Here is a 129,317-nt window from a genome sequence, read left to right as displayed (position 1 = left end):
AAGAAAAAAAAAATTTTTTTTGAAGGTCCAAAAGAATCCAAACAAAGGGATTTGATTTTCTTGCATGTGCTAATAAATTTCACTTGACCACACTTACCTAACTTCATGAAAACATGAAATATAGGTCAATCAATGGTGGAAAGAAATGAGGGAAATTTCTTATTTGGAAGCAAAGCATTCATTTTCAAACCACGAGGTTATTTGGAGACATTGAAATTAACCAATGTAAAAATTTGACTATATTAATTCCCTTTATCTGACTAAAGTTTCTTCTTAAACAATAGAAACTTAGCTGCCTTTTTTTACTTCATTTCTAAGTTGAATACAGTGGTAAATGTAAAAATTTGACCATATTAATTCCCTTTATTTGACAAAAGCTTTAAGGAGCATTTCAAAACTTAAAAAAATAAAACTTTCGATTGTAAGTCTTTAGGTTCAAATTTTAAATAATTAAAAATTTTATGAGATATGCCTAACTCAAATCTCAATAATTTAATAATCGTGTTATCATCAACGGTTAATATATATAATATTTCTTACCATTTATTTGTTGAATATTTTATTATATTATCAGCAATTTATACATGAAAACAATCATTGTGAATTTCTTAGTCTTCAAAAGTTCTATACATACTAATTTTTCATCCTTCCAAACACATTTTGTACTAATTATGAATTGATTGTTACCATTGTTCTTGTTGTTGAAAAGATTAATTATTTGGTTAACTAGCATTACAACAATATGTATATCAGTTATCTAATATAAGAAAAAGAAACAAAAAAAAAAAGCTATTATAGTAAAGTTGTTCATGCACATTTCTAGGATTGGCTAACTATTATAGTAAAGTTGTTCATGCAGATTTCTAGGATTAATTATTTGGTTAACTAGCATTACAACAATATGTATATCAGTTATCTAATATAAGAAAAAGAAACAAAAAAAAAAAGCTATTATAGTAAAGTTGTTCATGCACATTTCTAGGATTGGCCTAAAGTTGAGAGGTTGACAATTGTTTTTCTCACTTGTTCACATTCCTATTAAGAATCATGAAAAGCCTAGACATTATCAAAAGAACTATGGAAATATCAATGGCCCTTTCTACTATATATAATTCTGTTTGTACAGTTGTTGTTTTCAACACCTAATAAATTGGGGAAGATTATTTAAGTTTGTGGAAATCGTGTTTAAGATAAATTTATAGGATTTTTTTTTGTCTTCAAAATTTTAGGTGAAAAAAAAAATCCTTTTTTTAGATGTGAAAATCTTTTTTTTTTTATTTCTACAAAATTTTCTAACCACACTGTATCTTTATTTTCTTGTAGACACCTTTATTTTCTTTTCTTTCACTATAGAAAATACTAAGAAATTTTTTTCCTTTCTTATTTTCCTTTCTTTAACTACGAAATATACAACAACTTATTAAGAAATACTCCATTTCTCTTAGAATAAATGTACTAAAAGAAATTTGTGAAAACCATATCTGTTTAACATTTTGTGGCATGAAAAAAGAAATGAGGAAGAACCCTAATTATTGAGGCGCGTTCGGAACACATTCTGATTAATGGAGAGTAAAGAGAGAAGGTTTCTTGCTTGTCACAATGGTTAGTGGTATACTTTAAAAGGGTCTAAAGAAAAAAAGAAGAAGATTTTGGCACACGAATCACTAATGTCAAATCCATTTCTAGGATCCACGTAACCTCAACGCAGAGTATAGTCTAGGGTTTATATACCTTTGTCCCACTCTTTACATTATTATTTATAAGGTATTTTTATACATTCCTTCTAAATGTTTTTGAAATGGCTAATTATTTGCATATTAAAGGTCGGAGAACTTTACCCGTGACGGATTAATTTAATCATGTCAATCCGGGTTTAAATTTTAAAAATAAAATTTTAAAAATAAAATTTTTAATCGTGTGATTAGAGTCATTTGAAAAATAAATTAAATTCAAACAAAATGTGAAAATATCTTTCTTTTTCGTATTGAAAGAAAGTGGTTGAGAAAATTTTCTAATCTTGCCGGAAGCTCTTTTTTGGAATACCTAATCTAACGGTGTGTTGGTTTAATAAGAATTACATTATCTTATTAATTATGAGGTTGTAAGAACACCAAGATTGACCATAAATTAATTCAAAAGACATAGTTCTAAAGTAGGTGGATTTGGGGGCGGGGGTTTTGCCAATTTATAAAATTTATTTGACTTAACAAACCAATTGAGGCTAATAAGATATGTGTGGTATAGAAGTCATAGACTTTTGTACTTGTTTTCAAATGGATGATAGTGTCATTTATTGGAAGCTTCATACACAACACACACACCTGCCAAAGCTGAAAATTTTGGACTTGATTATTGATTGAATTTCATCCTTATCCTTCTTCAAATTAGTTGACCAGGGTCACTATTGCTACATGTTTTCTTTCCTTGTTTTTTTTTTTCTCTTAACAAGAGGAAAGAGATTGATGAACCAAAGCTTCTACTTCAATTTGGCTTGTAAGCCAATTTGAAGTAATATTAATGCACGAAGAAGTAAAATTTCTTTTATTTCTAATGAGACTTGTCTCGATAGTTACAGTTTGAAATTATAATTGAAAATCTCATATTTGAATCTTAAGATTAAAATATTATTATAGTTTATGACTAGTAAAGTGTTACATTTCATTCTAAAATCCAAATCCAATGAAACTTCATATGTATAAATTAAAAATATATAAAGCTATGTAAATTTGATAAAAGTTCAAGTGCGCGTACATATATTTGTATACGTCTATGCATGCATATTTATTTATATTAAAACAATAATCTGATTAAGTAATTGATAAAAAAAAAAACTGGTAGTATTTCTTTTCAAGGGCATAAATTTATTTGCCATTCGCGTACAAGATTAATAATATATGTTAATAATTGGTGAAGTACAGGCCACACAGTTCCTCGGACAAGCTTGAAAAAATGTCTTGTGAAATTTAAGAGCTGTAAAAAAGAGTGGTACGAGGTTGTGAACTGGAGTAAGAAACCATAGCCTCCTCTTTAAAGTATTCCCAACTGATAGAACAGAATCCAGATAAAAAGAAAGCAAAAAGCAATAGTTTCAAATTGTTTTTAATTGAATTTAAAATAAGTTAATTAATCATATAATTATTTTTAATAGGTAGTATGTAATAAGTTTTTTATTCTAAACCTATTTTATAAAAAAAATTGTATTATTTAAAGTCTAATTAATAAGGTCTATGCTAAATTTAATGGTTGGGGTTTCTTCTCAGAATAAATTAACTTAATCTCATAGTGTAGTTGTTGAGTTGAAACACAACAACAATTAATTAATGGTTTTATTCCTAAAGTAGACTTGGGACATTTTCCTTGTAATAAATAATTAAGCAACGATCATCAGTTCTAGTGAATTAAATGCTCAGTTTAATGATGCCCAAAATGAATGCAAATTGTAGAATTGAAGTCAAATTCGACAGTAACAAATTGCAAAATAAAAATGGTACATTTGAGTTGGAAAAAATTAAAGAAAACAAAATTAATCATGTGAAAATATGAAGTCTCATAGTCTATTTTTTTTTAAATGCTGCAATGACCAATGAGTGATTTGATTTGATGGAGGAGGAACAGTGAAGAGAGAAAGACAGATTCAGGAATGAACGAGAGATCTGAGATGGCAGAGTCGCAGGGCACATAAATTAAAATCGGTGACCAAAGGCCAACAAGCTAAGCCTAGAGGAAAGCTGGGGCTAGCTGTCAGCTCTGTTTATTTCATGCGTAGAATCCGAGTCTCTCAGTTTGCAGACCAAACTGTGAGTATTGTGAGACAACAAGTTGCAAACTGTAATGCGACGAAGGGAAATCACGTGCGGCTTCCCAAGTCAAAACGCAGGGGAAAGCCACCGTATAGCTGTCGGCCACGAGGCAGCTGTCACAATCATCGGGAATTGCTCTCTCTCTCTTTATCTGTCTGTCTTCGAAAAAATTTTCTCTTCTTCCCCTTCAATTCCGGGGGAAACCAAAGCCAATACCAATAGGCCTGCAATTACCTGCCCCACCATTACGTATCACCTTGCCGCTGCTGCTGCACTCACATTTACGGTCCCTCAAAACCATAACAAAACCATTTTTTTTATTAAAGTAACACTAGGTTGGTATATATATATATATATATATATATATAGGTTAGGCATAATTCGAAGGGTTCAAAATTTTTATATTTTTTAAAAGTTTTTTAGTTGTTAAATTTTTACTTACTAAATAAGAAATTGAGTTTTCTTAATTTTCCTATAACAACAGAAAAAATTAAAGTTTAGTATTAGAGGGCATACGATTAATGACACGAGAGTAGTGCGTGCGTGGGAAGAAATTAATTAAACTAATATAAATATCAATGGCAAATCTGATATTCCTGTCTTGAGGAGGTAGCACGTAATTTCTCTACCCAGGTCGCTTTGGCAAGAATGAAAGGGAAATGCTCCCCAGAATTCTAGGTCCCCAGGCCAGAACTTCAGTTTCTCAGTCTAAATGTCATTCCTTAACTTAAATCTCAGAGAGAGGGGGTATTGGGAGTGACGGTAATATGGCAATTTTGTTCACAAAAAACCAAACCCAGGAGAGAGGGGAGAGGGAGGTTTTTCATTTTTGACATGTGATGGAGACAATGGGGGATTTGGGAAGCAGAGTTGGTGGATCTTTCAAGGACGGATCGGGTCTCATCTCATCAATACCCCAAGTCAAGCCCTTTTGGCTTTTCTTCTTTCTCTTTCTCAAAAGCAAAGTGTCAATAAATTACTGCCACATCTCTTTACTACAATTGGCTAGGCTCTGAAAATATACAATGGACACCTTCCCATTTTCACGGGTTATGCCCGTGAGAGATGCCGTAAGCCGCTCTTGCATTGCATGGGGTTTTCCTACCATTCTTGCGTGTCTCTTGGACTATTCTTTTTTTCCTATATATAACTTATTTGCATAATACTTGGATTCCAAATTGGAGTGATGGGTTTTTTTTTTTTGACTAATTGAGCATGAATTTTGGATAAGTTCATGTTTGGCTTGAATTCCGAGCTACTTGTCCAAATAAAGCTTTTGTAAAACATAGTTAAATAATGAGCCATATATTATGTATTTATTGATATATAACATTAAATGAAAATTCTAAATTTTGTTCAATTGCTGGATCAAACCTTTTCTCCTGAAGACTAAACCTAATAATTTAGAAATGCTTTTACGACGACAAGCTCTTCTTTGTTAGTGTCATTACAAGGAAATAAACGCATCCAAATTGTAACCATTGATATAGGTATAATCAAGAAAATAAATTCCTTTGTGCAAATTATTACTTGGATTACACGACTAATAGGTCAAAGAACAAAGTTTCGACATTTATAGCTTAAGAATCTTGTTTCTTTTGGCTTTGAGACGGTAAAAATTGAGGGGCGAAATGTCAAAAAAAAATCAATCATAATTATATTCATTCCAATAGGTCGTCTTAAATAATTGAGATTATTAGAATTCATATGATTCTTTTAAATAATTCCTTGCATGAAGTCAAGTTCATAAGCTAATTTGTTGTTTTTCAAAATTAAAAAAATTAACACTATCTTTTTGTTAATGTCAATGAAAACATCGACATGTAGCCAATAAAACGCGTTTCCGGACATGAAACAAGTAATTAATTTCCTTAATCTATACTTAAATCCAAGACCCCACTAGAAGTTTTTTTCTAAATCAACTTGATTAATTTAATAATCTTATGATCACGCAACCTTGCTACCAAATATTGGCTTATAATGTATTCAATTCACACGGAAAATTTTGTAGTTATGCTTCTTCTTCTTAATTTTGATGATTATAATCTTGAACAGTTGTCAGGTTTTCTGTCTCTAGGATTCACACAAAAGGGTCAACATTTTTTGTTAGCACAAGGTGTAATGAATATCTTTTATTCACTGATTTCAAATTTTAACTACCTTAATTCAATTAAATAATCAAGAGTTAACAAAGTGAACAGTTCAATATGTTTATTTTATTTTGCTTAACCAAACAAAAATGGAGATTCAAGGGATTAAAAAAATACTAGCTACTTTCTTTGATTTTTATATATAATATTGTGTTTTTAATTTTGATTAGAAAGATTGGGATAATGAAAAAGCCTAATCCTCAGAATTTTTTTCTTTCCAATCATTATACGATGAGCAACAGAAGTAAAATAATAAAAAGAAAATCTGCAGATCTATTGGATCTTTCTACTACAAAGTAACATTCTCTTTTTCTTATTATAAGTTAATTCAATTAATATAATTATTATATATGTGTGTGTTAGTTTAATAATTCTCTCTTTCATAAAAAAGAATATTATAAATATGAAATAAATAAAGACTCCACCACACAAGGAACAGCCTCATTGGGTTTTATATATAATTTTAATTTGAACAAAAGATTATTAATTGTTATAATTTTGAGGTCAAATATGTTAAACTATTTCATGGGTTTCCAAAAAGGTGGGTTTTTATGAAAATTATCAGATTGAAAATGAAGGATGTGATGCTTATCTTTAGAAATAAGGTATTGAAAATTTTAAGCAAACAATGTTGGATCTCAGGAAATCTTCACTAGATATTGTAAAATACTATGTTGTTTATAATGATATTAATTTTGATTTTAGGGCATTAAAAAAGTGAGACGTGATTAAAAAAGAGGAAAGGCATCAATGGAAGTGTCTAGGCCTCTTAGAGTACAATAAAAAAAAAAAGATAAAATAATTTGTCAGTAAATCACTCTATTCTGATGATTTGAAACCAGTGATCATTTCCTTTTCCATGCTTCTGGCTTAGTGTGGAAAACGAAAAAAGAGCCACTATTAGGGCATGATAAAATGATTATTTTGCATTAGTTAACTTATTATATATTGTAGTTTATCCTCTATTTTCCTTCTATTATTTTCATTCAAATTTTTTCTTATTTAGTTTCTTTTTCATTTCATTTCTGGCTCTATCACATGGGATGGGATGTTTTTAGGGGAAATCACGTTGCTTGATGAATGTAAGGTCGACATGTATACAAATATTAGATTTGGAGTTTGACCAAAAAAAATTTGATTAGGTAAAATAGAAAGAGATAGGTTTAATAAGACAATTGGATCAGTTGGTTGGTCAAATGTGTCGAGGCAATCAAATAGGCAAACATAGACATGCAGGGAAGAATTCTTCATGGCCTGGTAGTGATTGTTATATTCTGTTTCAATGAGGACTGTTGGCGTTTTTTTTATTTACTGCAGCAGTGTCCTAGTGGTATCAGGTAATCTTGGTGTTTGAGTTTTAATTGAGTTGTATCATTGATGTTTTATTTTGGATTTTTGTGCTGAACATGTCTTGGAACACTGTTTTGAGTGTTTATCGATCACGTCTATCATTAATGATATTTGGCTTGAAGCTGCAATCATGTGAATAAGATCGATTTTTCTGATGTTCCGGGGTTTCTCTCATTGTTTGGGAGGGGAGGAGAAATATTTCAACTTGGATTTTCCTCATTTTGCAACACATGCTATTAAACTATAAGATCGAAATTAAGAACTTTGAAATGCTCTCCTTGGAAGAGCCTTCTGACGTCAATTCATGGGTTCCATTTCTTTTAATAAAAGAGGTGTTGCAGCTGACGACCAACACAAGCATCTGCTAAGCTTACTCTTTCATCAAGCTTTTTTTTTTCTCTGTCAAATGCTTAACCAGCAAGCAATCGTGGAAGACATTAATTTAGGAGGGACAGGATAATATATACTAAATTACATTCTTAACAACCATGGCTTTATACTCTTATCATATCTACTTTAATTTGCACTTTATATGACCCAGAAAAAGAGTATGTGATCTTTGTTAAATCCTTAATTGAACTGAATTATTATCAGATATCAAATGACTCACGGAAAACCTCCATGCATTTGTCGTATCTATTTAATTACTCTCCTCTTCAATGAGGAAGCATGAATAATCATTCATGGTATGATGATGCTTTCTATCATTATACAGTGAAATGGAAATTATTGCTCAATTGTTTTTTTTTATTCTATATATCAAAACACATTAATTTTCAGAAATCTGGATTACCAAGAAACTGATCATGCTTTGGAATATGGAAGCCATATGACATACCAAGATTGCAAGGCCAGCAAGGATCAAGCAAAAGGGAAAAGTACAAATACCGGGATTGCTTTAATCTGTCTGAGCAAACAATTAATTCCATTGAAATCATATTAGATAGTGTGTGGCTTTTCAAAGACTTGAAAACTCATCACCCATCATTTTGAACAAACAGAAACAACACATCCAAACCCATCTTTTTGAAAAATGCTTCACTAAAGCCAACTTGTAAAACAGCATATGTATTATTCAATCAATGATAGCAGTAGTTTTTAATATTCCTTTGTAGCTTTCAAAAAAGACCCTACACTTAAAAAAACCCTATTTGCATAAACAAACCCATTAACGCACAGATTCCATAGCGTTTAAATGTTAATTAATCAAAAAGGAAAAGTTAAACAACAAATCATGGGTACACTACGATCATGAGGGAACCATGTGGATGATTAAGACTTTATTGTCGTTTTATTATCATTTTGGGTGGATTGGGGACTGGGGAGGGCTCTATTTTCTCAACTTGCGTTACTTTTAAAACATTGGTTATCTCATTCAATTCCACGGCTAAAGCACATTGTAAACACATGTTAAAACCAGGTAATTAAGAATGATACAGATAAGTAATCTAAAAAAAAAGGAAAACAGTTTTGGATCATAATATGGTTAAAAAATGAAAACCCTAATTAAATTTTAAGAAGCCAATTTCCTTGTATGATAAACCTTCGTTGGATATACAAAATGCCTATCAGCTTGTTAAAAGAATATATTTTATTAGGGTCCAAATGGAGAGTCGACAGAACAAATGATGTTGCAGTTGAGGGGGTTAGAATAGAGAAACGAAACACATGAACCAGCATTTGGCTTTCACATTGTGTTAATCTTTATCTCTTCACAGATGCAACAGCTTTTATATCAAAGCAATGTTTGCTTCAACATGCATGTTTTCCCTAGAATGCGGAATGCGCTAATTAAAGGACTTCTTTAATATATAAGCTTCACTTAATAAGAAACTCAGCCAACCAAGTCTATTCCAAACTAGTTTTCAGACCCTTTTTCTTAGCATTGTACTCAAAATTAGCGTTTTATATCTTGGAATCAGACAAATCCTTTGCTACGTTTAGAAAAAATAGTTTGAGAGAATGGATTTAGATTTAATTTGCTATATAAAATTGTTAAAGTGAAATGCATGCATTATGCATGAATTAGATGAATTTGAAAATAATCATAAAAGTTCTATTTATACAAGTTTTTATCACACGTGTAATTTATACTAAATTTAAAATTCAAATCCGTTCTTTTAAATCCAAATTATAAAATGTAACCTTAGAAAAGTTGACCATGCACCTGCCACAGTGTTTTAATTTGTTGAAACACAGTTTTCTAGCCTTACCACCCCAATGCAAGATCAGATCAAATTAGAAAATAATCAAACTCGAGTAAATAACATAATCAGCAATGATTTGGTTGATATGCCCGCAACAACCTGATAATGTTGAATTAATCAAGTAGCAAAGGTTATAGTAATGATTTGTTTTCCCAAATTTAAGGCTGAAGTTTATGACAATGTACAACTTTTCTTAAACTAAGTAGTTTGCCCATCTAATTAAAAAGAAAAAAAAAGAAAAAACTAAAGTAGGTTAGCCATGTGATTGTTTTCGATTCCTGATTCAAGTCATCCTACCTTAGATGATGATTGCATATGATAATATTAAAACAAAATTAATTTGTTGCTATCTTTTCAAGAATTATTCAACATTTGTGCTTTTGAATTTGGCACTCGAATGGGTTTATAGTATTAAAAGATTAATTATACTGATTCCTTAAGTAACACCCCTTCAATTTGTTCTATTAACCCTTTAATTCCCTACTATTAGGTGGATGCATGCTGTCGGAAGTGGCCTTCGATTTGACACGTATGCAATTAAATACTTCATTAGTTTCCCCATGCCACCAAAGGAGTCTGTCAAAAAGAAAAAAAAACTATAAACTAAATGCAAAGTAAGAAAACTAAGATCCCAATTACTCATCAGCAATCTACCCAACAATTTCCTTCTGTAAAATGATCAACAATATTAATCATTTGTTCGAATAGTTACACACTCCACAAACTTACACATCACCTTAAATTAATCAAAACAATCGAACATTTTAACATATACTACAATCATAGATACGAAGCATTTTGAAATTATATAAATATCTAATATTGCTCTCACTCTTTTTTTTCTTAAATATATGTGTATGATACATATATACACATAAATGGATGTGATATGAAAATCAGATTCTCCAAATATATAAAAAAAACTTTAAAATTTTTGAATATGTTCATATCTGATATTTACTCAAATCTTAACAATACAGTGTATATTTATACACATAAAAGGCTGAGAAATGTTTAACCTTCATTCATTAAGAAAATAAGATCATTTAGATTAGAGGTAGGAAAGTAGGAAGATAAGTAGATTAACTTTGCATTAGCAATTAGTATGGACCACGGAGCATAAAGAATCATCACTCAAAGTTTCCCACGTAACCCTATTGAGCACGTCCTATTTAAGAGGCCCAAACATCCCATGTGGGTTTTGGGTTTTCGAGTGGGGCTTAAACCCTACTTCCATGCTCCCACGTGACTCCATTTGCTCTTTCTGTTCTGAATTCTGACAATTAGCCCTATTTTACCAACTTATTATTACAATTATTGTCCTCAACTCCCGGAAAATACCCACGTTGTAACTGAGAGTCATGACCCTGGATTTTGGTTTGGATGGGTCAAGAACAACATATAGTTCACAATTGGTTAGGATTTTCTCCTTCCATCTTAACCCAATTGACATAAAAGTATCCTATCGTCGCCAAATTTGGTTGTTTTTAAAATATTAAATTCTTGGTTTTAATGATCTTAGTTCAATTTTAATACCTAGAAAAATTATCGTATATATTGTCATGAAAAGTCTGACTTTAGAATGAAAAATTCATGCATCAATATACGTATAGGTTGGTAGACGGAACAGAAAGCTCCTCATTACAGCCTCCTCAAGAAAAGAATTGCTAATATTAATCTTCTTAATAAAACTTGTCCTTGGCTCCGAAAGCAAAATCAATGGAGAAAGAGGGACAGAGGACGAATATTGTGCCACTTATAATGACGACGACCAATTGTGTAGCTTTAATGTTAATTTTTAATATGAACCCCTCAAAGCTTTATTCAATTGGGTTTCTTCCAAGAGAAAATTAAGACTTTCGATGAATGGAACAGGAACGGTTTCCCAATATTTTAGTTAAACAAGGACAATTAAAAGTCCTAACAAGAAAGATTATGTATTAATTAAGAGAATATAATAATGGGTTAACGGAGATAAAGCAAAAGAAAGCATAGTTAATGGAGCCAAAAGAGTCCAAATGAGAGGCCTCCTTTTGAGGAGGACCGAAAAAGCTTATGTAAATGCACATGCTGCCAATAGTGGGCAGAGAGTGACAAGCCATGGTGGTTTATTGGGAGAGTTGGTGGGTGGCTTCTGCTTACACCCTCAAACTTGTCATGGACTCCAAAAACAAGGCTAGGCATCTTCCATTGTTAATTCTACAAGGTCAACAGGGCTGCTCTGCATGCAACATATGCGGGGAAGAAAGGGAGAGAGGCAGTATTGTAACTAAAAAGCTCAGTTGAAGTATCAACTATTCTTTCTTCAATTGCCCTAAAAAGTTTCAAATGACTTGCAGTGGCAAAAACTATCTTGATTGTGAGATACAGCACATAAATTATATCTATGAAATTTGATAAAAGCAACTAATTATACACAATGGCCAATGCTACACCAGATATGCATATCTGTGATAAATCAAGCTTTGCAGCTGGTTTAACATTTCAGTGTGTCAGGTTTTGCATGGTTTGTTCGATTCTCTAAAACAAAGGTAAAGGACTTGGTCAGGTTGTGGATAGGAATAACCTTAAAAAGCCCAAAAGTGCAATAAATATTCTGGTTTGTGGCATATAATGGGTCATCAAAGCTCAAGCCCTTTAGCTACATTTTGTAATCATTAAGCTTTGCTGGGCAGGATGGAAATAAGGTTAGGATGGTAAATTTGTTAATCTAATGGTTAAGCTACAAAGCAAGAAACTGGTTATGAATTGTAACAATTGGATTAACAATGCAAAACTGTAGGCATTTAGAAGATATCAATCCCAAATGGGTCAGTAATCTTGTTTTTTATGACAATTTTGGTTCTGGTAAGAATTTAGAAGATAGTTGTGGATCCAAGAAATTAGAAAGAAAGAATAAAAGAGAAAAAGATCAAAGGTAAACCAGGTATTAGAGGTAAAGAAGAAGTTAAACTGTATGCATCTACCTGTAAACAAGCTTATGAAACTTTGAATTTCAACAGTATTTCCATGCACATCGAGAATAGAAGCACAACATATTAGACAGACAGAAATATAAATAAAAGGGGAAGAAAATGAAATTCAAATCCTAGCCTTTGATAGTTAGATTAGAAAGCAGTGAGTCAGAATTTAAGAGGCATATATACATTATTACTATTGTTACTGTCAGAGTAGCCTGAAAGTTGTCCACAAGAAGAGGAAGGCTAAAGCAACTTCACCATACTTGGACTCCAAAAATGAAAATTTCTTTATGAAAAAAAAATCTTGCTTCATATTTTATGAATCATACCTTCCCATCTGCTGTTGCACATGGACTTCTGAGCCAATTTATGCATAATCCAGCATTGAATTTATTATGTGTGGCACATAACCAAGGATAAGCAAATAATCACCTACCATGTCAAGTGGGAAATTGTCTTGGTAAAGATATGGTACTCAAAACACAAAAGAAAGGCTTACGATACATAAAACCTAAAGAAGTGCATATGACATCAGTTTTTTAACAAAGGTTCATCTCTCATCCTAAGCTGAGACTCAGAGCTGATGAGTGGGATTCCACATAAATCTCATGAACATTTGGTTTTGATGCTGCAAATAAATTAAATGGTTCATGCAGTTTCCATCATTCAGCATTTTGTCCACCTGACTGGTAAATTGTTGACAACCCTATTAAGGTCAAGGACTTGTCCTACAGTAAAAAGGTAGTAACTAATTAAGGTGTTCTTTTTCAAGGTAATCTTAAAGAAAAGATAGGAAGTTAAGAGGTAACAGTGAATTACAATATAACTCGAGTCTCAACGCTGCTAATCTGTAATTACAAATGGCAGTTGACCCGATTACATTACATCCAACCTCAACATAGGGCAATGAAAGAATTTGATTTAATTCCCAAGACAGTTTGGCGACAAAGTTGCATATAGAGGAATGGCATATTATGAGGACGAATGCAGAAGTAGTAAGAAACTTGGACCAAAGAAAAAAAAAACTAACCTACTACAAACCCATGTACATAGAATATGTATGCAGACAAAGAAACAAATATAAAGGAATTTACGTTGTTTATTATGCTTCACCAGAAAAACTACCCAAAGCTCCATGCGAAAATTATGAATCTTAATCCTACTTTCTCGATTGTTTCCTTTTTAATTACACAAATCATACATACACAGTCTAGGAAAGACTGAAACCTACATGATATAAACTAGATTGAAGCTCCATTAAAAGTGAACAAATCTTGGAAAAGCAAGTTTTGTTTGGAACTTTCAAAGGAGTCTTTAGAAACAAAACTCTTCAGCCATCTCATATGCTTCTATGCCATTCCATTGTCTATCTCCAAACAATCAGACTTAACTGTAGAACTCTATTTATCTGAAAATATAAAGGTAGAAGTCTGGCGATCCAAATCTTCTACTTACTTCAACTCCCAAATCCACATCTCCAGAGACCGTGCAAAAGACTATCTCTTTCTATTCAATCACCTCATACAGATTTGGACAAAAAGATTGAACAGAAAGTCATCATCTTCCTTAATTCCAAGTTAATGGGAAATAATATATCATCCAAAAAAAGGTCCCAATCGGATGAACATAAACACAACCTTCTAAGCCACCAAATGTTATTTGAACCCCACAATAAACTGTCAAGACAAATTCTCTGTAATTTCTTAACAATATATTTACAGCAAATAGACACAAAAATATATTTATTGACCTCCTCAAAACCTTTTCAACTTACATAATTCAAACACTCTAAACTGTAAGACAACCAACAATAAACTCCAGTAAGTCATTGGCAAATAGCAAAAAGTACACTTTACAAGCTAAAGTGTAAGCCAAATCCCAACCACTTGAACCTCTCTCTGCCGGCAGTCCTTCACAAATTTTCCACAATCTCAAGAAGCACGTGAAAATAAATGGTAAACCTCCAAAGACAAAGATGCACTTGCACAATGTTAAATAGGAATGGATTATGAGAAATTAGCACATTCCTTGTAAACAACTTGGCATTTCAAAAACTTAGTCTTTTTTTCATCCAGCAAGTGCCTCCATATGAGTGTATAACTACCAAAAAAAGTTTTAGACAGACTTCTATTTCCAACAGAAATTGATTAAAGTATCTACACTTATATGGCCTACTGCATGTAGGTAATCAAGACTTAAAAGTTCACCATTTTACCTAAACTTGTAGGCTCAAACATAATGTTAGAGTTTGAAAAGGAATTTCCACACTTCTCAATCTTCTTTCCTTCTTCTCATCCATGATTTCTCCAATGATGGCTTGTAGCCTAGCTATCTAAAACCTTTAGGATGTGTTTGCTTACACAAGATTATGATAGGATAGGACAAGATGAAATTATGAATAGTATTATATTAAATAATGTGACCCTATCTAATATTTGATGGGTGAAAGGATTAGGATAGGATAATTTATTTATTGGTCAAAATTATCCTTCGTCAAAATTTATACAATTTGAATTATTAATGTAATCTTTAAGGGAATAATAGAACATATAAGTTATATCCCATGGATTAAAACTAATCCTCTCCACTTTGGGAGGATTGAATCATCCTATACCAAAAGGATGATAATCCTCCTTGTAATCCTACCCCTTTCAATTAGATACAAACCAAACATAATATAGAATGATTATCATTCTATCCTATCCATCATCCTATGCACCAAACATGACCTTAAACTTATTAAACAGACCACTGTATGAAGATATAAGTAGTATTATGTTCCACTCAGCGAGGAAAACACTACTTTGCCTCTTCGCTTTGTATCTTTCCTTGGGATACCATAGAAAATTGACTAAAAAATTTACCAAAAAAGAGCAGGGATATCTAAAACTCTAACAAACTCATCTTGCAATGCACAGATGCTAGATATCCAAATATTAGATCTCTTGAAAATGGATGGGAACCAGATAAGTTAGAAATTCAAAACAAATCTACTAGTGCTTCATTTCCAACACCCATCTACAGTTTGATCATAAGTTTCAGGAATGCACCTAACCATTTTGGACATAATGTCAGATAAACAAGCAATGTTAACCTGAAAATTTTAATGTGCTTAATTTCTAATCATCTGTAATTAGACAAAATTTCATGTACATGTAACCAGGATTACATATGCCAAACTGCTAAAATCCTAAAAGGTATAGGCAGATAAAATGAGCTGTGAGGAGTGCAAAAAAATGATTGATGCTCCCATTAGCCCAGGAAAGGCAAATTTTATTTTCAATCTCTCCTCCCTCATGATAGTGAAAAAAAGTTCACAAATCCATTGGAATAAATAAGCATATGACAAGCTTGATGCATGCCATGGTAATTATCAGTGAATAACAACTTCTTGGTTTTTACTCTTTCAGATAATTGACATCATCATTTCACTATACCAATATCAACAATCAACACTTCTAAAACAAGAAAACCAAAATCTTATCCAAAATTTGCAAAAGAACCCAAAGAGTTTAGAGTTAATGCAACATTTAAAAGATAATCTTGTAAAATGCCTTGAATCAACAACATGCTTCTCATATTTCATCGAAGAATCTCGAAAATAAATAAATAAATAAATTATTGTTATATTTTCACCTCACAGGGGTTGCACCATCCCCCAAAAGTTTACAGATTCAAAAGCTAAAATAGAAATCACAACCATAATATTGCAAAGAAATAATTTTCTCTAACCAATAAAACAGGGTCTAAAAAAAAAGAAGAAAGTGAAGGATGGAAGCACTGACCTTATATGCGCTTTGGTTCTTTGATTGCAAAGACAAGAGAGCCATCGGGCAGCCTACGGAACAAAATCATTAAGGTACAATAAGAGACAAACAAACTGTGGGTTTGTTTTGTTGTTGTCCGATGGAGGCCAAGATCTCATTAGAGTTTTATCTTGCAACTGAAACCTGAAATGAGGGTAGAGACTTTTAGGTACTTTCAGTTCACAGTACAGCATCTACAAGGACACATTGGTTTTTGAATATTTTTTGTGGGTCTCCATAACTCTCTTTTTGTTTTCGTTTCTTCATTTTTCAGCCGAGCTGGACGCCAAATAAACTCACCCTAGGCCTAGCTTACCAAGTACAAAATCTGATGCTAGCAGTTCAACTTCAACATTGCTATTTCCATATACAAATTAGCTGTCGTTGGCTTTGCATCAGTGATGTTCCATCTAGCATTGGATCGACAAGATGATGATGGGCCTGATTTGTATATGTAGGCATCAGGTATATCGGGCCTGTAAGTGGGTTCGTGACCAATCTGATCTGATCCAAATTTTTTGTTGTTTGCGGTAGAGAAATGTGACGTGAAACATGGAAAAGGACATGTAGTAGTAGATAGCCTATGGCTATGGCCTATGGGTAAACGACTCGGTCTCTTCTCAATGCTAATCAATCAGAAGTACAAACCCAAGTAGAAGTAAAAAAATTTTTGTTATAAATCCAAGTACATTGCGTCAGTGGGGATGTCATGGGATTTTGACCCATCATTTCCATTTTTTCCATTACTCGAGAAGAGAAAAAGATGCCTTTTCCCCAATATACGTGATACTAGCTAGTAGTAGTATCATTTTCATCCTTGGTCCCCGTAATCTTTTTTTACTAAAGTAAAACATTTTTTCACCCTCGTAAAGTTATTTTGTAATCTGAGAATAAGTTCATCTAAGATACATGCAAGTTTAAAAATCTAATTTTCATAGATAAACTAAGAAAAATATGCATAACCCCTAAGGGCAAAAAACAAGAACTTTCCCGACAGATTGTTTATGTATGCAAAGAGATAAGAGTCATGTTAATTGGATGTTATAAATTTGCTAATATTTCTCAATCAAATTCTTTGATGTGCAATATTCCTTAAAGAATTTACTAAGCATCAATACTATAAAACATCATGGATGTTTTGATAGATACAAGGGACAAAATTATATAACTAAATCATATAGAATATTGGATTTACATACAGCTACTTGAACTGACCACATTTCTGCACCCTTTTCTTCTCCTTTTATCTTTTTCTTAATGGCATCGTATCTTTGTCTTAATTGAAACCAAGCATATATATGAAAGAAAAAGAAAAGAAATGTAAAACTAACCTAAAAGGTTGTCCCCGTAAGTAAACCGCGTTACTTACTGGAAAATGAAATATAATTATTAAGTTAATTAATTAATTACAATTAAAAGTCAACTTGCTTGCTTAGTTAAGTTAATGGGAGAAGTAGCCAATGAAGTATTGGCTTAGTGGTAAGGAGGATGCTTTAAACTCCTTAGATTTTAAATTCGAATTTCAATGTATTAAGGTTTGATTATTTAGTTATATTATAGTTTGTTAGTTGATTATTTTGTAATTATAATTTTATTATGATGTAACAATTGATTATAATTCTAACTTAAAAAATAATAAGCAAATCGTATTTTCGGATTTGTAGTAGGATTTGGCAACAAATAAGAGAGAGAGAGAGAGAGAGAATTAATATGTTAGATTATATATGAACTAAGTAAAGGAATATAGATGTCTTTTATGATGAGTAACGAGCGTAACTCAAAAGAGTTCGTAAGTGTTGGAATTTGACGGAAGGGAAACACTACGATGCAAACAATGGTAGAAAAAGTAAGATTATTATTTATTAGTGTTTCTTGTTTAAGTCGAGATTGGCGAAAAGAGCTATGTCATAAGGAGACCATTTCTCTCTATCGATCAATTAAAAATTGCTTGTAGCCAGTAGCTATAAGAGTGTTTATGTATATCTTGTTCTATATCCTTATTAGATTTGTCTATATATTGGACATTCATTACATTAAGGTGAAGAAACCTTTTCTTAGTATGCTAAGCTAATGGAACAAGAAGACACCAACAAGATCGAGATTTAATTAGATAGTAATTTTATTAATGTATTACTGACAGTCAGTCCACGTCCAAATTGAGAGAAAGTGGGTTGGACGGGGCACATAATTTCGTTGGAAATGCTTTGCTATAATTCTACTTTTTAATAAGGAAAATAATATATATATATATATAGACAACTAGACAAATGCTAAAAAAAGGATTAATTAGTCTGCATATTTTCAAAGTTCAAAAAAAAAATATTTAAATTTAAAATTTAACTCGATTATTTTATGCAACTACTTTAATAAGTAGTATTTAATAAATTTAAAATTCAAATATCAATAACTATAACCGTTTTCTCTTTTCTCATATTGCGATTTTTTTTTTTGTGAATTCAAAGATAAAAGTGATTATGGAAATAATAATAATAATAAAAGCTTGGACGAATTTCATAGTACCTCGTGACCCTACCCACATCTCGTCCCGTTTTCATCTCTACTCGGTTACAACGACTCGGTAGATGAAAATCAATCGGCTATGTCACAGCTAAAAAAAAAAATTAATTGATAAATAAGAATGAAACAAAAATTTGAAGAATAGAAAGAAAAAATACAATTTCATACGTGATTTTCACATCTTTATCGGGAAAATGTGTAAAAGAGTTTTTTGTCCAAATTTGAGTTTAGAAATTTGGAACTAAATGGAGCATGTAAAGCATATCAACGGAACAAGACAACCAAATGGAGAAAATGAAAGCTTGATTATACATATAATCCTATGTTTATTCACACTTTGGTTGTTTGGGCATGTATACTTGAACTAGTCATAGGTCAATGTAATTGAGAAAGAAAACGACAATAGGATAACATCGGCTATGCTAGAAGCCAAATGCAAGAAACTTCATTACCATTAATTACCGATCTCTTGTTATATTCTGACGATGGCGTTTCACTAACTTCCAATCAGTCAAAGTATATTGCAATATTTTTACCTAGCATTGATTTTCTTTCTTTCGAATTTTTTCTTTTTAATTACTCTTTTCCTTCCTTTTCCCTTTTCTATATCTTTTAAAACATTGAGTTTAATTACTACTTTATTACTTATAAATTAAAATTCAATAAAAAATAAATTTTAATATTTTACCGACAAAAATGGATAGCATAGTTAAATTGTTAAAGGGAAATGAGAAATGATCTTAATTTTTAACTGTGTTACTCTTTCAATCATTGGTACGTCGTATTTGTTTCTTTATATTGGTAGTCTAGATTTGATTCCTTATATGCGTATAGTCTAGATTCAAGCATTTTACAAACATCTAGCATATGTAGTACAACGTACATGCATGTATATTCGATTAGTCAAGAGAAATTATTTTCATGTCAATTAAAAAAAATCATATGATATATTTCAATATTATTTTAAATTAATTAGATTGAAGAGGTCAGCAGGACATGCATGAGAGATTTGAACCAGTAAATAGTTGGCGTTGCAGCCAAAGTATGACATTGTCCTTTCACACACAGAAGAATAGTATTAGCTAGTTGAGTTTAGTGGGTAAAGTTATTATTATAATATCATTGTTGCAAAATCCAAATGCTTGCTACAAGGTTTGGGTGATATGCCCGGTGTTAGGGTTTCATTTTGTCTCTACCTTTGCTCTTTAAGCCCATCACCATTACTACCCTATATTTAACCCATTTTCCCCCATATCATTCTCATCAACTCTACATCACCTGTCTTAAATGTTTCTAGTACCATGGCTGCAGAGCTTGGCCTACTTTCATTGACACAACTTCATAAGTTAGCTCAATCTCAGCAAAACCAGAACCAACAAAACTTAACGGCTAGCTCGTGGATGTGGAACCCTAAGGGGAAACCTGGGGATGGAGACGATGATTCGTGGGAGGTTAGGGCCTTTGCAGAGGACACAGGTAATGTGATGGGCACAACTTGGCCACCAAGGTCTTATACTTGCACTTTTTGCAGAAGGGAATTCCGGTCAGCTCAAGCCCTTGGGGGTCACATGAATGTGCACCGCCGTGACAGGGCTCGGCTTCACCAAACACAGCCTGGTAGTAGTGGTGCATTAATGAATCCAACCCCAACATCTTCTACAACTGCTTCCTCATCTACTCTCTTTATCCCAACTCAAGAATTTGCCACAAATGGCGGCTTGTGTCTACTCTACCAATTGCCTAGCCCTAATGGAGTTTTCACTTCTCCACCTATGAAGGCATGCTCTATTGATTCACCTTCGACCCTTCTCTCCATTTCACCATATCATCCCTCTAACTACTTGATGGCAGCAGCACCATCTATAAATTTTCCGGTAACGCCTCCGGAGCTGAATAACTCTTCCTCTTCTCTCTGTTACTCAACCAAAGCTAAACAATCAACGTCGTCGGCAGATAACAATCTCAATGATGGCAACAATATCAACAGCAGCAACTACAAGGAAACATCAATTGACGACCTTGATCTAGAGCTTCGACTAGGGCATAGATCAACAACATCTTGACGGGGAAAAAAAAAAATCAAAGAGAGTGAGTGTGCAATTTTCTTTATATAATTTGCCAGTTTGAGGAAGAAAGAGTACCAATGAATGTATGAGATTTAGTCTAGTTTTGATTAACTTGGTGTGAGATTTTTTTTTTGTTTTTTCAATGCTTGATATAAAATTTTCATTTACTACATGTGAAGTTAGGTGCTACATCGAGATAGAGCAAAGAAAAGTTAAGAGAAAAAGAAAAAGAAAAGCAACCTGTAAATTGAAAGAAAACAAAGGATTTATTATTTTTAAGAAGAATAAATGAAAACAAGATTAGGGTTTGAGTGATAGACTGGTAAAGTCTGCAGTGCAGAGTCATTTTCTGGTTACAGGTTTTTCTGAGAAAGTCAGTGTGTGTCTCTCTCTCTGGGCATATATTTCCGTTTCTATTAAGGCCATACAAGATTCAAGCCTCTTGTTCACATAATAAAACTTGGGAAAGTAAGTACTTTTACCAAACAATTATTGATAACACTGAGAAAACATCATCAGACTGCATTAATATTGCTCTTTAGGAAAGGGTACCCTTTTTGTTTATAGGTTGATATATGCATATCTCCTGATCAGGAGTCTAGCACAAGAATAATTTCATTATTATCATTTTCCTTCCTTATTTCTTTTTTCCTTTTGTGTGTGTGTGTCCTTACCCTTGTTATTAAGTTATGTATCCTGCTTCTGGTCTGGTCGATTATGTGTTTGAAGCAGGTCATAAAGTATATACAAAAAGAGAAATCTATACGTGTTTTTCTTCCAGAAAACCAAAGAAAAATGAGAAGAGAAAAAAGAAAAGGGGTCCATGCTTGAATAGTAGTACCGTTGTTTATAATTAAGCTTGGAAAGGGAAAAGACATTGAATGTGTTTTAGACCACAAAAATCAAGACTTTTCTTTGGAGTAATTAAGACAGTGCTTGTAAAATTCCATTCACATGAACTAAGTCGTGCAAAGAAAGCCAAAATCAATCGATTTATCTCATTGGGATTTGTGACTTTGAGATGAATAGTTCCCTTGGAGGGAGATAACAAGGCAAATTTTACTATTGATGTGACAATCAGCTTGAGAGAAATTAGATTATACTTTTGTTTACTTAACAAGTAATTAATGGCCATAAGACCAAAGTCCTCTTAATTAGATTTTAATAACTCAAATATCAATGAATATATATATATATATATGATGAATGAGCAAAGTGTAAACCAATCAAGAAAATTAATGACTAAAATAAAGTAGCCCAAGTGCTTTATGGATCGTTGTAGGTGCCAGGTATGATTATAACGTCAATTTCATGATCTCAAAGTTCAATCATAAAAAATGGAGGCCTTAAAAAAGATTGCAATAATTTTGAATCCCCTTAATGTATATATATATAAAAAAAAAAAAAATCATATCGTCCCTTTTATTTTTTGGCCAATGATCATATTGTCTCCTTACAACTTACAATTTCAATCTCAAACTTTTGGAAATTTGTAAACAAAGTGAAGTTCAAGGGGATGAAGGAAAGCTATAGCCAAAAAAAAAAAAAACCAAAAAGGCCTCATGCATGCCTGTATTAACAACTAAATCCACCTAACATATGACATTTAAATGTTATATTATGCATGATGTTGCCATATGAGATATGTGTAGTTGGGAATTCAAGTTATTGCTGATATTACAGCATTCAAATTCTTAATAGACCATGTTCTGAACCTATGTATTCTTACAACACTATCAACAATACGTCTTCTCCTCGACTAGTTTTCCATACTTAATAAAATTTCTTTATTAATTAGCTAAAAGGAAAAGGAGTCACTTAATTTTATCATTTGTCGTTGTTTTTCATTTACCCATCAACAAAAATATTTGCTTTTCAAAAAAAAAAATTATCATTCATGAACTATTTGAAGAATTCAGAATTAATTTAATAGTTATTATCTCTCTCAATTTTAAAAGTTTTTTTTTTGCCAACCTCTCAATTTTAAAGCTCAAACCCATTTTTCGTCCTTAAACTTACTCATATGGATAAAAAAAATTGCATGAAATGTTTTTTTTTTATGGTTCTCCAAATAGTTTTATATTTTTTATATTTAAATTTATCAAAATTTAAATTTTGATAACTGAAATTAAAAATCCATCATTTTATAACTGTTTATAAGTTTCCATTCATATCTATCAAATGTTTCCAGAGGGCGTACTCTTCTCATGTTGGATCTGCTTGACATTAAGTGAAGTAGCTCTCCAAATCCCTAAAATATTTATAAAAAAAATGAATTTTTTTGCTTGACTTTGATTGGTGCAGCTGGAAGCATTTCCGGTTTTATTTGTAAATATCAACCTGACTCTCATTAATTGTCTCGTGATATAGAATTAAAGCTATACGAATTAATCAGCCAACAAACTTCCTGTGTCAAACTTGAAATTCAAAACATATAGTAGTCTATATATATCTGTTTGTGGGCTGCATGAAATTTACCCTTTATAGGGATCCCTTAAGTTATTAATTTGTTTTGCTTTGCTAATATGTAGTTGTTGAATTTTTCTAATGCTTCGATTGGAAGTTCTCCATAATTTTAATCAGTCATTACCAAACTAAAATAAAGAATATTTATCAATAAAATTATTGAGGAAGAGCACAAAATTTCTTCAAATCAAGGACCAAACAATGTATATATTATCAAAGAATGAGTTTTTTTAAAAGTATTTTTGAATGATTTTTACGAAAATAAAGTTTATAATCCATATGATAATATGCATAAGTGTTGGCCTCTGAAATGATAAATAAACAAAGGAATTCGAATGTCATTTGAAGAAATTTAAATGACCAAATAGTTGAAGAATTAAATCATTCTCTTTCGTTCTTACTTTTTGTTTTTTTATTCAAGTGTGTTAATTGAAAACTTGAAATATAATTTTGTTCTTCTTCGATATAGGTATTGTATTATGGAAATAATATTTTCAAGAGCTCATTTGCACGTAAATGAAAAACTATTATCCTTAAGATCTCTTTTCAAGTGCTTTACTTAAAGTTTGTTCATGTTCAATTTGTTTCCATTAGTGAATATTACATACAAACACCAAAAATAATCACCTTAAGGAACACATACATATGGGTATATAATATACCAGATACCACCAACCATGTATTCTGCAACAATATTGCATTAACTGATCATATATCCTCAACTTCTTGAAATTTTCATTCACCTTTTCTTCCTTTTTGTCCTCAGTCAAAGAAAGGTATTAGAACAATATTGATAAATTTCATTCACTACTGCAATTTTCTTAGAGATATTGCGGACCTTTGATTAGTTATAACATTTGATTGTATCTATATTGTTAGTATTATTTGTCTGTCAAATAATTAATAAGAGAGTTTGGGTTTCCACATTTCTTTCGGTGGGTGGGATTGGGGCGCTCATGGCTGGTTGAAAGGGAAGGGTAGCCCTTTTTCTGGATTTGCAGCACTGGCTAGCTAGTGCCTAGTCGTCAATCTGTTTTATTTTTCTTTTTGTTTCTTTTGATAATTTACTTTACTTTGGGTACTTAATAAAACAGTAATTGTAGGCTTATGTCGTTTCTGTTGGACTCTTTAAGCCTGCAATGCAGCCCTACTTTCCTTCAAAGCGGCAGCAGCTTCACCATACAGGTAGCCAGCTTTCCCTTTAATTGCCAAAATGAAAACCAAAGTAACAAACATTCCTTCAAGTCAGATAAATTGCAAGAGTTTAAAACTCATTTCTTTCCATATCATTTTCTTGTTTTCTGATCCAAACTTTGGCCTCTTTGTCACCTAAAAAAAAAAACAAACTCATCGTAGCAAAATCTTTAAACTCAAACTATCATTGCATGTGTATTTCTCTGTCAAACTGTACTAAGTAAATGATCACACATTTTTAACCATCCATTGGGGAGTAATAAATTCATATAGATATATACTGGTCCACTCCATTAGAGGGACAGGTGAACTTGACCCACAGAAACTCGTGGCCTGAAATTGAATTTGGCTAAGCTAGTCATGTGAAGGCTTCATGACTTCATGTGTATCACGTGGCACTGGTAACTGTTAAAGAACAGGCGATTTTGCTGTTTAGTTTAGCTAGCTATCTTGAAAATTTATAAAGAAACCCAAATCAGAAGCTTAGTTTGCTGGTGAACATCATAACACGGAGACCCACATGGAACATTCTCCTCTAGAGATCTGAAATAAACGGAAGCAATAAGGATGAATTAACCTGCAAAAACAGGTAAAGTACACAATTACACATCAACCAATTACATTTAATAAAAGACCCTTTCTTCAAACATAGATCAAACCAATATAGTGGAGTGAATAATATGCAAATAACTACCAAAAAAATTCATAAGGTCAAAAAAAAAATCTTGCTTATAAAAGCCTTGTGATTGGAAGAAAGTAAAAGAAAAATCTAAACCACGTAATTTGTAAAGTCAAAAAATGCTCAAAAGTGATAATATTTTATGTGTATATTTATATATATAATTTTCCTGACATAATAAATTTAGTATGTATGTATGTATACTGAAATATTTTTGCATAGTACGTACTGAGCTGTGTTGGACCACTTCACTTCCCTCATAAATTGGCTGCATCGACGTTCGATGAGTACTTTCATACAATTACAAGATCCCATGGGGATTTTTTTACGGTACAAATTGATTTTATATGATTGGTAATAATGATAGTAATGAGATTAAGTATTATAGTGATAAAAATTAAATATTATAATTGTGAGATTAAAATTAATAGTAAAATATGTGTTTAGATGTGGATATATTAAAGATATTAGATTAAAATTTATATATAATGAAATTTATAATATATATTTACTATTTGTAAAATTAATAAATAATTATAAATTATTACTATTATTTTAGATCAAAATTTTTTTGCTAATAAATTAAAAATTACTAGAATTGTTTATTAATTATTTATTAACTTTTTTATGTATTAAATTATATTAAATTATTATTTATATATTTATTTAATGTTTAGTTATTAATTTTTATTAGGTAATATATAAATTTATTTTATTAAATTAATAAAGTAATTTAACAAGTTCTAAATAAAAAAAAATAAAAGAATGAAAATAAAAAAAAAAAAAACCTTAAGTGGCAGGGATATTTTTCTCCCTTCACTATACTCTTAAAGATAAAAAAAGAAAAAAAAAAACTTGAATAGAGGTTTTTTTGAAAATAAATACTTCAATGTGTTAGAAAATTTTCACTTACCCTTTTAAACTGAGGGTTCAATGCAGTTGGCAAACACCAACCACACTGACCCATATTGATTCAAATGCAAAAAATGATGCAAGTGAACTCATAAAGTACTTCAACCTTACCAGTATGATAGGCTCCAAACTTACCCTTAATCCTTTATTTGAGTTAAAAGGTAAATCTAATATTGCTATCAAACTGTTTTTTATATATGATAAGGCATTAATTATAGCCATGAGGCATCAATTTTCTCAATGGTATATGCTTAGAAAATTATCTATCTTGAGTTATAAATCCTACTGCTACAACTCCTGTTTGTTTGGGGGTTTTGATATATCTTTTTGTGATTAGGAAGCAATGTAGTTTTTCCAAGAAATGCTCATGTGCAATGGGAATTGGGAAGGGGAGGGTGGGGTGGGAAATGCATCAGTACTGAGGGAAAAGAGTACCTTCTCACAAGATACTGAATCTATGTTTCAGACCTTTGTTTCTTCAACTTCTTATTGCTGAGTGCTACAGTTGGTACATCATCCTTTCAGCCTTTTGCCCCTGTCTCCGACCCCACCGAAATCCGTAGCCAGCTAAGACACCACCACATTTATAGGCTGAGATGATTTATAAGTACTTGCTCTCCAGCCACCTTGCTTGGTCCCCTCCCCAACCCACTGATTTCCCACTCTCTCCCCCCCTCCCTCTTTCGATTTGGATCGTACATGATAAATGTCGATCATCGTCATCAATTCATCACACACACACAAGCATAAACCACCGTAGAGAAATCCATCAACCATGAATCAGTGTCCCCCTAATACATTTATGGCTTCACTGCAGCAGGTTTTTCTTCCTTTTCTTTTCCTTGCTAAAGTGAAAACCCCATTTGACTAAAACCTTTTTTTTCCTGGTTCTTTATCGTCTTCTTTTTCAACACCTGATGAAAGAAGCTGAGCAGGAAAGAGTAAAGAGTGGTAATATAGACCAAGATTCTGATAGTTAAAAAGTTACAGATACATGAATAGTAGGGTCGTTCAGTTGAGAATAAAAAAAAATACAAGTGAAAAAATGAGTGCGTGGTAAGGTGGGTTTTGAGGAATAGTCATGGTCAGTGCATGGGCCTCATATTCCCAGGTCACCCCTCCAACAAAGTCAGTAATCATTGCCTTTCTCTTATCTTCATCTTCATGGGAAGCCCTGTCTCTTTTTTTCTCCCTTCTGGTCCTCTCTAACAGTCTCTGTTACTACAGTGACACCTTCTATAAACACTGCGAACACAAGCCAACTTTGTGTAGACTTTTAAGGTTGTGTTTTAGCAAACAAAATCCATGGTCAGATCATGTGATGTACCCTTCATTTTCTAAACTTCTTTTGCTGCTATGATAGTAGTTGCCTAACCGAACTAATTTACCTCAGATCATATACACTGATAAGATAATACTACTGCATTACTAATTCCACATTTAATCAATTATACACGAGTTAAAACAAATCTATACTGATATGGTAACATCAACATCATGTGCTACAAACATTGTCCCACAAATGTGAAATTGGGTCGCATGAATCCTATCATATAATGTCTGTGCTTCTGTACTACTAAAGCTTAAGAAAGATCAGTAAATACTGCAATTTTTTTTATCAATAATTCCCTACCAAATCACATATTCTTTAGAATGAATTCACAGTAACAAAAGTAGCAGTAACAAATTAGAACCTCGAATAGGCCCAAACAGAACAGCAAAACCACATCCGACAAAAGGATTATTTATGTTGAATGGAAAGCTGACGCTGCTATGTCTATTAGCTTTTGTATTTGCCAGGCAACCAATTCTGGTGTTGTGTCATGAACGTGAGGCTCTGATATAAAAGATACAATATATTTATATATATATATATATATATATATGGGACTGGAAATGGCATCAGAGCAAAGAATAAAAAGGTGATCATCATAGCCACAGACTGAAAGTGTGCACTATTTCTTCATCAAAATTTGTACCAAAAAAAGCTGTCATCAGAATGCAGATGATGCTAATTTTTACGTTGTGTTTGTTTTAAAGACGACTTAATCCTGATACTGTCTTCTCGTTAGAGTTTAGCCGTATAAGTAGAATGAATAGGTATAAAGCTAGCTATAGGGTGTTTATTCAATCGATCAAGTAATTTTAAATTAAATTATCTAAAATTAAATTAATCAAATTATATTATTTTCATTAATTAAATTGAATTTTTTAATTTCAAAAATTAACTTATCAGAATTAATTCGATTAATTTTTTTAGTTAATTGAATAATAAAATACATTAAATTATATTATATTTTAAATTTTTATTTTTTTATATATGAAATAAATTAAATAAAATCATCAAACAAAAATATTAAAATATTAAAATATTAAATTAAAAACTCTAATAACTTGAAATGAAATAAATAATTACATATTTTGTTGTTTTATATATAGATTTTATAATATTTTAATTAAAATTTTAATTAATTCAATTAATTTGATTTTCAAATTAAATTAATCAAAAATTAAAATTTTTTAAAAATTATTTTTAATAATTTATAAAAATTAATTCAATTAAAACTAAAACTAAATTATGAATACTCTTTAGCTAGCTACACTTCCAATCTTCTTTTAGAAACAAAAAAAAGGACTAAAAAATGGGAAAACGATAACAATGAGAACAGGTTGCCAACATCAATCAAAACAGAAATTTCAATGACTGAAATTGTTCCATTGGTCCCGTCCTCTTTAATCCCCCGCCAGGCTTTTTCCTATGGGTAGTATTTTTCCTAAATAACCCTCACTGTGGATAGGGATTGAAGATTTGTTAACAATCTCTCTTGCCCAAGTTTGGGTGATTCAAGAATTTTGTTACCCAGGCCTGGGCTATACCCAAAAAAGGCCCATTTTTTTGAATTGGGTAAAGCATGAACAGGTTCAAGAAGTCTTCAATCTTTGGGTTCTAACTTTTGGATTAGACCAACCTCTAACCCACGTACTACTTTTAATCCCACATCGGCCTGCTAACAAAGATCATTGGAAGAATTTGTTCCTTTTCTCTATTTTGTAATAAAACAAGCTCTCTCCAGAGTGGAGAATCGTCTTCTGAAACGCTAACCTGCCCTTTTCTCCTTTTTGGAATAAAAAAAACAAGCTGTCTCCACAGTGGAGAATCATCTTCTGAAACGCTAGCTCTCCACTGTTTCAAGTCACCCATGGCAACTTCGAACGTGAAACAAACACTGGGCAATCTTAACGAAGAGTCCTTTGTTTCACTTCTAACAAAGGTCATTGGAGAATCCAAGTTCCTTCAAAACAACCCTCCAGAACTTTTCCCAGAAGAAGACAGGGTGGTCAAGCATGTACTAGATTGTCTCCTACCTTACAGTACAACAACTGGAGGAGGACCTTTGGTTGTTAACCATGTTACTTATTTCCCTGGAAGAGGCAATCTCATTGTGGAGTATCCCGGAACTGAGCCTGGGAAGATCCTGTCTTTTGTTGGGATGCATATGGATGTTGTCACCGCTAATCCCAATGACTGGGTACTTAGTCTCTTTTGCTTTTTCTTTTCCTTTCAATATTTTTATATTTTGGTTTTGGCTTACTATTTTTTTAATCCAAAAACTTGGTTTTTGTTTAAAGTTTGAATTTTTAATGGCTGTTTAAGGATGGGTTTCTGGGTTTTCGAGTGATATTTCTTAATTTCTGGCTAAAGGAATCTTTTTTTCCTCAAATGTTATAGATTTGGTAGTGTGAATTTGGCTAATATTAGTTTTTTCATTGGTTTGAATTTGGTTAATTTTGATATTATATTTTGAATTATTTTTGCCGATTTTTGAATGTTTATAACTGAAATATGTTGATGGTTTTACATTATGTGATAACTGTATTTGCAGGATTTTGATCCTTTCTCGTTGAGCGTTCATGGTGATAAACTTTTTGGCCGTGGAACTACTGATTGTTTGGGACATGTTGTCCTTGTAACTGAACTGATGAAGAGACTTGCTGAGACAAAACTGGAACTAAAATCAACTGTTGTTGCAGTTTTTATAGCCAATGAAGAGAACTCAGCAATAACCGGAGTTGGTGTTGATGCACTAGTGAAAGATGGGCTGCTTGATAAGCTGAAGGGAGGTCCACTGTGAGCACTTTCGTTTCTCAAAGAATAAATGCGGAGCATTTGTAGCATGAAGCATGTTTCAGATGTGATGATTATGTTAAAAAAAAAAAAAATTTACCATTATTTATCCTTTCTCCGATTAGATGGCAGACTTCATTTAATTCATATGATTTCACAGTTTCTGGATTGATACAGCGGATAAACAACCTTGCATTGGTACTGGTGGTATGATACCCTGGAAACTTCATATGACAGGGAAGCTATTTCACAGTGGCTTACCACACAAGGTATATCATATTACTGCATTTGTTATGTAGCCTATGTAAGGAATTATTTCACATAACCATAAGCCATGGAGTTTAAACCTAAATCCCTAGGTAGAGGGAAAGATAAGAAAATGTTTGAATGTTAAATCTGAAATTTTTATTTCACCATGAATTATCTTTACTCTTGATTGCAATATATTAAACTTTTTCCCGAATGAATTGACTTCTGGAACCTACAATATTTTGACCCATAAACCCATAGGCAGATTCACTTCTATACCTGATAAATTCCCTAAGATATTGCCTAATTAAGATCCAACCATGACTTATAAAGCAAATAGAAAATCCTATTATAATCTATTAAAGTAGTTTCTGCTTATTTGTTTTTCAGAAAAACAGTCCGTGTTTAACCTTGAGAATCTCTCTGTGAAAGTTGTGTGCAGTTAGAAAATGTTGGCATACTGATTTGCTAGTTCTTGACGAGAAAAAGGAAAGATATTTATGTTTCTTCATTCTCCATGTTTTTATTAACTTTCAAGTTGTTCATTATCTGCAGGCTATAAATGTATTGGAGCTAGGCATGGAAGCACTTGAGGAAATCCAACTACGGTTTTATAAAGACTTTCCACCTCATCCAAATGAGCAAGTATATGGATTTGCTACACCATCAACCATGAAACCAACTCAATGGAGTTGTAAGTTTTAAACCTTAGATTAGCAAGTTATTCCTGAGAATAAAGTTGGTTCATTAATTAAATTCTTCTTTAGTGCAGATCCAGGTGGTGGAATCAATCAAATTCCTGGAGAGTGTACAATATCAGGAGATGTCAGGTTTATTATATTGTCAGAGTGTTTACAGAGCTTGTCAACATAATATGTATTCTTACTAAGTCCCTTTTTTTTTTGGGTTGCAGGTTAACTCCTTTCTACAAGTAAGTAACCCTCCTATTATCCAAAAGATCTCATCAACCTTGGTCTGAGTTTTATGTTCATTCTTTCAAGTTATTTGTTGGTGGAAGATGATTGTTTCTTTTCCAAACAAAATTGCTAGTGAATATTTTCTTTGAAAAATTATCATACTCTATCACAGTGTAAAAGATGCAATGAAGAAGCTACAAGAATATGTAGATGACATAAACGAAAATATAGACAAGCTAGACACCCGGGGTCCAGTTTCAAAATACATCCTACATGATGAAAACCTTAGAGGAAGGTATGTCCTCTTTCTAGCTTTCTCTGTAAAACAAACTAGTTCTAGGTGTAGTTAAGCTTTTCATTTACCATATCTGTTCAAGAAGAATCACCCTTTGTTGCTAATCTTTCTCATCTATTTTTCTGTAACTTTTTCTGAGTTGTTATGTGGTACTCTATTTACAGCCTTACATTGACTTTTGATGAGGCAATGCCTGGAGTTGCTTGTGATCTTGATTCTCGCGGTTTCCATGTATTGTGCAAAGCAACTGAAGATGCAGTTGGGCATGTGAAGCCTTACTCAATTACTGGAAGTTTGCCACTCATTAGGGAGCTGCAAGTGAGACATATATCTTTTAGTAGCTCTTGGCCTTCTTTTAAACTGCTATTAGCTAATTTTTTTCCTCATTTTCTATCAGGATGAGGGTTTTGATGTCCAAACTGCTGGCTACGGTATGATACCATTATTGCTTTTTGCATTTAAGTTATCAAAAGCTATTGCAGACATTGAGCAAGAGCCTTTACTGTATATTAAATTAATGTTTAAGATAAGTATGGCTGATACTTGTCAAAGGAGGCCATGCAACCAGATTAAGTAGCAAGAAGCTACTGTAGTCCCAATTTACATGGCATGGGAATCAGTTTGCAGGCAAATGAAGTTACTTGAAAGATTATGGATAAAAAACAGAGGAGAATAGCTCTTTGCTTTTTCTGAAATAATATTTCTATGGGATGCCATGCCATGATAGGTATTTCAGTTAGAGCTACCTATATACCATATAGAGAATTAGTGCAAACTATTGGGAAAATATATGCTTTTACTGCTGTTGTTAAAATTCATAATCCCATCAATCCTTTTTTTGTTCTTGTGATGTTCTATTTACTTTAGAATTAGCTGGATTCAACTGAATGGAATCATTAAATGTTGTGTTTTACTGTTAGAACAATGCAAGAAGATATGAAGATCTGACATGCTTCATTTTGCAAACACATACATGCAGGTTTAATGTCCACGTACCATGCCAAGAATGAGTACTGCCTTCTATCTGACATGTGCCAAGGCTATCAGGTTTTTACCAGCATCATCTCCCAGTTAGAAGATTGAGATATCGAGTTATATATGAGCTAAATAAGCATTGTAACCATTCCCCCATAAGCACGATGCAAAATCATATGACGTTTGAGCAGTTTGTGTGAATATTACGATATACATGCTTACTGCAACGAAGTATTCTGCTAGTTTGTTTGATGTGGATTTTACTCATTTGATTTCTAAAGCACGATCAATTGAAACTCCGACTTTTTTTTGGTAAACATAAACATGACAAAAAAGCAAGCTCGCTAATGCCAACTTGGGGAAAACCTTTCTTTTTCCTTTTCCTATTTTCCTTTTGCTTTTGTTCACATTGTTCTTAATGGAAAAAATTCCATCTGGTATCATTGTGTAAATACAGTTTTTTTTTAATGCATTGGGCGTGCCTCATCTTTCTTCAGCACACTGTTAGTATACAACATATTTGTACATTATACAACAATCCTAATCCAAATGATATTGCTACTTTTTTTCTAGATCCTGTGTGATATACAAAATTCTTCCATTCCTCAGTTGTTACTCATCTGACAGCTCCTTCATAGTTTGGTCGAGTTCTTTCCTTCCGATTTAAGCTGTTGAATTCTCTGGCGTAGCCTCCGCTGGTGGTCATGTATCTTCCAAAGACCATGTCCCAATATAAGAGCCGAGTATATACCATGTGTGATAATGGGTGCAAGAATGTTGTTTGTCTGTCAGAAAATAAAGACCCAAATTAGTGAGCTGTTCTTATAAAAAAACCTAAATGGGTTAGTTGCTTCATTTTGAACTGATCCCTCTCAACTACTTCAGATAGTGTGACATGTTACCTCGATCCATTCAAATCCAAGGTAAAGGGCCAATATTCCTTCCAAAAGGGGAGAGTAGATCTTTTTCATTTTTCTCCTCTCATACCACGCTGCATCATGTTTTACCAAAAAAAATCAGAGATGAATACGTAACAAAAATTAGTAGCAGATTACACTATTAAGTTCGAAGTATGATTCCCAGACGGTTCTTCTGCCTAAAACTTCGGTGCATATAGAAATGACTGGTTATACTAGTTAGATCTATCGTTTATATGGTGATTATGCAATTATGATATGGTCAGATTTTGGTATTTTTAGCTCTCTATCTAATGGTATAAATTTACACCAATAGTCGCGTGATCTGTTAATAGAATGCTAAACTTTTAGTTCCAAGAATCAGAGTTCAAATCCTAGCAACCTCAAGTAACAAAAAAACGATATAGGTCAGAGGGAACACCTGTGAATAGTTTTTTCAGATCTTCACGAGCAGAACGGGATCGTTGAAGTGGTGCAACTACATAAGTAGGATCTAAAGATGGGAAAAAGAAAAGCAACAAGTAAAAACACAGAAGTAAAGGGAGGCAGCCACATTTCTCGAAATGATAGTGACAATGATCTACCTTTTGGAGAAGCAGCCACATAATAAAGAGAACCTGTAAGAGCAGCTGTTATTACAGCTGCAAATGCCCGGGCAAATGGGACAAAAGGAGGCAGCACACCTGTCTGTAATTATAGAGGAACGAAACAAGTCACAATATTTAGTTGTGAGAAAAAAATTATTACCCCAGAATAGAAGGTACGATCTTTAGACTAGAATGCATACAAGAGATGCCATTCCTCGAGCATCCGAAACCAACTCAGTGCCTCTCAGGAATATATCAGCCAATGCTCCCTATTTTTCAAGCAGAAGCTATTCTTATCAGTTCATTGCCATTATGGGCTGAGTAAGGAATTGAGAAAAGTAAATCAATTTCTGCAGGTATGCCATATGGCAAGCTTCCTGAGAAGATTGTAGCAGAATAATTACATAATTTTAGAATACCGGATCTCCTGGATGGGAATACTTTAAGAATTCCCCCATAACTAATTCTACATTATACATAATACAATAAAAAGGAAAATTTTCGAGATGACAGACCTGAACAGCAGCTCTGTAGAAAAGCTCCTCTCCAACTGAGCTAGCAGCGACCATAAGTATGAACTGCAAAAGTTGTTCAAGGTGAAATCGGTTCCTCATTGCTTCATTGAAGCATGTTAAAGGGGATATCTAAGTAGTAAACAAGTCTAAGATGATTTACCTGCCAAGGTGACATTCCATAAAAGAAGCTCCTTAATTCCTCATCCTCCACATCTCTTATTGCACGAGCTTGGGGAGATAGTTTCACTACTTCATCCTATATTACCACCACGCAAGTTCATCACAATATAAGCACCAAATTCAAAAGACACTTCTGAACATGAATATAAACTGAAAATCCACGAATAAATTTGGATTTTGTAACTCCCATAAACCCGACCTGAACTAATTCTAGATTCTTTCTAAGCATAGACCCAAATCTATAGTCTTTCTTGAGATTTCAAGAGCTTAAAAAAAAAAGAACATGGTAAACCCTTTTTCATCCATAAAACTCATACATATACTATGTTGTTTATAGACAAGATTCAAATAAGCAATTTGGTATAAAACCAATTATAAAACTGATAAGCAAATAATGAACATACATCTAATATGAAAAGAAGGGCCATGATTGGAGGAACTGCATAGCCAAGTCCTACAAGAATGGCATCTAATGAAGGATGAAAACCTCCCATGCTGTCGATTCCAGTAACTGAACATATAAACCTCCCAGCTAGAGCCATTACTCCATATATCCCTATACAAGCATACAAAAATAAATAAAAATAATAACTGTTTACTGCTTTATATAACCCCTTCCATCAAATACTAATTATTCTGCTTTATACCACAAAAAAGACCCAAATAACCTCATAATTGACAAAATTGAATTATTGATAAGGCTTTAAATCATCATGAATTGGGAAAAAATTGATTATGTTGAAGAAACATCAGCTTTTCTTCTCCTCAAAGCAAAAGTAAAAAATCTATAAATAGAAAATTATGGAAGAAGAAAATTTATTGAACTTCAAATTGAAAGACAAAATCATTTCATAATTGGCTTCAAAGGGGAAAAGAAATGAAAAGAAAAAAAAAGCTTCCCACTTTTGCTTCCCTACCTCGGACTATTTGCTTTATCAGAAATTTCCCCTTTTCGACGCCTCTTTCGCTTTTAGAAACTAAAGCTTTAAAAAGAAAGGTACTTTCCTTAAAATTCCTATTTTCTGAAATTCCTAAGCAATCTAAATATAAAAAGTTAAGCTTTTACCAATCTTTGCAATTATTTTCCTGGAAATTCACCATCTTGGAGCAAAGTTTTTTCAATAAAATCGGAAAAAAAAGAAAAGAAAATAGGAAAAGTTACCGATTCCATAGCTGAGTCTAACAACAGCACCAATCTTATCCCAAACAGGAAAATCCGCAGCTTCACCCAAGCTTCGATCCAGTGTGGTCACTTCCATGGCACTTGCCGTAAACCTTTCTCTCTCTTTAATGGCAGCTTCACCACTCCGTTCCACGGACGCCTTTGCGCACTGCACCGACATTCTCCTCTTTCTCACCCCAATCTCACAAAGCAACTTGAAATTCGAATTAGAGGAATAAGAAAAAGAAGAAAAAAAGCAACATGATCCCAAGTACGATGTCGTCGTCTTCGGTGTTAACGATAGTATCGGAACCTCCATAGACGTCCCTCCTTTCTTTCTGTTTCTTTCTTCTTCTTCGTCGTCGCCGTCGTTGTTGACTTCGTCAAAAATTATTGGCCGTACGTTAGTTGTTTGGATACATTGTTTTAAGCATAATGGAAGTTTTAGAGTGTTGTGATGATGATCGGACGGTGGGTAAGATGAAGTGTGGGGTCCTTTAATTTGTGAGATTGGTGCTAAAATCTAAAAGGACCAATGTTTTAATGACACGTAGCGATAATGCTCGCCACACTGTGGAGGAAAATTCAGGGGAAAAAACACTATTATAACAATAACTTAAAATTTTAAGTGTTTAAAATTATTAAGAAAAATATGATGGTAAATTAAAATGCTTAAAAATATATATAAAATAATAAAATTATTTTGCTTACAAAAAATTATAATTTAACGCAAGCAGTGTTGATTAATGCTTTGGGTGAGGCTTGGAAAGGGTTGAAATTTTTTTTAATTTGGCCACTGAAACAGATAAATTAATTTTTTAATTTCTTAAGTATATGGTTTTAAATTGTAATAGTAATTCATAATCATAAAAAAAAAAAAAAAAGCAGGTGCCCCAAGGATACTTCCTGATTGGGCCTAACAAGAAACAAGACAAACTAATGTTAAATGCTAATTTTAATTCAACAATTTGTGACAAACAAACAGACAGAGACCCAGCAAGTGGTAAACAAAGAATCCAATCATGATGGGAAAAAAAAAACATATCACATAAATTTTAAAACCTGTTCCAATATGGCTGGGACTGGGATTTTCTAGAAGCAACAAAATTAAGGTTCATTATATTTGATGGTTTTGGACAAATCTTCAATGCTTTTGCTTTTGTATTCTTAGTCAAGGAAGCCAATGGTTGACTTTAAACTTATTAGCTCATAAAGTGGGAAATTTTGGTTTAATGACTAAAATTAATTCAAAGTCTTTCCTACAAAGTATAAAATATAGGTCTAAAGAGTCATTGTCTTTCTTAAATTTTAAGCTAAAAATCTTTATCTCTTTGATTACGAACATTGATTTTCTTAAATTAATGACACTTTGTTAACAAATTCCACACATTATTTTATTTTTACAAAAAATTTTATAAATAAATAAATTATTAATCCTCGTATCAAAATACAATATATCATATCCGATCATTTAAAAATAATAATTATAAATTTTATATTCAAAATTTTCAAATAATAAATTATTAATTAAATTTAAATCTAAACTCTTATCCTTATAACAAACAAAACAATTTAGTAGAAATAATAAAAAGATGTTAAAAAAGTACTAAAATTTATGGAAAATTCATACGTGAAAGTGATACTTAACTTATTTTTTATGTTATTTAATAATTAATTTCTTGCGGTGGAACTTCGTTGGCAAGAAATTAATTACGTGCCCGCATAAATAAATCCAATCCACACACAAAGTCTCCGGTATTTTAATTTGCTTTCCAATTTCTTTCTTCTTAAGGTTTCATAAACTTTTTTTTTTTTTCTCTTTTCTTTTATTGCTAAGTACTTCTTCATAATAAAGTGCTTAGTTATTCACGACTTTCCATTTTTTTCCATAATTTTATTCTTTTCCTGTTTTAATAATAATAATAATAATAATATTACATGTATATATATATAACGTGATTAATTTTAAACGATAATATGTATTTTTTAAATATTTTTTAAATATTACATTAATAAATAAATTTATAATTTAAATATTAAATTAAAATTTTGTATATAATTTAATAATCATTCATAATATTAATTTGATTATTAAAAATAATTTACATACATGTATTTTTTTATCTAATAAACAATTTTAAGCTATGGGATCTAAATCCAAATTAATTGAGTTATCTAGCTATAAATATCTAAACATTATACATGTGTTTTCTTCATAATATATGAATGTTACAAATATAATTAGATAGAGTAATTATGATAGCTCAATTAACATACCATACAATTTTAAGATAGAATTGAATTCGGATATGATTCTTTGAACCTAATAAATACATTTGGATGTAATATTAAAAGTATTAAATTTTCAATCATTACTAATTTAAATCCAATTTTAATGCTATTATTACTAATTATTGCATATAATTTCATGTATCACGCAATTAAATTGGACTAGGATTCATTTATATATTAATGTAAATTTTATTTTTTTTATCATTAGGTCAAAATTAAAATATAATTAAATTGAATTAAAATAATAGCAGCAAATCCACAATTATAATTTAAAAGATAAGATATTTTCCTTTACATTATAAATAAATCCAACATCCCACCGCCCTGAGTCTCCGACGCAAGACTAACATACTTTTTTTTATTTACAATTAAACAGGTCATTTTTGGGGTGTTGGTGTATCACCTACAGATTCTATCATTCCCACACGTCAAACACGTGTCTCTTTCCCATTGCTCCCGACTACAACAATATCCTTTATTACTAACCACTAACCGCACGCACACGGCGCATGTTAGCACCCGCTTCGGTCTCAAGCGTGACGTGATGACGTCCCGGACTTCCCGTTAACCCAGCTGCAATCAAGTGCGGGCACTGTTAACCTTTTGGACCAATAGTTTCTCACGACGTGGCAAATTCTTAAAGTTTACGCCACGTGGAATTTGGCATCTGGAAAATTCTGATTATTTGATAATCAACGGCGTGGAGAACATAAGATAAGGTACGGCCCTTTGACACACCGACATTACGGCCAATTAAAAATTTATAAGAAAAAATCGCTTCTCCAGGTTTAAAAGGTAATATAATAAAGAGAATTAAATTAAATTCGGTATATTTCCTTCAAGGAGACTGAAGAAGAGAGCGAAGAAAACATCGGAAGGAAAGGGAGGCTAGCTATTAAAGGAAGGCAAGGAGAGAAAAAGAGGTCGTTTTTGGTTAATTGCTGAAATTTCATTAACTGGGGTCTTGTAAATTCTGCTTCCTTTGTCTCCCAATTTTCATGTCTTTGTGTGTGTGTTTTTTTATGGGTTAAGGTTGTCTTCACTGGGCTGAGTTTTGTACTTGTTGTTTTGGTTTTTCTTAATTTTTGTTTGGGATATGAGAAAAGTGAAGGAACTCTATGGGGTGAAAGTGTGTTTTTAAAGCCAAAGGCTTGGGATTTCTTTTTTACTTGTTCTCTTGTGTGTGGATTCAATTTTGTTGGTTCTAGAATTGGTGATCATGGCTAATAATTAAAAAAAAAAAGTTAAGGGTTTTTTAGGTTCAGATTATTGAGTTTGGATTGTTTGTTTGGATAAATAAGGTTTTTTTTTTTTTTTTTTTTGTGTTGGTTTTCTTTTATTTGTTCTTTTTTTTTTTTTTTAATTCCCTCTTATTTGTTGTTGTTCTCTTGTGGACTTTCAAGATTGGTGGTGAAGTTCAAGTGATCATATTTCTTCTTCAAATATGAATTATTCAGTTTATGTAAATATATATATTATTAGTAAAGTGTTAGGCGGTTTATTTCTTGTGCTGCATTGGCTATGGAAAACTAAAAGAATTACTCTTTTAGTCCACTAAATTGAAGATGATCTGGAAATATATTATCTTTTCTTTGCTTTTGTTTCTTGTCTGTTCTTATCTCTCCAATTCTCATTAATCAATCCAATGCTTGTCAACTTTTATTGCATTTGTTTTGTTTTCATGTAATGTATTAGCTTTGTGGCTTTAGCGTTCTAATTTTCCTAAATTACTGGAAATCATTATTTTCTTGTTTGATATCGGTACAGATCACATCAGTTGTGAAAGGAGGTGTCTGTTCAGAAGGGCTTGTTTATGAAGCTTACTGTGCTGCTCCATTGACTATGGTGAGAAATACTGTTTTGGCGTGGCAAGTTTATTCTATTAATTTCTTTTAAGTTTTCTTTCTATTATGATTCAATGAACAAATTTCTCATGCAAATAAATTGTATTGCTGATCTTTTAAGCACTTTTCCGACTTTTTGTGATAAATTTGTTGTGTCTGTAAGTTGTGCTCTTTCTGGGGTTTGGAATATAGCCAACCGGTTATTCATTGCGTTGAGACTGGTTTTGTTTCGTGTTGATTTATTTTGATGCTTCTTGTTACCTTTCATGAATACTGGTTTTTGGTTATTTTGATTTCAGTTAAATGTGTTTTTGGTGGAGTGAAAGACATAGAATGAAGCAAATAACAAAGGGACAATTCTTTTTTTTGTAATTTCTGTCATTTGGATTGTATCCTAAGAAGGAACATAGCACAATGGATACTGGATTGACATGTTTGAGTCCAGTGTAGATTTAAAGTTTCTTTTTCTTGAGCTTCATGTGTGATGCGTGGGCATTTTGAAAGCTACTGAAGCATCTCTATTCCATATTCTGAAAGGAGTTGCAAATGGTTTCATCATGACATTTATTATCCCTTTGCTAAGAAGGAACATGGTTATATGGATACTGATTGGAATTGTGAATTCAGTATAGATTTTAAGTTTCTTTGTCTTAAACTTTGTTCTGATAAATGGGCACTTTTGTTTAGGGTTTAGGGGCAATGAAGTATCTATAGTCCCTATTCTAAATAGAGTTTCAATCGGTTTCATTTTGACATTTATTTTCCCATTGCATTATTATTTAATACCCTGGCAACGTTGAAACATCACATGGTTTTCTATTTCTTCTAAATATGTTAACCCCGTAATGCAATATTGTTTTCCTTATATACCATTAAATAGAACACATGGAAGAGGTAGAAAATCTCCATAGTTTCACCTATATTATATTTTCTATGCATCTCTGATTTTGGTTTTTTTTTATTTTGTTTGGTTCTTGTTAATCTTGCTCTTGCAGTCTTGCTTCTTGAATGTCAAGTTTTTTGCTAAGTTATATTGTTTTTCTTATTACAGTTTTTTTCTTTCTTGGTTGTAATTCTCTATTGCCTATCAGGGATTGTTTATAGCTGAAAAAGGATTTGTTGGCGCGCAATTCCCAAGCAGTAAGTTAGGTTTAAAAGAAGAATCTGGGACATTCAACACATGTGCTCCTTCATGCTCACCATGTGTGCATTCTGAGCAAATGGCAACAAAGACCAATGGTTTTTCAGGCGAAGCCTGTCAAAGAAAGGAGAGTAAGCGTTGCTCTTTTAATGATGCTGATTTGTCATCTCCTCGGATAAATAGTGCATGCAACGATAGAAATCATCCAAGCAGTGAGACAAGCCACCCACTCAGTGCATGCTTGAGTTGTGAATCTGTCTCTGAAAATGCAAAGAGTGATGAAACATTGAGGGATTGTAACACCTCTGAGGGCACTAAGATGATTATAAAACCAAACCTGCTTCAAACTTGTGCAAATAATTGTGGTTCATTGAAAGAACCAATCTTTCATGATAAGGTTGTCTCAAATCAGCTTGAGAAGCTGAAGGAGTCGGAGTGCCTTGGAGATAATATCTCCTTTATTTGTAGATCAGACTGTGCGAAGACAAGGGCTAGTGACCATAACGGTGATGCAGACAAGAAAAATACATCTTATAGCTCTGCTTCAGTTGATAGTTTCTCTGAGACTGAAAAGGCAGTTAATGGTCAGCCTGCTTCTTGTTTAGTTGGCAGTCCTTGTGGCAAGGTAGATGATAATCATCCAAGGAGGTCAAATAGATCTTCCAATGAGTCTTCTCAGGAGATTTTGTGTTGTTCAAACAAATCAGACTTTTCAGAAATTTCATCCTTACGAGATTCCTGTGCTGGTGCTAGCTCGGCAAAGGTGTTCTACATTTTTGAAATTCTTTCTCTTTTATTTGGTGAATTATATATATATATATATATATATATATATATTATATGTATGTATGTACTGCTTTGAAGTTGCTTAGAATTTGAAACTAAAATTTAATCTTCATTTCAGGGAGAACATTCTGAGTGCTCTGAGGAACAAGTCCAATCACGTTTTGCAAGAGCAGATGCCTTACAGGTTGGCAATCGGATTGGTGATGAACATAACTCTGCTGAATCTATACAAGTGGATACTGGAATAAATGAAAGAGCGCAAAAGGCTGAAGTACAGTCCACTACAGTGGCTAAGGAAGTTAATATGGAGGAAACTACTATTGAATCACGGCCAGCTGCTTGTAGTGATGAATCAGACAGCATAGAGTATGAAGTATGTATTGTGTTATTCCTGTTACATTCATGTGTTAGGCATACCTACACTAGGCCTTGACATGGCTAAAAATAGACTAATTTAAACTTCTAGATGGGTAGAAAAAGATGATGAGAAAGCTTTGAATGTTTTCAACAAGTTTATTTTGGCTTGACAAAGAATGGAATAAAATCTATTATGAAGGTTTCCTTTTGACATCTACTTCTCATTTGAAGAGTAGCTATTTGAGGAATTTTTTCATTACTTTCTAATTATGCATGACACAATAATGGTATACCTTCAAGATGTTGCTTCTCATATCCTTGCATCCTTTTGATATCTTCATGGCCACGAGACCCTTGCAAATGAAAATTTTATTTTATTTTCTTGCTTTATTTTCCCGCTCAACAAAGTAAGCCTTCTGTATATTAATTGTTGTCTCTGGATAAGCAGGTAAAAGTTTGTGATATATGTGGTGACATAGGACGAGAGGAGTTGCTTGCTGTTTGTAGCAGGTGCAATGATGGGGCGGAACACATGTAAGTCTTGCGTCTCTGTCTCTCTAATGCATGCATGTTTGCCTTTTTTCTTCATATTTTTACACTTTAAAGTCATGGTGCTTGTGTTTTTAAAGCATCTTCCTTTTCTCGTGGGATAACGGAATGTTGACATTCCATTTCCATGAACCAGTTATTGCATGCGTGTGAAGATGGAAAATGTTCCCAAAGGCGATTGGATGTGTGAGGAATGCATGCTTAGTAAAGAAACTGAGAAGCAAAAGCAAGACAAATTGGAGGGAGAAGTTAGGCTTTTAAAAAAATCATATACTTTGGAATCAGAAACCAAAGGTTTGGAGATTGAGGAAAGCAAAGAACATAAAGTTATTTCAACTCCTTTGTTCTCTTCTAAGAGACCTGCTGGCAGTTTAGAAGCAGTGAGAAAAAGGCCTTTTGGAACAGTTTTGAGATCACCTAGCTCATCGAGTTCCTGCAGCAAAACTTCAATTCATCAATCTGGAGGCCACTTTTCTAGCACTACTATAAAATCTGTGCACATTCCTACCGAATCAAGTAATAAATCGCCTAAATTGTCATCACAATCTCAGGTGTCAAAGGGTATATTTCTCATACACCTTAATATCAGAAGCTGTGCTTCATTAATTAGAATGTCAACATATAATTCTCTTTGACTAACTGAATATGTTTTATTCTGGTATTGCAGGATTTCTTTTTAAGTCAAAATCATTCTCTGCTATGGGCTTAAAAGAGGATGTCCAACTGCTCAAGGACAGCAGTCTCCGCAATGAAGGATTTGCTAAAGAAACTACTGCAAGTGAGAGTAAGGGGAGAGCTCAAATGATGTCTAAATCTATGTCATTGAAGAATTTGAGGTCATATAGTATGAATAATAGTAATCATGACATTAAATTACTTCCTAACTTTTCTCGTGGTGAGGATTTGAAGAGATCAAGGCATCCAAAAGGACAGAATCCTACCAAGACAGAAAAGAAACCGAAATTAGCCAACAGTAATTCATTTGCATCAGTGGCTGAAGAAAGAATTGCATCTCCTGGCAAAAATAGTTTGCCTCACCCTTCCAGTTCCTCTTGTCATGATCTAATGGCTGTGAAGGACCAAAAAATATCAGATAATTCATTGAAAATATCTGGTCATTCTGCACAAGGAGGTTCTCCAAATGAAGAGAAAAAGAGAGTTGTCAATGTCAAGCAGCATGTTGAGTACTCTACAGAAATGGTGCCTGCTACTAATTATTCAAATGCCAATGCCCATTCTGATGAACGGCCTTGCCTGAGAGATTCCTCTGTGTTTGCTTTTGAAGTTCATATGCCTTCTTGGATTTCTGCTGTTCCACAGCTCGATTTTATTTGGCAGTATGGTCTTTTTTTCCTTTCTTATTGTTTGGTTTGAAGTTTGTCAATGGCTCTTCATCTTACTGCTTCACTGCTCCGCTCTTCACTTTTCGGTGTCTTATACAATACCTTTTGACATGTCTTACAGAGGCAAGTTTGAAATCCAAAGGAGTGGAGGATTTCCATTATCTTGTGATGGAATGCAAGCACACTTGTCAACTTATGCCTCACATGAAGTTCTTGAAGTAGTGCAGACACTGCCTCAAAAATTATTGTTGGCGGAAGCACCTCGATTGAGCATGTGGCCCTCTCAATTCATTAAAAGTCATGCTACCGAAGATAATATTGCTCTCTACTTCTTTGCTAAAGACCTCGACAGGTTTGTGAAAATATTTCCTTGAGTAGAAGAGCTAATTTTCTTCTGATAACTTAAGTTTTTAACATGCTTCTTGTGCAGTTATGAAAGAAGCTATAAGAACCTGTTGGATAGGATGATTAAGGATGATTTCAGCCTCAAAGGGAACTTTGGTGGGGTTGAGCTTTTAATATTCTCTTCTAACCTACTTCCAGAAAAATCTCAGCGTAAGAATTTGATAGCTATATTTAGCCTGCGTCTATAAAAGCAAAATGAAATATATGTATTCATTTTTTGGCTAAATTTACAATGTTTCAACATTGCAGGTTGGAATAACTTGCTGTTTTTATGGGGTGTATTTAGAGGAAAGAGGTCTCACTGCTCAGGACAGATTCCAGCCGTGTCTGCTTCTGAGAATTTGCTCCCTCCTGGAAAGTCAAGTCAAAGTATATCTGCATCGCCGGTAACTTGTAATACCCATAAAACATTAAATTCCAACACTTTGCTTGATTCAAAGGCAGTTACTTCTGGAATGATGGTTGAAGTTTGTGAAACCAAAGCTTCTTCTTGGGAGCAGAAACCCCTAGATTTACAAACAAGTTGTAGTCAGCAAGTGGGCAGAGTTGGTTCATCTCAGGTAAATTTTTTGCTTCAACTTGTTTGTTGATATCTGTCCATTAAAAAGGAAAAAGGTAGAGAGGAAGAGATACTAGAGACTGTGGCTTGTCTCCTTAAATTTATTAGCCTGGTCTCAAGCATTGAGTAGCCTGTGCTGTTTTCTTTTGATGTCCATGTATAATGTTCTCACTGATGAAACATTGCTTTGGTTGCTTACATACTTTTGCTGTTTTAGCTCCTACGATAAGTATTTAATTTTTTTATATCTGTTTTGGTTTTGATGACTAGAGGCCAACTACTGATGATGTAGTGTTTCTTGCAGAGAGAAACGAGGTCTCACTGCTCAGGACAGATTGCAGCCGTGTCTGCTTCTGAGAATTTGCTCCCTCCTGGAAAGTCAAGTCAAAGTATATCTGCATCGCCGGTAACTTGTAATACCCATAAAACATTAAATTCCAACTCTTTGCTTGATTCAAAGGCAGTTACTTCTGGAATGATGGTTGAAGTTTGTGAAACCAAAGCTTCTTCTTGGGAACAGAAACCCCTAGATTTACAAACAAGTTGTAGTCAGCAAGTGGGCAGAGTTGGTTCATCTCAGGTAAATTTTTTGCTTCAACTTGTTTGTTGATATCTGTCCATTAAAAAGGAAAAAGGTAGAGAGGAAGAGATACTAGAGACTGTGGCTTGTCTCCTTAAATTTATTAGCCTGGTCTCAAGCATTGAGTAGCCTGTGCTGTTTTCTTTTGATGTCCATGTATAATGTTCTCACTGATGAAACATTGCTTTGGTTGCTTACATACTTTTGCTGTTTTAGCTCCTACGATAAGTATTTAATTTTTTTATATCTGTTTTGGTTTTGATGACTAGAGGCCAACTACTGATGATGTAGTGTTTCTTGCAGAGAGAAACGAGGTCTCACTGCTCAGGACAGATTGCAGCCGTGTCTGCTTCTGAGAATTTGCTCCCTCCTGGAAAGTCAAGTCAAAGTATATCTGCATCACCGGTATCTTGTAATACCCATAAAACATTAAATTCCAACACTTTGCTTGATTCAAAGGCAGTTACTTCTGGAATGATGGTTGAAGTTTGTGAAACCAAAGCTTCTTCTTGGGAGCAGAAACCCCTAGATTTACAAACAAGTTGTAGTCAGCAAGTGGGCAGAGTTGGTTCATCTCAGGTAAATTTTTTGCTTCAACTTGTTTGTTGATATCTGTCCATTAAAAAGGAAAAAGGTAGAGAGGAAGAGATACTAGAGACTGTGGCTTGTCTCCTTAAATTTATTAGCCTGGTCTCAAGCATTGAGTAGCCTGTGCTGTTTTCTTTTGATGTCCATGTATAATGTTCTCACTGATGAAACATTGCTTTGGTTGCTTACATACTTTTGCTGTTTTAGCTCCTACGATAAGTATTTAATTTTTTTATATCTGTTTTGGTTTTGATGACTAGAGGCCAACTACTGATGATGTAGTGTTTCCTGCAGAGAGAAAAGAGGTCTCACTGCTCGGGACAGATTCCAGCCGTGTCTGCTTCTGAGAATTTGCTCCCTCCTGGAAAGTCAAGTCAAAGTATATCTGCATCGCCGGTATCTTGTAATACCCATAAAACATTAAATTCCAACACTTTGCTTGATTCAAAGGCAGTTACTTCTGGAATGATGGTTGAAGTTTGTGAAACCAAAGCTTCTTCTTGGGAACAGAAACCCCTAGATTTACAAACAAGTTGTAGTCAGCAAGTGGGCAGAGTTGGTTCATTTCAGGTAAATTTTTTGCTTCAACTTGTTTGTTGATATCTGTCCATTAAAAAGGAAAAAGGTAGAGAGGAAGAGATACTAGAGACTGTGGCTTGTCTCCTTAAATTTATTAGCCTGGTCTCAAGCATTGAGTAGCCTGTGCTGTTTTCTTTTGATGTCCATGTATAATGTTCTCACTGATGAAACATTGCTTTGGTTGCTTACATACTTTTGCTGTTTTAGCTCCTACGATAAGTATTTAATTTTTTTATATCTGTTTTGGTTTTGATGACTAGAGGCCAACTACTGATGATGTAGTGTTTCCTGCAGAGAGAAAAGAGGTCTCACTGCTCGGGACAGATTCCAGCCGTGTCTGCTTCTGAGAATTTGCTCCCTCCTGGAAAGTCAAGTCAAAGTATATCTGCATCGCCGGTATCTTGTAATACCCATAAAACATTAAATTCCAACACTTTGCTTGATTCAAAGGCAGTTACTTCTGGAATGATGGTTGAAGTTTGTGAAACCAAAGCTTCTTCTTGGGAACAGAAACCCCTAGATTTACAAACAAGTTGTAGTCAGCAAGTGGGCAGAGTTGGTTCATTTCAGGTAAATTTTTTGCTTCAACTTGTTTGTTGATATCTGTCCATTAAAAAGGAAAAAGGTAGAGAGGAAGAGATACTAGAGACTGTGGCTTGTCTCCTTAAATTTATTAGCCTGGTCTCAAGCATTGAGTAGCCTGTGCTGTTTTCTTTTGATGTCCATGTATAATGTTCTCACTGATGAAACATTGCTTTGGTTGCTTACATACTTTTGCTGTTTTAGCTCCTACGAAGTATTTAATTTTTTTATATCTGTTTTGGTTTTGATGACTAGAGGCCAACTACTGATGATGTAGTGTTTCTTGCAGAGAGAAAAAAGTGAGTCAAAGAGGAGACCTGAAATTGATCTCAACTATTCTCTTCAAGAAAGCGAAGAGTATTCCGCAGACTATATGGAGTTTGATGGAAGACATGACTGCAAGAAGTTGAAGAGTTGTCCTGGTGAAATGAACATAGGTAATAATAGCATCAAGGATATAAATGAGAGACGTTCCATTGCTATAAATGGCAAAGGTCCTAGCATTTCTGGTGAGTTGAGCTGCAATGGAGCTTATGATATGTCAATAGTTTCTCCTCAGTTAGCTTCCGCGGCAGGTAATATGCATAGGTGGAAGTCGTCCTTGCAGCCGCAAGTTCTTTCAAATGACAGTGGGAATCCACAAGATCCCAGTGTTTCAGGTCTTGAGCTTAAGCTTGGGATTGAAAGGAGTTCTTCAGAGCAGGGAAATATGCCGCCCAAAATTTTCATTCTGATGGGCAGTGAAGATTTACAAGACCAGAACTCTGAAAGAGAAACAAGTGGTGACACTAATCCTTCACTTGCACTTTCCCTTGCATTGCCTTCTTCTAAGACGGGCGGCAGAGGATTGAAACTTGATTCAGAGATGAATTTACCCACTTGCCCAGAGGTGAACACCACACTGTCACTTTTTGGTGCATCTTTAGAATCTTGAGGTATAGAAAAATGGAATGTAAATAGAGTTGCCTACATCACTGATAACAAACTATAGTTTACAAACTTTAATATGAAATCATACTCAGAAGCTTTCTCAACAACTCATGAATAATAGTTGTCAAAAAATAAATTGTGGATTTAGCTAATCTTTATTTATATGATACAGTAGCCTTTGTTTAATGGTTGGTTTATTTGTTCATATTCAAAGGTACATTTAAATTTTAAGAGGTTTGAATAAAAAATTAAAATTTATTAAACGAATTTGGTATAATTTTTAGTTTGTTTAAATTTTGGGTCGGATTTTAAATAAAAAATTAAAATTTTAGCTTGAATTAGTCTGATTTAAATAAGAAATATATAATTAAAATATTATAATTATATAAATATATATTTGAATTTTTATTTTTATATTTTACTTTTTATTATATAAATTAAATTTAACGAAAGAGCTTGAAATTTATTATATTTAATTTGAATTGGATTGGAAAAAATTTTGAAATTTGAAATGTTTTATTTGATTAAATCTAAATAAACATATAAATTATTAATATCAATTATAAATTTGATCTAAATTCAATTCAATGCATGTACATTTCAATTATCCTCTTATTATTTATGAAATTAAGTTTAAACTTTACATATATTTTCTGTAAACTTATAGAAAATAAAATCAAAATTAATTAATGATGAGACATGGATGGGATAGAAAGAAAATTCATTCGAAAATGAAAATAATAAACCCCCCAAAAAATTCATGAAATTGCTTTTCATGCTGGCTGAAGCTGGTCCACTTGATGCGTTGAAAGGCCAATTCCTCAGGGCTTACAAGACCATAGCAATCACTGTATCAGCCATGTATGTACTGCCACGGCTACTACGTGAAGGGCATCAGTCACCATTCACCAAACACTCGGTGTAGTGAGAGCAAAAGACAAAGAGAAAGGCCGGGAGTTCTTGGCCTCTGCTTGTAAATCCACAATTTTGTACACATATCAAAACCAAAAGAAACAATCCCATTACAACCACAATCTCTCTGTTTCTGTTTCTTTGTGTGAAATCCACTCTCCTCCCGAGTTGTTGCTTCGTTTCCTCTCTCCTTCGAGTCCCTAACCCAACCACTCTCTTGTGGCTCTCAATCATACCCAAAGATTCATTTCACGTTTTTTCTTTTATTCCCTAGATTCTTTCATCAGTCTCTCACCCTACAAAAACCCATTAAAAAAAAAGCTTCACCAAACACACCCCTAAGAAATAAAATAAAATAAAAACTCTCTTTCTGGTCATATTTTGTTCTGTATCTCTTTTTTGGTTCATTGGTGAACTTTATCAAACATTTTTGGATCTGATTAATGGGTTTTCTATTGTTTTAATCAGATTTGATCACTTGGGTTGGGACTTAACTCTATCGAATTCGAGTATCTTTCATTGTGTTGCGCTTCTAAGGTGAGATTCCTTGTTCTTGTCGAATATGCGGAATGTAGATGTAAAAGTCATTTGGTTTTCTGGGACCCTGTTTTGGTATTTCATATATATTTCGTAATTTTTTTAAAGTTCCAATTTTTTGGGAACTATCCCTTGTTTGTTAACTTTGATTGAAATGCGTGATTTTATGTTTTAATATAAAACCCCAGTTCTAAAATGGTGTAAAAGATTAACCTTTGGACTTGTAGCAGAAGCCTGTCAGATCCACAGTTACTGCATTTATGGACTCTTTGGTGTTCTTTGCTTCAAAAATGTATTTTAGATTTTATTTTGTTTTTTATGAACGCTGGCTTACAACTTGTCTGATGACTTTTTTACCATTAGTTAATTTGGCTTGTGCTTAATTTCTTGCCTAACTTCCTTTCCTTTTATTATTAGTTTGATAGTCTTTTTCCTCTTAAATTATCATTTTGCAGTTGAGAGCTTAAAATATTTCAATGCTTTGTTTATGTTTATGAATAATACGAAGAAACGTTTGGAATTGAATCTTGGTCTTAATAAATCGATGGTATGAAGTTTAGTTCTTGAGTTTCTTAAACCCTGCTTACTCTTGAGCTACACCACTTTTTCTTATTATTTTGTAATATAATATCTGTGTTCAAAATTGGCTTCCATAGTGAACCATATTCCTGCTATCGAAACCACCATATTCTATCAAACTTAATCACACTACCTTTGTTTTCTTCAAGTAGTTGTGATGTCTAATGTTACCATACTATCAGCTATTGTCAAATCTTAGCTCAAATGAGTGTCTCCTCTGTTGTTCAAGCCAAAGAAATTTATGCATCAAGTTTCAAGGACAGACCTATTTTTGAGATGGAGAATGATTTTTGAATTTTGATTTTGTGCTTGTTTGCTGGCTTAAGCTGTTCACCTGCTGCTAATTATTAACTTTTCCCTATCTTCAGTTCACATAAGTGTCATATACTACTAATATTTTGATCTACCTTATGTGGACCCTTGCTGTAGAGTAAAGCTGGTTTTGTTACCGGAAATATGCGTACTGGTTTATTATCGGCCAATGAGAACCATAGCATATGTTGTTCTATTTTAAGTGATGGACACAGTTACAGTGGAAAGGGTTGCGAGTAAGAGATTATTTATAGGTGCATTCTCCCCTATATAGACATAAGATGTTGCATAAGAGATATGTTAGTGGATCTGCCCCTTTTATTAATGGGAATGATGTTCTCCTGGAGCTAATCCAGTTGTAATTGTTCCCAAGGACAAAAAATGTGGAGAGTAGTGGAAGCACTGGTTGGTGCGTGAATATTCTATCCATATATGTCCAACATAGTGGTTTTGTTTCAAAAGCCTGCATATGATAAGCTATTTTAATTTCAAATAATGTTCAATTTACTAGTCAGTACCTCCCTTAACAATTATTTCTCCAAGGCTCATCCTGTCAAAATTTTATAATACTAAGAGAGATAATAGATGCAACACTCCTTGTTTGGTGATATTATAATGGAAGCATTCAACTTTAAAATAAATCAATAGCAAAACTGGTTTCATTGAAAATTATTGCACATGAATTGTTGCAAACTTGAAGCTCAAGTGAGGTTCTTTGTAATTGTAATCCAATTATTAGGGGAAAACACCTTTCCATTATTCGATGCCACTTTAGTAAATTAATTGTTTTACTACATTCTTAACTTCTGCAGATGGTAGACATAGCTAAGGACCTAACATCTGGAACTGTTGGTGGGGCAGCTCAGTTGGTAGTCGGGCACCCTTTTGATACCATCAAGGTTAAGCTCCAAAGCCAGCCTGCTCCACTTCCTGGGCAACCACCCAAGTATGCTGGTGCTATGGATGCAGTCAAGCAAACTTTAGCTGCTGAAGGCCCAAGGGGTTTGTATAAAGGTATGGGGGCTCCACTGGCCACTGTGGCTGCATTTAATGCCGTCCTCTTTACGGTGAGAGGGCAAATGGAGGCATTGTTGAGATCAGAGCCTGGTGCTCCCCTCACAGTTAGCCAGCAGGTCGTTGCTGGGGCTGGTGCTGGAGTTGCTGTTTCATTCTTAGCTTGCCCCACTGAGTTAATCAAATGCAGGTCAACATCTTGGCTTTTCTCCTATCACTTTATAGTTATTGTATCAATGATCTCTTTTTTTGACATTTTCAAGTAAATTCTTGACTTCTTTTAACATCTGCACAACCTGGATGTATGGAGTGCTAAGAAGTTTTTTAAAAATAATTTCCCCTTTGTCAATTGGGTGAGATAACTATGAACTCATAAAGCCCTCAAACCTCGTATTTACTTCTTGGGTCTTATGGTAAAAGCAGATTGCAAGCCCAGAGTGCATTGGCAGATTCCGGCTCAGCTGGTGTGACAGTGAAGTATGGAGGGCCAATGGATGTTGCCAGGCATGTTCTGAGGTCAGAAGGTGGTGTAAGGGGTCTCTTCAAGGGATTGGTTCCCACCTTGGCACGTGAGGTTCCTGGAAATGCTGCTATGTTTGGTGTCTATGAAGCGCTGAAGCAGTACATGGCAGGAGGGACAGACACTTCTAAATTAGGAAGAGGCTCTTTAATTGTGGCTGGAGGCTTGGCTGGAGCTTCATTCTGGTTCTCTGTCTACCCAACTGATGTTGTCAAGAGCGTGATCCAGGTAGATGATTACAAAAATCCCAAATACATTGGCTCCATAAATGCCTTTAGGAGTATCTTAGCTTCAGAGGGGATGAAAGGCCTGTACAAAGGGTTCGGCCCTGCCATGGCACGAAGTGTCCCTGCAAATGCAGCATGCTTCTTGGCATACGAAGTGACAAGGTCTAGTTTGGGCTAATCACTTACCTGTGCACTCTGATTTCTCACGAAGTATGGTTAAAAAATTTGCCTTTGTTATGATATTTCTTTTATCAAAGCCATTTTCTTTGTCAATGAATTATGCCGGTTGAACGAAGTTTTGGATATAAGATGACAGGCTCTCCATTCTTGAAGATTGCTGTACCTTCCATGACTGACTGGAAGAAAACAATATTCTTTCATCAATTACCCATATTTACATTTACTCCCTGCTAAAATAAAGTACTTATATTTTTCTTCAAGGGATTTTGCAGATGATTTTCATTGCATGATATATATATAAATATATTTATATATATTTATATTTATATTTATATCTCTGAGAAGTGAGAACTGAGCTTCTGTTATTTTCATTTTCATTTTCATTTTTGTGGGTTGGGGGATGTAACTCAGGACCAAAAGTATTGATCTGGCCCAAAAGGGAAAAAAAAATCCAAATTGCTCCATCTCTGATAACTGAGACTCACAAGTAACTCAGCCCATGCATAAATTTGTGGGTTTACAAGCAACAAAGTTAGACAAACCAAGTTTCATATTGGGTCAGAAGAATCCACTGAAATAGGCTGATGGAGCATTGAACAATGGGCCTGCTAGCCTCCACGTGTAGCTAGCTTTGACCAGATCTTCTGCCACGTACGGTAACGAACTAGCGCATGACTTGCAAGGCTGACAGAAAAGGAGGGAATGTATAACCAACCGCTTCAGACTTTGATAGCTCTAGAGTAAAAGCACAACCACTTATTCAATGATCTAAACCCAAATCTCAACAACAAATGGAAAATGGAAGAAGATCTCACTCCTCAATGCCTCTTGTTTCCAGGATGGATCATTTGGATTTCATTGTGAGTCTCTCTCTCTATCATATATATATAACACACCAATAGTTAACGAGTTGCATTTGGTTTCAAACTTTATGCTTTGGGATTTTGTTTTCATAGATGAAGTATTTAGAAGGAAAACGAAGTTTGCAGAAAGGAATGGAAAAGGAACGCATGCCATTAGATTTGGCAATGAGAGAAGCTTACTTCAAAGGGTCGTTGTTGGACAGGGTGACATCTCTTGAACATAGACTTTTTCAGGTAAATTAAAGTAATGCTTTTCTTAATTTCATTGTTAAAAAACAGAAACAAAACCAACAATAGTGCGGTGGGATTAAAAGGGAAAAACATTTATTGAGATTTCAAGTATGTTAAATCAACTATGATGGCATAAAAGTATTTGATGTCGTTTCAAGCTTTCAAAGATGGTTTGCGTCATGCATGTCACCAAGCTTGATAAATCATTCTAAAACTACGAGTTATCAACCATTAACGTTCATTACTGTTTGCATATGAAAATGTGATTTTGACAAGAGTAGTAGTGGGATGAATAGAAAATTTGGATAATTTGATTCGCCATTTAATGCTAGGATAATATATTTATTTATTACAAAAGATATCAACTTGTTCATCAAAGCCTTAACCCCACTTTTACTCAATACTTTAAGCTCTCCTTTGGCTCCTGAAAACAACTTAAGGGTAAAGTTCATTAAAGCAAAGATTAAAGTTAATCTGGGTAGGAGTTTACACTTTACACAAACACACACAGCTTAAACAAAAAAAGGTTAATCTGACTCCTTTCTCCTTACTAAAATACCTGCCTTTAACACTACTCTTTGTGGTTAACATGGTCAATAGCTACATTTGATTAAACATCATGGCTACATCTCATTGATTTCTCAGATGGATCATTATCCAAAACATGGTTAAAATTTGAAGAATCATTATTCTAAACATTTTAATCTAATGACAACAATTTAATATAATGAACTTTTTTTTAATCTACAAAATTAATTTTATTATTAAAATTTTAATTTGTAATAAATAAAAATTAATTTAAAATGATAATTTAGAATTTTAATGAATAAAATATTTTATAACATCTTTTAGTGGAATCTTAAACATTAATTAAATATAATTAGAAACATGCATTTTAACATCATAAACTTGCCTTTTCTTTCCCTTGTTGTAGCTATGCTTGGAGTTGGAATCTAGTAGCACTTCAACATCCACATCTGGTTGTGCAACTTCCAGTGTAGGATCCAGATCAGGGCAACCAATATCTCACTCATTACCAACTTTCACCAGCTCAAATCAAGCTCACAAACAAGCATCTCATCAAGCTCTGTTTACCAGGTCTGAAATTCAGGTAACTAATGTCTCCAATATTCTCCTCGCACCCACAAAGACAACATTAATAAAACTATTGTTAAGCAACCTCATCAAGAATCTTGACACCCCCACTAAGTTAGTTCATCATAATATATATGTATGTATATATATATATCATTAAAGCAATATGCTCCTTTCATTGATAAGAAATTCACGAAATACGTTTGATTATATATGTTCATCATCTTTGGAATCCTTTTGTTTGGCCAAAGCGAGTTATATATTCCAAACTTATCATGTGATATCCAGATCAGTTATTCCTAATGGAGTTAGGCAAACATCCAAAAGAGATATCATCTGATTTGAAATCCTTTTTGTTTAGGTCAAGTGAACAGTAGTCTGGACCTAATAATTTTGACTTCTTTATGATCTCAATTCCTTGTATTCTTATTAACAAAAATTTTGATGGGAAGTAGTGCGATATTTTGGACAGGAAGAATCTGAAGCAATATTGCTACAAAAGAAGAAAGATCCAAATCCTCTTAAGGATCAAGTTGGGAACAAAAGAAGCATCAAGAAAGAAAAAACAGGCAAAAGTGGAAAGAAGGTATCTCCCAAGTGGTCACATTGGAAAATATTGGGTTGCTAATTAACCTGCCTTTCTCTCCAACTTGTAGTTTAGTTCTTCAAACTTTTTTTTTCTTTTCAATGACATATTTGGATATGCCAATTTCAATTGTTTAAATTAGTTTTACCCTCTTGGTTGCTGTAATCTCAGCTATGCCAGGTTGCAATGACTTGTTAAGACATCTTGTAGGTGTATTTCTCTTTCCCCCCTCGCTAATAAACAAATAAAGAGGCCTAACTTTCTCTCATGGGGAACTGAATCTTCCATGCTTTAGAAGTCAAATATGAAAGCAGACAACATATATTACATTGAAGTTTAAGATTAATGAAAAAAAATTTATATAAATGAATTCAAAACTTAACTTAATTTTATTATAACGTCACTATTAAAATATAACATACAATATGTATAAAATTCAAATCACAATACTTATTATTATTATTATTATATTTATCAAGCTGCTGCTTTCTCTTTTTATCTAAAAAAAATTCAGATAAACAATTGAAATCTTTGAAGGATTAAGACTTTTTTTTTTTTTTGTCATCATGGAGAAGCAACTGGCTCGATAGTTCCAAGCCTCAAAGCATAGTTTTCCTGTCAAGACAAAAGGGTGTCACTTAATTCTTAGATATAATGATTAAAAACCAATATACCAAGCCTAAATTATTTGCTGATTAGCTAATGCATTAAGATAAAACAACTGGATGGAATCAGAAACCAGAATACCAAAATTAGACAGAATTTAGACGCAAATGGAAAATTCAACATCATGTCTTATCAATGGGACTAAGTCTAGAACCATTCATTTGAAAAGTGATGGCCAAGAAATGTCCACAATCCTTCCAAAAAACAAAAAAAAAGCGAAACATAAATTGATAAAACATCGAGGGGGGAACCACAAGTCATGGAAGAAAAGAGTGGCTAGATGCTTGATTTCCATGGAAAAATTATAAATCAATGTTTTCCCAATTGTTTTAATCGAGAAGATCAATTTCATATGTAATTTGGTCAACAAAAGGAAATTTAGATCATAAAAAAAAAAGATAAATTTAAAAAATACATTGTGGGTTGAGTTGTATTTATGGATGTGCACAAACTATGAAAGAAGTGGTTTGCTTAGCTGGATTAGCGTGGAATGATGTGGACTCCCCTCTTTAATTTCCCACTTTTGGTGCTTAATTAATTAATTACCAATTAGTTAATTAATAGTTAATCAAATAATTCTCTGGTTCATATTATGTCAAATTTTGATTGCAAATTTTGGGCAACTCTCTATTTTTCTAAATTTTTTTATATTTATGAATTTAATGAAATTTTTAATTGACCTTTTTTTTTTTTTTTGAAAATAAATTGCCCGCCACATAATTGATGTAATGTGAAGTGACTTTGAGAATACGATATAAAGTAGCAGCCATCGAAAGAAAATAAGCTGAATGCGAAACCATCGTCAATACTAAATGCTCACAATTAAATCTGAAAATTTTCACTTTTGTAATTAATTAAAACCTGGAAATACAACAGTCGAAACACATTTGTCATGTTGTCTCTGACGGCTGTCTTTCCCATTTACCTTCGGAGTTCGGGCAATATATAAAATAATTTTAATTCATGACTCAACTATATATATATTTTTTTTATCCAAAATTTTAACCAATATCTAACAATCTTAAGTATCAAATATCATTTATTTTATTATTGATTTAATTAATAAGATTATTTTTTGTGAAATAATCTCGATATACAATCTATAATTATTATTTTTTAAATTTTAAATATGATATATTTTATCATTTTTTTATTTAAAGAAAATAAAACCCTTATAAAAAAAATCTTAATTCAAAATCAAAATTTTTATATTTTTATAAAATCTTTTTAATTATTAAATTAAGAGGTGAAAGACACATGTTTAAAGACTAAATAATTTATTTAAAATTTTCACACAAAAAAAATATATCATTTACTCTGATTTAAAAGGGGTAAAAACAATAAATATTAATGAAACATACAGCAATAAGTTAGAGGCAGGATGATCTGTCAGGCAAACAACATCAAATCCTCTGAGCGCAGACCCAGCTGTCCCCTTCACCCCTTTTTCTTAAAAAAAAAAGTCTTAAAATTATTAAATATTATTTTCTTAATTCCTATTTTACCCTCTATCATTCCTCATAATCCCTTTCCCTTATAAGCCCCCAATAAACCCCTTCCCTTATCTTTCTCTCTTCCCTTTTGCCCTCCTGAATGGCAGACCCAAAAACCGAACCTTCTTCTTTAATGCCCGACCCACCACCCGACTCCGAAGCCACCACCCACCACCTCACCATCCCTCCCGGGTTGGCCCACGATGAGTTCTGTGAGTTAATCCCTGCCATCACTCAGTTCCATACCTACGCAGTGGGTCCAGGCAAATGTTCTTCCTTATTAGCCCAACGTATCAACGCCCCACATGACGTTATTTGGTCCGTCGTCCGCCGTTTCGACAAACCCCAAACTTACAAACACTTCATCAAAAGCTGTGCCGTCAAAGAAGGTTTCCAAATGGTCGTGGGTTGCACGCGTGACGTCAACGTGATCTCCGGGTTACCGGCTGCTACCAGTACTGAACGACTCGATATTTTAGATGATGAGCGACAGGTCACCGGTTTTAGTATTATTGGAGGGGAACACCGGTTGAGGAATTACCGGTCGGTGACGACGTTGCATGGTTTCAAGCGTGACGGGAGGATCTGGACCATCGTTTTGGAATCTTACGTTGTTGATGTTCCGGAAGGGAATACGGAGGAAGACACGCGGCTGTTTGCTGATACCGTTGTCAAGTTGAACTTGCAAAAGCTGGCGGCCGTCACCGAAGGGTTAGCGCGTGATGGTGACGGTAATAATCACATGTGATGTGAAAATGAAAAAAGAAAAAAAAAAAGAGGTATTTATGTTTTTTTTTTTGGATTTTGTGATTATGTTTTTTTTCTTTAAATTTTCTAATTTTAAGGTTTTTGGGGTTTTTCCTTTGTGAAATTACCAGAAAATCCTTATGGTCAATAGATTGACTGGAATGTTGGTGTGGACTGTGGATAAATATGGTAAGGGCGTTTAAGTCAATGCATTTGTACATAAACGTTTTCGGTTGAACCAATATTAATGCATTTTGTTTTTTTTTTTTTTTTTTTTTTTTTCATTTTTTTGTGGCCTTTTTTCCTTTACTAAGCATTAAATTTCGAGTGAAGTGGTAAGCTGGCCCAAACGGATTTTACTTGTAATGGTAAGGGTTTGAAATTTGGAAAGAGCTCTCGTTGGTAGAGATAATCTAGGTGATTATTGATGCTCCACTGACATCATTTTCGCCAACATTTTAGAACAAAAAAAAATTTCGAGTAAAGTGGGGGATTAAAGAAGCAATGGTTGGCTAAGAATCTCGACTTTGAGAGCATTTTTTTTTCTTTTGTATTCTCAAATACCTTGAATTAAGACAAAGGCTGTCTTATATGTGTCAGCTCCCTCCATCCAATATCGCTTTTGTCGAATATGTGCTTTTGACTTTTCCCTTAAAACTCTCAAGAATCTACTATTCACCATATATGGTTTCTGTTAACCAAAAAATATTTTCTTAATGTGATAGACAACATGAAAAAGAAAAAAAAAAGGACAGGATAATGTCTGCCCTTTGATCTGATAGTCAAAAGACATAGGAAGGTATGATAATAGTATAATGCCGAAAACGCTATTTAATTCGAGAATTTTAGGAGTTGGAGCTGGAATTTCAGGTTCATTGCGATGGAGATTTAAGTATGCAAGCAATGATGATCAATGTCTAAAAACTTCCTCATGTTCTTTGTTTTAGCTTTAGGCTTATTTGTTTTCTTCCCTCTTTTCTTGCTCCTTTTCACTCCTTGATGACTTTAGAAAACTGGGTGAGATGACCTGCCCCCAATTTCGTGTCTCGTTATCTAGCAGTGCACAAGCAATGAACCACCAGTTTCGTCAAGGTGTGGACCAAGGGCTAGTCATTTGGCTAATGGTCCCCGGCTAGGAAGAAAGCAAAGAACCACCAGTTGCGTCAGGTGGGACTGCGTTTTATACATCAAGAATCTTAAAGGGAAAGAAATAAAAGGGTGAGAGAGTAGCACAAGAGTTGGGTCAGGCAAAGTATGGTGGAATTTCTTGGGAGGCTAAAAAATTCAGAAAAAAAAGAGGTCGTTTCTGGTAAGTTCATTCAGCCCCAGATTCTATTTTAAGCTATAAAGGTCAAAAAAGGTGTTGTCATTTTGTTGGGCCAAAAGGTCTTTGACTCTTGACACCCACCATAATGTTGCAAGGGTTTCTTTGTACCCACATTGACCCTACGTTTTTTCTACAAATGATCATATGAACCATCCGATCACAATCCTGCACAGTTCATTAATACCAAATGCTACTATCGATCATGCCATGATTTTGATGGCTCATTGTTACTGGCGGGGTTTCTCCCGGCATCATAGTTAGTTTATGCCGGCTCTTACATTATTGGATTGCAACTCAAGATCATACATACATATTTGTATATTATAATATTTGGGCCATAACTATTTAAGCCGATCTGTCATGTTCCTGAGTTTTCAGATACAGAGAATGGATGGGATTAATCATCAGTAAGAAAATATGTTACGTACAATGTGGAGTATTCGTGAATAATATAAAATGAAACGATGAGATTCGGCCACGTGGGTTTCTTGATGGAGATAGAGTTGATAAAAAATTCAAGAGCAGAAGCGGATGGGAGGGAACGGAAGGGAGAGGTAGGGTTGACTCTGATCATTAACTAATGGAGTTTGGATTTACGTGAAATATATAGGTATGAAATGAGTTATATCTTTCCCATGGCGGCACCTACAATTCACCAACTCTTTTACACGAACGAAGCAATGAATGCCTTATGTTTCCCTTCAGTTTACTATTTTCTTTTCCCTTTCTTCTAAGGTCTAGCCATTCTTTTATATCTCGAACGTGACGACTTATGCAAAGTAAAGGTTTGTTAATGCAATAGTATCTTCTTTAGTTCATATATGAACAGCTTGCTGAGGTTAATGGTTTGCTGCTTGGTTCCCTTCTTTCTTCCCTTTTTTGGTAGAGTCAAGTGCTTTACTGGACTTGAGGAATTCGAGTTGGAGACAAGCCTTGCAATTTATGTAGCAAGCCATTATCAATTAGACGACATCGCCAACGTGAAAGATGCTTTGAGTTGATGATGTAATGATTCGTCTGGCATCTCAGGAGCATGTAAGAAAACTTTGAAACTAAGGTCAATACAAGTTTGGGAATCGCCCATTTGTTTAAATTAAAGATGGAAGTTCTTCGAAATTTCCTTCTTTCTTTTTATAATTAGTAATATTTTTTCTTGCATATGTTGACTATTTGATCAATTAATGCAGAGTTCTTCGTAAGGTAGATATGGTTTCATTATCATACAGTTGCACAAAAATGATTTAAAATGTAAAACACAGGGTAATTAATGCTGTTGTTAGCTTACACCTTAAAGACATGACTGATAAGGTTTCATTTGGATTCATTTCTTTTTGGTATCTGATCGATAAACTTCAACTATATCAAAACATGATATAGTTTAGGATATTTTTTATATTGAATTTAGTATTGAGCAATACTGATTGTTTTTGTTAGTTTCAACTAATTTTAATAGATTAATTTGTTTTAGTCGATATATAAATGTAAAATATATTTTGTAAGTTTTAATTTATTTTTTATTTTTTATTATTTTAACCTAATAAAAATAAAATTAATTGATAAAATAATTTTTTAAACTTAATTTTTTTATTTTTTATTGTAACTTAGTTTTTTATATTTTATTTTTTAAAATCAAAATTCATAAATATTTTAATCTCTTTTAAAAAAGTAAGTATACTCTATTTCTAATGCTTAACAATCGTGAAACTAAGATTAATTTTTTCATCTCTTTATTTTTGTTTTAGTATTTACATAAAAAAAAATACTTATTTAAATATCATATGATTAGATTAAATATTTAAAAATATCAAAAAAATTTTATGATATTATTTTTATACATTTAAACTTATTTATTTGATTTTTGAAGATATTACATATTTATTTTGTATATTATTAATAGTATTATAATGCATAAATTCATATATATTTTTAAATATATTTATATTAAATAAAAAATTTAAAATAATATATCAAAACTATTGATATCAATATATACTATATTTTTAAAAAAAAATCAAAACATTGTCTAATAAAATATTAACAATCTTGATTCCAACAAACCTACAACTAAGGCTTCAGTAATGCAGCATTAGTACATATCTATAATACATTAGGAACTCTAACAACTTAAACCTAAAACGTCAACTAAAGATTAACAATATTATATCTTAACTAAACAGCCCTAGCATCTAAGATTTCTGTACATGCCTAGAATAAAATGGAATCACATAAATAAACCTTAAAAACTATATTCCATTGTTTTTATCCCAATATAATTAGCCGGATTGGATAAAATTAACTAGTGGGGAGGGGGAGGGGACCCTGGAACTTGAATTGTGATTGCCCCAAATGGAAAGGGATTTGGATGCCAGAACAGTTGAAATCATGGTATATCGATGTATGTCAAACCTTTTGTTGAATATCCAATACAAATCCATTTTCATTGGAGAGATAGTATTGATCTTATAATAACTCTAACACATGAATATTTATTGATGGTCGTCGTCTAACTTTAGATAATGATCACAAATTTGGTGGAGATTTTTTTTTTTTTTTTAAAATCTAAACCACGTGAAGGAGCACTATCCCCATTGCTCCAATTTGAAAACAAAAAGTCTATGGAAAGCGATTTGCCTCTTTTTGGTGGCGAAAGGCCAATTTAGTGAGGACGCAAGTGGCCAACTTGTCACAATTAAAGAAAGGAAGATTTTGCGTTGCAGTAGTGTACTTATTACTGGAGAGAAAGAGAGAGGAAATGATAGGCATAGTAGAAGCTACGAAGAGCAGCTTTAGGGAGGGCTGGAAAGCAAGCAAATTATGGAAAATAAATGTTTTGGTGGATTGTCAAAGAATCTTTGCCTGCTTTTGAAGCATTTTCTTTGGCTCATAATCGGCTCTTTCGCGAAAAAAGCGATGGCCACAACTTCAAAGTTAAAAGTCCAATAAGAAAACGATGGCGTCAGCACATTTAACTTATATCTTACAGGTCACCCCCACAAAATATTTTTTTTGTAAAAAAAAATTTTAAGATAAATAAATTGATCAATTTTTTAAGTTAAAATAAAATATATTATATTTAATAATTAAGATAAATAATTATAAATAATATATTTGAGATAATTTTTATAAATAAAATTTAAATTTAAAATTTTTTTATAAAATTTTTTTTTAATTAATTAAATTATTTATTTACTGATAACTCACAAAATATTCTAACACACTATGCACCTCCATCTTCTTAATTATTTAAATAAATTTTTATGATCGTCACTCAAGCTATGATAGTCCAAATTGATTCGAATTTAAAAATTTTTTGAATGTTATGCTTTTCTTAGCCTTTATGTTTTTCTTAATTTATTTTATTTATGAAATTCATTCGTTTCACTGGACTATTTGCTTTGATAACATTAAACATATATATAATATATTCCTTACTCAAAAAATGGAACTTAGTTTTTAACAAAAAAAAAAAATCATTCTAACCTAAATGCCAAAAATAAAAGATAGGTAGAGGTTGTTAACTTTTATCATCAAATCAAATGACATGCTTATGAAATCATTGTTGACATTTACTGGCTTTCAGATTTAACATAACTTTGTATTTATCAGTTTTTTCTTGTTTTCTAATTTTTTTATTAAAATTTTAATCAACCCTTAATTTCTCAATATCTATCTATTTAATTCATTTGAAAAAGATATTACACTCTTAAATCCACTCAAAACTATAATTTCAAAAAAAAAAAATGTATATTAATAATTAATAATTCATTTTTAATATTAACAAAAGAGTGAGTAAAATTCATATTTGATTATTGTATGTCATATTTTCCAAGTACAAAGTACACATGTAAACTAATGAAAAGGGAAAATAAATCTTTTAAACTATTAAGATGACAGCCTTTTTTTTGGTGAGTGGAAGTACAACTCAAATTTTTTTGTTTCTTTGTTTTTTTTTTTTAAAGTGACCCGATAGTTCCACTTGAAGCTTAATTAAATTTGTAGATAATGGATCCATTTACAGTACGTGTTTCAAATAACCAATAATTTTTTCAGCTTGTATTAAAGAGAAGTAATCATATCATATCCTATAGCGGATGATAAAAGTTTTTCTTTTTTTTTTTCTTTTTTTTTGTAAAACTGCTACAATTTTTTAAAATCAAATTATCATTTTATTGTACATATATAGTACTGTGATAGTTACAGTCAAGAAATCAACGATCAATGTAATCTGTTAATAAAATTTTTAATTTTAATAATCAAAATTAAAATCCCCAAAGTGGGTTTTTACCGTTATTTGGGCCTTCATCAGTTCGAGTTTAAGATTTTGGCAATCTATGTCCCTGCCATAGTTTTGAAGCTATGGGATTATGGAAAAACCGAACCAATCCCATTTTGTTTACGGGGAAACTGTTAAACAAACCTAGTAGAGAAACACTCCTCCATTAATGAAAGTCCAAGGCGAGTTGGGCAAACTGAAACCAATCCTGCTCCTCTGCAGTCTGTCCTGACTTAAATGGAACTCAAACGTAAGACTTCTGCTTTTGATGAAACTTGAACCACTTTCACTTTAGGGTATGTAAAAGGCTTTCACCAAAGCGTTAAGCATTTCAGTGTCTGCAGGCAATAATACCTTTTTCAGCAGATTTGCTACAATCCAAGCATAGCCATAAGGTGGGAATTCTTCGATACCATCATCGGTCCAATCATGTTAACTAGACTCGATTTGAAACAAATTTATCTGAGATATATTAGGTCTTCAATGCAAAACTAACCATTTCAACCAGTTTCTTCTAGGCAACACCAATATGATGAAAAATGCAACATTTTGAGTAAAATTTGACAGTCTTGACTCTAAAACCATGACCCTTTATTTTGAATAACATGGAAAAATAAATAATGAAGAATGCTTGAATAGTTTTTTTCCACATGCCACTCAATTGAACAAGAATTTAACTAAAGCTAGTTAGGATTTAATCCACAGCAGTACAACTACATAAGAATTTGATTGCCATTGTCTACCTATAAACGTTTTATGCCTGTGATCCTGCTTCCTCACAAGTTACAGCTCCTGTCCAGATATCCAACTGAGTTATCTGATCTCCACTATTTCCCAAGTAAAACTTGTCCAAGAAAACGAAAAGCATTGCAGCTGTTACCAAGTCTAAATGCAAACTTGTGAAATGGGTATGGACATGACAAAAGACCAAAAAGAAAAAATAAAAACCTTTGGGAAGACCCTTACACGAGCAGTATACATTATATTTTCACAATTGAACTTCCACGAGAAGGAGATGATCCTGCATGATGAAGGTCCCAATTCCTCAACAAGAATGAAACTGATGAGAAATAAAATGTACTAAATTGGATTATTGATCCCTCCATCTTGGACTCGGGAAGGGAAACAAACCAGAAGGTGATAATGGAAACACGAGACCAGGGGAAGGTGGAGGTTGAGGCCCTGGACCTAAAATCCCTGACTGACCCATGGGTGAGAAAGCAAAATTGGGAGTTATTGGAGGAAATTGAATCCCGGGAGAAAGCAAAGGGTAAGGCGAGTGGGGGGACAACAAATTCATATAACCAGTAGGTGATGGCAAAAGGAACTGAGAAGTAGGTGAGGGTAAAAGGGCAGCCCCATTCATCCATGGTGATGGAAGATTGGGCATTGGTTGAACAGGACCATTCATTCGTGGAGAATGGAGATTAGGCATCAGTGGTGCAGGACCGTTTACTGCTCTTGGGGACGGGAGAGCTGAAGTTGGTGGATTAGGAAGTAAACCAGAATATGGTGGTGGGGCGTGAGGTCGACCTGGAACTGGGGGGTGTAGGTGAGGTTGAACTTGGTTTCCAACTGGACTAGGATCTATAAGGGAAGCCTGAAGGTATCGCATATAAGCTGAGATAGAAGATTCAGCTGTGTTTGCCAAAACAGCATCTCCAGGTATCATAGGCGGCAACATTTTAGGTGATGGTTGTCCATATTGACCAGGTCTAACTAAGCTATTGTTATAAGGAGCAGGATGAGGAACCGGAGCTGGTGCATAAGCAGGGGCAGGGACTGGAGCTGGAGGAAGAATATGGGGCCGATTGATTGGTGTCAATGGTGGAGGCCTAATTTTCTGCAACCTCATACCTTGGGGTTTGGGAGGATTCTGTGGGGGTCTAGGCAAAGGGTCATTGCGTGAGGGGGAACCAGTGAGCTGCTGAACAATGTTCCTGAAATCATTCTTGCTTATATTGTAAACCTGAGGCTGAGGCTGCTGCCTAGCTGCATTATTAGCAAAATTAGGTTGATGCAACGGGCTCTTCTTTATATTCTTGCTGATCTTGTTAACCCCTAGATGATCATTAAGCCGATTCTTTGAATTATCCATTTCAAAAAACTAAACTGCAAAGTGCACTGCAACAAACTTAACCAAATTTTCCAAACAACCACAATGTCAAACCATTCAAAAGCTTCAACAGAATATCCCAGAACTTCAAAATCCAAGCTCAAGCACCAGCTAGCAACCTTTCAAAACAGCAACCTAAACTTCACATACGCCGCAAAAAACTGACCATGAACCAGTGTCGACTTTCTCTAGATACCCAAAAGAGTGCAGCAATTAAAAAACTTCAAACTTTGTGATTTCGAGTTGGAACAATCACGACTCTTCACAGTATTATCAGCACAGAACAAATCAATATCCACCAAACCAAACCCTAAACCTGAAATTCAACAAGAAAAAGAGCAACCTTTTCTTCAAACCCAAAAATCTAAATTCTTCAAATTTGTCTATCAAAGTTGCCTCAAAAACCTAAACTTAGCTTCCTGCATCATACAGGTAAAAAACCCTCAAATCAACCCACCAAAGTTTCCACTCAAAAAGCAAATCCCAAAGTACAATAAAGATCAAATATTTCTAAAATAATTAGCTCCAAAAATCAAAACCCAGATCATAAAATTCCATAAATTCAACAACAAAACAAAGTGCAAGTAAAAACCAAAGAGATAATGATGAAAATAAAGAAATACCAGGATTGTAATCTTAAAGTCCCCCTGAAGATCTTCTCCCTCCTCCTAGAATGAGAAAAATGAAACCAAAGGAACTGAAAGAAAAGGAAAGTAAAAACAAACCTACGATTAGCGAGGGCAGTGTTAGAGACTAACGTGGGCAGTAGGTCAATGTGGAAATGAATAGATTCGATCTTCATTTTTTGACAATTTTTTTCCGTTGTCTTTTTCTTTTTTCCTTCGTTATATGGGTCCATGAATTTATGACGACGAAATGACGTGTAAAATAAATCAAGTAGAGGAACAGTCAAAGTTCAAAGTAAACGGAATTCGCGGCGATATTTCTACTATCTTTACATATTCGTTACGGTTTGCAGTGGTGTGGGTCCACCCATCCACTTCATAAATTTCTTTGCCACCTCATTATTTTGACTTTTCTCCCTCCTTATTCGCCTCAATATTTTAACATTACATATATATATATATATATGGTTGCTTCAATAAATAATAACTTAATGTCCATAATTACAGTATTAATGATATAATAATTAATAGGAGTAACTTTTAATTTTTATTATCTTTATTTCGAAACATTGCAAAGGGGATGGATAGATTAAAAGTTAAGCAAATGATAATATCAAATCACATAATTTTAAAGGATTTAAAAATAATCACGTATCGTTGAGATTAAACATTTTAAAATATTAATGAACACTTAAAAATTTGAAATTAAAATAAAAAAATAATAAAATATTCAATTATTGTGAATATGAATGATTTATATTCTATTATAATTGTAAATAATATTTAAGAGATTGTTAATTAAATGAATGTATTATTAATATAATAAAATAAATTTATATTTGATTTGTTTATATTTAAGATATAAATGAATACAAAATATAATAAATGATTCATAAATAAATTTATTTTTATTTATTAAATTTAATAAATAATTACAAATAACTTTTAAATTTTATTAATTAAACAAATAAATCACAAACGTAAAAATTTTAATTCATTTAAACCCTTATTTGAAATATAAATAAAATTATGCCAGTTGGTCGCGCTTAAGGCATCCTAATTGGTCTTCAACACTAACAAGCTACAGTTGTAAAAAAGCTCACCATTACATGTGTAAATTACCAATCAATATTGGTATTTGCTAACACTAAGCAATTGAAAAAAGAATAAAGACTTTCAATTCATACTAATACTAATATATTTTATGTTAATTTCCTTTTTTTTTTTTTTATCTTTAGATTTCTATATAGTTTTATGAATATTTTATAGCTTCAAGTTTCTTCTTAGCTACTTAAAAACAATTAAAGCTTGACTTAACTATAATTATTTATTTTTAATAAATAATATTAGTAAAATATTAAATTTTTAATTTCAGTTATCAAAATTCGATCTTTAATAATTTTAAATATGAAAAAAATAAGTTTTCATATTTGAATTTCTTTTTTTCTTTTATCCATTAATTAATTTCTTTTTTTGTAATATATATATATATATTTACAAAAAAAAAAATGATTATTATAAGTAAGGATTCAATTAAAAACGAAATGTTTGTTTTCTTCTCTTAGAGGTATTGAAAGTCGTTTTGCTCCAATTTTTCAGTGAGGAAAATTAAGCTTAGAGAGACGTGATCTCATCAGTGTTTGATGATCATATAACATATGTTTGAAAATTTAAAATTTTTTATTTTAATATTTATAAATTTATTCGTATTTTTAAATTTTGATTTTTTATAAAAGTACAACTTTAGATATATTTTTGTCGAAAAACTAACTAATCGATCAAAAGTTTTGGCCACGTCCAAGCCATAGTATTTGATCATTTGAAAAGTTGCTATCATCACCTTTTAAATATATGATAAGTAGAACTAATTAATCAAATAAAAAAAAAACTTTTATAAGTTATAGTAAAAAAAATATAGCACTATGTCACAATATTCATCATTAGTATTAAATTATCGACTAATTAAAATGTAAAAAAATATAGAATTTATTGAGTTATGAATTTTGTAAAGGTGACACGTCATATACTTCTTTGACGGGGCATTGCAAATTCTATAATTTTGTTAACAATATTTTTACTTCGTGCAAGTAAAATTCAACAAAAAAATGTCAAGCATATTCTTGGCTAGGAATGCCAGTCATGATCTTATAAAGTTGAATTTTTTTTTTTAAAAATCGAGTTTCGAACTAAATCGAGTAAATAATAATAAAAAAATTTAGAATTAAATTTTAGATAAATTCATATTAATTATATATATATAAATTATTTATTTAATTTTTATTTATATATTATATATTTTTATATGTATTTAATTTTATATTTATATTAAAAATAATATTTTATTAATTATAAATCGAATCAAATATAATTTTATATTATATCAAATCAAATTTAATTCAAATATAAAAAATAAAAAAATTATTAAATCAAATCAAATTTAAATATTATACAAGTAAAATCCAATCAAATTTGCAATGGAAAAGCCTGTCTGACCCGTTATCATCCCTATTCTCGATATTGCTTGGCCCAACGAAAATGTTAAGTAAGAGGCTGGGAAAGAATTACTGGGGTCAGAGAGGCTCAAACTCTCGACCTCCGAATAACTCAGCGAAGCTAAGAGAATGAGGCCCATGCACTAGCCAATTGCGCCATCACCCCTTGATTTTCGGCCGAAGGCATGACCTACAACATTTTTAGTCAGTGTTAAGAGGGCAGCGATGTAAGCACAGGCGAAAAGCCATTTGGTTGATTTGGTTGTCAAGGTTTTGACTGTGATTCTCGTTAACATCGGCATCCTAAAATTGCTCCAAGAAAACACCTCTCTCTGTCTCTTTCTTTGTTTTTCTTCTTCGGACAACCTCCCGCTTTCTTAGTTCTTCTCTTCCTCATCTTGTTCCAATACTCTCAAATCAATTTCACAATAAAATCTGCATTCTAAAAGGTACATATCTAATGCTTTCCTTTTTTTTTTTGGCAATCTTTTAATTCTGCATGTTGTAACAATAATGCTTGTTTCCTTTTCTCCTGTTGAAAATTGAAATGTTTGGCTTTAAGGGTTTTGCTTGTAAGACCCAGAAATTAGTACTTTTTAGATTCTGGGACACTTTGAACAACATTGAAGATGTTTGTTGATGTGAAATTTATAAAGGGTTTGGCCTTTATGCTTGTTTTGATTGGTGGGGTTATTGTTTTTTATGCCTATAGATTGTTTGATGTGATTTTACTTTAATTTTTTTCTTGTTCAAAACAACATTGATTCGTCGATTAATGCTTTTGATAAAGTTTAAATTGTTGTCATTAATGTGTTACATGATATATTATATATTATCCATTAACAAGTGTAATTGAAACAAGACTCAAGCTTGGATCTTTCAAGTAGAAAAAGAAAAAAAGAGTCAAGCTTGGTAGTTCTAGAAGGCAGATGGGGCTGAAAAGAATCTAATTAATGTATTATAGATTTCATGGATTGTATGGGATTGATGTTGTTGTTTATTATTCAGAGAGTTGCCAGAACAAATTTGGATAGTTTCTGCATTTCATTGATGGCAACGTCTAATTCAATGATTATGTAAAACTTAGAAATGAGTTACCATACTAGGAGTATGTTATGATCCCTTTGATTCGGCAACTTATAGCTACATGTTCTGTTTTATTGCTCCTAAGGGAAGTTTACATTTTCCCAATTAATAAAAGAATAGTTCAGGGTTTGTTACCTCAGGTGATCATGCAAAAAGTTATATGAATCATGTTAACAGTTACAATATCCTAAAAGGTATTGTTTTTTAAATGTAAAAACGAAGATGAGACAAATTGGGTTCTAAATGTTGGTAGCTGAAACAAATTATTTCATTTCCAGGAGGTATTCAAGTTTTCTACAAAGAAGTAAAAGCATTAGATAAAAGTTGAGTAAATTTTTATGAGAATCAAGTCTGATAGGGAAACAGTTGCAGTTAATTATTGTATAATGTATATACACTGGAAGTGATGATAGAGTTCCTCATTAATGCTGGGAGGTTTAGAAATAGCATTCATTTTCCAACTTCATGGAAATAGTTGGTAGATATTTATATGGTTACAGCTATCTGTTCACTTTATATAAATATAAAATTTGCGAATTCAGTGGCACATTGGGCTGGACAGATACTAAGGAGAAGGCAGATATATTAATATGTTCCAGAGACAGTGTTCTCGTGGATAAATGTCTCAGTCATAAGTGTTGAGACTCAGGAGTTTCTATACATGGAACACAATGGTCTCTTTTCCTTCCTTTGTTCTGTCATTCAAACTTTGGATTGAAGTTGATCAGGAGAAGGCAAAGTCCAATATGTCTCACTATCTGGGATCTCTGTTTCTGGCTCTGTACAAGCTAATCATGGACTGACCATGCTATAGAAGTTGAACTTACTAGATTATTTAGCAATTTCTTGTATCCTTAATCTTCCTATGTTATGTATGTAGTTCTAACATATGTAACATCCAAAACAATCTCATTTACGTTTAGCATAATCCCTCAAATGATGTGCTTTGTTTTGTATACAGATTCCAGTATGATGGCTAATGGTAATTGGCACCTGACTTGATGTTGCATGGAGCAGAAAATCCTCGATGGTAAGAAGTGCAACATGCTTCTGTCATACAGAAGTTGCATACAGATGGTTTAGTTTCCTTCGTCAACCAGTTTTACTCATGCTGACGCAACTAGTTGTTTGAAATGGAAGACGGGCTAAATATGAATCCAGGCGGAAAACAAAGTGGTTTAGTAACTAACACAAATGCTAAAAGTAATAATGACATGATGACTCGCCGTCTAAAGAACAGAGAACGGCAGCGTAGATATAGGGCCAGAAAGCGACTTGAAGCAGATTTGCAGAAGTCTCATGTCCTAAGCCAACCAACTATACCAAAAGTGGAGTTGCAATTAAATGGGATCCTTAACAATGGGACAATGCGTGTTTATTGTAAACGGGATTGGAAAAAAGATGCTAGAAGTGCTCACATTCGCAAGGGTCAAGAAGACACACTCAATGCTTCTGTTCAGTCTACTCTTATCAAAACTGCCGAAAGCCAAACACCATGCTTGCCCTCTGGGATAAGGGCAGAAGGATTCCTAGAAAGAGAATGCCATTCTGAGAATTCCCAGAACCTGGGGAACTGTGAAACTAGGAAACTTAAGCTTGGTCGGAGAGACTGGAAAGCAGATGCAAGAAATATGAAGAGTTAAGTCAGTTGCAAACAAGTTGTTTTGTGAAATGAATGTATAACAGGTACAAAATTAATGCTGGATAGCAAATGTCCGTGTGATTGTTGAAGATCCTGAAATTGTAATGACTAGAAGAATTTATGATGTGTTAAGTCGTTTGTTGCGGCATCTAGGAAGAGCTTTTGTTGCCAGGTTTTGTGAACTTTACAACTTTTTCAATTTCAGATGCAGAACAGAGTATATATGTGACATTAACATTTAGATCGTTGCTTTCTCGTCCTGTGTGATTGATCATTGCGGGGCTGATTAAGTGTAAGACTTTGCCTTAACTTGAAAGATATTAAACAAGGATATGCCTAGAGTTTCCTTACCTGCACCTTGGACATGCAATTGAAGTCCTTGTTGGAAATTCCATTTTAATACATCTGTTCAGCCTTAGAGCAAGGAAATTCCAATGAATTCGTTCAACTAAAAAAGGAATGCATTATAAGTCAAAAAAACAAAAGGACTTCGTGATTCGTAAATCATAAACAGAAACAATGACATATTTTTCAGGGGCTAGTGATTAGCTGTTAAATCTGTTGTAGAAGTAGCATATTTCCAAACCTAGATTGAGGAAAACTTGGTGATAATCATGAAGAGGAAGCGGGTCATTCATACTAATGAGTCGACAAACATTGAATGCCAAAGTTGTCTGACTTAATTTGCTTGCCTTGAGAGGACCATTAGTGATTAGACAACTTGGGTTTGTTGGTCATGAAGGTAGAGTCAAGTGGTTTACCTGTCTTTGCGGGAACATCTATCCCACAAAATGATTCTAAATTAATACTCAAACCTGCTTGATAAACAACCTTGAAAATTATCTGTAAATTTCTCTGTTATCTCTTTTTTTTTTCGTCATCTCCTCTAAGACATTAAAACCTCAATGTAGAACACCTCTTTTCAATCTCCATTCCTTTTGGGTCTCCTTCTCTTGATCAAAGAAACTTTTCATTCGTAGGGGGATAAAATAAAAGCCATGAGTCTTAACTGCTTGACTCGCCAGGTCCTGCAAAGAACAGATTCAAACAATCATAGGGATCATTGTGTTAAAGAAAAAGATAGCAGGAAATTGTGGTATAGGGATTGATAGAAGTTGGTCAGGGAATATATATGAGCAAATCAGAAGTGATCATGATCCAATGTCAGTGGTTCCTTCAAAGAAGATAAAGAAGGGTCATCATCGCCGGCTAAACACAATTGATACAACATATGGAGCTGTGGCGTTTGAAGCTGACGGTGAACCTAGGCTGGTCAGGAGCTGTGGAATGAGGAGGGATTGGAGCTTTGAGAATTTGAGAGAAGAGAGGGATGAAAAGATGAGAAAAGAGATGAGAATACGTTGAGACTCTGCATGGCTCTACAAATTTTAATTCCTTTCTTTTGGTTTTTCTTGATTAACACATCATTTCATTCTTTGTTGATTGTTAATTAATTAGTTCGTTATCCTTCTTTTGTTTCTTTTGATTTCTTCATGTTGTTTATGGCATCTCAAATTAATTTCAATAAACAAAGAATCAACTATATATCCCCTCAATTAACAAACAACCAAGACTGATAAATTATTGTTTTTATTTTACTAATTTTCTTAAGTTGTTTTCCTTTTTCTTTTGTTTTAATTTCTTTATGTACATTTTGCTTATGGGATCCCAAATTAATTGGTTGAAGTTTGTTATTAAATTGGATGTGCATCATATATTCATTTAGTTAATTATTTATGTTTTAAAAATTCAAATTTGAAGATAAAAAAAATTTCATGAATGTTAAATTGAGATAACTTAAAACATAAATATAATAAGAATAATTTCGGATATTGTAAATAAAAAAAACAAACTTAAAAAAGCTTATCCCCTTTATAAAATCCGACTCAACTTGATTCCGAATAAATTAGGCTCAAAGTAGCTACCGAATATCAAGAGGTCTTAAACCAAAAAAAATAAGAATCATTTCATCTATTGTGATCTAAATTTTAGCACTTTCTTCATTACTTGTTAATGAACCAAAGGATATTTATACATATATATATATATATAGTAGTTGAAAGCACCTAACTAGAATCCTAATCCCATTTTCGGATCATATGTAACGTTGGAATCTCATTATTTGATGCCAAACCCGACAATGGAGCTTGTCTCATATTAAAACATGTGGCTTTCCAGACATCATTCTGTTCAAATTCATTTCTCTTAAAGACATTCCATAAGGTTTTCTGTGTTTTAAGGACCAGCAGAGGGTTTATAGTCCTATGATTCTTCAAATCTGGAAAGTGATAACAATTTCCTTGGTAGTTATCTTGCTTTTCTTTTTTTTTTTCCAATATAGAATTTCAGCCTCTACTTTATGACTCCATTCATTTTACAGCTGTCCTGGAATTGGGTATTCGAATAGAAATTCCTCGACTTATAGACCATTACCTGGCACTGATACTGATACATTGGATTTGTAATCAACCTTGGGTAAATTCTAAATTTTTTATATTTTAAGTTTATTCCTAGTGTTTAGTTGGTGCAAAGCTTGAAATATGCACATTACCCTGTGTTTTTCCTTGATCTATTCTTCTTTTACAGCATGAGACCAGGGGTTTCCTGACAACAAAAAAAAAAAAGGACTTACTACCAAACCTGTTGTAGTTTCACGACAAAGTTACTTCACACAAACGTTGACCACTAAATTCTGCAATTCTGATGTTGAATTGAGGGAAATGATGATGAAAAAAAATGAAATCATTTACCAGAAAATACATGACAGAAGAAATAATATTTTTTTGATTGACTACAGGCTGCCTTCCAACTTAATGATTCAATTAATACTCACCACTTTAATCGGTATTATGGTTCAAGAAACATTGAATATATACAAATCAGAATTTGATGCCAAACGCCATCATATAGCTTATTTAAACGCCAGATTCCATTTTGGTGGGGGAATTTGCACCAAATACTGTTTCAGAAAACTATGTCCTTAAATAGTTGTAATCTATATCACTTTATCAACAGTTATATATAGTTTATTAATAAAATTCTTTCGGTGAGATACACAATAGTATCATATTCGACAATTCCGTTTCAAAATTCTATTGGAAATCAGAAACTTTGGTATCCCATTTTCTTATGTTTGCGTAGTCAGTCTGCATTCCAACCATGTGTTAAACATGCCTAGCTTGTTTACCATATTTTACTGTAACAATAACCTCAACGTTTTAGGTAGGAAAAACATGAAAACCACCGACAATGAGGAAGCCTGTACAAATTAATACAACGAGCAAACAGAAATAATATCAACAAGGTGAAAAAGGACACACCCATGTTGAAGAAGCCTAAAAGGTTCAAATAATGATATTTTCTTATCTTGTTTAATTTAGAATTAATAACATAAGACTATTGCAGTCTAAAAGTAGTGCTACCGAGTGCTTAAAAAATTGTTGCCATAGGATAAAATAAAATGAAATATAACTTTTTCATAAAAGTTTGTTCCAATTTAATTGGCTGTCAGTTTCCTTTAGCTAAAGATAAAGAGAAAGCCAAGCCTTACTTGACGCCTCAGCAGTTAGCACGATGGAACTACAGGTTCCGAAATTTGAGGTCTTGGTTGATGTTCCAAATTTCTTGTTCAAGCTATACTCTCCACAAATTTTCTGGTTTCTCTTTATACTTATATTCCCACTTCCCACCTATCATACAGGCAAGTAGTCTTTATTGCCCGGAGAGAGAAAGAGCTTCCGCATTTTTGTTGAAAGAGTAAATGCAAAAGTAAATGCATTTTTCTGATTTGAATGAACATTTGCACTTACTCCAAAAAAGACACTGATTATTGATTAGCTTTTGAACTTCCAAAGCTCCCCAAAGAAAGTTTTTTGGTGTTTGCTAAAGTTTTGCTACCTCTCTTTTTAGCCCACAAAGAAAGAAAAACAAAGGATCCATAATCTTTCTGCATCAGAGGTAAGGGTGGTGGAGATTGGAGAAGGCAGACATTTTCACATGCAGTCCCCAAAGGCAAGAGCTCTTTGCCTGTCACAGATGTCGGTGCATTTTTGGCATGAAAATTTATTATATGATCGAAAAGATATCAAAAACAGGGAAAGAAATTACCCCCAGTCCTGGAATGAAAACTAAAATCAAAGTAAAAAACAAACGTATAAGGTTCAACATCCCAAAAGCGTATTTTCACCAAAATGGTATCAAGTACGTCAACGTTCAAGGAAAATGCAAGAAATATCGTTACCAAGAACAGCAAAAGCATGTGAAGGAACGAAGGATACAATGAATGGAGTAAAGCTCAAACAAGAGTTCAAAATGTTCCCTTGTTCACACAACCTCAAAAACTAATGTTGACGTCCGAAACGCCTCAATGAAAAGTTGTAGCATGCATGCTCCATGTCCCATTAAAACTTGCTCAATACTAAAAGAAACGAAAGTACTAGTTAACAAAGTTTAGGCACAGTTAACAAAAGGAACACTCGAGGTAACATAGTAACAAACCCAGAACTTCATTCAGGTTCGAATTTATAGCAAGCAATATACATTGATTGAAGACGTTCTACAAGATTTAACACAAAAAGGCTATTTTCAGTTGACTGGAGCTCAACAATGTCAATCACTCTTTAAAATTATGGGAAATCAATCAACCTGCTAACCAGTTAAGCTCCTCCTTGATTAAGATCACCTCTCAAACTATTAACTATACTAAACACTAATAACAACAAAATAGAACAATATTTTACAGAGCTTGTGCCACCGGGATCCTTAAAATGTCCCAGAGACCTGCAGCCATTTTAACAATGAAACTGCGGTCCTATTTTTCTCTGATCAAGCTCTATCCCAATTGCTTTTACAGATCAAGCTCTGCTCGATACTCTCTATCTTGCATCTCCAACTTTGGATGTTAGGGCTATCCTGAGCTGCTCCTGTGTGTAAAACCGGCTCCCCATCTTAACGGTGGCTTGCTGGATCATCAAGTCATTCACTACCGACACACTAGCATGGTGCACATCTAGGTCTAACTCCTTCAAGGCAGCCATTAACCTTGCTGCTGGATGGTTCTTTTTAGGGCATTGGATTCGAATCATTGCATCCCATCCAATAATCTTCACATCAATATCTAATTCTATCAATTTATTACCAAGGTGGTTGGACATTTTGAGGTCTTGATCAGGTGGTGGTGGCGCAGAACCAGAATCTTTACTTGCCAATTCTTTCTTCATCGCCTCTAATTGTTTCTGCAATTCCTCTTTCTCCGAATCTGCATTCTGTAGCTTTGTCTTAAGCTCGTTAATATAGGAAATAGCATCACCTAGGAGTGATGCTTTATCCATCTTCGATACATTAGGAACCACGGCACGGAGGGCGTAAAACCTCTGGTTAAGCTTCTCTCTTCTTTGACGCTCTGCTTCAACATGATTCAGAGGCTCCTCTCTTCCATTAGCCGGTTTTCTCCCTCGTTTCCGAGGCCTCTTTTCAGGCTCCACCACTCTGCTACTATCAGCTTCCTTCACGACAGAAGCCTCAAGATCAGAGTGATCTGAATCCCCAGCACCGCCACTTGATTTCACCACACCAGAAGAAGGCAAAATTACACCAGAAGTAAACGAAAGCATCCCTTCTTCATTACTCCCTCTTGAAGTAGGCGACCTCTTCTTCTTATTCTCCTCTACCACAAAGTGAGAGTTCCCTGTAAACAAATTTCCATCCCCACTTTTCTTGCTCTCACCAAAACTCAATATTTCCCCGGATTCAGGCTTCAACAAATGAGAAGAAGAATTCCCATTCCTCACACTGCTACTCCCATCAAAGCCATAATCGGAGAAATTCAGGCAGAATCTCTGCCCCTGCTGATGGTTCTGCTGCTGGTCATGATTTCCAACATGAATAGAACTCGGATTCTCAGTTAAACTACTCGAACTCGGGTTATCACAGAATTGAATTGACTTCTGAATCTGCTGATTCTGATTGCTAGTATTATTGTTGTTACTTTCCTTAAGTTCGACTCCGTTATTTGGATCACTAATCCAAAGCGAAGACGGATCATTTTCGCCTTGATCAGCAGTATTATTACTCATAGACCAAGAACCAGCTTCAATTCCATTATTGAAATTAAACAAAACCCGAACCTTATTCATCAGATCTGAGCTTTGGGTGATAAGTTCCGTTGATCCCAATTCAACTACCCCGTTTGCCGACGGTATACAAACCATCGTCTGCAAACCGAAAACCTTTCCTTGCCTCGCTCTCTCGCATATCGAACTGGCTAACCGGTCCGACCCAGCAATCCAAACCGGACTCGAATTGAAAAAAGCCTGCCCCGGAAGCCCGCTGCCGTTCACAAAAGACTGCATCATAGAAACTAAAAAGAACCACTCAGTGTCGGTGACTTCTTCATCGACGGCATCGTCGGTGGTGGCAGTCGACCCAGAAATCATAGAGTTAAGTTCTCTAAGCACTTTTTTACGGTACTCTTGTTCCACAACTGTAGATGTAGAAGCTTTCAACTTTCCTTTCCCTTTATCTTCTTCGCCTTTGTAATACCCATCGCCCCAACCGAGTATGGTAGTGCCCGAGTAATCAAACGAGGTCGAGGACTGCCAAAAAATAGCGTAAGTCCAATACTCGCGGGCGTCTTCGATGAGGGCGTGGAGACGCTGTTGAAGAGTTTCTTGATTGAGGAGAGAAACGGAAGGCTGATATTGGGCGGCGAAGGAGGACTTGGAAACGTCTGGTCCACCAACAGCAGCAGCAGCAGCAGCAGGTGTGGAAGTAGATGCAGAGGATTGCGGCGGTGGCCATAAAGCAGAAAGATCGGTGCTCATAAAAGCTTCCATAACCGATGCGTTATCGTCCGTCCAAAGATTCATCGTCGGCGCTAACCTATAGTCCGTCATTCCATAAGATTTCGCCAGATTTCCAATTTCTTTTTTTCAAGGAATTTGTTTTGTGGTTTGGAAGAAGAAAGGGAAGAAACTATTGAAATTGGGAATTGGGGATTAGATCATTTGGGATGCATCTGGGTTTGGCTTGGGATTTATTTGGACTGAACTTAAGCTGATTATATTTTTTTAAGGGTGAAAAAAAAAAAAAAAGCAGTTTCTAGGAAGGGGCGGAGAGAACCGATTAAATCGGTAAAAATCCGGCGTATGGAGCAGCTTATAGGGCCTAAGTTAGAGCACGTGGCACTGTTTAGTTCGTTCATCGTTAGGATTGGAACAGGCTTGACTGACATTTAAGAAACGGCAATTTTTTTGAGCTAGTGGAACGGGGTACTGTACAAATTCATAATTTTTTATTTTTATAGCAAATTATACACGTATACATAATTGTTTTATATTTTAGAAAATAATGATTTATAAAAACATTATTTAAAAAGAATATGCCTGAGCCAGCCAAGATTTTTTTTTTTCTCGGATTTGTAGGCTATGAGAATGGAACTAAACAGTATATTCTCGATTTTTAATGTTTTTCTGATCATTTACAATTACAGCAAGTAGATATTTTATTACTGAGAATAATTTTGGGAAGAAATTGTCAACAAATTCCCATCTTTTTCTGGATCAAATATTTTCACATATTATCCTATTTAAACGACAAAAAAAAAAAAGAAAATAAATGCTGTTTAATTTTTTATTTTTTCTTTATTCCAATATGAAGACAGTTAAAATAAAAAAAATTAAAAAAAAAAAAAACTTCCTGGTAAGTGGTAACGAACTAAACTAAGGAATCGGATTAATTGACTCGTTACCTGGTTTGAGTGGCGGCTTCTAGTTTCTAACATATAGGATACAGCCATTCTTTTTTTTTTTTTTTTAAATAATAGCCATAGGCTATTGTTGATAAACCCAAATTATTGTAACATATAATTCTTTCATAAAATTATTTTGTATACCTTCTTAAAACAATAATTTCTTTATAATTTTTTATGAAATTACGTGAGCAATTAAAAATCATAATTAAATAAACCTAACATGTTATTTTTAGAATAATAACAACAACAAATTATATGTTAATTAATAAAATGGCCAAAAGAAAATTAGGTTAATTAGTAATGGACTTAAATCTTAATTAGTGTCAAAAAAATTAAATCTTAAGTTTTTTATTCTCAACACATAATCATTTTTTTAATCTCATACTATAATTTTTAAAATGATAATATTATACTAATATATTTTCAAAATAATTTTATTTTTCGATTCAAAATATAAGGCTCTTACATATTTATAAAGTTAGTGCGGACTATCCTTTAGATCAATTGATTATCATTTGATTTGTCATTTGAATATTGTAGGTTCTATAAAACTTAGGCATATCATATATTTTCCAATCAAATAAATAATTGGATAAAAAAATTAAAAGATAAATTAAAAATTTTAAAATAAAAATAAAAATAATAATGTACCTTTTTAATTTAGTAATATATACTTATATAAAAAAAAACATATTGATTAATTTCTATTAGAAAAATTATATATTTTCACAAAATGTTATATTAGTGGCAATAATTTATTCTAAAAAACTAAAACATTTATCTGTTACTCGAATTGAATATTTCTTTTCTTTGCTTTTTAGTAAGAAAAAATTATAAGACAAAAAAATAAAATCCATTTAATTCAAAAGATTCATTCATTTTTTTAAAATAAAATTTTATAAAATTAAAGTTCAATGTCTTAAACTCGTAATTTTTTTATCTTTTTATATAAAACATTATAAACTTAGAAAATATATTGTTTATTTTAAAAATTGGGGTGGGGTCCGTTCGATTAGCCAATTGCCTAACATATTTACTTTGGCTGATTAAATAATCATAAAAAGATTGCAAAGAAAGAGCCGCCGATGTGGTTCAATCACGTTACGACGTTCCCTGAACATTCTAACGATGTGTGACGTAATTAAACCTCCTGCTACGCGATTTAATCATCTTTGGCTTCTTCTACGCAAGAGCCGCCGATGTAAATAGCAAAATATCGGCGGCACTGTCCCAATTAATCGCCACTTGTGACTCGCCCCACTCCAATACTTTCACTTCAGTAGTTCAGTTAAAGATTTTTTTCATCTTTCATTTGGATATTTTGTACAAAAAATTAAGTGAATTAAAATATAAATAAATTAATACTTGTTAGTTTATTAAAAAAAAAAAAAAGTTTTAACTTTTATAAGTGTAATAAAAAGCTAGTGAAATATTAAATTTTATTTTTTTTTCTTTCATTTTTCACGTCAATTAATTCTAAACAAATCTAGCTCAACAAATGATACAAAGATCGACCGAAGTTAAATTGGCTTTGATCAATTTCGATCCAGCAATGGAAAATATTTGGCCTCTCTCTTTCTTTCCTATCGACTAGACATCAACAACCAACCCATTGTTGTGGCGTTGATTGATCATATATTTTTTTAAACAGTGTTTATTTAAAAAAAATTAAATGTTTTCGAAATTTTATTTTTTATAATTTAATTATATCAAATGATTTTTATAAGAAAAATACTTCGTTAAACTTAAGATATATAAATTAACTTGTTACCTTGACGGCATTTACTTTAAAAGAAATAACTGATTATTTATTATTTTGCTATCTCTTTACCCAACTCCATGCGACAATTTATGATAAGGACAACCTAAAAAACTATAAAAATAAATAAATGATAGCATCGGTAATAAAGAAATAAGAAAACGGACGCGTTATCAACGCAAGAATAAATCCTGGCCGTTGATTTGACCTCTTTTGTTCCTTAAAAATAAAATAATTTATTGATTCCCCTTATCGCCATTTTTTTTTAATTATAAACAAAAGATTAAACATTGAAGAAGGTTTTGCTTGATGCTTTGTAGTCAAATTAGATTGGATTTTATCATAATTATTTTTTGTTGGGGGCACGTTTGGAAACCACTTTTCCATGTGAAAAATACTACCATCAATCTAATCATTTTTTATTGAAACTTCGCTTTTTTTTTTCTTTATTTATTTTTTTTTGCTTGCAATTTTAACTTTGTCTTTTTGATTAATTAAAAAGTTTAACTCACACTTTATAGTATTGTTTTCTAAGCATAAACATTCAACTATTTTTAGCAATTACATCCCAAACCTACAAAATACTTCATCTAGTTTACAATTTACTCCTTCATGTCCCAATATACATTAGTTGCCAGAATCTAAATCTCATCATAATAAATAAAAGTGACAATATATTGTATTAGGATCTTTAGCTAATCAATTATTTATTTTCTTCTCATAAATAATATTTGATTTATTTTTTTTGTAATTAATTTTTTTTATTTTGATCATTGAATTATTTTAAATGTTTTATTGAATTAAATTATATAAAAATATATTGGAAAGCTTTTTCATTCAATGTATTTGAAAATTATTTTCTTTATATTTTAATTAGTAATGTATTTAGAATAAAATGAAATCAAAGTTGAAAAAGTTTGACCAATAGAAACCAAACTAAAATAATATTTATGGGACATAGGGAATAACATTTATGGTTAACAAGTTACCCTTAATTATGATTATTTTGAATCATTTATAAATCGAACAAAAAAAGTTCCATACTTTTGAATAAAACATACTACTATCATTTTTTTTATGTATATGAAAAAATAACAATTCCAAATAAAACAAAATTAAGTTAGTCAAAATGTAAATTTAATCTTTTATAAAAGTTGGAAGAATGAAAATAATGTGAAAAACTTGTTTTATTTTTAACATCAATATTCAAGAAAAACTCCTCAAACTTGTTTTTTTTGTGTAATATAGTTAAGGATATCTCTCAAAATTTGTTTAAATCTAATGTCTTTATTAATCGATCTTAAAAATGTATTCAAGATTTTAATCTCTAAAAACGGTTTAATTTAGATAAATAAAAAAGTAGAATTCGTTCTTTTACCAATTGGACTAATCCTTCGAGGAGTTAAAATGTAATTTGTTGCTGCTCAGTATTTAGTATTAAGACTATGTGGGTAAATTTATAAAAATATAAAAATAATGGGAATAGCCTGGAATAATATGTAAGCAAAGAGGCATTATTAGTTTATTACTATGTCAGTTTACGAGTTACTTGAGAATGAAAAGTCAAAGCCAATCATTCATGTATTGACAAGAGCATTGCAGCTTCCATTGGTTTAATAACCTTTTTCAAATGCCTGACAGTGACCCGTTGCCTCGGTGTCATTTGAATTTTATTACATTTTTAGTACGATATAATTAAATTTATTATATCATTAATTAAATCTAAATATTAATTTTAATAAAATTTATTTAATATAAATTTTTATTAAAATTTTCAATTAAAATTATAATATTTTTCTCTGTTATAATAATAATAATAATAATAATAATTTTTAATTAACCACTTATCCAAATAGAGTTTCATTAATTTATGCTACAGTTCCAAATAGTAATTATCTATGTTTGAATCGTCTAATTTAAATAATTTGTAGGTACAATTACATAGTAATCATTATTTATATTAAATTAAATATGTCGAAGAAATTGCCAAAACCAATTAGTTGGATTGAAAAATCAAACAATGTTTTTATATTAGAGAAAACATTTAAAGTATATATATATATATATATATATGCCGGTCCCTAAAATTTAAATATTTTTCAATTGCGTACCCCAATATTTTGTTTCATGCCCTTCCCATGGAATCTTGTGTTGTAGTTTTTGTTTATTAAATTCCAAATTAAGATGGAGCCTACAAGTTGGTGAAGACTTCATGCCATTTGGCCACTTGCACAACACAACCCCACACATTAGAAAAGAAAACAAAAGGAAAAGGAGATCTTTTTTTTTTTTTGCAAAGTAAGAAAAAAATTGAAATTTTAGTATATTCTCCTTCGTTCCATTTTATATGTTTTTTTATTAACTTTTTAAATCATAAGAATCCAACTTTAACAAATTATTTTTAATATAATATACAATTATAAAATTTTTAAAAATAAAAGTTGCAAATTTTGAGTTTACAAATTTTGAAAACATATTTTGTAAAATATATTATCCATCTCCATTATTAAAACATATTTATGTGATTTAACTTTTTCTTAATTTTTGTTATTTTTTAATTTTAATTTAAAATTATTAAAATCAATAGATAAATCATAATGTATATTACCCATCTCCATTATTATTTTTTAAAAGCAAATAACATCCTTGCTCCTAAGAAAACCCTAATGACAAACCTTGGACAAATGGAAGAAGAAAGCATACTTATAATCATTTCACGTATGAAACATCACCCACCAATTATAGAGCTCCAATTGCGAACTTGTCTAATCAACCTCTTTGTTGTCCCTTCTTCCCTTTTATTGTCTTTGGAAATGTAAGGAAAATAAGATTGGTTTTTTAAATTTATCTGTAAATTATGCAACCTTGAAGGAGCTCTGGGCAGCTAGCTGGCCATCAATTCCAAAGCAAAAGCAAATTGCCATCCCATGTTTCATTATTGGCTCTTTGACTGTGAAAGAAAATTCCATAGTTCTAAGGTTTGGTATTCGCAAATTAATAATTCCCACAAAGTTTCACATAGGAGGTTAATGCTGAATAAATATTATAGTACAACCAGCAGCAAGAACTGTTACTTTATAAACAAAATAAATGAGATTAGATTTAGTGGATTATAAGGCAAGTGAATCATCTATGCTTATCCTCGATTCATGGCTCACCAATTTTGCATTCAAAACTCCTTGGTTTTCTCTTTTAATTTGTTCCTTTTCAATCCCCATCTCTGGATCTAAAATTTTTACATATATAAATCAAAAGAAATGAGTCATTTTCTTTAACTGTTCAACTTAAAAACAATACTAGTATATATTTTCATGGTTTCAAAAATTTTAAAAGTTTAAAGTTTTTTTCATTAATTGAAAAAAAAAAACCGAAAATGAGTTAAAGCTAAATTTATAAAATATTGAATTGTTAATTTTAATAATTAAAATTTAATTATTGATAATTTCATATAAAAAAGTTTTAGAATAGATTATGTCATGATTACTTAGGTCATGCTTAAAACAAAAGGTAATTGTTAATTTATAATAATAAAATGTAATGAAAAAGGACATCTTCACATAAAATTTTTTTATTATATATAGTTAGCAGTTGATCGAGACAGCTAGTGGGCTGATTCAGCCGATGCATATGGAAACAGAAGAAAATACAAAAAACATGGGACCCTGCTTCATTTAGTTCCTGTTTATACACAGGAACAAGTTGCCATAATTGCCATGTGAACTATTCTATTTTTGCATGAAAAGTTATCTAAAATTAAATTCATTGTATGATAAAAATTACCTTCTCTCTCTCTCAAAAAAAAAAAAAAGCTTTTTCGTTAAAGAATCCATTGGACAACATTGACAAAAGTAGATTTTCAATCAAATCAACAAATTAAATGTTCATGTGAAAATTTGCTCCTCTTGATTGATGTATATGGTAATTGATATAAAATAATAAGGTAATTGAGTCTTATTTTATGATTAATTAAAAAACAATAAAAAAAAGAAGAGGTCGCCAGAAATAAAGGCAAAAACGAGGGACCCAGAAAACAAAAAGTTTAAATTGATTTTCTTAAAAAATATTACTAAATAAATAAATAAAATATTAGGAGGAAAAAAGTAATAGGGTGGACGGCAGCTGCACGTAATTCAAAGTGGAATCAACCGTGTCCAAGCGTCACTGGTGACGTGTCAACAGTTAACCTTCAGCCGCCGTGTGTCTTTTTGTAACTGTTTCTAAGCTCATTTCTTCTTCCACTTTGGCGGCACTACCGTTTCCGTATGCTACAAAAATCATTTTCAAACGTGCCCTGCTGATGTGGGATATATTACTTTCCAACGTCCTTCCTTTCCCTTTGCTTTTTCATGGCCAACGAAAAAACACACCTTCATCTTTTTTTTTTTCTTTTAACTAATTATAATATTTTATTTTTTTACACTAAAAGTGAATAATGATTTTTTGAAATTATATGAAAAAACAAACAACAGTAATGTGATTTATGGGATTGACAATGATTAGCCCGTGCTATTTGGCCCATTTGTAATCTTCCAGGGTGATGTTGGCCTTCTCAATGAAAATATCTATTTTATTCGTGGCCATGGGTTCATTTTGATCAGGTGTTTGCTCCAAAGGCAAAAATTCCCATGTTTTTGTTTTGAAATTCTCATACAAAATTCATAAATATAATAAAAGCTATAGCTATTGCCTTCTTTTTATTTTGAGACAAAATGGTATCATTCATAACTTTATATATATCATCTCATGTTTACTTCACCAACACAACAGATTGGAAGCTTTTGAGTCAACTTGCTAATAAATTTGTGTAATGTCACTATATATAAATGCAAGTAATGTGACAATTCGTCCATATAGTGATGACTGATGAATATGATAAACAACGCCCTGGGTGTGGTCCAATCTCCTGGGAGAGTGTGGAAGATAAAATAAAACTAAAATCCTAACACAAATTTTCTAACTTTAATTTGAGCTTGTTATCTGACAACAAATTTTTGGAGGAAGGAAAGTATATGGTCCATCTTTTTGGCACATATACGGTCTATCTTTAAATGGATAGATAAGAATCCAGAATTTGAAGTTATTGTAAATTTTAATTCAATTAATTTATATAATTTTTTTAAAAAAATATTATCAAATAGATTTGAAATTCGAATAATAATATTTTTAACATTTTCTTTTGTAGTTTTGAACTGCGATTTCGTTTATACGAAAAAAAATGATAATTAAAGGCTTATAAGTTACTATATTAATTTATATAGTTCTTCTACTGGTGACAATATGGTAAAGTTACTTAATTATGAAAGCCTAACGCCAACCATAACAGGAAAAATGAAAATTTACTTGCGGAAGCTTTTATATAGTACTAGTTCATTGTATGAAGACCAACACAAACCAGATAATCTTTCGAAGTTCATGAAAGTCAGGAAAATTCAACAATGACATAACAAGTTTTAGGAGCATGATTAAAGTACTTTTTCCTCTTGTTTTTCTTTTCGTATTCTCTTCATCTTCACTATAGATAACTAGTGGTAGAAATTTGATGCCATACTGTTGATAGATTTAGATGAATTTTTTATGAATAGCAAAATAAAAACTCGATCAAATTTCAAAATACCAATAAAAATTTGTAAAACAATCCATTGGTTAAGTTCAAATTTGAGAAGAAGATGAAGAATATGATAAGATTACAGAATTATTGACCAAGCTGATAATTTTTATTACTATCTAAAATTGCGAACATTGTTTCTGACTTTGAAGAAACCATAATTCTCGAGCATTTCCCAGAGAAACTAGCCTTGTTGTTGTTGGCAGATGAGCTAGATTAGTTGAGTTTCAAGGATGTATGCCCTCTTTTGTAAAAAAAAAAAAAAAGGCATTTGAATATACTTGATATGTAGAAGAAGGTACAAAATCTAACAGATAAAGGGTCAACCAGTAGTCATGGTGAAAAGATGATGGAGTTAATGCCCACAATTGGTACCACGTGGATGAATTGTCTGATATGCGCCAAAACACAAACCAAATAGAAGGAGCCCGCATTGCTTAAAAAACCAAGCAGATTTTATTGGGTTCCTAGAGACTGAAAAATATTGGGAAATTAGGAGAAATTAACGTGAAAGCAAAGCGTGTGAAGCAGCAGTGTTCTGCTGTGCTGATCATGTAGTTTTTTATTATCTGGGAAAAAAAAGGCACGTGATTCACGCTGACACACACAAATATGGGCTACTAATTATCTCTATCATCTCTTCAAGAGCTACAGTGTCAATGCCTGGCCTGCTCCTGCTGCTGCCATCTCATATCTGATGAACAACTGCAGCTGAGAGAATAGTCGAGTGAAAATTATATGATAACTAATGCATGTTTATCAGCAATATATATTTGGTACAAAAATTTTGAATAAATAAATTATTTAATTTTTTAAATTAAAATAAGATTTGATATATCTGATAATTAAGATAAATAATTGTAAATTATGTATTAAAAATAAATTTAATAAATAATTATTAACAAGACTTGAACCAAATATTTTTTTATAAAAAAAAATAAATATTAATCTATTAAACTAACCACTTATTTATTCGATATAAATAATGCATGATTCGAACTTATTTGTTAATGAAAATAAAAAATTCAACCTAAAAATAAGATAATGAATCACATATGTTAACATTTAAGCTTTAAATTTGTAGAATATTAATTTTTAAATGTGATTATATAAATTAATTAATTAAATTAAACTTTGGATTGAAATGTAAATTCCTTTACTACTATGAGATTTACTTTTTCCTTTTAACTATAGATATCAAATGACTTTTTGTTGGGAATATTGACTCAAATCCCATAAGAGATTCGTTTGAGATTTGTTAGAGATTTGTTTGGGATTTGTCAGATATTGCTTGATGGACAAGAAGACTTGCAAAAGAAGAATTCCAAGAGAAAGATGATTCTTAATAGGTAAGTTTGACTTGCAAGAGAAGAATTCTAAAAGGAAAGGGATTCTTAATAGGCAAGTTTGACTTACAGGAGAAGAATTCTAAGAGGAGAGGGATTCTTAATGGGCAAGTTTGTATGGTTATAAATAGGTGAAGTCTCTACAGGGTTAGGTATGAGAAAAAGATGTAAGAGAGTTGTAGGGTTTTGTGGGATAGACACCCCATAGGAGTATTGGGGCTCTACGTCTTATGGGTGTATATGTTTGTTTGTGAGTGGACTAGAAGAGATTGAGAGGGTCCACATAGGTATGATGTATGAGAGTATATGGGTATGTGTTTGGTTATGTTGAAAGGGTGCACAAGGGTTTGGGTTTGTGTTTGTTTGGGTTGAGAATACTCCATAGGACTAGAGGAGATTGAGAGTGTCTTATGAGTATTGATTGTTGAGTGAGGTTGATGATTTGATGTATGTTTGTAATTCTCTACAACTAGTGGATCTTGTTTCTCATCCGTGGATGTAGGTCAGTTGAACCGAACCACGTTAAATTATTGTTTCTTGTGTGTTTGATTTATTGTTTGATTTCGCTTCCGTTGGTGTGATTGGATTGAAGGCTTTTAGCCCAACACTTTTATGCAATACGATCTGCTTTTGTCTTTGAACTAAAGGAAAAATTATGAAAAATAATTAAAGAAAATTGACTCAGGCCCAGGGTGAGGTAAAATACCTGCCAACTACATGATCATATATTATATATATATATATAGCCATAAATTAATGATGTAGAAAATTTAGCAAAATAATTAAATATGGTGATAAAACCTTTTTAATTTTTAAAACTTGTGGAACAAAAACTTACTCTAACAAAACCCTAATCTTTTTACAAAAATTCATTGCACCTTTTAGAGAAGGATCAGCATCTTTGCATCTGTTCATCAATCACAAATTGCCAAATGATAGATGGATATAAAATTTGCTTCTTTTCCCAACACCTTTCAACCGTACCGACAGTGACTCATTGAATGCAGATTCATGAACATTATTATTTTCTTGCATTTTAAAAACGTGCCACCTGATATGCATGTAACCAGTGAAGTTCTGACCTTACATCTCTTTGCTGGCACATTAATCCAATTTGTAGCTATAAATGTTGATTACATATATGGGGTCACAGTCTACATTTAGGAAACGAAATTTTGTCCTTTGCTTGGCCCTTTCTCAAGGGCACTTTCCTCACAAAAATTAGGAAAAAAATTCCCATATTTTTTAAGGCCATCCCTAGGGTTTTAATTTCCATACCGCAATCGTTTGTCAGAACAGGAAAAGAAATCTCAGAAGAAGAATGTTTTGAAGGAATTAATTAGTCAAAGTGGTTGGTTTAGGCGTCGCTTTACCTTGAGATTCAATTCTTATCCTAATCTAGCGTACATAACCAGCTACCTTTTTTCTTTTATTTTTAACATAATAAGTTGGAAGGAAAGACCGATGTTGACAATATAAATTACAATCTGAGAAACTAGCATCCGTCATCGTAAAAAACTCTATACAATCCAATAATGATTAATTGATTCGTAATTTTCTTTCTTTGCATGATCAAAGCAATTTCGTTAACGAATTGACACCTAGTAAAAGTTCTTCATATGTATAATTTTCAGCCGAAATTTTGAAGCAGGAGAGAAACACAATTAGCCATGAACATGGGTTAAAACCTGAAAGCCATGAAAATATGGCTAGTAATAATAAAAGGTTTTCTTCACGGGGAAAAACCGTGTCATAATACTATCCTGACATAAGAGCTGATTTCAGCACTAACCTCAAATGACAAAGCATGAAACTTTCCAGGCGAAAAAAGGTCCCATGCACAGTTTTTGTGACTTTTCTACGGGGGGATTAATCATCAAATTTAGAATATTATGATCATTATGTTACACTTTAATGCATATGCTTTCTCTTTCCTTTTTCTTTTTTTGACTGGACATATGCTTGCCAGCTATATCATATCTATTTAATTTAAACTTAAAAAGTTAAACAGCCATAGCATAGTTAGAAAGTTAATTATATATCAGATATGCTTCTCCTTTATCACCAAAAAAAAAAAAAAAAGATTTTTAATTTAATTTCAAGTTATATCAAAGGCAAGAGAAGAAATGAAGAAGGGTTATATTTATTTTCTAGTTTTCAGTTGATACCATCATTTAATTAGACCTCAATTAAAAGTTTTTCTTCTAGCCAACATTTGAAGTTATTTAAGGTGAATTTGGACCCGACTAAATCTCCAATGAAGTGTAGTTAAATTTCAAAAATCACCGGTGACATCCAACAAAAATTGAATGAAGTGTGCTTAATCAAATATACTAATATAGAGCATAATTTTCATCAAAATTTTTAAGTTCCGTGCAAATTTTTTTCAATCGTAATTATAATAACTTTTACTTTTATTTTTAATCTTATCAAAATTAATTTCATCATCATCCAAATGGATCCTTAGTCACGAGAAAAACTTGGTAGAGATTGCATGCACATTATTCCTCCCTGTTTCTCCTTCTCTTTGAATACAACCGAATATGAAAGATGGGTCACAAAATTTATAAGAGTCCTTATCTCAGACCAAAAGGCAGTCCATTTCCCCTTATTGCTGCCAAAAGCCCACTTCACTCCTTCAACTTAAAGAACTGCCTTTCTTAACTTTTAGCCGTTTCTTTTCCATCATGGGTCTTAAATTTGAGCCTTCAAAACCCGATTATATGGGGGCTTTGGAGCCCAGCCTTTATGAAATAATTAGCATTTTAAAAAGTCTAAATCATTATAAAGTTTTATCATTTTAAAAAAAACTTTGGTATGCCAAAATGTAGTTGAGGAATATCTTAATAAAGATGCAAAAACAAAGAATAAAATAGTGTTTTAAGTCCTAATAAAAAATAGAAATTGGTTGAGCCATCAAAAAGAAGATAGAATTGAGGTGGACGACACGTGTACTTAGTTAGCTTTTAACATCCAAAGATCCAATCGACGGTTGGTAATAACCGCCACTTGACCATCGCCGCCGGCACCACCACTGCACCCACCGAACTCCACGAGGAAAGGAAGCTCTTCCCCCCACCTCTTCCTGCCACTCCCTCCACGCTATCTCCATTTAAAGTCATTTTAGTGATTTCAAAAACATAACAAGGCTATAATCGTCATTTCCCAAATCCCAATCATCCCCCATAAAAATGTGCTCCTTTTTTTTTTTTTTTTTTAATATTTTTATTTTTGAAATTGTCGATCTAAAAAGCCAAATCTCATAGCATTTGCTCACATTTCCATCTTTCTCTCCCATTCTCAAAGACTGAGGAGGTGTTCGGTATCGATACCACACCTCTTCAGAAACAAAGCTTCCTCCTTTTTCAAAACCCAAGAAATAAAAGACAAATTTTCTTTGTTTAAAAAACAAAAAGAAAAAGCATCGATGGCATCGTCCGATAGCATGAACGACAAGAACGCTGTTTTCAGAAAGCTGAAAGCAAAATCGGAAAACAAGGTCTTTTTTTTGAATAGTTTTGTTTATAGATCTGATTCAGATCTGGAAATTCTGTTACTTGATCTTCGATTATTTTTTTTATTTTGTTAGATGTGTTTCGATTGTAATGCGAAGAACCCGACATGGGCATCGGTGACGTATGGGATCTTTCTCTGCATCGATTGTTCTGCCATTCACCGGAGTCTCGGTGTCCACATCAGCTTTGTCAGGTATTGTTAATTTTTAGTACATTTCCGATTTAGTTTTCATGTTTTGCATTATGACGCGTTTTAATCTTGTGCATCCCAAATTCTCAATTATGCGTGAAAAAGTTGGAATTTTTGTTAGAATTATATTGGGGAAGAAAAAAGCCTTTTTTTTTTGCGCTTTCGATTAATTTTTTCATAATGAAATTTATGGATAAAACTGAAATATTAATATGGGAAAGGTTTGATTTAGGAGATTTTCTATTATTTGGGATCTCCTGAAATTCGACTGAAGGAATGAATGATAGTGAGAAATTTTGAGTCCTTGTATTCTTTTTACAAGCGCCTGAATTTTGAAATTTTCTATACTCGAAAGAGTTCTCTAGATTTTGTTTTGAAAGTGCCTACCCTCACTTTTGTTTTTGTGTTTGAGAGAATTCCGTTCGTATTTATTTTGATGGCTTGCATTGAACCCGAATCCTAATATGAAATATCCTCTTTTGTGTTTTTGTTATGAATGAGGATGAATTCATTTTCTGATATATTATGCAACTGATTTAGGCTGCTCCTATGTCATTTTTTGTTCTTCCTTTGGTATCTAATTTTGAAAACTACTTAGAAAGGTTCCTTTTTATGGTTTTGATAGAGGAACTTTCTGTAGAGATTAATCTGGTATCATACTTAACCTGTATATGAGTTTTTGTGGGTAAACAATGTAGTATTACATTTCTTCCCTGTGCTCTATTTCCTGGTTATTAGTTTTGTTGCTGTTCTAAATCACTTAACCACTTTCTCAATAGTGTCCTCCATACTGGCCAAAAAATCAAGAGTCTTTTAGATATTTGGTGTTTTCTGTGAAACATTCTTGTGTGGAATTGCGAATCTTATGATGTCAACCCAATCATACTATGTCCCCAGCTGCTGCTTATGTTAATTAGTCTTTGCGTTTCTCTCTTCTTGTTCTGAAAAATTCATATATGTTATTCAGGTCTACAAATTTAGATTCATGGTCTCCTGAACAATTGAAAATGATGATCTATGGAGGAAACAACCGTGCACAGGTTTTCTTTAAGCAGCATGGATGGACTGATGGAGGCAAAATTGAGGCCAAATATACTTCAAGAGCTGCCGATTTATATAGGCAATTACTATCAAAAGAAGTTGCTAAAAGTATGGCAGAAGAGGCTGGTTTGCCGTCATCTCCTGTTGTTTCTCAGTCATCACAAACATCTAATGGACTTCTTGATAGCAAGACTGATGAAGATCCTAAAGAAAGTTCTTTAGGCAGGCTAGAAAAATCAGAAGTTTCTGCTGCACCAAAAGCTTCTCATACAGTTGTTACCGGCACTGTCAAGAAGCCTCTTGGTGCAAAGAAAACTGGGAAAACTGGGGGGCTTGGTGCTCGAAAGCTTACTTCTAAGGTATTCAATGTGGACCTTTATGAGCAATTCATTTATAGCAGAATGATCATAAGGATATATTGATTAGATTAATTACTTAATTTTGGAGTTATTTTAAATGCGTTTCCTCTTGATAACATAGTTTTCTTTTATTGTAGCCTAGTGAAAATCTCTATGACCAGAAGCCTGAAGAACCAGTTGTCCCTGTTTCTTCCTCAACTAATAACACTGCACCCATTGGCTCGTCTTTTCCATCTCGTTTTGAGTATGTAGAAAATGTTCAATCTACTGAGTTGAAGTCTGGTGGCCCACAAGTGCTTAGCCATGTTGCTCCACCAAAGTCATCAAGCTTCTTTGCAGAATTTGGAATGGACAGTGGTTTTCAAAAGAAATCAAGTTCAAATTCCTCAAAAGTGCAAGTCAGTAATATGACCTCTGTTGTTGAGCTAGAACATAATCTCCTTTTGGTTTTAGAACATCTTGCTCTTCTCTATGATTCTTCATATCACTCATGCTCAATTGTAAAACCTGCACTGCTAGAGACATTTTCAACTTCATAATGAGGATGCTTGGCATCAAAAGATTGAGCTCAGTATGTTATTCTGGTTATGCTTTTAACAAAAGTGAAGTTACATTTTTCCTTGAAAATCAAATTTCGGGACATAACCTTGAATCTACTTGGATGCGTCACTTGTACCTTCCAAATCAATAGAGTTTAAAAAGATATTGTGTCCGTATTGGACATGTACATGTCCATGTAATGTAACGTGTGAGAATTTGATGTGTGGGAAGTATCGTATGATTATCTTTTAACTTTTATAATTACCCACTGGAAGTGGTCTATCTTAGTTATTATTTCTGCTTGTATCTGCTTCTGCCTTTTGGTTTTGTTTCTTATTGCTTCATTTTAATCTCAGATTCAGGAAACTGATGAAGCAAGGAGAAAGTTCTCCAATGCAAAATCTATTTCATCGGCCCAATTTTTTGGTGATCAGACCAAAGCAGCAGACAATGATGCTCAAGTTACTTTGCAGAAATTCTCAGTATGTGCAGTAGCTATTGCTTTCTTGAAAGAAATTATCTATTTAATGCTCACTTGACTGTTTCCATCTACCAGGAATTTTTAGTAGCATCTTATAATATCCTTTTCCTGTCTTGGTTTTCTGGTTGACAGTCTGTAGACAAAGTAGATTCTTAGAAGAACTGTAATCATAAACCTTTTTCTGTTTTTCATTTTAAGTTCTAGTGTAATAGAGCATCAATTATTTATGGTAAGGTAGCATTTTGGAATCTGCTTTCTTTAATCATCTTTATAAAAATATTTAGGCATAATTTGAAATAGTTAGTAATCTATTTATCAGTTCAATTGCTGTGAAAGCAGTAATAAGTGCAAATTTATGTATGAAGTGTGGTTTTCTGAGATTAATAGCCATCTTGTCTTTTGCAGGGTGCAACAGCCATCTCCAGCGCTGATCTGTTTGGTCACAGTGCAGATAGTTCTGTTGACCTTGCTGCTAGTGATCTCATCAACCGACTCTCTTTCCAGGTCTGCTTTGAAAATTGCATCTTTTATGCCTCACCTGAATTTTTATTATTGCATATGCTATTTGGGAATTTACCTTACCTTGTTCTTTACCTGTTTTCTTTATCTTGTTTTATTTCTTTTTTATCAAATTTCACTTTCAGGCACAACAGGATATCTCAAACCTTAAGAACATAGCAGGAGAGACTGGAAAGAAACTCAGCTCCTTCGCATCCACATTTATTACCGACCTCCAGGACAGAATCCTCTAATGTAGTGTTCTGGCCTTAAAAACATATATTACATTACCAGCCAATACCTTTTGTAGTGAATGTAAAGCGTTTCGACATAAAATTCTTTTACAGGACAAATAATATTTTAAAAACCTCCAGGTTTATGGCAGGCTGGTTTTCTTACTTTGTAGCACGGGAGCTGTAGTGGATTTGATTATATGTACAATTTCTCTTTTTCATTTAGTCATCGTATTTGTATGACCTGTAAACCAAGCAAGGTTTCATGCTGTGTATTAAGAGAGGTAGGTGTTGGAATTGTGAACTACATTGCTGTTTAAATTCTGTCACTTACGTGTTTGTTTTTAAGCTATAAGTACGATTATGTGATCAGAACAGAAATCGGGCATTGGCCTTTGCATCTTTTTTGATTGCTGAAAATTCTGCAACAAAAAATAAAAAATCACTTCTTTAAAGTTGATTAAATGAAAGGATTAGACGTAACCAATTATAGAACGTTAGATATACAATGTGGAGATTTAAAATGTTTCTTCTTTGATACGGTAAGAAAATATTATAACTTGGATTCTTTTGTTTTCTTCGTTGTTCTATTGGCTTACTATTCAACTCTTGCCCTGCTCAAAGAAGCTTGCAATTCAACAATGATTAAGGAAAAGAAGAAAAATTCAAAAGCAGACAACAAATGATAGCATGCTTTCTTACCATAAAATCTTTCATGGCTCGATACCATTTGATGAGTAGTCCATATAATATCAAACGAAAATGTTACAGATCCTTATCAACTACAAATCATCCCATTTTGCTTCAAAAATTAGTAACAAAAATGTCAATGATGTAAACAGGCTAAATGTAAATTTCTCATGCAGTCATACTCGCATAGCCAAAACCACCTCCGTATGATGTCAAGAAGCGACATTACTATTACAGCACTCACGACAATTGATTTATCTACCGTCTCCGCCTCTGCTTCAAATTCTGTGAAGGAAATTTTAGAGGAACAGGAAGGGTAGCAAATAATATACTTTTCTCATGCATAAATTTGCACCCCAAATTCAGAAAATGACGTCTCAAATCTACTTTACTGACTCTTAGATCCTTTGCTATATCAGATGGGTCAGTTTGAAATCCATCAGCATGCAAAGTGAGCACCAAGACATAACTAATCAGAAGATCAATTTTGTCACTGGAAAGTATTTTAGACCCTGGATCAGTAAACATGCTCATAAACCTGTGGCGGATGATGCTTGGGAAATTGTGGTTCTTTGCAGATGTAACATGTCCCATGGAGAACAGATCCTTGAACTTCACAAGATGAGTAATATACGAAAAGATACATGAGAGTTTCCCCTTCACTGTCTCATCCTGCAGTTAGAGGCAGCATGAACATATATTATCAGGCACCAGAAGCATGACCGAGAGAGGGAGGCTTCAAAAGCCTGAAATTCTAATGTTTTTTTCAATAAGCACAGCTTTCCTTCAAATCACAGAAAATTTTCAGGCTAACACATCATAAGTCTTTCTTGCACACTTACCCGAATGGCATCCAATTTATGAATTCTGTTGCAAACAAAGTGTGGATAAGCATTGCTTGCTACTTCTGCTCCCACTTGCAAAAGCTTATAAATATCTCCAAGGAAGTCCCACTCTCCCTTGAAAATAATCTTGTCCAATGGGTAAGCTTCTAGAGGTGTAGTAGCAGAAGAGTCATATGGAGGGATATTATGAGTAATAAGAGCACTGGTATTTTCCAAGGCCTCCTTATCAAAGGCAACTTGCTCAATCTTCTTGTCCAAAGATTTCTGTAATTCAGGATCAGCTTCCTTCTTCAAATCAATAAAATCCTTCCTCTGCATTGTACAAAATTTAAAAGCTATACATAAGCTCTTGAAATCTGTAGTTAATCATACGAAAAATAAACCAACAAAATATAATTTCATTACTAATTGAGCAGAAATATAGAAAGCCAATCAAACAAATATGAACCTAAAATTCTACTTCAGAATCGCAGGGATAAGAAAGGGCCAAACCTTCTTCCTATCCTTCTTTGTTCCATAAAGTGCAGTAAGCTCTCCCATTTTGTCCTTCTTTTCGCTAGTAAGTTCACTCTTCACTGAATTCGAAGCACCATCATTAGCAGCCTCCGAGCTTCTAACTCTTGGTTCCAATCTAAATATCTACAATTAAATCGAGCAAGCCAAAAGATAGCAACACCAAAACGACTTCAATTATTTCCCCACATAATCCTTTCTTCCTCCTCCAATAATAAAAGAATGTATAAATAAAATTAGCTACAAACTAGCTCAGCAAAAAGAACTCCATCATAAATCTAAAAATCCAATAGTTATACAAATAAGAAACTATTAAAAATATTAAGGCAGCTGCTTTCCTATAAATCATCAACAATCAAAACTGAGCAAGTAAATCAACTCAAGTTTCCATTTTCATTCGTTATCAATCACACTCAATAACAACATATATCAACAAAAAAGAGAAAACGAGGACATAAAACATAACATTATCCACAGCCATACAAATAAATTAGTTAAGAAATCAGCATAGCTTTTCAAATTCAGGACCTTTCCTCCTTACAATAATAAACACAAAAATGATAATTGTAGCCTTTTAAAAAAATGGTTACTTTCAATACATAGAAAAAGTTACCTTATTACAAGCAATAGGAACAATCTTGAGAGTCCCGGTCTCCTTATCAAGAACCCCAAGTGAGAACCTGCAAACTTGTGGAGCAGCAGCCTCACCACTATAACTCGATCCCACAAAATCCACATTAGACCCGCTTGGGCTAACCACAACCTGAAGCCTATTAGTCTTTCTTTGAGCCATGTTTCTAAAAACCTTGATCTTTGGTGGGTTGCTTTGGCTGTTCCCCTCTTCTTCCTCTTGTCGGGTTTGAGGATTGGCTTCACTAGGATTATATCCAGATGGGAAATAGGCAACTAAGGGTGGAATCTTGCTTGGTTGGTCTTGAAAAAGTTGGATTTTTACTTGCAAAGTCTCCTTTTTTGCTACAGGGTTTTGTGCTACTGGTTCAATTGGTTTTTGAAGATTCTCTTCCCTGTTTCTCTTCTTTGACTTCTTGGTTCTGGATTTTGATGATGATGGTTCGTGTTCTTCCATGGTGATAGCCTAATCGGGAAACACTCCCGCCTCCACCGAGACAGAAAGAGAGGGTTCGGCTGCAGTGAGAAAACAAAGGAAAACGATATATCAGACGAAGAAGAAAAATGGGGTATTGTATTTTATGTTTATTTGGGGCTGGATTTGGATTCTTGGAATTGTTAAAACCAAGAAAAAGGGCTTGAGGCCCAAACTTCCTTTCTACTATTCCTGTTTTGGATTGGAAACTCAAGACATTAATGGAAGCCCAAATTATTTATGAGCAAAAGAAAATTGAAAAAAAATAAAAAAGTCAGTATGGCAATTTTCTAATAAATTTTAGTTGTAATAATATAATCTTGGAGAAAAAAAGAAGGAATAGAGAAATTGATTAACATATTTTATTACATATTTAAATTATTAAAATATGTGACTTTAAATTAAATTAAACTGAACCGACATTTGATTAAAAAAAAAAAAAGAAAAAACCGTGGAAAAAGGTGGCTTTGACTGAACCTTGTAGCCAAGCAGTCCCATTTAGTTTTCTCTTTAAATTCTACGGTTGTAAGTCTATTTCCAAAGGGTAAAAAAAAAAAAAAAAAAAAAAAAGGTCGCATCGCAGTCGATGGATGAATTCTGTTTCTCTTTCTCTCTCGAAAAAGCCAAATAAATGGCGGCTTAAGTTTCCCTCCCATTTCAAAATTTCCTCTTTATACAAAAAAAAAACCCATCTTTTCAATTTCCCCGCTCTGAATTCTCTCTTTGATTTATATATTTTTTGAAACGATATTTTTTTATTTAATCCAACGAGATAGAGGATTCCAAAATAACTTCGTTTTGGAGATTTATTATAAATCTCAATCTCCTCAAAGCTTTTCTTTTTCTTCTCTCAAAACTCAAGGCAAATTTTTGCTACTATCTTTCAATGGAAACCGAAACGTGTTTGTCTAAAGTAACTAAAGATGATACATCTCCTTCGGATTCTTTGCTTTCTCAAGGGAATCTTGATGGGTTCCCTCAAGTTTCGCCTTTAACGGCCGATTCTTTTATTGGGTCTTCGTTAGTTTCCCCAATGACCGTTGATTCTCTTGATCTTGAAACCATTATGGAAGATGTCCTCGAAGAAGAAACCGTAGCCAATCCTCGTTTGCCCGAGGCAGTACCATCTCCTACTGAATCTGAGCCGTCTCAGCATCTAGCTTTGGTTCCTTACCTTTCTAAGAAACCCGAAAACAGTCAAGAAGAGGAAGCGGAATATCATTACAGATGGCCTTATAGTAATTATAATTCTCTTTGTAGCGGGCGACATATGGCGTGTGATCAGTTCTGTAGTCGCAGAGAAAACGAATTCAAAGCCCCTGGATCTGGGTATTCGACATGTGCCCCATGGTGCTCAACGCCACTGTCTCCTAAAGAAGCTTCTAGAACTGAAACTGAACCAACCGGAGTGGTATGCTCTTTTACTTCATTCTTTCAGAGTTTATATGTATATATTGCTTTGGTGGAATGGTAATTGAAATATTCAATATTTGGACATTGGTTTTTGTAGGGTGCGGGGCTGGAAAATTTGGGTAACACATGTTTTATCAATGCTGTGTTGCAATGCTTTACTCATACGGTTCCATTTGTTTTGGGTCTTCGCTCTTTGAATCATCATGAGAAGTCTTGTGATCGTAATACTCTTTGCTTTAACCTTTGTCTCTTTATTTCTTTTGAGGTGTTTCTAACTATTTTGTTTTGAAATTTGTCAGCCAATATTAATAGTTTTTGTTTACTTTGTGCTCTTCACGATCACATTGAGCTTTCGTTGAAATCGTCAGGGGGAGTTGTGTCGCCTTCCACAATTTTTGACAATTTGAACTGTATCCTATTTTTGTTTGTTAATTTATTATTAGCTTGATTAATTTATAATAAATTTGGTCACTATTCTAGATGCTGATGACATTGCCATACTTGTTTATAAATTTGCCTTGGAAAAATGTATTTGTAGTACAGAGGTGCAACTTGAAAATTAAGAAAAAAAGATAAGTATGTTCTTAATTGTGATTCTTGACTCATATGAATACAGATATCTCATCTTGTTTCCAGAGATACCAACAGGAAGATGCTCATGAGTTCCTGCAGTGCTTGTTAAATAAGCTTGAAAGCTGTTTCTCATCAAAGCCTAAGGATGATTGTTTGTCCTCTTCAGATGATTGCCTAGTTAAGAAGGTTTTTGGTGGCCGTCTTGTTAGCAGGGTATGGATGATGCAAATTGATCTCGTTTAGTCATTTCTAATGAAGTGTTTGTTTATACCCCCCAAAGTTATAATATAGTTTTTATTGACCATACCTTAATTTGATGGTTTCAGCTATGTTGTTGCAATTGTGGCCACATTTCATACAGTTATGAGCCTTTGAATGACCTGAGTTTGGAGATTGAAGATGTGGACACCCTTCCATGTGCCTTAGAGTCTTTCACCAAGGTGGAAAAGATAGATGATCTGGAGGCAAAGTTTAGGTGTGAGAATTGTAAGGAAGAGGTGTCAGTAGAAAAACAGTTTATGCTGGACCAGGCTCCTTCAGTTGCAACATTCCACTTGAAGAGATTTAAGACTGAAGGAACTTTTGTTGAGAAGATTGACAAGCATGTGGTCTTTCCACTAGAGTTGGATTTGCAGCCTTACACTATTGTCAATCAGACAAGTAAAGTGAGTAGCACCTTTTTTGACAACAACTATAAGATCTTTTGACAAATGCAATAATCTTGAATGTTTAATTTTCTAAGGAGTGGGCTTATGTTCTCTATTGGATTTGAGTATTAGAAAAAACAAAAGTGGTGTTTAATTAGTTATACTACTTGCTTTTAGTTACATATTTTTTTGCAAAATCACTAAACTTTACTTTTCTCATTTGGTCTCCTTTTGCAATAGGAGGAACTGAAGTATCAACTATATGCAGTTGTGAAGCATTCTGGATTCAGACCTACTTCTGGACATTATGTTTGCTACATTCGGTCTTCTCCAGATATGTGGCATAAGTTGAATGATTCAAGGGTAACCATTAACAAATCTGTTCAAAAGTTAACTTGCATTTCTATTTTTTATGAGGATAGATATCGTGATTGTAAACTAGTTACAACATGTGTATTGATTAAAATTTTCTTGCTTATTAAGGGTATATTAAAGAAGGTTTGATTTCCCCAATGCTTTAAAATTTTGCTTGTTCTTCAAGCACTGAATCTGATAAATTCATTGAAATTATAAAATTTTATTCTGAAAAGTCAAAGTTAAATGCCATTGTATATTATAGGTTATAAAGAATTCCAAATTAATCATGTAATTGCATGCTAATGTTTTGATGTAGCTTGAATGAATTGTGCATAATGTTCATGTTTTATCTTTTGTAGGTTACTGGTGTTGACGAAGAAGCTGTGCTTTCTCAGGAAGCCTACATTTTATTCTATGCTCGGCAGGGTATACCTTGGTTTTCAAGTGCAATAGAAGTACAAAAGCCTTGTGCAGACCCTGGTATAGCTGATTCTTCACCAATTTCTGTTCTAGATAACATAGAATGTGCTTCCATTCCCCGGGGAGAAAATAGTGCTGATTGCAGTGTCAATGAATCTAAAGATGGTACTGATAAAACTTCAACTCGGTCCTCTTGTGAAACACAATTTGAACTTGAGATTGATGAACCGTGTCTTGCTGCTGAGAGGATTTCTGGACTGCCTGTTAATGAATCAGAATTTCATGTATTGAAGTCCATTGACACCAGAGATGATAATCCAATGAATGGTGCTTTTATACCACCAGAGTCAATTAATTGTTCTGATGAATTTGAAAAAAATATATTTACTCTGTCTCATCATGAGGAAAAGAACAGCAATCAGGGTGTTGATGAAGCTACAAATGATAGTAGTTTCCCTTCAATGCCATCGAGATCTCAATGTTCAGATAAGTCATGTCAGAGAGACCCTTCAGGTAAAGGAATTGATTCATGTTAACTTTGTTACGTAATAAGCTTTTCCTAGGATAACATGACGACTGGATGGTTTACCTTCTTTAGGATGTGGCCCTTGTGCTCATTTGAAAGAAGAGAAGCGAGGCATTCATCAAAGAGCAGTCAACAGGCCTGCGATGGATCAAGGAAGAATTGAAGCAATGAGATATGCCAAAAGGATGCCTACTGGACGAGGTGCTAAATTTATGGCTCTGCTGGCTTCACAAACTACAGGTAAAATGAAGAAAATAACAGGATCATCTCCTTGCAAAAGGGTCTGCCCTCGCCGCAGACACAACCAAAATCTTATGCGCCCAGTTCCTGTCTCACGCTGAACAGTTTGTCACACTTTTTGCTTAATCCAATTGGTCGGTTTTCGAACATCACAGAGCTAAAGCATGGCGTATGTGAAGTTTCATCGTATCTTTTATGCGCTGTATTTTGTATAATGGCGAAAAGGGTTGCTCTTGCACTTTATTTTTACTTCTCAGGGAAAATGTGAAGCTCAGGATTTTCAATTTTGTTTGGTAAGTAAATATTATGGGTTTTTATATGGTATATTTTTTTAGTAAGAAGTTAAAAAGTAGCATTTTGTTTATTTATTTGCTTTTCTTATTTGGTTTTATTTTATGTGATTTTGCTGTGTTTTGGTTTTACTATCTTCATTCAAATTGGTTAATTGAGGAGTTTTATTTTTGTTAAAAATTAAAAAGATTATTAAAATAAATATTAATCTATATTTTGATGTAATTTTTGAGTAAAAAATAGTTTTTTGTTTGTGTTTGATTTTTTATTTGAATTTTTTAATTAAACCACAATGTAAACTAAATTTTTAAAAAGGTAAAGCAAGAAAATGAATTTTAATTTTGCATTATATTTTAAAAAATGAAAATAAAAAATTTATTTTAGTTGTATTAAAAGAATCAAATCAAATAGAAATAAATAATTCATGGTTTGAATTTGATGCTTGCTTTGAAATTAACAACAATGCTAACTTTGCTCAAATAAGTTAACTGGTAGTTTCATTTGGATTAGCACTACAAATTACGAACGATGAATTCTAGAGACTGGAAATCTAAAACCTAAAAACCCACTTCTGTATAATCGAAGAATCATGTTGGAATTTTCGTTATGGTCGAAAACCAACGTGGTTCATGTCAAACGTACAAAGTTTAAACTCCTTGTTTCTTCTATCAATGGTTTTGATGTTTTCATTCCAGACAAATCGAAAAGCATATTAAAGGAAGACAATGGCTTTTCGCAAATCCCTTTCGTTCGGTCATTTCTTCATTAATGCTTCTTTGAAGCAAATTCGTGGCAGCAAAATTAGAACTCTTCGGGAATTAATCGCAGATATGGTTCACTTTATCAAATTTAGAGGAAAACGTAGTTATCCATCGCCGCCAAGGTTTATGGGAACGAATAACGGTTCAGAACTGGCAAATGTTCTTAGTTCACCCGGATCAGTAAATGTTCCTAAACATGCTGTGATAGTTATGGATGGCCTAAAGGAATTTACCACAGAGCTGCTAGAATGGGTGCTTAAAAACATTATAGCAACCGGTCACACAGTCACCCTCCTTGGTTTCATGCCTTGGTTGAATATTCCCTGTAAGTAAATTTCTTTATCGAAAGGTAGTTTAAACCAGCAAATCGATTATTCCTAGGTAGGTTTTGCTAAGTTTAAATGCTAATATATATCAGTTGTTCTGTCTGCAGTGTCTTCGAAGACCTGGCAAGATGTTTGGATGCTGGAGTTTGAGCATTTGTCTCTCATAAAAGAGAAAAACGAATGGAAGAATGATGCTAAATACGTAAAGCTTCAAGCAGTGCTTGACCTTTGCCAAAAACATGGGGTATCCAGTTACTATACTGTCCATTTATCAACATAATGGTTTTACAGTTTACAATAACTGCATTCAACATTAACATGCAGGTAGTGCCACAAAAAGAAGTTGTAATGGGATATCCCTTACCATTGCTCGTCGTTGAAAGAATCATTAGCTTTCGGGCAACATGGGTTGTTTTTGACCGGTGACTTTGGAGATACAACACCATGTTTAATTCGTTTTTAGCTAGTTTTTTTTTTTAATTTTTTCTTGTTTTGATCCTTATCAGATAATCGATTTCTTAAATGCAGTAACCGGGATCTAAGGAAGAACATGCCATACTTTGCTAAAAAAATACCCGGCAATTTAGTAATGGTGAATGAGGAAGGGCACATGGATTTGATCAAAGGGCGTCCGATGATTGATAATGGAGACCACACTCCTTGTGACTCTCCAGCCCCTTTGGCGCCTACTCCAATAGTGATATATTCTGAACCTTTGAGACGAATTCTGGAGGAGCAGGAGCTAGAGAAAGACGATAATTATGAGTTCTTTCTTTAGCTATTGATGATTTGACGATCGTAAACTATTGAAAATAGAAGCCGGCGTACATAAGGTGAGAGAAAGTATAACTCTGCGTAGCATGTAAACATAGGCTATGGCCTATCGCCTTGTTACCTCAGCCCACCAGAGCTGTACTTACCCCCAAACCAAACTTGCCTATTTTCCTTTTTCTCTTTGAACAATTTCCTCTGTAATAAATGATTGAGCTTTTGAACATGAGGTCAGTAAATCCTGTAATAAAACTAACTGTTGCATTAGCAATACTCTCAGCAGAGATGTATCCTTTAACAGGCTCTGAATTGAAATTTTTGATCCATCAGATAGCTTTAAATCGAGAATGATTCATGATACTGTGTGTTGATGGGAATTTAACAACCCGGCTAACATATATCTACAGCCACGTTATGGTGGGATCACGAACTGACCTTTTCACTTCCTTGCAAAACAGCGTAATGATTTGAGTGTTTCTAGTCAGTTTTGCCTTTAGAAAGATTGTGATTCATGAGATCCCATACTTGATTTGTTTTTGAGTCTCAGCTACTGATACAGTGGCCTGGTGCATTTAAGTCTGGTCAACGATTGCTGGGTGGAACTGATTACATGAGCAAAACATATAGGGGTATCTTTTTATTGCCTCGGCCATATCTTAATTGGATTTTTCATTGTTTTCGTCAGAACTTCTCGTGTAAATTATTATGCTGTGGAAAGATGAAGCTGAACCCGTGGTTTCTCGTCAGAAACAGCTGAATATAGAAGAAAATCTATAGTTATCACATCAACCATTTGACATTTGTTCTTAAGCTTACATGTGAATCAGTGAAAATTGACATGCATGCTTTCATGATGGCATACATCAAGAAATTATTGTATAACATTCTTCAGATGATTACTAATAGTTAGTGGTATTGATGATTTGAGTCCCAGGTCTAAAAGTATAACATTTTACCATACATCATACTTGCTAGCTTAGATTACACAGCAGATCTTCACTCCTGCCAAAGCCAATGCAGATGAACAAAATACAACTTTAATTTTATTGAAAAGCACCCATTTTTGGAGATGATGGACAGACAAGTCAAGGACAATCCTATTCCACTTGAAAAAAGAGGATTGCACTCGGTGATATGGAATATATGGGTTGATAAACACAAAACCAAAATATTCTTTCTAGCATGCGCTGCAAAAGGGACCAGGCTATCTGTGGCCAACCACCATGGAAGAGCAAACTGAATGCTTTCACCAAATACAGGAAATGCAAAGCATTCAAACAACAATGTGTTTTTTTACAGACTAGAGGAAAAACCAGCAAATTGTGAACAAGGCAAGAATGCAATGCATGTTAACAGCAACAATTATTAGATATATTTATTAATTAACAAGAATACATATATTAATTAGGAATGGATACAATATTGTTAAGTAGATCATTTTCGATAATGTAGGCTCCCTCTCCGCCGTTTGTAGCAGTAGTACTGAGATACATTCGTTTTAGTTGTAGATGATGAGAAATTAAGGCATTTTTAGGGAGCATAGCCACCATGGCCACCACCGGCACCCCCTCCACTCCCACCACCTCCTCCATACCCACTCCCATGTTCACCACCACCACCACACCCACCGCCACCGCCGCCACCAGAGCCACCTCCTCCACCACCACCACCGCCAGCCCCACCACCATAACCACCCCCAGCACCCCCACCACTACCATATCCACCTCCGTGAGCTCCTCCTGCGCCATAACCTGTTCCACCTCCTCCACCACTGCCACCACCACCACCACCAGCGTAACCACCTCCATGAGCTCCACCTCCACCTCCACCACTACCACCACCACCTCCATAACCACCTGCATGTTCTCCACCAGCACCATGCTCTTCTCCTCCACCATACCCACCCCCACTGCCTCCACCATGGCCACCTCCATATCCAGCGCCATGTTCTCCACCAGCACCATAGCCCGAACCACCTCCTTCACCACCACCAGTTCCATAGCCAGCACCATGCTCACCTCCAATGCCGTAACCAGTACCGCCACCACTACCACCGCCGCCCCCATAACCACCAGCAGCTCCGTATCCACCACCAGCACCTTCTCCATTGCCGCTACCACTTCCGTATCCGGAACCGTGCTCACCTCCAGCACCATAAGCGGAACCACCACCACTACCCCCACCACCTCCACCGCCATGTCCACCTGCAGCCCCATAGCCTCCTACACCTCCATATCCGGCACCACCACCTTCACCGCCTCCACTTCCGTATCCAATGCCATGCTCTCCTCCACCAGCATAGCCAGCTCCACCACCGCTACCACTACCGCCACCACCACCATGTCCACCAAGGGCTCCATAACCAGAACCGCCACCTTCTCCACTCCCACTGCCACCTCCATAGCCACCACCATGCTCGCCTAGAGCTCCATACCCTGCACCACCACCTCCACCTGAACCTCCTCCGCCCCCATAACCTGCTGCACCACCACCATAACCAGAGCCGCCACCATGACCTGCACCATAGCCAACAACTGGAATGTGGCCAACTATTTCACCAAAGTTGAGAAGGGCTCTATTGGCGGAACATATGCCTAATCCTAATAACAAAAAGAAAACACCGCCGAGAACAAATTTTCGAGTGCCCATGGGAATGTTTTTTGAATCCCAAAAGTAACCATGGCTCTGAATGCAAGAGAAGATGGGTATTTATAGGAATGGAACATAGTTTCTTTGCATAGATAGTGGTCGAGGCACATGCAAAAGTGTAAATCCAGACCCCACAGTACTGTAGCTCAATACAGGAAGACAACCAAGTACGTTATAGTCACTCACTCTCAAGCTAGTGTGCTTGTGCTGTCCTCCATCTCCAACCAAACTCATCGTCATTTGTGAGATATAAAGTTTAAAACCCAAAACCTAACTTTCCCTCATCTTCTAAAATTTCCAGAGTGGTAGTGAGTCCCGCCTTTCCAACAGCTTCCTTTTATATTGGAGAAAATTATATTAATTAGCATTCCACTTGGAACCTGCAATTTGTGAATTAAAATGTATGATTGCTCTCTGCAGTTTGTTTCTCACAAAATGTTAATGAGTTAATGCTCATTATACATCATTTAAATCATAATTTGTTCTCCATTGCTGGATTGCTGCCTGCCTGCCCTGCTCTGTTCCCTAATGTTGCTATTGCGGTTTAACTAGTTCATTTCGTACTGTTGTTCCTTCCTGATTGACTCGAAGGAAAACAAACAAAGAAATGGAATTGTCGAACGTGAACACCCCCAAAAAGAAAAAGATTTCTGGAAGTTTTGAAGTGTCTTGCACCCACTGATCTATGGCCCATGCAATGATTACAACAGCTGATCCACTCCAGAATTTGATAAAACCAGTTCCTTTCACCCCATAAAAGATATTGGAGTACCACTTTTTACGCACCCCATATACAGTTAGGAACACTTAGGGTAATGATCCTACCATACCATCATGCGATTAAAGCACTTTATGAGTTTAACCGTATCATTTTTTGTATTTGGATAACATAGGTAAGTGTGGTTGGCGTTTATTAATTGTACCGCATCCTTAATTTGTGATTGATCCCTTTAGGGTTTAGTAAAAATTTTCAAAATCATCGTAGTATTTTATTTTTAAAAATATCTTTATTTAAGTTTTTTTTGTTTTTTTTTTTTTTTTTTAAAATGTAGTGCAAAGATAAAAATATCCTTGTCAGTTAAGGCCTTATTCATTAAAAATAAATAGATAAAAATAGTTTTTAATGCTTAAAATTTAAGTATTATTAAAATACAAATAAAAATAATTTATTAGTTATTTTTAAATTAATATATTTAATAATTATTTTTATTTTTATTATAATTCATCGCATCATTACCACTACTTTTGTAATATAGATAAAAAATAATTTGTAAGTTATTTTTAAATTAATATATTTAATGGTCATTTTTTATTTTTATTATAATCCATCTCATCGTTACCGTTACTTTTGTATCTAAAAATATATCTCACCATTAATTTTAATCTCATCATTACAGTAACTAATCTCACTTTTATTACTGTTTTTAATATTATCAAAGTTAATATCATCACTCAATCAAATGGTTATGAGATTGGTTTCAATGATATTGAAAATAGTGATAGAGGTAAGATTAATAACTATAGAGGTAAAATTAAAATTAATTGTGAGATATATATTTATATGTAAAAGCAGTGATGATTGTGAACTGAAAAGAAAAAATAATAATTAAAGATATTATAGTATAAATTATATTAAATAAAATTTTAAATTATTTAATATTTATAAAATTAATTATAATTTTATTTATTAATTAATTTATTACATAATAAATAAAACTTATTTATTATAATAAATTAATAAATTTATTTTATAATTTTTAAATAAAAAATAAAAAATTATTTTTATTTTTGTAATATAAAATAAAGGATGAAAAAGAAAAAAAAAATTGAAGCCTAGCGCATCCTTTCAATTGGAGTTAAATCCTCCAGTTAAGAAAAGCAGACAAATGTGCCGCAATATTGACATCCAAACGGATATTAAACATCAATGGACACAAATTTTGTTGGCAACTGCACCTCATTGGAGGTGTAGTTGAAACCAAATGGAGTCTTAATATACTAATATAAAAAATATTATAAAAAAATCAGATTATACAAATTTAAATCATTGCTCTTAAGATCATTCATCCTTGTATTGAATATATTAGCATAATAATGGTCAGGTACGTAATACTTATTAGTTTTGTTTTAATCCGGTATAAAAAAAATAATAATAAATTTATCATAATAATAAGAGTATTCTTGTAAAAATCTAAAATATTAAAAAAAAATTATATTTTATTATTTTATTTAAATAAATCATTATATTTTTATTGTACTCAAATAAATTTTTATTATTTGATTTATATTCAAATAAAATTTTATTTTAAATGAAATATTAATTTATATTAAGAACTTATTTAAATATAAATTAAAAGTTAAGAACTTATTTTGATACAAATTAATAATTAAGGGTTTATTTAGATACAAATTAAAGAAATAGGACTTATTTAAATATAATAAAAATATAAAAATTTATCTAAATAGAATGATAAAACTTATGAATTATTTTAATTATTTTAGCCATTTTATTCTTCTAAATCCTCCTCACAATAGCAATAAGAGTATGGTTCATTATCATTATACAAAAAAATGAGGCTACATTTATATCTCCTACTAATAATCATAAATTTGAGCTGGGTCGATAGCTAAACCCAACTAGGGTCCAGCAGTACGATTGTGTTGCATCAAATTCTAACAAGCCTAGCCCTGAGGCCTTTTGGGAGATGGATTTCCTTCTGGCCCTATAATATGAATAATTCATTGGGGCCTGAATGACTGGATCAGAACTTCAGGATCCACTACATATAAGCCTGCAAATGGTAAAAACAATTAAATTTATTTATTTAAATATACATATAAACTTAAGTGAAGTTCAAATTAGTAGAAAAGGATCCTACAAAGGACATGATGCTTCTTTCTAAAAAGGAAAACAAAATAAAAAGTTTGTTGTTCTTAAAAAAAAAACCAAATGGGCAATAGCAAATGATTAAAGTTTAAAACTTTTAACGTCATAATTTCAATTTTTTTTAAAAAGGAGAACATAAAGAAATTCAAATTTGACCCATTTGTAAATTGTAATTTCCTTTCTTGTTCCACCATAAATGTAGTAAGATAAATAACAAATGATATCTTTTTTTTTTTTTTGAAAAGAATAACAAACGATATCTTTGCATGCAAAATACCAATGAAGAATGTTTCCTATATATAGAGGGATTTCACTTATGGTCAATTAATGGTGAAGATGCTGTTGTTAAAGACTTTTGGAAATGCGTTAAGATTGCAGTAATTTCTTCAAAAATGGCGTTACAAAACAGCAATTTTGATAGGTTTCTGCCTGAAATTATAGTATAATATTTTTTTCCTTAAAATTGCTTATCCTAATAGTGGTTAATCTTCCAAAATCCAAACATTCCTTAAACAAATAGCAATAAGATTGAGATCATTGTGATATTTATTTGTGTTCCCACTGTATCATGATTCATGCATATTTATAAATAACAATTTCCTTAAAAGGTTTGAATGAAAATTAAATAAAACGTTATCGGAAATTTTGTCATATAAAACTCTAGCAATAGCTCCATCTTGCAACAAATTCTTCTAACTTCTAATAATAATAATAATAAAAGATAAAATGTTCATCATGAAAGGTTTCTTTTCCTTTCTCTTTCTTTTGATCGTTCTCCTCGGCACTTTTGGTGAAAATTTTCTTCCTTGTTGCTCAGCTTTGTTTTAAAAGATAAATGTTTTGCTTTAACTATTACTAATATAAATATACTTGTTATTCTTTGTTTTGATGATCAGGAAGTGAAACAGCAAAGAGGGTGAAGGCTGAAAAATTAGATTGTGAAGTATATTTGCAGAACATGCCGGGCTGCCTGGTTTCCTACTGCAATGAAAGGTGTAAGCTTACGCAGGGGCTAGTCTCCGTTGGGAGATGTGAAAGGGGTTTTGTTTGTGTGTGTCATGTTCCTTGTTAATTCTCATGCATGCATGTTTCAATTTTCAATATCTAATGGAATAATGTTAAATAAATTAAATAAAAATATTATTTGCACACTCATACACATTCCTGCTCACTCAAAACATGATAAAAGGTAAAAGGATCTTATTTACCCTTTGTCATGTCTTGGGTGAGCATATATATATATATATATATATATGTATGTATGTATGTATGTACATGTGATGTTAGGAGGAGGGGAGACATAAAATCAATAGTACATATTTTCCACATCAAGAGACAAAAATTGGTGTCATGCTGGTGACATAAATTGCATTGTTAAAGAGGCAGACCAGACATCCTACCATGTATATATCCCTAAATAATTGTACCTCCATGTGAAATTTGGTGCTCCATCTCCAACCAAGCCCCGAACAAAGAGCTAGGTATGAAATTTAATTAGTAGGATACGATGTTATTATCCATCACATTTTAAGCAAATCTTAATCAGGATTCTGCCTTAATATCCCAAAAGAACAAAACAACTTTCCGTACTCTCAAAGGCGGAAAATAGCCACCATTACCACTTAGTACAGGCAGATCAAGTCTGTTCACTTCCCTTATCTATTAGTTGCACATTGGATCAAAGGTCAACCTTGTGTACAATTTGCAATGTCCATAAGTATAGATTATGAAATGGAGTACTGCCAAGACAGGAACTCATTACAGGTAACTATCAAATACTAATACACCCTTGCAAAGACGCAAATCCTGCTTGAACCCAGGCTATTATAAATCATTGTTTTGGAGAAAGCCACTACTCTCCAATATCCATGACGAATGGATCTATCTATTATCTTTGCCTGTAATCAATTCCTAACACTAAACTAAAGCTATGTAGGTGCAACGGTCTGCTGTTAATCTGTGTGTCATATTCTTTCAGAATCTCAACTGGAAATAGATGTTAGAATATAGGAAAAGAGTGATATAAATGAGTCTGACCTTGACAGCCATTGTAGTTGTTTGAAATTGATGAAATGAAATATTAGCATTTGATCCAGTTCGAAACTCAGCTTGCAACGATCCGCATTCATCAAGTTTCCATTACCAACAAAAAGATTAGGTGAATCTTTGTGCCATCTAGTTGAAAATATAGTGGAAGTTCTGTAATTCATTTTGCTGAAAATATGACTCCTGGAGTTAATTAAGAAGTTGCAATTCTATCTTAATAGTGATGCAGCTCCAAATCCAATCTTGAAATAATTTGTGTGCATCAAATTGCCATAACCAAAATTAAGGTCAGATTTGAATTTCTGTATTGCCATGTTGAAAATGCAGAGGAAATTTTGTCACTCATGTTGACTACAATTAAAAGATCGCTGACCTAAAAGCCAGCCAATACAGGCAAGTTCAGACAAGGCAAAACTTGTGACAAGATCAGGCCAGTGAAAATGTTCACTTGGCAATGTCTTTGTTTACAGACTTTCCACTCATGATGCTAAAATTGTACGATTCCATAACCGTTTTCAGGTTTCTTCACGCCATAATACGAGTTGCAGATGATGGATCCAAGTTCAGATCTTATTTCCATACCATCTGTGCCCAATCATATCGATAACTGACATCATTCTACAATTTTCTTAAGCAAAATCTTGTCTCCATGTGCATATAGATGAGTTAAACTACGATCAGGAACCCATTGTTATCTTGTTTTCAAGTCTGAAACCTTTCCTTCAATATTTCAAAGATAGCAGACTCTTATCTCCAACAAAACAAGCTACTTCCTTTAACAATGGCACATGCATCAGAGTAGTGGGAAATCACATGCAAGAGCACTTCCATTCTCATCCCTCAATTAGTGGGACCAATCCATCTGATTTTGCTTGGCTAGTGGATCCTTTTCTTTCCACGCCTTGCGAGATTGATACCAAACATTATTCACACTGCATCATCTCTGACGTCTTCAACAATGCAAGATGAAACTTATTCTCTTTTTGAGACAATATTCATCCATCGTTTTTACTTGGCAAAACGATCTCTTCTGTGGTTTTGACTTATACACAGGTTCATTTTTCTCTTTTGTATGTTCTTTTTAGTTTTATTGGTCCGTTCCTTGACCTTTTCTGAGAAGATTACCCTTTAGAAATCACTGCACTTGATTCAAACCCAACGTCGTGGATGTTACCCTTTCCAAAAAGGGTCATGTGAGCTGCTGGGGCAAACTTTTATAAAAAGAAGCACAAAAATCATGCATAGAGATTTGAACTCTAGCTAGATTTTAACACAAAAATCCACCTCCACTTCCATTGGTTCAAATGATTGCCAATGGGGAGTATTTGGAGAACCAAGAACTTCTATAGTTGGATACAATTGGACCATTTTAAATTCGTTTTCTCTATGTTCAAGTATTGAACATCAAAAAGAGAAAAAGATAGAACCAATTGGGACAGTGCGGTGAGATCCTACCACTACTAGAAGAACAAGGTCCGCCGCCTTCTCACCTCTCTACTTTTCCAAAAAATTTTTTTTTAACTTTGCTCTTTGCCTCTTTCTGTCTTCATCTCTCTCATCTGTTCTATATTAATTTTGTTTTATTCTAAAAAAAAAATTTGTTTTACATTTTGTGAAAGACATCTTTTAAGCCCTCTACTATGTGATACATACGGTCGAATTTTTATGTTAATTCTTGGAGCACAATATGGTCTCTTGCCTTTTAAAATTTTTACCGAGATTATTAGAACAGGAATGAGTAATATATATATATATATATATATATATATATATATAGTATCATTTGGCATAATGAGATTTGAGGCTTGCTTTTTTAGTGAATGAATCCTTTCGCTAAAAAATATATGCTAGAGGACCCCACAGTCATCTCTTTAATTTCATTTTAGAAAATGTTGGAGGGCCCCAAGAGCCCCCTGTTTGGATCCATTACTTTTAATTGCAGGACAAGTTTACAAGCTAAAAGGGAAATCGGGTCTGTGGTAGTTCTCCAGTTGGGCTTGGAAGACCAGATCAAACTCCATCAGGCCTCATCAGCTTACAAGATTGACTCATGTTTGAGTTTGATATATTTTCTAGCCTATTCCAGCCTGGATTAGCCTTTGTTTTTTCTTTTTTTTTTCCCCTTTTATTTAGGAAATGATCAAACCCCATTTGTTCTAGTTTAAATTTTCGGGTTCCAAGTTATTGGCCTGGCCAATGGCCATAAACAAGCAAATGTGGGTTTGTTCCTACCTTCTAATTCTGATAATGAGTTTAAACTTTAAACTAGCCCAATTCCGTTTCTATCTGTTCAGTTTTACATCCTCATTCGTAAGCTGGGCTTTTTTTTTTTTTTTGTCATTAGCTAGGATGGGAGAAACATGATTGGAAAATGGTCAATTCATAAAAACTCATTTCCACATGTATTAATAGTATTTATCTCATTGTCAGCAGAGACGGCAATGCGGATACAGACTCAAAACTCCAGCAAAATCAAGAGAAATTAGACAAAGGGAGAAGCTGTTCATTTCCAAGATTGAAGGGCTCGATGCAAAGCAAGAAGTTCTTTGAATGTGCAGATGGCTGCAACTGTATGAATAAAAGTTGTTGAACACTGGGAAAGCGAGGTTATTATGTAACTATAGTGTACATAATAGCTTATGGAAAAAGAGATTTTGTAACCAAGATGTCAAGCATAATATAAACCAGAAAAAGTGCTGCAGATCGAGCTTGATGTTGTGTTACAAATAAATGGTGGCCTAGAGGCCCCATGCTCTTATAATTAATAATCGAGTACAGTGCAGTGTGCTTGCCTTTTTTGTTTCATAAGTATTATCAACACCAACAAATGAAATGAGACAAATTGTCGGCAGATGCCCTCAGGGGCAACCACACTAGTCACTGGTCAGGATTAAAGAACGAGAAACTAGAGATGATACTGTGGTCACAAACAATCCCTGTCAAGCACCAATCAAGATCGTGGTAAAAATAACCATCGAATGTAACAACTAAAATAATCTTCACAACAGGAAAGAAAGAATTTAATATAAAACCAATTGTAATCATAGAATTATTTGATTTATTTCCAAACTAAAGAAGAAAAGAGAATTATTCATCAAGGGTTGTTAACAAATGATGTAATATCATGAAGAAAATCACATCCATCAGGCCTATCCTCTTTTCCTACATACTCTTTTCCCTCTTTTTCTCCAAACTCGATCAAACCCACCTTCCCTTTCTTCTCCCACAGCCTCTCTCCGAAACTCCAATGCGCGAAATACGCCTCCGTAGCAACCAAATCGCCACCTTTCTCTTCTTCATACACTTGAATAGGTAACCTCTCGTAATGTCCGATGCTGGTGCCCTCTAGTTCATCCAGTCGGACTAGTCCCCGAGTTGACACAGTGTATAACTCGCCTTTGACTCGATGGCCGTATCCAGGAAGGTTGATGAAGTAGGGAATGCCGTGTGGGCCTATAACAAGTGGGTGGGGTTGGTGTGTTACATGAGCACCTAAAAAAATGGCTTCATTTTGCCGGATAAGGTCTTCCATTAGATAGTGATTTCCATGGCCTTGTTTCAAAGTTCCGTAGGTGAAGATCAGGGTTTGTGTGGCTTCAGCCATGGCGATTGGAGAAAGACAGAGAGAGAGATGATGATGATGATGAACAAAAGCCACAAAATGAACAGACAATCTGGACTGGATCTTTTCATTCCTTTCTAAACGCTATTTCCATTTTTGGACTGCAAACAAACCATTGGTTTGTGTCTGCACAAATAAACCATATGAGCCCAAGCCCTAGGTTTTTGATAAACACTAATAAGAGGTTTAGACTTCAGAATAGGAGCCATTCAGAGAAAGCAGTCCAGAGCCGAAAGTGTAGCCCACTCAACTTTTGTCATATGCCCAACCCCAAGATTCATTTGTTAGGTCCAATTCATTGATATTTTGGATCTATCATAATATAATGTATCTATCGATGTTTTAAAACTTGCTCCAAAGAAAATTAAGCTTATGCAAAGCTCCTATTGAGCTTGACTGTATTAAAAAAAAAAGCAGCAAACTTCAGTCCAAATGGCAAGCCAATGCAACACATTGGGTACATAATATGCATTAATACTTTAGATAGTAGACATCCTTTTTACGCAAAAAAAAATCTCAACCTTTGAGGGTTTAGACAACTCTGGGTCTCTATAGGATATCTAGATAATATAAAATATAATAAATATTCCTACATAATTTATTTCACTTTTTATCGTGTCTTAAAAATCATGCAAGTATTCATCCTCCATGAAACACTCGAAAGCTTTAAACAGCATTGCATTGTGGTGGGACTATATGTTGAAGTCCACTTCGGTCACTAGCAAAAGATGTGGCAATTAAGATTGAACTTGCTTTGGGAATGAAGCAAAGAACGAGAGGGAATGCTTCCTTTCTGTTTGATTTGATGGCTGAACAGCTGCATTACGTGCTGGCACTTTATTCATTGAAGGTCGGTTTCTCTCCAAGAAAAGCTTCGTTGTACAAAATGAGATGATGTTTCGGTGCTTTGTTTGAGGGGTTTGGGGCCTAGTTTTGGATAGACAAAGGCCGCATAGGTTTCTATATTACGGCCCTAAAGTTTTTCCGCGAAAACAAAACAAAACAATAGGCGGGCCATGACCATATAGGCTACGGCTGGCGGCCGATATAAGTACAACTTGAGGTTATTGTTCAAATCTTAGCCTCTTAGTATCCAAATGATTCGAAAATGGCATTTCGTCGTAAGTCCTAACCCAAATGTTAAGCCTTTGTTTGGACTCAAAAGAATACTATATGAATATACTAAACTTAAAATCAACCGGTACATGTTGATTATTTTTTAGATTAATTAGTATATTATTGAAATTAATATTTAAAAATTTAAGTATGTAATATCATTTTTAACCAGATATGTAATAAATTAAAAATAAATTAAAAACATAAAAAAAAACCAACTGATACATCGTCTTCTTGCCCAAGATGGTCTCGCTTTCCTTTGCAAAGCGCGTTATCCAACTGCTAGAAAAATGAGTAATTAAATTAAGAGTAACATGTTGACACCTTTATAATCAATAATCAATAGCTTTTGGCTTCACTTAATAGCCACTCCTTCCACCTATTCTTGTTTAATAAGAAAAAAAAAATCGTGTTCGTGTAGGTATGTATGTCGCTATTTGAAATGGCACAAGTCTCTAAAATGCTTTAAAGGAAAAAATGAAAACAAAAAATGATAGACTTACATGTCTGATTTGGAACATCCAATGAAAGGAGAAGCTACAGTATTTTTTTTCTTAGCGTCAACAAGTACCAAAACGACACTTCACGTTCAATGTGGGGCATCTTGCCACATGACCTGCCTTTAACCCCCCATGTTCCGGTCCTCAAAAAAGAGAAGGAGAAGATGATAGGATTTTCTAATTCTCTTTAACTTTACAAACAAATTTGGTTTGAATCGAGCACCTCATATATTTTTTTAGATTTTTATGAAGTCTACAACTATCCTAACTCATTCAAATGCGAAACACTTACTAAAACATTATTTATTGTATATTCGTGCATGCATTGAAAGTTTGTTGATCAAGGGATGAGAGGGGGGATTAATTATAGGGAGAGGAAGAAAGATTGGAAGGGCTAGAAAAAGGAGATAGTTGTACTCTTTTATTTTTCTCTCTATAATAGGGGGTTGGTTGGGGCCTCTCGGAGGCTTGGACAACGGACAGTTTCAATTTGAGATGGGCCATTGATGGAGGATACATACTACAAAGTTAGAGATCAAGGATGCATTTGTTGTTATGCAAAAAGGCATGTTCTCATGTACTCCTAATTGCTTGTACGTTGTACCTCGCACGACAAATATCCCCTCCATTGCATTGGTTTATGTGTAATCTGGACTTTGTACAATATGAGCACTTGATTGTGATATATATTTAGTACTTTACGTATTTATATTATATAAAATATTAATAATTTATATATTTATATAATATTTTATATTATAATTTATGTTAATATAAAAATATAATATTTTTTTATTTTATTAAATTTATATATAATTTTTATTAAAATTTTAAATTATATTATTTTTTATATTTTTTATTTATATCATTTTTATATCATATTATAAATTGTCGAGTCCATTGCATCTGATCAACTTCTCATAAAATCCATGTGGTCGAGTTAAGGTAGGGTAACAATTGTGCATAATTAAGTTTTCGGGCCGACGAAGTCAATGGTTTGTTATTCAAGTTACCAGACTTAACCCCTCGAGATTTTGCAGAAATTTGGAAAATAATTAGCATCATTCAGGATATTTTATGTACATGGATAAGGCGTAGACTGAGATACAATGTGTAAATCATTATTTTTATTTTCAGTAATAATTGAATTAGGCTATAACCAATTAAGAAATGGATGGAATAAAGCTATCTAAAACGCATGTAGTGGCAGTTATAAACAAAGGTGATTCATGAAAACGACAAGCCAAGTTAAAAGTCAATGAGAACAGAAAACGCAGTTTCAGAGTAGATTCGGCGCCCTCGTGACTGAAGTGGGATCGAGATTCATAGTTGAAATTCGTGGCAATTTCTTCGTGGATATGTCCAATTCTTTCTCTGTCTTCCTTGAAATCTTTTAGCTTATAGTGGCTAATGGTGTTTGAAAAACTCAAGAACCTGACTAACAGGAAAAGAAGAGTTGGTATGTAGTCGAAATTAATACTTTTATACGGCTGACTAATTCACATTCAAAGTTGTTAATTTCTCTCCGTCAACTCTCTTTAAATTAAATTCGGGCATCCATTTGCTGAATGCAAATGTGGTCCATTCTCAATACAAGATGCGTTTTCAACTGACAAGATTTTTATATGTTGGTTTTTTTGACTTTCCAAAATAGACAATAGTATTAGTCTAGTACCCTGGTTGGTAATTGGATGAGCTCTCCATCAAATTGATCAGTCTCAGATCTTCAAACTAATCCGGTAACTGTGTCAACTGCAAGTTCATTTTCAAAACCTATCAGTCTGTTAGCAAAAAAAAAAAAAAAAACTCAAAATATAACCATAGATTGTGAAATAAGATTAACTACAGACCATTGCATTATGCAGTGATTGATATCATGATTATGGATTGTTAACTTTAAAAGCTTCGAATAATAAGTTGAGGGAAAATTAACATCACACCATGTGGATGATGTGATGTATTCTGAATAATTTTATCAACGTTTAAGATAGATGATCTTGACTGTAGAAGGCTTGAGTATAGCTCGACCCGAGAGGCCGAGGCCCCCCCAAACAGAGGAGTAACTCAACCTGAGGGTGCTCAGGACGCAGCTTGTCTCCAAAACCCTGTCACCACTTGTCTTGGTTAGTTTGGCTGTTTCTCAAAAGCAATTGCTTCCGCCATCGAATTTTGGATGTATGATCCCTTTATCAACTTTCTGGACTTTTGGTTGAATAATATATCCATGAACTTAGTCCCCACGTGTCAGGAAACCAAAGGTCAAGATTCTCTTCACACCCAACTTTCAGACGCCTTTGCTTCTCCACCGTCCCATCATTCTTGCCTGCCTCTGCCGTCTGGAGACTTAAAGTCTAGAAACTCTTATCATCTTAAACACTTTAAACGTTTTTTTTTTTTTGGTTTACACTTGCAGCTTTGGTGGCCTATTAACTGCCCAAAATAAAATCAAAAGTTTGCTTTTGCTCACCCAATCAAAATGATTATCATCATAACATTTAAGGAAAAAAATCTTTTGGGGATTTTCTCATGTTAACCTAATAGCAATTGTCGCCTTTAGTAAAATTTTTGTAACGGTCACATTTGGACAGGAAACTGTCAAATAATTGAAACCAAAAGAAAAACAAGTTCAAACATGAAGTTGCCATTGAGTTGTAGCGACCAAATTGAACATGTAGTTAAGCTAAGTCTCCATACAGACAGGGTAGTAAATACTGTATGCTCCCATTTAATAAAATCACTACAATATTTTGCTCAATGCACAGCCATTAAGTAGTATTGATATAAAGAATAAAATCATAGGGATCCGTTAGAGTGGGTCGCTAGAAGATTTAACAGTTGGTCTGCTCGTTTCAGGATCTTTTATTGTCAATATAATAATAAACAACAAAGGAAACCAACTCTTGATCCACCTGCACAACCAAATGTGGCCAAAAGGGGATAATTCTCCACCATTATATTCAAGTTAAAGGTCAGCTTTTGACCTCTTTCAATGGCAATTTGGGTTTTAGACATTTAGTTTATTCCTTTTTAAGTATCTTTGGTATTCTGATTACAAGTGCAAAGGTTCTTCATATTTGTATAGAATATTGCTGGGTTTGGAGTTCAAATTATGGTTTAAATCCGAACATTCACAGAATTAGGGTTGTTAAGGTCCCGCAAGAATAAGAATTTATTTGAGTAGTTTCCGAAAATGTAATGTCTTTCTTGACGGACATATCTGGTTAGAAATTATGTTCTGCCCCACTTTCTTCTTGTGGAAGGGTACACAACAGCTTTTGGGTGTAAATCCATTTTGAAGGTTGATTATTTTGAGTAAGATTAGTGAGGAAAACATGATATTACGATCGAAGTCTTGGATTTTTTTTTTTTTTTGGGCCCAATACTGAAGTCCTGGTTGAATGAGATGAAATATTGAAATATTGAAATATTGAGGGATGACATCAAAACATCAAAGAAAGAAAATGAACAAAAACATGCGTTTTGCAAAAATGCTTATGAGTTGACAATAAGAGGACACAATTATTGTAATTAATAATTAATTAAAAATAATAGACCCCTGAGTTCTTAAAATTTAGTTTTTTAGTATATGAATTTGATTGTTTAGTTACGTTATAATTTATTAGTTGATTATTTAATTATTATAATTTTATTATATGTAATAATTAATTATTTAATTGATTATATGAATATATTATTTAATTATTAGTATAATTTTAAAAAATAAATTAAAAATAACAGAACATAATTATTACTATAAGATTTTTTATATATAGAAAATATTGTAAGAAGTTGTTTGTGCCAACTTCGGTTTAGAGGACAAAAATCTGAAATCACAATATTAGATATCGGTTAGAAGCAAAGATTCAAGATATTTTCAGTATTTGTATTTCAATGTACAAATCAATGCTTAAATATATAAAATAAGAAAATGGCGGAGAGAGATTGAAAGAGTTAGGTCCTTGAAATAAAAAAGAGGTATTTATACCTATAGGGGAGTACTGATTGAGTCGGAAAGAACCAATCGAGAAGACTAGTGATCTGTTTGACGTGGAATGACCATGCTGGTGTGGCGAACATGTCTCCAATGCTCGAGAAACATATCGGCATGATCGCCTTTCGCTTCCTGACCTAATGATCATAAAATTCTTTAAAAAGCTATAAAAATTTGGTTTCGAATCAAACATCTCTTTTATAATAAAATTGTACTCCCTTGAAATAAAAATATATATATATCGACATGATCACATCTCTATTAAGTGGGACGCTTTACTAGCATTGCCAAGATCAGCTCAAAAAATTGAGATCGATCTGTTATATCAATTGAAATATAAAAAATATCTTTTAATTTTGTGAACTCATTCTCTACAGTGAAAAGATTAATTTATCTTTTGAACCTCAAAATGTACGTGTGATATGGAATGGCAAAAAATTTCAATGAAGGTGGGTAGTGGAAACTTTTCAAAGAATAATTTTATTGTAAAAAGTTCTAAATTAAAAAAAAAAAAAAAAACAGCCAAGGATGACTATTTGTACAATAATACATTCTAAATCATAATCAAACATTAGAAGTTTGACTAGTGAATTGGCAACTTTGGACTTATAATTAAGCATAACTTTTTTAATTCATATCACACTGAAGAGAAAATGCAACTCATTATTGATCTTCATTTCTTGAAGTCTCAAAACATGTATGGATGCTTTTCTAAGGGCCCCCCTAAATTATTGTGAGATTAATTTCTTAATGTAATTAATATGTGGTGTTTATCACTACAATTAGGCTCAAATTAATCAAGTGATATGAAAAATCTATTTCTCCTTTGTATAGCAAAACCAACAAATAAAATTGGAAAAAAATTAATAAATATGAATAAAACATGATGCCCATAACTCCACGTACAATTACAATTTAGCAAAGAAAGATAGGGGATCTCAAAAAATTCCTTTGTTTCATAAATTTAAGATTAATGGTAATGTTCACTATTATTCTAAATGTTTGAATTTTTCTAATTTTGATAAAAAAAAAACTAAAATTGAATTGTTTTATTTTTTAAATAGTATTAATATTGTAAACATATTATATAAAAGATTTTGCTAACAAATACTATAGGGATAGTCATAAGGTTGGCAGCTTAATCTAAATTCGATAGTGTCGTAACGGTTTTGGGATAGTTGGATGTGAATGGAGTTTTAAAATTGAGAGGAATAAAAGGAGTAGTCACCAATCTTTGTTAGGGTGTGATTGACCACTCAAAGGTTTATCTTTTTAATAAAACTATAAAAACGGGTTTAAAGTTTATCAAAAAGATAAATTTTGATCTACGAAATATCAAATTGGGTACGGAAGTAAGTTACGTGTGGGGAAGGACCCCCATAACACCCATAAATTGGTACCATTTAATTACGCGCTATTTTCGGTATTAGATAAAAATTATTTTAATTTGAAATTTAACACTAATTCCCTTCATTTGAAAAAAATAAAATTTTGCTAAAATTTTTATTTAGAAATATTGAGAAAATATTTAAGTTAAAGAATTATCTTAAAATTCTCCAACATCTAGGCAGAATTTAAAATAACTTTTTTAGCTTAAAATTTAACACAACAATCTTTAAAATGAAATAACACTCTTTATAAAAAATTATTTGTGACTCTTCAACATCTAGGTAGAGTACCAAGAATTATTTCTTTTGGAATGTTATTTTTATTTTATTTTGTAATATCACAAAATTTTAAAAAAAAAGTATTATTATTTTTTTTATTATTAAATATTTTATCACGAAGTAGTAAATAAAAATTAAAGACAGAATAGTGCAAATAATTACTGATAATAACATGCTAATATATGTATGCCAATGAATGTTATGTAAAATGAAATGCAATTTAAAAGTTGGATTCTTAAGTATAATGAGGCCACCCCGACTCTCCAACATCTAGGCAGAGCTTAGGTGCGACTGTTTATATTTAAGATCTCAATTTACTGTTATACTTTTTATTTATTAATCTTATTATTAAAGCGAATTAAGAAACCGTATGAAAAGACTTAACGAAGTAAATTTTTCTAAATACCCCATCATCTAGGCGGTATTCGGGGACAAATTGCTTCAAATAAAATTTTCACGTGTGTCCTTAGGATTTTTAGGAGGTTTTGAGTAACGGCTTGAGTAGAGGTTTTGAAAGTTTGGTTTTAAAGTTTATAGGGTTTTAAAGCTTGAATTTTAGGATATAAAAGGTTTAGGGTTTTGATTTTAGGGATTTTGGATTTTAGGGTTTGGATTTAAGAATTTAAAGGTTTGGGATTTTGGATTTTGGAGGGTTTTGGATTTTAGGGGTTTCGAATTTTTAGGGGTTTGGATTTTTAGGGGTTTCGGATTTTAGGATTTTGGATTTTAGTAGATTTTGGATTTTAGGGTTTTTAGAAATCTAGGATTTTAAAAATTAAAAATTAATGTTTAAGGTTTCGTTTTTAAGAAAATACGAACATCTTTAAAAATCTCCAACATCTAGGCAGATTTTCGAAGCAAGTTTGATTTTAATGATTTTTAAAAATTAATTTAAAAATTTCTTGTATTTTCTTTTATGAAAATTTATTAATAATAATTTCTCAACATCTAGGTAAAATTATTTTTTAGAAAAAATATTTTTTATTCCCTCCAACATCTAGGCAGGAAAAAAAAATATTTTTTAGCATTTTTAATATATATTTTTAATTATTACTTGTTTTCAATTTTATTATTATTAAAACAATTAAACATTTATTCCACCAAATTTAAGAACTTATCATGCATAAATAAGAAATACTCAAAATAACAAAAATAATAATAAAAAAATTTAGAAAATAAAAAAAAAAATTTACCTGAACCGGACCGGTCAACGCTGATCTGGGTCGGTCTGATCGATTCGACGGTTCGATAGACGGTTCAGACGATCCAGCGGTTGAGACCGGTTCACTAGCAGTTCGTTTGAAGCGAGTCGACGGATCGGGTTACACGGATCTCAGGTCGGGTTCAGTCCAGGTGTGGATCCTCTACTCTTGAAACGACATCGTTTTGGTCATATGCCCAAAACGACGTCATTTTGCCCTTATGTTTTCTATATATAACTGAAAATTTTTTTTGTTCATTCTTTTGATTTTTCAGAAAAAAAAAAGGGTGAGAAGAAGAGCTCTGGGGAGAGCTCGTCGTCTGGTCGCTGGACCTCCGCACCGACAATCTCTTAGTCCACCGTCGGTGGTAGTCATCGACGATTGAAAACACCAAAAAAATTTTAAAAGCTCATTTCAACGAGATCTTCCCAGATCTGAAGTTCGTTTTACCAGAAACAATCCCAATTGACGTAGATCGGGGCTTGAAGCTTTCGATTTCTTTTCTTTCTTTTTTTTTTTAAGAAACTGACTTTTTATTTTTTGGTTTTTGCAGGGCTTGCTCAACGCTGATGGTTCCTCGCCGTAGGCGAGGACTGTATTATTTTTTTTTTTTTGTTTTCTTTGGTTTGAGTATTTGTTTGGTTTTCTTATGGGTAAGAGGTTTCGTGAGAGGTTTGGGTTTTTTTGAGTATAGGAGGCTAGGATTTTGGGCATTCAAAAGCTTGTTCAAAGGAGGGGGCACTGTGTGTCTGAAAAAGCTTTCGAAAAAGGGGGTTCTAGAGAGCTGAAGGGGAAAAATGGATGGAGATTTTAAGGAGCTTCAAAAAGGGATCTGAGTGGCTTTAGGGTGACTGTAGGTGGGCTAGTCAGAGGCTGTAGGGTGGCTGGTTGAGGGCGACAACAGTGCTAGCCACCCTACTTTCTGTTTTTTTATTCTTTGTTTTTTTTTATATTTTTTTATATTTTTATATAATTAATAATTATTTTTAAATATTATTATTATTATTATTAAAATTAAAACAGTAGACCCAGATAAAATCGGTGTCTACAGCTGTCCCTCTTTGCACGTTACTGAGAATCAGGAATAGGGCAAAGACAAAGACAACGATTTTATCCAAAAGTAAATCGTGATTTTTTTTAAAGAAAAACAAAATAATTGGGATGACACCGTAAATCGAGAAATAATGAATCAATCGAGATAATATCGCGAATCTAATTTATGTCCAGAAGTCTTACAAATCATATCCGAAGGTCTTACAGAATCAATTGGGATAATACCGTAAGTTAAAAAATAAAGAATCAATCAGGATAACACTAAGAATCAAATTTATGCCCGGAGGTTTTAGACATCATGCCCGGAGGTCTTACAGAATCATGTCCGAAGGTCTTACAGAATCGACTGAGATAACACCATAAGTCGAAAGATAAAGAATCAATCGAGATAACACCACGAATCGAATTTATGCCCGGAGGTCTTACAGAATCGACTGGAATAACACCACAAGTCAAAAGATAAAGAATCTATCGGATAATATCGTGAATCAAAATTATATCCGGAGGTCTTAGAAATCATGCCCCGAGGTCTTACAAAATTATGTCCGGAGGTCTTACAGAATCGACTAAAATAACACTACAAGTTAAAAGATAAAGAATCGATCGGGATAACACCATGAATTGAATTTATGCGCGGAGGTCTTAAAAATCATGTTCGAAGGTCTTACAGAATCGACTGGGATAACACCACAAGTCAAAAGATAAAGAATCGATCGAGATAATACCTCGAATCAAATTTATGCTCAGAGGTCTTACAGAATCATGCCCGAAAGACTTACAAAATCGACTGCGATAATACCATAAGTCAAAAGATAAAGAAACGATCGGGATAACACCGCGAATCAAATTTATGTCCGAAAGTTTTAGAAATCATGCCCGGAGATCTTATAGAATCATGTCTGGAGGTCTTATAGAATCGATTAGGATAACACCACAAGTCAAAAGATAAAAAATCGATCGGGATAACACCACGAATCAAATTTATGCTCGGAGGTCTTAAAAGTCATACTCGAAGGTCTTACAGAATCATGCCCGAAGGTCTTACAAAATCGACTGGGATAACACCACAAGTCAAAAGATAAAGAATCGATCAGAATAACACTACGAATCAATTTTATGTCAGGAGGTCTTAGAAGTCATGCCCGGAGGTCTTACAGAATCATACTCTGAGGTCTTACAGAATCAATTGGAATAACACCACTAGTTAAAAGATAACGAATCGATCGAGATAACACCGTGAATCAAAATTATACCTGGAGGTCTTAAAAATCATGCTCGGATATCTTACAGAATCATACCCGAAGATCTTACATAATCGACTAGGATAATACCACAAGTCAAAAGATAAAAAATAGATCGAGATAACATCGCGAATCAAATTTCTATCAGGAGGTCATAGAAATCATGTCGAAGGTCTTACAGAATCGACTGAGATAATACCATAAGTCAAAAGATAAAGAATCGATCGGGATAACACCGTGAATCAAATTTATGCCCGGAGGTCTTACAGAATCATGTTTAGAGGTCTTAAAAATTATGTCTGAAGGTCTTACAGAATTATCCGGAGGTCTTACAGAATTGACTAAGATAACACCGTAAGTCAAAAAATAAAAGATCGATCGGGATAACATCGTGAATCGAATTTATGGCCTGAGATCTTAGAAATCATGCCTGAAGATCTTATAAAATCATGTTCGAAGGTCTTACAGAATCGACTGAAATAACACCACAGTCAAAAGATAAAGAATCGATCGAGATAACATCGTGAATCAAAATTATGTCCGAAAGTCTTAGAAATCATGCCCGGAGGTCTTACAGAGTCATGCTCAGAGGTCTTACAGAATCGACTGGGATAACATCACAAGTCAAAAGATAAAGAATCGATCGAGATAACACCACGAATCAAATTTTTGTCAGGAGGTCTTAGAATCATATTCGGAGGTCTTACATAATCGACTAGGATAACACCACAAGTCAAAAGATAAAGAATCGATCGAGATAATATCACGAATCGAATTTACGCTCGGAGGTCATAAAAATCATGCTTGGAAGTCTTACGAAATTGACTGGGATAACACCGCAAGTCAAAAGATAAAGGATAGATCGGGATAACATCGCGAATCAAATTTATGCCCGGAGGTTTTAGAAATCATACCTGGAGGTCTTAGAGATTATGCCCGAAGGTCTTACAAATCTCAAAATCTTTGAATGCAGCTAATAATTCAAGGCAATGAAACTTTAAATTTTGAAAATCTTTTAATCTTGAAAGTTGTACGCAGAGACTTTTAGAGATTATGCTCAGAGGTCTTATAAATCTTAAAATCTTTGAATACTCCTCATAATCAGAGGCAATGAAACTTTAAAAATTTAAAAAATTTTTAAAACATGGCTTTCGCCTGATCAGAGATTTTTTAAAACTTTAAAGGTCTTTTCTGATAAAGGTTCCCTCTAAACAGAGGTTTTGAAATCTTGATTGAAATGGGTTCCTCTTAAACAGAGGCTTTGAAATCTTGATTGAGAATGGTTCTTCTTAAACAAAGACTTTAAAACTTTAAAAACATATCTTTTTTTTATTTTTAATACTTACAAAGTTGATAAATGCAAATATGATATAAATGTCTATTCTCATCAAATGATGCTAATGAAAATGTTGATACAAATGTCAATGCCAACGTAAGAATTCAAATGCTTGATACATTTAACTTTTTCACAATGTAAATGATAATGTCTTTTTCATGTAAATACCCCTACAAATACCTTTTCTTAGGATGTAGATGCCATGATGCAAATGTAAATTTTTCTTATGGTGTGAATGCAAATGTCTTATACAAATGCTAATGCAAGTGATGCAAATACAAATATCTTTCTTGTGATGCAGATGCAAGCGGTGCAAATGTAAAGACTCTTCTTGCCCTTCTTTTTTAAAAAAAAATTTTTGTTTAAATTTTCATTATTTTATTTTCACCCAAAAAATGATCTTAGTATTATGTGCAAAATGCTCCAATAATCTTGAAAATTTTTTAAAGTGATCAAAAATTACCCAACATAAAGTATCTTTGCAATTGAATGAGAAAAATTAAAACTCAAGACTTTTGAATCCCTTGAAAATTGATGATTACTATTTAGAAGGCTCATGGGTGAGGTAATTGATAATTCAATCTTTTCACTGGTGGCATATCTCATGTAAAGCTCGATGAAGGTTGCAAGGATTTCTCTTGGGCTCACAAATGAGATTTTTTTAAAAAAAATACTTCTTTTATTAAAAATGTAATACTCCAATGTAAGTCAAAACTAGTCATTACTTTTCAAACAAGATTTCAGAAGAAGATAAGGCTGGCTTTTTTTTTTTAAAAAGGTCTTTAATGGGTATTGGTCCTTCAAAAGGCTTTGTATCGAGATATTTTATTTTAGATAAAATCTTGAAACTCTGAAATTCATTATGAGGCCTCAAAAATGACTTTAGCTCTAAACTACTCTTTTGAGGTTTTCAACTTAGAGCTATATTTTTTTATCAATAAAGAATTCAACAAGTATATACAAATTCAGGGATATTGCTCTTCAATCCAAGTATCCATATTTGATCAAAATGGGCTTTTCAGGGTGTGTAATGTAGGCCGAGGTTAAGGGTTCTAAAAGAATGGATAAATAAGCTAAAAATATGTTATTCAAGGTAATTAGGCCAAGGATCCTGATGAGCACT

The 129,317-nt window shown here is 33.2% G+C and overlaps 13 protein-coding genes and 4 pseudogenes across 35 annotated transcripts; 11 read left to right on the top strand and 6 right to left on the bottom strand.

Moving 5' to 3' along the window:
- The first annotated feature begins 19,787 nt into the window (after nucleotides 1-19,787).
- On the top strand, nucleotides 19,788-21,133 carry LOC111291271 (uncharacterized). Its single transcript, XM_022882912.2, has one exon. It carries the CDS (start codon nucleotides 20,092-20,094, stop codon nucleotides 20,851-20,853), a length of 762 nt encoding a protein of 253 aa, XP_022738647.1. The 5' UTR covers nucleotides 19,788-20,091; the 3' UTR covers nucleotides 20,854-21,133.
- An 8,059-nt stretch (nucleotides 21,134-29,192) lies between these two features.
- Nucleotides 29,193-32,968, top strand: LOC111289449 (acetylornithine deacetylase-like). Its single transcript, XM_022880497.2, has 10 exons — nucleotides 29,193-29,637; nucleotides 29,992-30,236; nucleotides 30,394-30,502; nucleotides 31,038-31,176; nucleotides 31,255-31,312; nucleotides 31,396-31,413; nucleotides 31,572-31,694; nucleotides 31,859-32,012; nucleotides 32,092-32,125; nucleotides 32,674-32,968. Exons 1-10 carry the CDS (start codon nucleotides 29,308-29,310, stop codon nucleotides 32,775-32,777), a joined length of 1,314 nt encoding a protein of 437 aa, XP_022736232.1. The 5' UTR covers nucleotides 29,193-29,307; the 3' UTR covers nucleotides 32,778-32,968.
- A 56-nt stretch (nucleotides 32,969-33,024) lies between these two features.
- On the bottom strand, nucleotides 33,025-36,605 carry LOC111289450 (uncharacterized). Of its 3 annotated transcripts, XM_022880498.2 has the most exons (9): nucleotides 36,031-36,605; nucleotides 35,273-35,424; nucleotides 34,849-34,944; nucleotides 34,689-34,751; nucleotides 34,374-34,442; nucleotides 34,171-34,273; nucleotides 34,008-34,079; nucleotides 33,572-33,660; nucleotides 33,025-33,454 (listed from the first exon to the last, which is right to left on the bottom strand). In XM_022880498.2, the coding sequence occupies exons 1-9, from the start codon at nucleotides 36,347-36,349 to the stop codon at nucleotides 33,302-33,304; spliced, it is 1,116 nt and encodes a 371-aa protein (XP_022736233.2). In that variant the 5' UTR covers nucleotides 36,350-36,605; the 3' UTR covers nucleotides 33,025-33,301. The 3 variants fall into 3 exon arrangements, with proteins under 3 accessions (XP_022736233.2, XP_089623638.1, XP_022736234.2); XM_089767512.1 differs by lacking the exon at nucleotides 34,374-34,442 and having other exon boundaries at nucleotides 36,031-36,490; XM_022880499.2 differs by lacking the exon at nucleotides 33,572-33,660 and having other exon boundaries at nucleotides 33,233-33,454; nucleotides 36,031-36,490.
- A 2,022-nt stretch (nucleotides 36,606-38,627) lies between these two features.
- Nucleotides 38,628-48,751, top strand: LOC111290488 (uncharacterized). 10 transcript variants are annotated; one of them, XM_089767505.1, is made up of 15 exons: nucleotides 38,628-39,041; nucleotides 40,090-40,167; nucleotides 41,258-42,070; nucleotides 42,212-42,466; nucleotides 42,899-42,984; nucleotides 43,136-43,560; nucleotides 43,667-44,336; nucleotides 44,464-44,694; nucleotides 44,773-44,897; nucleotides 44,997-45,307; nucleotides 45,611-45,886; nucleotides 46,190-46,465; nucleotides 46,769-47,044; nucleotides 47,348-47,623; nucleotides 47,925-48,751. In XM_089767505.1, exons 2-15 carry the CDS (start codon nucleotides 40,165-40,167, stop codon nucleotides 48,567-48,569), a joined length of 4,668 nt encoding a protein of 1,555 aa, XP_089623631.1. In that variant the 5' UTR covers nucleotides 38,628-39,041; nucleotides 40,090-40,164; the 3' UTR covers nucleotides 48,570-48,751. The 10 variants fall into 10 exon arrangements, with proteins under 10 accessions (XP_089623631.1, XP_089623627.1, XP_089623628.1 ...); XM_089767501.1 differs by having other exon boundaries at nucleotides 39,017-39,041; nucleotides 45,599-45,886; XM_089767502.1 differs by lacking the exon at nucleotides 38,628-39,041 and adding an exon at nucleotides 39,120-39,245.
- Nucleotides 48,752-49,181: 430 nt separating this feature from the next.
- On the top strand, nucleotides 49,182-53,396 carry LOC111290637 (mitochondrial carnitine/acylcarnitine carrier-like protein). 3 transcript variants are annotated; one of them, XM_089767509.1, is made up of 4 exons: nucleotides 49,182-50,014; nucleotides 51,718-52,109; nucleotides 52,343-52,667; nucleotides 53,258-53,396. In XM_089767509.1, exons 2-4 carry the CDS (start codon nucleotides 51,718-51,720, stop codon nucleotides 53,270-53,272), a joined length of 732 nt encoding a protein of 243 aa, XP_089623635.1. In that variant the 5' UTR covers nucleotides 49,182-50,014; the 3' UTR covers nucleotides 53,273-53,396. The 3 variants fall into 3 exon arrangements, with proteins under 3 accessions (XP_089623635.1, XP_089623634.1, XP_089623632.1); XM_089767508.1 differs by lacking the exon at nucleotides 53,258-53,396 and having other exon boundaries at nucleotides 49,197-49,538; nucleotides 49,946-50,014; nucleotides 52,343-53,106; XM_089767506.1 differs by lacking the exon at nucleotides 53,258-53,396 and having other exon boundaries at nucleotides 49,197-49,850; nucleotides 49,946-50,014; nucleotides 52,343-53,106.
- Nucleotides 53,397-53,566: 170 nt separating this feature from the next.
- Nucleotides 53,567-55,836, top strand: LOC111290638 (uncharacterized). Of its 3 annotated transcripts, none has more exons than XM_089767511.1 (4): nucleotides 53,567-53,706; nucleotides 53,803-53,943; nucleotides 54,875-55,038; nucleotides 55,508-55,836. In XM_089767511.1, exons 1-4 carry the CDS (start codon nucleotides 53,638-53,640, stop codon nucleotides 55,665-55,667), a joined length of 534 nt encoding a protein of 177 aa, XP_089623637.1. In that variant the 5' UTR covers nucleotides 53,567-53,637; the 3' UTR covers nucleotides 55,668-55,836. The 3 variants fall into 3 exon arrangements, with proteins under 3 accessions (XP_089623637.1, XP_022737773.1, XP_089623636.1); XM_022882038.2 differs by having other exon boundaries at nucleotides 54,875-55,051; XM_089767510.1 differs by having other exon boundaries at nucleotides 54,875-55,051; nucleotides 55,491-55,836.
- Nucleotides 55,837-57,611: 1,775 nt separating this feature from the next.
- Nucleotides 57,612-58,798, top strand: LOC111291255 (abscisic acid receptor PYR1 pseudogene; annotated as a pseudogene). Its single transcript, XR_016346106.1, has 2 exons — nucleotides 57,612-58,559; nucleotides 58,659-58,798. The product of XR_016346106.1 is annotated as an abscisic acid receptor PYR1 pseudogene (transcript).
- A 5,898-nt stretch (nucleotides 58,799-64,696) lies between these two features.
- Nucleotides 64,697-67,059, bottom strand: LOC111290906 (protein HAIKU1 pseudogene; annotated as a pseudogene). Of its 3 annotated transcripts, none has more exons than XR_016346103.1 (2): nucleotides 66,867-67,059; nucleotides 64,697-66,662 (listed from the first exon to the last, which is right to left on the bottom strand). The product of XR_016346103.1 is annotated as a protein HAIKU1 pseudogene, transcript variant X1 (transcript). The 3 variants fall into 3 exon arrangements; XR_016346104.1 differs by having other exon boundaries at nucleotides 64,697-66,559; XR_016346105.1 differs by having other exon boundaries at nucleotides 64,697-66,559; nucleotides 66,969-67,059.
- Nucleotides 67,060-69,435: 2,376 nt separating this feature from the next.
- Nucleotides 69,436-72,445, top strand: LOC111291274 (uncharacterized). Its single transcript, XM_022882918.2, has 2 exons — nucleotides 69,436-69,810; nucleotides 71,409-72,445. Exon 2 carries the CDS (start codon nucleotides 71,581-71,583, stop codon nucleotides 72,088-72,090), a length of 510 nt encoding a protein of 169 aa, XP_022738653.2. The 5' UTR covers nucleotides 69,436-69,810; nucleotides 71,409-71,580; the 3' UTR covers nucleotides 72,091-72,445.
- Nucleotides 72,446-72,952: 507 nt separating this feature from the next.
- Nucleotides 72,953-73,569, top strand: LOC111291275 (uncharacterized; annotated as a pseudogene).
- A 3,001-nt stretch (nucleotides 73,570-76,570) lies between these two features.
- On the bottom strand, nucleotides 76,571-79,370 carry LOC111290494 (transcription factor MYC2 pseudogene; annotated as a pseudogene). Its single transcript, XR_016346102.1, has one exon. The product of XR_016346102.1 is annotated as a transcription factor MYC2 pseudogene (transcript).
- Nucleotides 79,371-91,824: 12,454 nt separating this feature from the next.
- LOC111289355 (putative ADP-ribosylation factor GTPase-activating protein AGD8) lies at nucleotides 91,825-95,713 on the top strand. Its single transcript, XM_022880330.2, has 7 exons — nucleotides 91,825-92,048; nucleotides 92,139-92,257; nucleotides 93,222-93,654; nucleotides 93,792-94,052; nucleotides 94,551-94,676; nucleotides 95,081-95,179; nucleotides 95,320-95,713. Exons 1-7 carry the CDS (start codon nucleotides 91,977-91,979, stop codon nucleotides 95,425-95,427), a joined length of 1,218 nt encoding a protein of 405 aa, XP_022736065.2. The 5' UTR covers nucleotides 91,825-91,976; the 3' UTR covers nucleotides 95,428-95,713.
- A 366-nt stretch (nucleotides 95,714-96,079) lies between these two features.
- On the bottom strand, nucleotides 96,080-98,637 carry LOC111289354 (DNA binding / DNA-directed RNA polymerase). Its single transcript, XM_022880329.2, has 4 exons — nucleotides 98,068-98,637; nucleotides 97,434-97,580; nucleotides 96,939-97,253; nucleotides 96,080-96,768 (listed from the first exon to the last, which is right to left on the bottom strand). Exons 1-4 carry the CDS (start codon nucleotides 98,539-98,541, stop codon nucleotides 96,355-96,357), a joined length of 1,350 nt encoding a protein of 449 aa, XP_022736064.2. The 5' UTR covers nucleotides 98,542-98,637; the 3' UTR covers nucleotides 96,080-96,354.
- A 675-nt stretch (nucleotides 98,638-99,312) lies between these two features.
- On the top strand, nucleotides 99,313-103,103 carry LOC111291124 (uncharacterized). 2 transcript variants are annotated; one of them, XM_022882715.2, is made up of 8 exons: nucleotides 99,313-99,970; nucleotides 100,070-100,193; nucleotides 100,272-100,382; nucleotides 100,589-100,758; nucleotides 100,872-101,210; nucleotides 101,433-101,555; nucleotides 101,909-102,482; nucleotides 102,568-103,103. In XM_022882715.2, the coding sequence occupies exons 1-8, from the start codon at nucleotides 99,446-99,448 to the stop codon at nucleotides 102,834-102,836; spliced, it is 2,235 nt and encodes a 744-aa protein (XP_022738450.2). In that variant the 5' UTR covers nucleotides 99,313-99,445; the 3' UTR covers nucleotides 102,837-103,103. The 2 variants fall into 2 exon arrangements, with proteins under 2 accessions (XP_022738450.2, XP_022738451.2); XM_022882716.2 differs by lacking the exon at nucleotides 100,272-100,382 and having other exon boundaries at nucleotides 99,314-99,970.
- On the top strand, nucleotides 102,888-105,225 carry LOC111291081 (uncharacterized). Of its 2 annotated transcripts, none has more exons than XM_022882661.2 (5): nucleotides 102,888-103,028; nucleotides 103,722-104,112; nucleotides 104,221-104,357; nucleotides 104,438-104,535; nucleotides 104,642-105,225. In XM_022882661.2, the coding sequence occupies exons 2-5, from the start codon at nucleotides 103,752-103,754 to the stop codon at nucleotides 104,889-104,891; spliced, it is 846 nt and encodes a 281-aa protein (XP_022738396.2). In that variant the 5' UTR covers nucleotides 102,888-103,028; nucleotides 103,722-103,751; the 3' UTR covers nucleotides 104,892-105,225. The 2 variants fall into 2 exon arrangements, with proteins under 2 accessions (XP_022738396.2, XP_089623621.1); XM_089767495.1 differs by having other exon boundaries at nucleotides 102,894-103,028; nucleotides 103,823-104,112.
- A 1,008-nt stretch (nucleotides 105,226-106,233) lies between these two features.
- LOC111291279 (glycine-rich protein) lies at nucleotides 106,234-107,577 on the bottom strand. Its single transcript, XM_089767494.1, has one exon. The coding sequence runs from the start codon at nucleotides 107,531-107,533 to the stop codon at nucleotides 106,415-106,417; it is 1,119 nt and encodes a 372-aa protein (XP_089623620.1). The 5' UTR covers nucleotides 107,534-107,577; the 3' UTR covers nucleotides 106,234-106,414.
- A 7,915-nt stretch (nucleotides 107,578-115,492) lies between these two features.
- LOC111290653 (AIG2-like (avirulence induced gene) family protein) lies at nucleotides 115,493-116,365 on the bottom strand. Its single transcript, XM_022882057.2, has one exon. The coding sequence runs from the start codon at nucleotides 116,068-116,070 to the stop codon at nucleotides 115,561-115,563; it is 510 nt and encodes a 169-aa protein (XP_022737792.2). The 5' UTR covers nucleotides 116,071-116,365; the 3' UTR covers nucleotides 115,493-115,560.
- Nucleotides 116,366-129,317: the final 12,952 nt, after the last annotated feature.

This window comes from Durio zibethinus, chromosome 11 (genome assembly GCF_047325235.1).
Source record: "Durio zibethinus cultivar Kanyao isolate XHJ-2024 chromosome 11, ASM4732523v1, whole genome shotgun sequence".
NCBI lineage: Eukaryota > Viridiplantae > Streptophyta > Magnoliopsida > Malvales > Malvaceae > Durio > Durio zibethinus.
This window is presented reverse-complemented; position numbering and strand designations above follow the sequence as displayed.

Excerpts from the sequence above, each read along its gene's own strand:
- LOC111291271 (XM_022882912.2), top strand. The coding sequence starts at position 20,092 with ATGGCTGCAGAGCTTGGCCTACTTTCATTGACACAACTTCATAAGTTA.
- LOC111290653 (XM_022882057.2), bottom strand. The coding sequence starts at position 116,070 with ATGGCTGAAGCCACACAAACCCTGATCTTCACCTACGGAACTTTGAAA.
- LOC111289449 (XM_022880497.2), top strand. The coding sequence starts at position 29,308 with ATGGCAACTTCGAACGTGAAACAAACACTGGGCAATCTTAACGAAGAG. Across the intron at positions 30,503-31,037 it reads ACAGTGGCTTACCACACAAG|GCTATAAATGTATTGGAGCT; the intron begins GTATATCATATT and ends CATTATCTGCAG. Across the intron at positions 32,013-32,091 it reads CACTCATTAGGGAGCTGCAA|GATGAGGGTTTTGATGTCCA; the intron begins GTGAGACATATA and ends ATTTTCTATCAG.
- LOC111289355 (XM_022880330.2), top strand. The coding sequence starts at position 91,977 with ATGGCATCGTCCGATAGCATGAACGACAAGAACGCTGTTTTCAGAAAG. Across the intron at positions 92,258-93,221 it reads GTCCACATCAGCTTTGTCAG|GTCTACAAATTTAGATTCAT; the intron begins GTATTGTTAATT and ends TATGTTATTCAG. Across the intron at positions 93,655-93,791 it reads CTCGAAAGCTTACTTCTAAG|CCTAGTGAAAATCTCTATGA; the intron begins GTATTCAATGTG and ends CTTTTATTGTAG.
- LOC111291274 (XM_022882918.2), top strand. The coding sequence starts at position 71,581 with ATGGAAGACGGGCTAAATATGAATCCAGGCGGAAAACAAAGTGGTTTA.
- LOC111289354 (XM_022880329.2), bottom strand. The coding sequence starts at position 98,541 with ATGGAAGAACACGAACCATCATCATCAAAATCCAGAACCAAGAAGTCA. Across the intron at positions 97,581-98,067 it reads TTCCTATTGCTTGTAATAAG|ATATTTAGATTGGAACCAAG; the intron begins GTAACTTTTTCT and ends ATTTAATTGTAG. Across the intron at positions 97,254-97,433 it reads CAAAGAAGGATAGGAAGAAG|AGGAAGGATTTTATTGATTT; the intron begins GTTTGGCCCTTT and ends TGTACAATGCAG.
- LOC111290637 (XM_089767508.1), top strand. The coding sequence starts at position 51,718 with ATGGTAGACATAGCTAAGGACCTAACATCTGGAACTGTTGGTGGGGCA. Across the intron at positions 52,110-52,342 it reads ACTGAGTTAATCAAATGCAG|ATTGCAAGCCCAGAGTGCAT; the intron begins GTCAACATCTTG and ends TGGTAAAAGCAG.
- LOC111291081 (XM_089767495.1), top strand. The coding sequence starts at position 102,931 with ATGCGCTGTATTTTGTATAATGGCGAAAAGGGTTGCTCTTGCACTTTA. Across the intron at positions 104,113-104,220 it reads GCCTTGGTTGAATATTCCCT|TGTCTTCGAAGACCTGGCAA; the intron begins GTAAGTAAATTT and ends TTCTGTCTGCAG. Across the intron at positions 104,358-104,437 it reads ACCTTTGCCAAAAACATGGG|GTAGTGCCACAAAAAGAAGT; the intron begins GTATCCAGTTAC and ends ATTAACATGCAG.
- LOC111290638 (XM_089767510.1), top strand. The coding sequence starts at position 53,638 with ATGGAAAATGGAAGAAGATCTCACTCCTCAATGCCTCTTGTTTCCAGG. Across the intron at positions 53,707-53,802 it reads TGGATCATTTGGATTTCATT|ATGAAGTATTTAGAAGGAAA; the intron begins GTGAGTCTCTCT and ends TTGTTTTCATAG. Across the intron at positions 53,944-54,874 it reads TTGAACATAGACTTTTTCAG|CTATGCTTGGAGTTGGAATC; the intron begins GTAAATTAAAGT and ends CCCTTGTTGTAG.
- LOC111290488 (XM_089767496.1), top strand. The coding sequence starts at position 39,419 with ATGAGAAAAGTGAAGGAACTCTATGGGGTGAAA. Across the intron at positions 42,467-42,898 it reads CAGACAGCATAGAGTATGAA|GTAAAAGTTTGTGATATATG; the intron begins GTATGTATTGTG and ends CTGGATAAGCAG. Across the intron at positions 47,045-47,347 it reads GCAGAGTTGGTTCATTTCAG|AGAGAAAAGAGGTCTCACTG; the intron begins GTAAATTTTTTG and ends TGTTTCCTGCAG.
- LOC111289450 (XM_022880498.2), bottom strand. The coding sequence starts at position 36,349 with ATGGAGGTTCCGATACTATCGTTAACACCGAAGACGACGACATCGTAC. Across the intron at positions 34,945-35,272 it reads CCCTTCTTTTCATATTAGAT|GATGAAGTAGTGAAACTATC; the intron begins GTATGTTCATTA and ends GTGGTAATATAG. Across the intron at positions 33,661-34,007 it reads TCTGAAAAAACTATTCACAG|CGTGGTATGAGAGGAGAAAA; the intron begins GTGTTCCCTCTG and ends AACATGATGCAG.
- LOC111291279 (XM_089767494.1), bottom strand. The coding sequence starts at position 107,533 with ATGGGCACTCGAAAATTTGTTCTCGGCGGTGTTTTCTTTTTGTTATTA.
- LOC111291124 (XM_022882715.2), top strand. The coding sequence starts at position 99,446 with ATGGAAACCGAAACGTGTTTGTCTAAAGTAACTAAAGATGATACATCT. Across the intron at positions 99,971-100,069 it reads AAACTGAACCAACCGGAGTG|GGTGCGGGGCTGGAAAATTT; the intron begins GTATGCTCTTTT and ends TGGTTTTTGTAG. Across the intron at positions 100,194-100,271 it reads TCATGAGAAGTCTTGTGATC|CCAATATTAATAGTTTTTGT; the intron begins GTAATACTCTTT and ends GAAATTTGTCAG.